Below are 144,179 nucleotides of genomic sequence, written 5' to 3' on the forward strand. Positions count from 1 at the left end.
AAAAAGTATTCTTATCAGGTTCACTCGATCAAACCTATCTTTAATTCGCCCCTTTTCCCTATTTGTTCGTAATTGAAGATAGGTTCAATTAAATTAGAGATAAGTACAATTCTATGAATTGGAGATAAGTTCAAATCAATTGAAGATAGGTTCAATTAGACCTATTTAAATATATCTTTAATAGAATTGTACCTATCTTCAATTGAATTGTACCTATCTCTAATTGAATTAAACATATCTTTAATTGAATCGAACATATATTCAATTTTGCTATCATGCAAAGTTTATCATTCTGGTCCTGTCAGTTCCATTCATCTTTAGGAGGGCCTCCATCTTCTGTCTATGGCATACGTAAATTTCATAACTTAGGTATTAAAGAAAAATAAAGAGTATCCGATAGTTACATGGGAACAAAAAATGATTGTAAATACGCGGGAACCCGCCTTAAATACCAGAGACATATATACATGTATATATGTCTCTGTTAATACTAACATATTACAAAAGAAATACTTGGGCTTCCTTAAATCATACACTCGGAACACCTTGTACTAGACAAGCAACGGCAATAGCGGAAGTGTTCCGAGTTACCCGGAAAGCGGAAAATCCCCAATATAAGAATGGTGGATGTCATGGCTCTACCTTCATGTTCCTTTCTCGTTTACGACGTGATTGATTGATTACCGTCGACAGATTGTGATATGTTCACGTGTAAGTTAATACTTTGAATACTTTGAATTTCTTTTTTTTTCTGTTTGTTGTCATTATCTTAACGATTCAAAGTGAAACTCTGATAGACGTAAATTATTGATCATGACGGTTGACCGATTTCTGTCTGGCTGTTATTTATTTACAGTATAAAATACTTGTTAAAATTTGAAAGGGTATGTTAAATACTGAATTATACACTAAAATGTTATCTTGGGCATACTTGTTGACTATATCATATATTTATCATATATTGAAGACGAATCATAAAGTTGAGGTAAGCCTTTAATCGTGTGGAAAACTATCCTGAACATGCTTAAAATACACTGAACACATTGGGGTAGTACTGCGTGGGTATCCAGTGGCCTGGGTATTCAGTGGAACTTTTCATGTCAATACATACAACTTTAGAAATATGTTTGAAAAATCAATGAGTCACAATCATTAGAAGACTTGTGTTCTAATGATTGTGACCCATTGATTTTTAAAACATATTTTTTTTTGTAATGAGACAACTAAAGAATTAATCAATAATTGGGTTCCCCATCTTATCTTAAGAAAGTGGTATGTATTGACATAAAAAGTTCCGAAATGTTGAAAACTGTTGAAAACGAAAGTAAAGGTGGACATGATTAATGACAAATTTTCAAGCGGCTTTCATAAAGGTAAGATAAATGAGAAACAGTTCATGTTTTGCTTGTTTGTCTACAAATAATTATAAACAGATAAGACACTACATTGTTAAGGAATTTTAGTATTTCATAAACTGCAGTGAGAAGTTCTTACTCTGATGTAAAATACATATTGACATGGATATCATATTCTATATTTAAACTGTCCCTGACATACATCCTTATAAAGTGATATGCCATTCTTATTTCTTACGTTACGATACGTAGATATATGGAAAACAATTAATAACTATATCGTCACATGTATGTTAATAATAATTAGTATTGTAGTATTTACCCTGGCAATGCTGAAGGATCTAAGAAACCATCTGCACTATACAATTAGCAAATAATAAATCTATTTAAAAAAAAAAATGAATCTATGTGACTTTGAATTAAATGGACTGTATAAATACAGTGGACATGAGTATCTGTCATGTGTTACTTTATCTTTCTAAATCAATGAATTCTTATTTTTTGTGGAAACTACAAATAATTGTTGTGAAAAATCATGAGTGGAAATATATCAATTATTCTAATACAGTGCACTTTGTCCAAACCGACTCTGTCCAATTCAGATATTTGCCAAAACCGGCGAAATAATTTGGCCCCAAAAATTCCCTTCTTTATTTATAGCAAGTAAACTCTGCATAATCCGGACTCTGTCTATTCTGTAATCAATTGTCAATTCATACCTATAGTGTTACGTCTTTGTAAATGTATTGTAATTAAGAAATTCACAGACCTCACTACACTAATGGTCCCGGATGAGGAAGTAGGAGATGATGATGACGACATACCTTTTGTAGTACTCCGTTTAACAAACATATATCTTGCGACAGTTGCCAACATTAAGGACCGATTAGAAATTGAGGCTAATTCCTCAGATTGGGAATCTGCACTTGTAGAAAGTGTATGGCCAGTTTATTGATCTCTACAAACCAGCTTTATTATATGTGGTCCCAAAGGTGTCCGGTTTAGACAGAGTCCACTGTACATGTAATTCAGTCATGTTGATTTGGCCAAGATAAATCTCTGTGATGATACATTCTAATGTTGATACATTCTTATGCTACAGTGATCCAGAATAGCTCAAAATCAGTCCCCACCCAATAGGCTTTTAAAGTTCAGATCATGAAATCTCCACCCCAACATACATTGTAAATCACATTTACAGCTTTATAAATTTTGAATTCCTCATTGTCAGTTTATTTTACATACCTGGTATATATAATCAGTAGCATCTTTTTTTCCAACTGTGTCTTCATTTATTCTGATTGATTATTTCACTTTTCTCTCATTTGATTGCATGTGAAGTACACGTCTTGAAATAAACCTTGAAGTCAAGACAACAAAATGAGTGGGCCCTCAACTAATATTGGAAGAGTGGACCGTCTTGCATCACAAGTTGAATATGATGCCATGCCTGATGCATGTGGAAGTAAGAATTTTCATTGTTACTAGCAGTATATACTGTATGTAATCAGAGCAGAACATAATATTGTCTTAGTGTGGTCAATTATCTAAATTCAATATTAAGATGTGCTTAGTTAAGGATTTGTTATATAAATACATAGATCTGTTAATACAATTTATAAAAACTTGCTAATATAATGATCTGTTCATATAAAATAATCCAAATATAAAGATCTGTGTATATGAAATAATGCTGATGTTAAAATTTGTGTCAATTTAAAAGCATGTGGCATGTAATACAGATATGTTTATTATAAAAGTATATAAAATATGTCAATAAGATAACCTGCTAATATATAGAACCATTTTCTCATTGTTTTATTTTAATGTAAGTAAATATAGGTGCTAAGAACCAAGAAATATTTTGTAGAATAATCAATATGCACATGTACATTGTACACTACCTGTATGTCTACTGGCATGACCAGGTACTACTGTACTACACTCGTAATGGAAAACCACATCACAAAATATGAATTTACATTATATATTGATATCATTTTACTGAAGAATTTGAATAGTCAAGTTAACTTTTATATTTTTTTGTAGGCCCTCCTCCCATTTTAGATAGTACCAGTGGGTATTCTGAGCTCAGTCGCACAGTAGAAGGAAAAGCTGGTATGTACGATCTTACAAACTTTATCTTTCAATAAGCGTCATGGGTCAAATCTTAATCCATCACCCCTTGTACAAATTTGCATCTAAGATAATGAGGTAGCTGTTATGTGCTATATACAGAATTGTCAACATCCTCATCTACCTACATTTTGAGTACGATACCCCTGATATCTAAAACAATTTGTCGTATTTCATGTTTGATTTGATGTGAGGGGATCAGGATCAACTATGATGCCTTGTGCAACACAAGTTGTTTCTGATACACATGCTGACGAAAAGATGAAAACCCCTTTTATAACTTGTTTTTAGGACATCACTCAATAAACAAGTACATATACTGGGATATTAAAAATATATTGCTATAAAGTTTACAGTATTCCAAAATAGAAACTTAGCTTCTAATTTATAACAAATAAAGTCAGACTGTATCTACAATAATTTAACAATGTTACATATTTCAGTGATAAGAGGTACTGGACAAATATTGGAGACAAGTGAAGGAAGTTCTGGTGAAAGTGAACAGATTCCATCTGGAAGAAGGCAAGGCTATTCTTCAGCACAACTCTCACAACCCGGCTTTCCGGACCAGGAATTCTATAATAAATATCTGGATAACTGCACATTTATCCATCGTTATTCCAGTTCTGAGAAACAGGCCTTCATGAAACGATTACCGCTTGTCATGAAACACTTTGAACGCTTTCCTGATAATTTGAAAGCAGCTTACTATGATGTGATGGTCTTGTATAGTGAAGATGATCGGTCTGCTGCTGAAGATTATTGTCAAAGTCTCAATGACCTAACCTTAGATAAAGGAAAGCGTGTGAAGGCTGTTTTATATGATGTCATGGATTTTGCCAATATTAAACGCCGAATGTTTGGAAGTTTGGAAATGGCTTTTGAACGATGTACCTTCGCCTTTGTGTATTTAACTAAACAGTTTTGTAAGTGTGAATGGTCTCAGATAGCAAGTGAGGAATGTCTGATGGAAGCAATTTACAACAGGGAAAAGCGATGGTGTGTTGTGCCAGTGTATACAGTACAACGCACAAAAGCAGATTTCAACATTCCAATGGGTCTGAACTCACTGAAAGGTGTTAACTTTTACAACAATGATGACTTTTACAGACGAGGATTACAGACTCTGATCGGTGGTAAAATCTACAAAAGGGAAGACAACGAGGAAAAGCTTTTTATTGAACAATACCAATATGCAGTAGGACTGGAAAAGAAACTTCAATTAGAGATAGAAGAGAAACAACAGAAACTTAGAGAAGCAGAACTAAGGCAAATGTCTCCTCCAAGCTCAAGTGAAAAAGAAAAATTGTTGAAGCAATTAAATATTCAATCACAGGGAGATGTAGATTCAAGTGTCTTTGCTGCAGAATCTCCTAAAGCAGATAGATCGTCGTCGAGTTACCGGGCTGAGAGCTCCATGTCTGATAACTCATATTTAGGGAGTTTGAAATCTCGTGGTTCCCAAGGTGATCAGTCAGACTCGCATATATCTTTTTCAGGGAACACTAGCCAAGGTCGACAAGACTCTAGTTTCCATGCAGATGTGGCTTTTTCTCATCAAAGTCAGGTTCCTGAAATGAATACAGGCCAACATGGAAAGCAGCCAATGGCAAAGGGACATATGTCAGAAAGTGAAAAGCTTGATGTTGCAATGGGAGGACAATCTGATTTTGACAAAGATGGAAAGGTGATTGTACATCACGTCCACACACATACACATATTTATACAGACAGGGAACCAGCGAAATCAAAAAAGAAAGTCGTCAACATTTACGGAGCAGAAAACGTAATGATTGGAGACAAAAATACTATTGTTGAAGGTGGAACTCAGGAAAGTCCCGTGGCCTCTGGCAAGGATCCAGAGATGCCAACAAATTCAAGGAAGAGGCAGGATTGGTAAGCACCACTAAAACACTTATCTTGAACTTTGTAGTACACATAATCAGTCCCATAAGTAGATAAGACTAATGATTGGGAAAACATACAGCTGACAGAAAGCCACCATGAATTTTACCATTGTAGACTAATATTGTTATAACTAATTTAAAAAAAAACAGGTACTGTAAGGATTTTTCACAAAGGTTTGATTTAAGACCCCTTTTTCTCTTACCCTCATGGACAGGGATATCCGCAGTTTTACCAGGGTGAGATTTTCTTATCTCACCCTAGGGAAAAGACAAGCTACACATGCTCTTCTCACATTCTCAACAATTGTATTTCGTCATGTCAACAATAGCTCAACAGCTCATGTTTGGCAACTTAAGAATCTTCCCCTCGGGTTGAGATTCCCCCATCTTACCCCCAAGGGGGGGGGGGGGGGGGGGGGGGGGATTCTATTAGTCCCTAGTTTTCAATGTTCAGAAAAGCCAACAGGCAGCCCTTTTGGACTTTTACAGAATAAGTTTGTTATTGCTGTTAATTGCAAAAGTACTGTGTTGATCTTTCTCAAATTTTCTATGTACCATTCAATTCCCTATCGATTCACATTGTTGTTATGCATCTTTAATCTTCTGGTTAATTTATAATTAGAAAATGGAATTGCCAAAATGTGGCCACCTTGAATTTTGAATGCTGAAGATTTTTATTGTTATTTCTAAGAATGTACCAGATGGATCTTTCACAAAGGTCATTTGAAGTTTTCAATTTGTCCCTTAAATTTGTCGTCCAACTTGACAATGTTTATATCGCAACCTATTCATTCAATCAATTGCTGTAATCATGTAATCATGATATTTTAAAACATTTATAAATTAATCTTAATATCCAATATCATAAATGATCTAACTATGTTGTATTAAATTAACATGAATTAAGGAAATGTTACTTTGTCACATTTAAAACCATTTTACCCCTTCTGATTCTGAAGGCCATAACCTGTTCAAGGTGATCATTGATATAGAAAAATATAGAAAAGAATATCCAAGTGCATGCATACCAATATTATAAAGGATGTAGCTATATATGTAGTATTATATTTAAATGAACATGAATTAAAGAACTTTTTACTGTAACATTTCGTGATCTTTAAAACAACTCTTTTACCCCTACTAATTCTGAAAGCCACGACCAGTTCAAGGTGATCACTGCAGGTGGATGACACGCTGTGATCACTGGTAGTATTGTGTACAGTGATATATATGTATGCACAGCGTATTGTCGTGTTTTAATTTGCCCCAATATGTTTTTGTCCACCATTTAAAATGTCATGAATGTGACAATGATATAATGCTATTGTAGTATAGGTTTTCTGTGACATCCCATGCTCTCAAATATTGATATCAACTCGTAAGTCAAAGGAAAAGATTTTTTTTTTTTTTATTTTGGGACACAAGTAACTTCAATCTGTCTAGCTTCATTATCATAATTAATTCGACTTAATTAATTAAAGTCAACTGATGTATAGTGTTAAAGAAGGTGAAGTTATATATATATATGTACCTTGATGGCCCATATGTAATAATAAGACACTTTTATTGACAATGCATAAAATTACATGTAATCATAAAATATTTTAATTGTAAAATAGAATAATATTACAGCTGATCAGTAGACAGTGACACTGACTAGAGAGTATAACAGGTTAAGTAATATATTGAGGTACATGTATACATGTACGTACTACTATATTGAGACAGTTTTAACTGAGGATCTCTCAAAACAAATACGTAAAATTCTCATTTACATCTCCATTAAAAGTGATTATTTCAGCTGTCTAGAAATATTGTGTTTAAACATATTGGATATCAGAAATTTTTGTTTTTACTTTTTTTACACACTTAAATTTTAATCACATCATATAAAAAAAACAGCAATCTTAATGACGTTTTTGAAAATAACACATTTCCTGTTGTAGTAATCGTGACCCAAGTCCGTCCATGCCCATGGCCAGTCGACAATCTATGGAGGGCTCTAGTCGACAATCTATCGATGGTCACCCATCATTGCCTCCATCAGTAGAGAGTTACAATACAACTACAAAAGAAACACTTCCCTCTCCAAATGATGAGTCCAATATTGAAAACAATATCACAGAGACTGATGAAAAGAGAGTGACTGGGAACTCCACCAGACTTGGAAGTTTACAGACCAATAAAAAAAACTACATCACTGACACAACTACGGCAACCACTGCAAGTTTACCATCAACAATTGTGACTTCAACAGTTAAGTCAAATGTCGAACCAAACGTCTCATCATCTGGTGATGCTGCAAATATTTCTTCAGGTGACGCACACAATCAGACTATGAAAGGTATGGAAAATGTTCCAAATGTGACTTCATCAACTACAGCAAGTCCATCTTCAAACATCAATTCTGAACAAACCACACCTTTGACATTTCGAACAAATATTTCTGGTGCCTCAAATATTTCTTGTGTTTCCAATGTTGAAGCAGGCTCTGTGCCTGCACCTGTTACTCAAAATATCCCAACAAAGCCAAAACGAGACAATCCACAGAATCATGGAGCCAGAAGGCCAATAATCTTTTCAAACAATAAAACAAAGCCTCAAGTTATGGCAAAGGTTATGCCATTACAGAGTAAACAAACAAGCACTGCCGTTGGTGATGAATTCAGAAACAACTTTGACAGCTCAATAGATCCCCAAGATAGCAAGGCTGTAGGTCAAACTGAACAGAAGGAGGTATATCAAAGTCACAACACAAATGTAAAGACAGCTATTGCAAGTAAAACTGAAGATGAAGAGGAAACTGAAGTTAAACAAGTGGCTACGGTTTCTCCACTAACCCCTGCAGACCTTGAACCTGACTGTTCTAATAGCACTGAATCTTCACTAAAAAACTGCTGTAGTTTAGGTAGGTCCTTCCTAAAGGAGGAAGTAAAATTTGTGTTTATTTTTCTTAATTGGATAGCTATTTGGAAAAAAAGCATTTGAGAAACTGATAATAACTGATAAGGCAGATAATATTCATACAAAGGTGTTATGACAGTTATAGACAGATGATAGTCATAGCGAGGTGTCAGTTATGGACAGGTTGTAAGTATAGACAGGTATTAGTTATAGACAGGTATATGTTACAGACAGGTTGTAGGTATAGACAGGTATTAGTTATAGACAGGTTTATGTTACAGACATGTTGTAGGTATAGACAGGTATTAGTTATAGACAGGTTATGTTACCTACAGGTTGTAGGTATAGACAGGTGATGGGTATAGACAGGTGTTAGTTATGGAGAGACATCCATTATAGACAGGTATTAGTTATGGAGATGCATCTATTATAGACAGGGTGATAGGTATAGACAGGTATTAGTTATAAACATATGTAGGTTACAGACAGATGGTAGGTATAGACAGGTATATGTTACAGACAGATGGTAGGTATAGACAGGTATATGTTACAGACAGATGGTATATATAGACAGGTATATGTTATAGCAAGTTATAGATAGGTGGTAGGTATAGAGAGATATTCGATGTAGTCAAGTATATGTTATATAGAGGTACCAGTTATAGACAGGTGTAAGTTATAGAGAGGCACCAGGTCCTGTGTAGTTATAGACAACTAGTTTATGAGGTAGTTTTAGACAATTTAGGAGTCAGTGATAGACAGTTTCTGTGATAGTTATAGACATTTCCTGAGGTATTTATAGACATTTCCTGAGATAATTATAGACATTTCCTGAGATAGTTATAGACATTTCCTGAGATAGTTATAGACATTTCCTGAAGTAGTTATAGACATTTCCTGAGATAGTTATAGACATTTCCGGAAGTAGTTATAGACATTTCCTGAGGTAGTTATAGACATTTCCTGAGGTAGTTATGGACGGTTTCTGGGGTAGTTATAGACATTTCCTGAGGTAGTTATAGACGGTTTCTGGGGTAGTTATAGACATTTCCTGAGGTAGTTATAGAAGGTTTCTGGGGTAGTTATAGACATTTCCTGAGGTAGTTATAGACGGTTTCTGGGGTAGTTATAGACATTTCCTGAGGTAGTTATAGATGGTTTCTGGGGTAGTTATAGATGGTTTCTGGGGTAGTTATAGACATTTCCTGAGTTAGTTATAGACGGTTTCTGGGGTAGTTATAGACATTTCCTGAGTTAGTTATAGAAGGTTTCTGTGGTAGTTATAGACATTTCCTGAGGTAGTTATAGAAGGTTTCTGGGGTAGTTATAGACATTTCCTGAGGTAGTTATAGACGGTTTCTGGGGTAGTTATAGATGGTTTCTGGGGTAGTTATAGACATTTCCTGAGGTAGTTATAGACAGTTTCTGAGACAGTATCTCAGAAACTGTCTATATAACTACCTCAGGAAATGTCCTGAGATAGTTATAGACATTTATGGTTCCTGGGGTAGTTATAGACATTTCCTGAGGTAGTTATAGACAGTTTCTGAGACAGTATCTCAGAAACTGTCTATAACTACCTCAGGAAATGTCCTGAGATAGTTATAGACATTTATGGTTCCTGGGGTAGTTATAGACATTTTCTGAGGTAGTTATGGATGGTTTCTGAGATAGTTATAGACATTTCCTGAGGTAGTTATAGATTGTTTCTGGGGTAGTTATAGACATTTCCTCAGGTAACGTAGTTATAGACAGTTTCTGAGATAGTTATGGACGGTTTCTGAGATAGTTATAGACATTTCCTGAGGTAGTTATAGACGGTTTCTGAGATACATTGTAGTTATAGACAGTTTGCTGAGGAAGCTAGAGACATTTTTAGCTCACCTGCCCGAAGGGCAAGTGAGCTTATGCCGTGGCGCGGCGTCCGTCCGTCGTCCGTCCGGCGTCAACTTTTCCATTCAAGCAACTTCTTCTCAATAACCAAAAGGCCGAGAGACCTAATATTGGGCCTGTAGCATGCTGGGGTGAAGGACTACCAAGTTTGTTCAAATGAATAAAGTTGACCTTCATTCAAGGTCACAGGGGTCAAAAAGGCTAAAATCTTTAAACGACTTCTTCTCAATAACCAAGAGTCCCAGGGAGTTGATATTGGGTCTGTAGCATGCTGGGGTGAAGGGCTACCAAGTTTGTTCAAATGAATGACCTTGACCTTCATTCAAGGTCACAGGAGTCAAAAAGGCTAAAATCTTTAAAGGACTTCTTCTCAATAACCAAGAGTCCCAGAGACCTAATATTTGACCTGTAGCATGCTGGGGTAAAGGGCTACCAAGTTTGTTGAAATGAATGACCTTGACCTTCATTCAAGGTCACAGCAGTCAAAAAGGCTAAAATCTTTAAACAACTTCTGCTCAATAACCAAGAGTCCCAGGGAGTTGATATTGGGTCTGTAGCATGCTGGGGTGAAGGGCTACCAAGTTTGTTCAAATGAATGACCTTGACCTTCATTCAAGGTCACAGGAGTCAAAAAGGCTAAAATCTTTAAACGACTTCTTGTCAATAACCAAGAGACCCAGAGACCTAATATTTGGCCTGTAGCATGCTGGGGTGAAGGGCTACCAAGTTTGTTCAAATGAATGACCTTGACCTTCATTCAAGGTCACAGGAGTCAAAAGGGCTAAAATCTTTAAACGACTTCTTCTCAATAACCAAGAGTCCAAGATACCTAATATTTGGCCTGTAGCATGCTGGGGTAAAGGGCTCCCAAGTATGTTCAAATGAATGGCCTTGACCTTCATTCAAGGTCACAGGAGTCAAAAAGGCTAAAATCTTTAAACAACTTCTTCTCAATAACCAAGAGTCCCAGGGAATTGATATTGGGTCTGTAGCATGCTGGGGTGAAGGGCTACCAAGTTTGTTCAAATGAATGATCTTGACCTTCATTCAAGGTCACAGGAGTCAAAAGGGCTAACATCTTTAAACGACTTCTTCTCAATAACCAAGAGTCCCAGGGAGTTGATATTGGGTCTGTAGAATGCTAGGGTAAAGGGCTACCAAGTTTGTTCAAATGAATGACCTTGACCTTCATTCAAGGTCACAGGAGTCAAAAAGGCTAAAATCTTTAAATGACTTCTTCTCAATAACCAAGAGTCCCAGGGAGTTGTTATTGGGTCTGTAGAATACTGGGGTAAAGGGCTATCAAGTTTGTTCAAATGAATGACCTTGACCTTCATTCAAGGTCACAGGAGTCAAAAAGGCTAAAATCTTTAAACGACTTCTTCATCAATAACCAAGAGTCCCAGAGACCGAATTTTTGGCCTGTAGCATGCTGGGGTAAAGGGCTCTCAAGTTTGTTGAAATGAATGACCTTGCCCTTCATTCAAGGTCACAGCAGTCAAAAAGGCTAAAATCTTTAAGCGACTTCCTCTCAATAACCAAGCGTCCAAGGGAGTTGATATTTGGTCTGTAGCATGCTGGGGTGAAGGCCTACCAACTTTGTTCAAATGAATGACCCTGACTCACATTCAAGGTCACGTCGATCAAGTATGCTTAAATCTTTAAATGACTTTTAGTGAATAGCTTAAGTGCCGAGAGACATTATATTGGTCATGTCGCATGCTTTCAAATAACTGCAGGATCCATATATGAAAAGATCACTGCATTGCAGGTGAGCGATTTGGGCCCATTGGGCCCTTGTTTGGGGTAGCTATAGACATTTCCTGAGTTAGTTATAGACATTTCCTGAGTTAGTTATAGACATTTCCTGAGTTAGTTATAGACATTTCCTGAGGTAGTTATAGACATTTCCTGAGTTAGTTATAGACATTTTCCTGAGGTAGTTTTAGACATTTCCTGAGTTAGTTATAGACATTGAGTTAGTTATAGACATTTCCTGAGGTAGTTATAGACATTTCCTGAGTTAGTTATAGACATTTTCCTGAGGTAGTTTTAGACATTTCCTGAGTTAGTTATAGACATTTCCTGAGTTAGTTATAGACATTTCCTGAGATAGTTATAGACATTTCCTGAGATAGTTATAGACATTTCCTGAGTTAGTTATAGACATTTCCTGAGTTAGTTATAGACATTTCCTGAGATAGTTATAGACATTTCCTGAGTTAGTTATAGACATTTCCTGAGGTAGTTATAGACATTTCCTGAGTTAGTTATAGACATTTCCTGAGTTAGTTATAGACATTTCCTGAGGTAGTTATAGACATTTCCTGAGTTAGTTATAGACATTTTTTGGAGTAGTTATAGACATTTCCTGAGGTAGTTATAGACATTTCCTCAGGTAACGTAGTTATAGACATTTCCTGAGTTAGTTATAACTATTTCCTGAGTTACCGTATACGAAGTTAACAGACCAGATGGTAGCACTCCATAGAAAACAGAAGATTGAGTTATATTCATTTCTGTTACAGGCTTGACAGAAACTGATCAGGATGACCAGGCAGTGTCTAAAGTTTTAGAAATGGGATTCCCGGAAATGCAAATCAAAGCGGCTTTGTTGTCACTTCAGAGCCGTGCTCCAGGTATTTCATTTATTGATAATTAACAATTTGTTGGACTACCTCAACTTAGTTTTAGGAAGCAGCAGGCATGTAGGAATTTGTGGAGTTATAATGGTTAACATAAGATAATGAATTTGAATACTTCTTTAACTCTTGACTACAGCAACTATATATGTGAGTTTGTACATATACCAAATCAAAGACTTCAATTACTTTCATGAATCATCTTCCCATTTTGATGTATAATGACTTATTGTAAGTTTAGTCAATGTACGAAGATTAAGTCGATTGAAAAAAAAAAAATAGGTACTTATATGTAATTAGATATTGTTATCAGTTTGGTAAGTGTCTTCTATGCAATAATTTGATGACTAGATTTTGATGAAACCCAGTGAACATTTATCAGTCACAACAAAGAAAAAGCTTGAATTCAATTAAAATCTAATTAAGATGTACATTGCATTTTTGGCTAAATTGCATAAATTCTATGGCAGGGGAAGTAATGCATATTGACATTTGACTCAATTTAATAAGAATATACCTAAAAATAATTCTCCACAGGTCGCCGACACTTTAGTGTTCCAAACCTTCTTGATGAAATGGAAAAACTGCCAAAAATGCCAGAATCACAGAATCAAAATAGTGACTTAGACACTGGTAAGTATCACATGGAAAAACCCATAGTCTGATCACATATTAAAGTTGTCTTGTATCTAGAAAAGGCCATTTGTATCCTTGCTTCAGCAACTTGTTTTAAATAGAAAGACACCAAGTTGTATTTAAAGAAATGGAATATAATTAAGTTGGGATTATTTCAATCAATATTCCACTTCATTTTTTTCCATCTTTGATTCGTTCAGTGAAGTAAAAGGAGAAAGAGAACTTTTTGCTTTTAAGAAAAAAACATTACATGAAGTCACAACCTGGTGTTGTTTTCATTAGACTACATACATGTACCTTGTTGATATTGAAAAAAAATCACTTAAGTCATTTTGAGGGAGCATAAATACCAAAAGTCAGATTGTGTTTATGTTTTAGATGGTCCTTCTGATGCTGGTTTTGTGCTTCTCAACAATGAGTCATCCAGGCAAGACAGACAAACTGCTCACCAGGGGAGCAATGTATCGACAAGCAGTGCTTCAAGGTACAATAGAAGAAGACCAAGCTCTGAACAGTCTCCTCGGTCTAATGTTCACTCACCAAGTACCGGGTCCCCCTCCACCAAGGAAAACAAGTGTAAAATTTCATGAAGATGTTTGTCAGACTTCCTGTTGTACAACTTCATCTGTGAAGAGTCTCACATTTTCAAAAAATGTTCTAAGGTGTGTAGAAAAGGCATTTGCTTGAACAATGAAAGAGGAAGATTCCATTTAAAAAAAAACATTGACTTTTGGTATGATAAATAAATTTGTCAACAGGTCAGGAATATGTAAGCTCTTAATCGTAAGCTGAAGCAGGAGAGTTATGGATCAAATATCAGCAGAGCTGTGTCAAATTTATAAGAATAATTGGATAAATCTTTGACCAGGATAGCTACCAGATTATCTCAGTAAGCCATGTGAAAGTACCTAAGGAACGAGAGACAAATGATCTCATTCTGGTGTATTGTGCCAAGGAATGCAATGTACATTTAAAAAAGATAAGAGTTAGGAGTTTTCTTACAAAAATTGATTTAATATGGAAATGTGATCAATGGAAGATGGAAGAATGGAAAGTTTTTCTCACAAACTTAATGATTATATACATACATATATATATTTTTTTTTCTGAAATCTTCTCAAATAAATGAGAGATGAAAGTGACTTTTCTTACAAACATTTATAGATAAATTGACAAATCTTGCTATTTCTCGAGACCAAATATCAATTTTAGGTCTTTGGATGGGTTTGGAATGGATAGCTTCTGTATGTTGATTACAAATTTAAAAGATTTCAGACAAGATATTTATATTCTAGTTTTCTAGCCAGACCCTGTCTTGGGGGCCGATTATGTGTTGTATTACCTTGTAAGTATGTGGTATACCCAGGAAAATGCCAGAAAGGTGCTGTGGGTTGTCTTGCCAGAAAGGTGCTGTGGGTTGTCTCCCCTCTTGTCTGAAGTGTTAGCACACTGATGGAATGCAGTAGTACAGGCTGGATATTCTGTAAACTCCTCGATTTGAAATGAATACATGTACTAGATAATAATTGATTGTGTAATGGTTTGACAATTAATATCAAAGTATTGATAATATCAATATACATGTGTTGCATTTCAGATAGAATTTTAACAAATCCATATTACTGGAGTTAAAACCAACATGAATCTGTTGTATTTGGAATTCATAATTCATCAGCATTCTTACTTATGTAATGTATCAAAAGAACATGAATTCTATTGCATGTATTACATGCATACCTACATGGACTTTTAGATTTTTAGCTCTCCATGAGCCCCGTGTCACCCCGGGGTTGATGCCCCACCCCATTTCAGTTGTTGGGATAAGTATTTGAAAGGCTTATCAATCTATAACTATACACCCCACACTCTTCTTATATAACATGTACAGTTATTAGAGGTATAGGAATGAAAGTACAGCCTATTATCATGTGGAAATTTTGTGATACCCGAATGTGTTTACTTGGATAGTGATTAGTGCTTCAAGTATAGATACATCACAACATTAACACATAAACGCTAATAGATTCTACTAACAAGAATGTGCTTGAAGAACTGGACTACTAGCTTTTCAACACTAGAAAAGCATTAACTATATAGGGCCTTTGTTTCATACATGTATATTAAATGAATCCCTGTACAGGTATTGTATTTGCTTTTGTACGGTAACAAACACCATTATGTTACTGATCATTGATTATGTGTAATAATGTACTTTAATAAAATGGAATCTTGTCAATCATGATTTTGAAAAAGTAGTAGAATCATTTCCCTAGCATTATTACTGATAAACAAAAGGACTTCCAAATGACCAAGACCACTCATTTATCTCGATTTGAAAATAGATTGTCAGTCCACATTAAAAAAGGTTTTATGGAAGTTTACAAACAATGATTGCGAAGTTAGAAATCTATATCTTACTGGTTTTAGTCTTTGGTAGTACTTGGTTTATCAAACTGAAAAACTATTCAAATGTGAACTTATTTGTCCATCTATGGATTTTACTAGCTTTAATATACACATTGTGTGAATGTATTTTTGTTCTTGTTACATAATATTTTGTCTACCAGTATACCACGTCTGAAAATTAAAAATCAGAATGAATGTATGAACAGCTTTACCACTTAATTTAAGTACAATTTATTACACTATTTATGCTTGGTATGTATTTTTGTCCTTATTTTGAATTTGTGTTAAAAGTAAGATACCTGAGCAGCCTCTATGTAGCTAGTTTGTGGTTATATATTGCCATACAGTAGCTGATTATAATCTATTTTTGATGTTCACATGTTTTTACTGATCTTTGGTATTTTTCACACTTCAGTTGTGTAATATGTAAATTATCTATTCCAGTACAGTTTTTACCAGTATGTTGAAATATCCCCCCAGTGTGTAGCACAGTGAATTACTGTTAATGTCTGATGATATAAAATATGCTCTAAATGATGACAAGTAATTTCAGCAACAGAGTGTTATATATTTCTATTGGTATGCCATATTTATCAATTTCAAAATATCATATGTGAAACATGGATTAAATTAAACATATTATCAAGGAGATATCAGTATTACAAAGTCATGCTTGTTATGGTTAGGAGAGGCAGCTATAAACTGTATATGGGAAAGATGGCCAGGGGGAACATGGATCATTGACAGATTTTAAAAAGAAAAAAAGCTTTCTTGGTCGTAGTTGTTGTGGATTTTGATTCCTCAGACTTCAACTGCTGTTTCGACATCTGTTGTAGGCTGTGGCGTTCGATAGTGGTGATTTTGGGATGTATTGAAAGATCTGAAACACTTTGTCTGAAAAATAAGGTATAAAGATAAAAATAGTTAATTTAGATAATTTGTTATTTAATGTTTGATATGCAATAGCTTGTTTTTGTAAGAAATGTACAAACTTGCAATGAAAGTACATTTAAGATGATGCGACTACTGTGATTTTCCCTTCTTAATTATTTGTCCAAATTGAGTATTGAAATGTTGTTAGTTACACATTGCTGTACATTTAAGATATGTACAATGTGTGGAGAATAAGTTACTTGATGTATAAACTTTATTCTTACTTTTACTGTTACTTCACCGTTAAGGGAGTTAAACCTCTCTATAAGCTGGACGTTTGAGTGGAGCTTGTCTTGACATGAAACCTCCATGTCATCCATAACAAGCCCAAAGCTCCAGTGATATTGACACAATGATTCTCGATACGTTCCCAGAAATCAAGATTGGAATATTTTTAAATGTCTGTGTGTTTTTTATCAGAATAAACATGATACAACAGTCAACATGTGTGATTTCAGGATAAAGCCAGTTTCTGGTTCCTATTAATTAGTAGGTCTATATAATTGGTACCCGATCTCTGGGAATCAGAATCTGGCCATGTCCCTGAAGTACATACTGTACCTGTAAATTCTAACTGGACAATCCAGTGCTAAACACTGTGTGATAGCTATAGACTGAATACTATTTCACATCATTGGTACACATGGTCATATTTTGCTTTATAAAAATGCATTTATGGTTGAAAATTGGCTGAAAGTCGTGAGAGAATTGAAAATTAAAAGCCTTTCATGTATGATAATAGATAAATACATAACTCTATTTATGGACGAATTGGTGCATATTATAAGTATGTATCTGGTATCATCTGAAATAAAACAGAATACATTGCTTCTTATTCATTTATTTATCTACCAACCGTTGGATTTATCGGTGATCTACTGTTGTGTTGTAAACTTGTAATTCACAAAATGTCAATTTCTGACATCATTTGCAGAACCAGTTTGTTGATATCAACCATACTTAATGAGTATCCTTGGGTCACATTGGTTCAAAACTAAACTTTTAGAGGTCTAGGACCCAGGGAGTTGATTAAGGGAAAGGTAGGCAACCAGAAATGCTGGAACTGAAATTAAGGTCTGTTCTGCCCCCAGTTTTGATTGGGAGGAGGAAAAGTTAACCATGTTTTATATAGGAAACACATTTTTCCGATATCTTCTGTTAAACATCTATATTTGTCAATTAGCATTTTTTGGGAAAGGGTGGTTCAAATTGAGAAATGTGGAGATCTGGTCCCAGAGGAGGAAGAGGAGGTTTCAAAGGTCAAAGTTTTAAAACATTTCATACATTATAAACCTATCACATATAACATTTGGTTAAATATTACTATTTTTTAAAGTACAAATAAAAATGTATTGTCTGAAGATTTGTGGTGTAAGCGAAATGACACAGAGTGTAAAGCCCAATGGGCCTCTTTTTATAGCTGTAACATATGTTTACTACTTTCAACAAAAGATTCAATAAGTTTTGGATCGATGACGCATTATAGAAGTAGTTGATAGTGTAAGCGGATATCACGAGTTGTAAAATTATAAGTGGTCGGTAGTGTTGTAAAGTAGATTTGCGCAAGTCATCTTCGGAAACCACCGAGACTACTCTAGAGCAGAATCTTGTGGGTTTCCGGCGATGGGGTGTGTACCAAATGAGGTTCTGGCCCCTCAAAACAAAACAAAGAAAACTTACCAAATGAGGTTCTGGCCACTCAAAACAAAAAGAAAATTAAAGTATTTGTATACAGTTGCCTTTTCCCTCATCACGGCCTTGACCTGTACATGGCCCGAGATGTAGATCAAGACAAGGAAATACACAAAAATAATCCATTTACTTAAAAAGTTAAATGTGACATGAAATGATGAAAACACCACGATATCAGTGGATAGAAACCAGCTTAGTAAAGGGATGAACAAAACGTATTGTTACTAACCTTTGTTGTATAGTTACGTATATGTATCATGGGTTGGGGATTTGGTTCCCGTTTATATAGATACATGTACATGTAGTTTCTTGCAATGTAGTAAGCAGAGATAGCTGACATTGACTAAAATGTGGTTGAAGTATGGTGATTTATATTTACCAATTATTAATTGTCCATTTCTAGGTAGCAATACACTTGCTTTTCCTACATTTGGTGTTAAATGTTTATTCGATATTCAAGAACTTGTTCTCATTATCAAGGTTTCCGTTAGAGATGTCGACTGAAAAAAACCCCAAAACGCATGGTTTCAAGAATAAAAGTTAGTAAAAACTATGGAAGAAGTCGTGGCCAGCATCATAATCTATAGGGAAATAATCCATTTCCATGTACGATATAAGATAGGCCTTGTGGTTCTGTTGTTGTGACGTAACCTGGATTATACCTGGGTTTTCATGACGGGTGTCGTCGACGAAGTAGAAGACACCGAATATATTCAATATAATCAATATATCTATATTAAATCCAGCACGATATCCTTTGAAGCAAAGAGGTAGGGAGTGTTAGACACAAGGTAGGGAGTGTTAGACACAATATATATGATATTCAATAAGCTTTGTCACATAATGGTCCTCCCTGAAATAGGACTTTCTTTAATTTAAATGCTGCCTTCCATTGGTACCAAGATAAATATGCACTATTTTCGGGCTGATAGAAAAATTGAAAGCAAGCAGACAGAAGACCAATTAAAAAGACAGTAAATGATTGTGATATCTATTTTCGAGTTCCCGAGAGATCTCAAATTTCCCATATACATGTTGGTCATCGTTGGTACTATCGCTAGATGTTCGAGTATCGGACAGATAAAATAATAGTCATATCCGGGGGTCATATTGGATGATTCACGAATTAAAAACTGTGACCAATATTTATGAAGGATATATCTTCCCCCATATTGCGATGTAGTTTTCTTTTCGTTCTTAATTTTTCATGTTCAGTTTTGAGACTGAACAGAATACTAAAACACGATGATCGACAAGCAGTAACACCTTTATAAGATCAAGCCTTTTCAAAATATATCACTGATTCTCTGATAGTATCAGGAATGGAATCTCGTGGGTCTCCGACGATGGGGTGTGTACCGCATAAGGTTCTGGCCCCGGGTTTTTAAAACAAAAGAAAGAATATTGAAGTATTTGTATACAGTTGCCTTTTCCCTCATCACGGCCTTGACCTGTACATATTTAAATGTGGGACCGATATATCTGGCCCGAGATGTAGATCAAGGAAGTAAACAAAAATAATCCTTTTACTTAAAAAAAAATTAAATGTGACAGGAAATTGTGGAAACGCCACGATATCAGTGGATAGATACAAGCTTAGTAAAGGAATGAACAAAAAGTATAGTTCCTAACCTTTGTTGTATAGTTACGTATATGTATATCATGGGTTGGGGATTTGGTTCTTGTATTTTGTACCAGGCCAGGACAGCAGGAACGTGATTAGACTTGACATCATTATGTGCTTTGTATCGTTTATAGCATTAAACTACCTGTTGGCGTGTCGACTCTGGAAAACACCATATTCTGGAAGTAAACAGACAATATGTGACAGGCATGATACCCATCTTGTACCATGGGATACCCAAACGAATAATGAATTTTCCCAATCCATCCAATCAAGTACACAAGTGTGATCTATAAAACACGATTCGGGGAGAACCGCCCTCCACAGGACGCGGTTTTAAAATTGTGAGATAGGACATTAATTCCATGTATCAGGCTTTCTTTTCACCGTCGCGTTATTGTTTTGCACGTGCACGATGTTACAACCCTACATAATACAATGTAAAACACAATCTAATATTGCTGTTCCTTACATTTTCAGAAAGTCTCAGAAGGAAATGCCCTTCTACTGGTTTTTCCATTGTATACAATGCCCTATAGAGGCATATACATATATATACATACATGTAGATACAACTTGTTTTGGTTCACGGCATCGTGAATGAATCCACAATTGCGTAGTGACAGTGCACGTGTCTATACTTCATTTGTGGATTTCTTGATCAAATGATTGTCTGTTTGGTTCCAAATAGGAGTTTTCTCAACTTGTAACATCGAGTAGGCGTGTGTGAGGCGAGTATCTGCTTAAACCGACATAGTCTTTAGATTGTATTACTTAAACTGCGAGTTACTTGACAAAGGTACCAATGCTAAGATCATAGCTTATATTAGGCAATCCAGGAAGAATAGAAATGATCTATTAATATTTTCACGGCAACTAAAATTGAGCAATACCACATGGTTGTTAAGTTTTTTTTATTACGGGTCCTGCATGATAATTTCTTTGATGACTTCAGCCTGGGGTCAAAACGAAATCAAGTGGTCTGTTGGGATATCTTGCCACCAAACTCTCACAAAGGTGCTACAGTATACGGTCAATCAGACATTCAATAATTCTCACGATCATCGTTTAAGTTGTGTATTTCACGAAGTTCAATGAATCATGTACAGTTCACAACTATCTACTTGTATCGATGTTTATCTTTCCTGCAAAAGATTACAAAAAAAAAAAAAGAAAAAAAAAAGGGAAAGATAAAATCAGTTTGATTCTTAGAAATCCATGTACTGGTAATTTCATCTCCGGTGATCTACATGATTGGAATACTAAAGGATGATTAATAAGTATTTCTTCTTTGGAAAAAAAAGAAGTGTAATTAGGTTTTCCCCGTTCAAACAGGTACTTGAAGGCACAACCACGTGTCTAAACTAGCTTGGCATCGCAGTCAAGAATTACAGACTTTTGATTGATCTCGAATGTATCATTCAATTCAATCACGGAAGGAGTTCCGATACTTGGGCAATGTTTGAATAGCCAGTCACTACACCAGCTGAACCATTACAGTTGTATTGATGGTGAAGAACGTAAATCTAACGAAGTAGGAGTTGTAGTTAGGTCATCTAAATTCAACTGTTATAGTGATGTCTTGTAAATGAAAAGTGTAGAAACCATGTACTCCGAGAAGCTTTAAAACGCGTGTTTTGGACGAACTTTGGTGTAGGTAGGTTATGACACAAAAAATTGCCTGAATACAAAATGAGGTAGTTTTGCCCGGTAACCAGGGTTACCCTGCCTACACATCAATACATGTATCTAAACAATATCTCTATCACATATGTCAAAACAATATCTCTATCACATATGTCAAAATAATATTTCTATCACATACAGTGTATATCAAAATAATATTTCTATCACATATATCAAAATAATATTTCTATCACATACATCAAAATAATATTTCTATCACATATATCAAAACAATATCTCTATCACACATATCAAAACAATATCTCTATCACACATATCAAAACAATATCTCTATCACAAACATGTATGTATGTCAAAATATCTCTATCACACATATCAAAAAAAAAAAAAAAAAAAAAATCTCTATCACATATGCCAAAAAACATCTCTATCACTTATATCCAAACAATATCTCAATCATATTTATCCAAAAAATATCTCTATCACATATATCAAAACAATATCTCAATCACATTTATCAAAACAATATCTCTATCACATATGTCAAAGCAATGCCTCTATCACACATATCAAAACAATATGGAGTGGGCGGGTGACACAGTGATAACACAGTTGTCATCATCTAGGCGGTCGGGGTGCGATCCCCCGATCGGAGGTGAAAAGATAAGGGGTCACCTGCCCGACAACGTGGGTTTCCCCGGGTACTCCGGTTTCCTCACACAGTAAGACCTCTCGCGCGCATCCATCTGGGCTAACAAGCGTGATTAATATAAATGGATATAACTTGTTTCGCAATTTTTGTGAAATAGATAAAGTTTTCATTAAAAAACAATATCTCTATCAATCAAATTTACACATTATTATCTCTCATTCTAAACTGATGTACTGCATTCGCTCCCTTGTCATGAGAGCTTTCTCTTCCAAGTAAGTTTTCCCAACTTACAGTCTATTGTTGTGAACTTTACTGAAGCATATTTCGTTAAATATACGACTTCGGCCCGGATAAAACACATGCCTAATGGAATGTGAGAATGATTAAAATTCTGGTTGACAACAGCTTTGCATCTTTGCTGAGTTCGGTGACAAGATCTTCCAACAAACTATTGGTATCCCACATGAACAAACAGTGCCCCAATCCTGGCCGACTTGTTTTCTTATCAGAAAGAAAGGTAATAGAAAACTTGCAATGTCCTTCCATTTCAGCTATAGATATATTCACGATATGATATCAAAAATTTTAATGAACATACCGATGGGATATACCTTAACTTAAAATCAAGGAAACTACTCTTCAACACCAGCTGTTTATGATAGCTTATGGTGATTTCTATTTACCAATATTGTTAACTGTCAATTTTTAGGTAACAATATACTTGCTTTTCCTCCATTTGGTGTTAAATGTTTATTCGATATTCAAGAACTTGTTCTCATTATCAAGGTTTCCATTATAGATGTCTACCGAAAAAAAACCCACACGCATGGTTTCAAAAATAAAAGTTGATGAAAACCAAGGAAGAAGTCGTGGCCAGCATCATGATCTATAAGGAAATAACCCATTTCCATGTACGATATAAGATAGGCCTTGTGGTTCTGTTGTTGTGACGTAACCTGGATTATACCTGGGTTTTCATGATGGGTGTCGTCGACGAAGTAGAAGACGCCGAATATATTCAATATATACACTAAATCCAGCACGATATCCTTTGAAGCAAAGAGGTAGGGAGTGTTAGACACAATATATATGATATTCAATCAGCTTTGTCACATAATGGACTGTTTAAGTTTAATTTAAATGCTGCCTTCCATTGGTAGCATGATAGGAAAATTAACAACAAGCCGGCAGGGGAGACCGATTAAAAAGGCAATATATGTTTGTTATGTTTAATATCCCATTTACATGTAGGTTCTCTTTGGTACCCTCTTGTAGATATTCGAGTATTAGATAAAGAATATCATATCCGGCGGCCATATTGGATGATTGACAAATCAAAAACTGTGACCAATACTTCTCGATTTAAACACACTGGTCAACAAGCATTGGTCTCAATTAGACCAAAAGCTTTCAAAATATGTCACCGATTCTGTGAAAGTACAAGAGGCCCATGCATTTGTTTTCAAATTATTTAATGTCGAAACTGATCGGAAAAAACGAAATCGACACAACCCCTGTCGTGTCTACTTGTGTGTACGTAATTTGGGGACTTGATGGATGTAAACAATGAAGACCTACCGGATGGATCTTGACATTCAAATACATTTCTTTAGTTTCCATTGTGTTTCACAAAATAGGTTTTTCAGTGACCAAAAGTCCCAGAATAAAGGCAATTTTTTTGATGAGTCCCTGGCATGAAGCCCAACAAATCTGACTCATTCGATGTCATAGAGGTCAAATTAATTGAAACGCTTAAATGACATCTTCCGATTAACAAAACGACAGAGAATCAAGATATTACGATGTCGGTTCCTGTGATAAAGCCCAACAAAATGTGTGAAAAGGAATCGTTTCTCCATATTTAATGTCACAGAGGTCAAATTTATTGAAACAACAACTTAAACGATTAAAATGTCAACAACTGTATTACTTAGCTAGCAGCAGGAGCCTGGTATGAAGCCTAAAATGTTTTATTAAGCTTAACTAATGCTTTCTGGGAGGAAGCCAAGCAGAGTTTGTGAAAATAAGTGACCTTGACCCATACTAGATGTTACAAGAGCTATCTTTGCTAGATATAAAGTGCTCAAGTAACTTAATTCTTTTGATAAACTTAATGGCCTATGATCAAAACAGCAGCATTTGATAACAGGGAACCGATGCAGTTTGACAATGTTTTTACGGATATCTGCAAAATATATTATAATATAGTTATGTGATAAACATAATCTTTTATTCGTTTATTTCATTTTCTTTCGCATTAAGAGGCTCGTTAAACGAAAAACGGTTCGTTTGATCAATCACATTTCAAATTAAAATCATCAAGAATATATTTTGTTAAATATGATCTTCAAAATGGTTGATGATTATCATTTACTTATTGCTCCTTAGACATTTCACACGTCAATATAAACATCTATCGGTTATCATAAGGACATATAGAAGCCGACACACTCGTATGATGGTATTGACGAGTTTAAACAGCTGTTCTCACTGAAAGGGAGAGAATCCCAGATATTCTAGCATAACATTGACCTACAAGCGAATGTTTACACCAGACTGCATTTAGCTAAGCCAAACACGCATGAACAGGGTCATGTAAAACGTTTCAAATTTCAGCTGTGGGACAATGCAGGTATATTTATTTTACATTTCAACCGCCGCGTGTTTAAATCCACACGGATATTCTAAGGATTGGCTGGAAAAGACCCACTGCACAAGAGAAACCGGAAACCTATAGCCAACCAATATAATGTCTGACTGGTGCTATCCTGTCGTCTGGATGACAGACAGTCGATGATATTGCAGTCGTTAAATTAGACAATATTTGTCATGTCGTCGATGTCACGGAGCATGTTTCACTCCCAGGAGCTGAGACAACATGTGTTCGTCTCCCGTCCAGGTTAGTAAATACGTGTAATATATTGTTTATTGATACTAGAAGGCATGTACTTGTACTTAAACCCTGGTAGTACTGTAAAACACTAAGCAGCTTTTATCATGTTAATATAATATTTAAACATATTAGGTAGGTTCAAAGTTTTAAATGTTAAGAATAGTATAGTTAATCACGTTAGCAATACATTTTTTCTGAACTAGAATAATAAATGATTTATAAAATATCAGAACTAACAACATTTCCCTTAAATTCAAATCTCCAAATTTATATTAACCCTGGGAACCCATCATTTGCATTTTTCAAATTCAACTTCTGTTTGACTGCATAGTTTACCATCTTAAACAAACTGCTTATTGTGAATATCCAACATGTATGTATAGATATTTGCTTTACAAGCAATATTGGTATGTATTGCCATAAGCCGTACTGCATATGCCGTGCAGTTGTTCATAGTAAACCACACACAGGTAAATATTTGCTTTACATCAAATATATGTATGACTGGTATATTATTCTGCTTATGCACCGCATTCCTTACACGATAACCCGTCATTGATAGATCATTATTATAGTGTCATAGATTTGTCACAATTTACACGGTACGCGGTGCATACAAATCAGTTTCCTGTCTGTTAAACACCGTAAAATTAACATGAAATACTAGTGAAGGGATAGTTTAGTCACAAATATATAGTAGTACTACATGACACACAACCGGGTATATGGTTTCATTGATGGATTGGCATAACTACCTATATTTCTACCAATGGATAGCCTAAGAAGTAGTTGTTGGTTTACTGTCGAGGTAGGACTACCAAAGGAGGACACGCATATGTAGTTTTTCCCCTGCCCATTCCTACTTTCACTAACAATGTTAAAGATGGTCATTATCCTCACAAACAAATATAAGAAAACTATCTTCACCCATAAATAATGTTTTGCCTCCTCTACTACTTTCTCACTGATAATGTTTAAAAGATAGTCATCGTCCACGCAATAAAATACCATAAAACTATCTTTCACCCATACATAGGGTTTGCCTCCAGATGTCCAATCCTACTTTCATTGACTTAATAGGAACATATTGGCAATAAACAATATACGAAAACTTAAATATGACAAGATGCTATGAAATACATGGTTATGGACGACCTAATCAATAACAGGTCCATACTGAACTTACACGTTAGGTTGGTGGTATCGAATATTGGATATATATGGGTTTTAAGGGTTGCATGTTATCAACATCAGTACTGTATATTACATAACCTTTAATGAAAGTCGGCGCGTTTCCATCAATTTCAACATGTACACTACACAATATACAGATATGCATTTCCACCAATATCAACATGTGTATTACACTATATATAGATGTAAATTTCCATTAATGTCAACATTTATATTTCATTTGACCTGTAATAAATGATTTTTTAGCAATAGTAAACATAGATTAAATAAAGTTATATATTACCACGTGCTTATTGCATGTAATAAATTAAATTAAAAACAAAGAAAATCAATATTTGTTAATGAAACAGCAATTTCATACAATTGTGAGACTGATTAATATTTCAGGACAATTGTTAGGGGAAATGTTGTGCCTGTACGACTGAGCTCTCTATCAGAACATCGATAATCCCTCCACTGCAGAACTGTAGATGTAACACTCGGGGCTGATCGTGGTAGTAGTTATTCAAATGCTTTCGAAAATGATATGCTTCTGTTATTCAGCTGTGTTAACGGTGGAGTTAAAAGTGATGTTATGGCAAGACAGCTGGGATAATGACGGATACCTTATGATCGGGAATGTAATGTACATCCACTCATCACTAATAATACAAACCAAATGTCAAACCGTTTAATGGCTGCAACAAAGACATTATATAAAAGCAAGTGTCTTTTGTGAATTCAACATAGTTGTCCGCAAGTTATGAGCTTAAGTAGAGAATAAAATTGTTAGTAGTAGATAGATCATACTCACTCAGTCCACAGTTTTTGCAAAATGAACACAACCAGGAACCAAGGGAACCAATTATAGATTTTGAGAATTTTTTCCCCAGTATTTCTAAAGAAATAGTGATAGAAAACTTCAACTGTTAGAATACCTGATAACCTGGTCATTTCGTTTAATGGATTAGACTTAAAAATCAAATAGACACAACAAGGGACCATGGGGAAGCCACCTGCGAAGTTCGAGTAAAATCCTCCTTGTACCTCTCAAGAAATAGCGATTAAAAGGATTGTTTACGGACGGACGACAAATAAGACGGACGACGGACAACGGACAACGGACAAAAGGCGATTTGAATATCTACATTAAAACGAAACCATGATTCTTACCCCTAATCGACAAAAGGTGGGCAGAAAACGAGAAAAAAAATGTACAGTGACTTAGCTTTACTCCTAAATACATAATTACTTGTATATAAAACTATAGGATATATTTAAAACAAAATAGCACGAATTTAACCGCATTCAAGTAAAACAACGATTTGTTACAGGCGATTAGTCTACAAGGCTATCCAAATAAAATCATTATTTGTGTCAAACCTAACAAGACCTCATTTTAATGGCGACTGGATTACATAATACCTTTAACTACTCAAATGATACGACATTAAAAACGATGGAAGTTGACTGTCATAATCATAAAGTGCATACCAAATGTCATCAACACGAAACAAAATGTCTGCAAATCATGCAAATCAGAAGATAAACACCTACTTACCTAATTTGATCGTAATCACACAATATCCAACTTCCACTAATCAGAGACCATGACGGTCATCTTTAAGAAGAGTGGCACTTTAGACTGAATTAATATGTTAACGGTTGTATTTGCAAGGTATTAAAATGTTTCACGGTCTTTCTGATGTAAACAAGTACGGTGTATACGATATATGACATATACAAATTTTGAATGTATTTAGTAGGGATGGGTATGTTAAAAGGTGTGAATCACCTGTTACACTTTTAGTGTTTATTGCGTAGGGGTAAGGCGGCAACTCAAACAATACCGTACGCTGAGCATTAAAATAGCGGAGGTGTAAGTTTCATAAAAGGTAACATACATATACAGGTACAGGTAGCACATGTGCAGATTTAGTAGCGATACACGATTACATGTAGTATGATGGACTTGGCGTGGATCATTTCATGATATACACAGGTATGGCTATTATTTATCCTGAAATATTTAGAGAAATATCTATCGATTTAAAATTAATCAATATAATAAGTTCACGTTTCCGAATTGCGTAACATTTTGTGTTTTAAGTTTAACAAATGAATGTGATCAACTCACATGTATACTCAATAGCACATGTACACTCAACATTATTATCGTAAGTATCGTTAATAGATATGTAACACTAATTCATTATAATAGGAATACAATCGTCTTGGTAATATATATATATAACATAATACTACGAAGAATAATTATTAAACGAACTCAATGTATAGAAATCATTATGAAAGGATACAACAGTTAATTCATTCACCCTTGCACTGATAAAGCATAAGGACTATATCATAATGAAATGTCATCATTGAGAAATCATCGTACAATCACCCGGGGCATTACAGTCTTGTCTGCCGAATATACTTTCATATGACCGCAGTGTATTTGACAGACTAGAGCTTGTGGTAACATAATGCCATGAAACAGGAATACATGTATTCAGAAACTATTACATTGATAGGGATCATATTATTATATACTCGTGTATGTCACTTTCTAACTGTTTCCACATGTTACTGCTAGTTTTCATATCGTGTTCGAGTCTTTGTTAACTGACTATTGAAATGTCTCTGGCGATTATTTTCCTTTTTCATTTAACGTTTGTAGTGACAATAACTAAATGAAATAATGACGTTTGTTTACAAAGGTGTATTAGACAATATGCTGAAAATAGAACTTAACATATATATCCTGTTGAAGTCACTCGATACTTATCTCAAGACAAACGTATACATGTATCCCGTAATAACAGACCTAGTGTTTACCTAACCCAATGCTATCTAGAAAATGACTTGTAGGAGTACAAGATCAATACACATTTCCAAAATTTACATCCGTTTACGACTGTGAAGTACACGGACGGTGACTCACGGATATGATACGCTAGCAAAACAAAGTGTATACATGATAACCACATCCATTTGTAACAATGAATAAAATGCATTTTAAGTAAGTTTTTACCTTATCAGCGAGTAAGTTTAAGTTCGTAAGAACTAAAATAACATATGGTAATCATTTTACATGTTATTGTATCGCATGTCAGCGCTGGCTAATTTGCAAAAAAAAAAAAAAAAAAAAAGTACAGCGTTAACTCCTTATTACCTGTCCAAGTAGCAATTGGATCTGATAAATTCAAATATAGATACAATGTATAAGTCTCATGTCCGTTGAAGCACCTAAATGTCAACTCAGATTTTTAGGTTCCGTCCATACACTAAAATTACGATTTTAAACATTTAAGTCAAGGAGGATTTCCAAATATATTTTTACACATTTTATTATCAAAACGTGTCGTTATTGGAACTAGCTATCAAACGCATGCCAAAATCGATGTGAAACTGAAATAGATGCAGGATCATCAATGCTTTTACGTGTGAATCTAAACACACACCCACACACATTACTTAACCACACTTAACATAAGAATGTAATTTCTATGTAACAAGATAGGGAAATTTTCACTTCAAAACTGCTCAAACAGAATTAATGTTCTGACAAATAGGAGACTCTGATGCTACATTTTGTTTTAAGTATTTGAACAACAAAGAGCATGCTAAGGACACAGAAAACGAAACGTGTGTATTTGCAAGTATTATATGATGTAATATTTTTTAAAATAAGAAAAATAGCGACGCCTTAATAAAATCGAAATTCTAAGCCATGATCGCAAAAAAAAAAAAAAAAAAAAGTGACAAAATATGAAATAAGATTTTGTATAATATTTAGATTATATTACACATGGTATAAATTTTTGAAATTGCGGTGTTATAATACTTTCGAACACACCTATAGATTACTAAAGATAAGTATCTGGCATTATCACATATAGCTTCAGCGCTTCAGCTTATTAGTCGCGCCTTGTCATACAAACTAAAGGTAGCATATAAACTAACATCCACTTATGAACACTTGCCAACATTCTGCATGTCAAAAATGCAAAATGTTTATCTATATAAATGTCAAATACATTTACATAGAATTGATATGCGGAGTCGGGAGATGTTATCTAATCCGAACTAATTTGAAAAACAGCATGTTGAATTCGTTTATGAATTTTTACTCACAACCGGTTTTAAAATGGTCTGAAGTTACAAAATTAATTCATTTTTTGATTTGCCAATAAATGCCGCATATCGCATTCCAAGCAGAAACTGAACGTCCATTACAATCAAATGGGTGTATTAAAGAGGCTTACCCGCAGACGGACCGGTAAACGGCACATCTCCGATCACTAAATAAACTTCAGTACACGTTTCTATGTGACAAAATTAGAGGCTTTCCGACTTTATTTCTTGAAAACAATTACAGAATATGTATTTAAAAGACGTTTTAAAACTCAACCTGAGAGGGAAATGTATGGAATATAACGGCAAATCTTCTTTGTAAATCGCCGCTGCCTTTGAAGTTATCACTGTGCGGCACTGTGCACGTGCTTGTTTCTTTGATGTGTCAATCAAATTAGACTCCACTTTATAGCGGGGACTTATTGCGGGTTGCGATTAAATAAAAAATATTTAAAAAATGAGGTTTTCATATCACTTTTCAGCGTTTTTAAGGAAAATAAAATGAAAAACTCAACAATTCCAACAATCTGTCATGTGTAAAAAATCTTTTTCTATTAGCCAATTTTTCTGATCTCTCTGCGGGCAAGCCTCTTTAACTGACGAGGCGAGTACATTATCGAGCCGTCTTAGTTCGAACGATATCATAAAAGGGGCTATCATAGGGACAAAAATTAGAACTGTAAACCACATGCTATAAAAAACCCTCCCTATAAAAATCAAGACAAACAGAGTAAGTGTTATGATAATAGCCGGAGAAAAAAAATAAATATCAATCACCAAACTATGCTAGGTCCTCTCAGTTTTAATTATCGGCCAAGTCGAACATATCAGAACATCGCAAGTGCAAACATTGTGTGGTGAATAGGGAAATCAGACTAGGGTCAGAAATAGCCAAATACTTTATTATTGGTAACGAAGGGACGAAGCTCAAACCTAAATCGCACGCAATTAATCACGTTAGATCATTAGATCATGATCGATTTCCTAGGTAAGCAAGATGACGACGGACAAAGTTCGGTCGACATACGGATGGGCGATGTAAATACAGATCATTATTCACCAATATTTATGTGATTTAACTTAACAACATTTTAAATGTCTTCAAAGATTCTATTGCTATTGCTTGGTGGTCACACTGATTTTATTCTGAATAGTGGCACCAGTTGAGAATCCACACACGCAGCAATACTTTGTTTACAGTATTCAATAACAAGAAATACGTAGTTCATATCCCTCACCTTCTATACTTTTAACCTATTCTGATTTCCCTTTCTTTTCTTTTAAATTCCCACAATTTTAGCCCCTAACAAGTCTTACTATAATCCTTTAGCGCATGGAACATTGAATGGATCCTATTCCAACGATTCATAATTATCATTTTTACCAATCTAGCTTGCAGCAAATTAAGAACCATGTCGCCTTTGGTTAATATCTGATTTAACCAAATCAAAGGTCCGTAATTTGTATATTAGATATGCAATTTGTTTGCAAAAAGAAGGAAACTTTTATCTCGATAACAGGGAATTTAATAACGGGGAATTGTGATGTCATATATAATAAGGCGTCATAAACGCAAAATTTCTAACGTTTTTATGTTTATTGTAAAAATAAAATTCATTGAATGGCTGTAAAGAACCTAAAAGTACCTAAAATCATATTTGATATATAATAAGTCGTACATTGTAGTCACATTTTAAAAGCAATTGTACAATAAAAGATCTATATTATTCTGTGAAAATACTGTAGATTGCTTATATGAAAATAATATTTCACCTCTTGGACGATTTGATGTGTACAATTGTAGATTGACATAATAACTTTTGTTTAAAAAACTATCAAATGAGTAACTCAAGTACCATAATATTATAACTCGAAGTACAATTTCACTAAATCCATTGACCTTTAAAAAGTCATACAAATTGTTTGTATATTAATTCTATATACCTTAGTGCTGTGAGCCCTCTTATAAAAGTGACGGTAATTCACATTAATCTGTCAGTCCTAATACCGGTTTACACACAATGGATACCTATTGGACAGCTGACCTCACCAGTACATTTACAGACACACAACTGTCAAAGTCTAGTCAGCTTAACAAAATTATTCAAACAATAATGTCTCAAGTTTTACTTTAAATATTAAAACAATGAAAGTACTAATATTAATAATGCATGTCTAAGCAAAGAGTTATAAAGTTTTAAGTATGAATAGTAATTATATTTTTCAACGGTTTAAAAGAAAGCTTGACTGGACACAGTTTCTTTAACTAGCCTAAATAATAAATCGTTGTGGGTGTAACCGCGATTGGCCCGGGGGTTCGTGTGTGGTGACTACCTGTGGTCCTGTATCACCTGTGTAGTATATAACATATAGAGATGAAGGATGCAGTTAACGACTTTAGCTTCAGGTCATCAAGTCAGTCTAGCAATACACACATTCTAGCAGAACACGTCTACCCACCAACACTTCATGCTTGGATGGATACTCTTATCGACAAGACTGAAGTATATTGGATGTTTTATAGTGGATATACCAGAAGATTTAGCCGTATTTTTGTGCTCACTCAATAACAGTAACGACGAATACACATTCGAAAAAGGAAATTTCCGTAAGAGGGATCATTTCATGAATTAATGAAAATATCAAACTACAGGATGAGGGCGTTTCTACATGGATCGCTTCTGTTGTATTCAACTATTCATGGACCTTATGCTTAAAAAGAAACATTCATTAACATTTTATATAAAAATTATACTTTGGAATGTCTATCAAAGTGTTAAGGTGTGACATGAATGATGTTGAATAGTTGACAGGCTTTTAAACGTAATGCTACACTAAACCGGTCTGGTATCGAATAAGCTTATGTGGAGCGTAACGCCTTTGTGAATAAGGATACAATGCTATACAAACCGAGATTCATTACATCATGGGATTACAAAATAGAAGCTTGAATATGCTGTAACATGAATCTCGGTCAAACCTCGGTGTTTATGAAACACGGTTATCGAGACTTCCCGAGGAAGCGCCTGTATATAATATATTGAGCGAACTGTTTTGGTGTATTGGCAATGTTACTCTGTGACTGTTGAGATTGTGAGTTTGGAGATTACCGTGTGTATGTGTATATCAATTCGGCAAACAGGAGTACACCTCAGAAATCTAACAGTTCTGATCATGAAAACTACTGGTTTGCAAACATCATCCACACCTTGTACAACACAACTTAGTTGACGGATCATCGGCAAACCTGACAAGACATACCATATCACAGGGTTTTATGGGCTCTGCTAGTGTTGTGGTTAAGGTCATATGATGGTGTGTATTCATAAAAAGAAGAAACGTGTTTTTATTACAAAGTGAATATATACAAACAGAAGTAAATGGCCTGTGACACAATATCAGGTTCAATACAAATATGTCCTTGGGGCAATTGAACATAATATTTTGAAGTACAGTGAAGCCGCTAGTTAGTGCCATTGCATAAAGGAGACGTGAAAACCTAACACCATGGATTTAAATACAGTCGGGAATGACACAATTAACACAAGTTGTGATTTCGTGGAGAACATGCTTGATGAGACCACAGAAAACGTATCAATTCAAAGTGAAATAACCGCAGGAACATCTTGCAATGTCATTGAAGTCGTAGGTACCGACCGTACACGACAAGAGATAACAGAAGATGGTATCGGATATATTGATGTGTTAGTAGATAATAACGACCAACATTCAAATGAGAAGTGCAAAACTGCTTCTGGGCAACAACTGAACAGTGTAGAAGAACCCCGTGATATTTCTTCAAATGTGTTAGACAAGAATCGATACCACCCCATTGGAGAAGAATTACAACTGTCAACTGCTCCCGACCTGTCAGAATTTTGTGGGAAGACAACTCTTAACGAAGAGTCAGATGATAGTCTGGAAGCGCAAACAACCCTTCCAATCCACAGTGTTTGTTCTGGTGATGACAGTTTAAACAAGGAAGTACATGACATGGTCTTTGAACTAGAGGAGGATCTCAATGATGGTATTGAAACTGTTGAGGTAATGACACTTTCAGAGTTCATCGGTTGCATAGATATTGAAGATCATGCAAAATATCTTTTGGACCCTAAAGCAAAGCAACCATTTGCAGAGTATGGGACTGATCAGCAGGATTTAGATAATACAATTCCAAAGGGAAGCGTCAGTAATGAAGACATGCCTGTTACTGGTGCTACTGGAATCCAGACTATTACACGCAAAGATTCCGAGACGGATAATGTCGTTGTTATAATCAGACCTCGCAGTGATTCACCCTCAGGGGAAAAGTATAAACATGCCGGTCAGCTTGGTGTATCCGATAGTCATATCACACCAGCACTAGATTTTAGAATAATACCATCACCTAACTCTTTACAAAATGCTGACAGAACAGAACACCACTTTTCGCATCCTTATAGAATACATTCCGACTCGGAGAGTTGCTATAGCAATAAATCAAATAACATTCAGACTCAGGATTCCAATTTATGCGAAACGGGTTTCAAATCCATAGAATTAGGTGAAAATTGCTCACGCATGTCGCCCAAATCTACCTCAAATGAAAGAAAGTGTTCAGAATCAGGTGCTAGACGCAAGAGATGGGTACGACATAATTCAACAGACACAAGCACAGGCGACACAATGGGTAAATCAACCAGTTTTGAAGACATTAAACATTCAAAGAAATCAAATGAAATTGACATAGACAAGTTGGACCCAGAGTGGGATGCTGAAGACAAACTTATCTGGGAATTGCTGAGTTCAATGAAATCGGTTACAAAACGTCCGGATGAACATTCAGAGGTCGGTAGGTGTGATGTTGTTTCCGGACGTTTCGAAAATGCAGTGAAATCGGACGACCAAGATAGGTCAGACGCGATTGACAGTGATAACAGCTTACTCAGCTCTGAACTACTTACTAGTCTGGACAGCTTCGGTGAGAAGGAAAGGGAGCGATTGATTTCGGAGAAATTGCAAAAGAGACAGGCAGGGGGTGTGACATGTATTACGTTTTTATCTCCAGGACACAAAAGACAGGTAGATACGTTTACCCCAATACATTGTAAAGAACCATTAAAACTAGACGCAAAGGGATTTTTTCAGAAGGGATTCGAATCGTCTCGAAAAGATTTATCAGTGCATACTAAGGACATAGACCAAACTAATCACCGAACTATAAATTCTTCTAAACTGAACTCGCCAAAACTTTACCTTTCATAGCATTAATAATTCAACGTTTCTGTCTTTACGGTATAAGTATATACAAACAGTATAATGCTCTTTATAAGATAAGCAAGAAAAATAGTTCACGCGTGTTCAGAATGTCTATCAGAATGCCGGTACTTATTGCCTTTTTTTCAATTAACAGAAACATACAATACTGTAAATCACTTTGATTTGGCGAAAACATTATTTCGTGAACTTACATCTTCAGACATATTCACGAATACATGATTGACCACCATCCAAAAGTGTTACTATAGTTTATTCGTACAGATAATCACGACAGATTTTAATTCGCTATTGACTCGCGTGTTAACGCAAAAATAAATCCCACGCGAAATGTAAGTGGTTTACAGTACACTATTGATATTACGACATAACGGCTATAACGAAACAAAAATAAATTCCCTTACCACCTGCCTACTTTGTCTTTGTAGTTTATTACGTAATTTTAGATATGGGTAAAATGCATACTGTAGTGGACATGTTATGAAAAGGGAAGGCCGACAATTGAAACCAAATTCCCTGTTATCAAAGTCGATAAATTAATCGCGAATACAAATAGCTTTCGGTAAAGGAGGAAGAAATGTGTCAACATATGATTGTAACCGTTATCAACAATGTGGTTTCGAAATGAATCAATATTGCTTGTCGTGTTTATCTAAATCTCGTTAATATTACATAGAAAAGAGCTACAAAGAGTTTACGTTATAGGAGGAAGAAGAGAGTCAATCCATACTTGTAACTGTTACAGTGTGATTACTATACTGAAGTGGTTTCGAAATGAATCCGTATCGCATGTCTTGTTTATTTAGATCTTGTTAATTTCATAAATAAAACGAGCTGTAACAAGAAAAAACGTTTACTCGTTTCACTATTTGCAGTTGTTTTGAAGCCAAAAAAAAGAAATATTTTATTTTAGTTACGCACAAAACTGAAAAGTAAAGTTTTTTCTTCTCATCCAATTAAACCATTCGTATTTTTGGATTACTTGTAAGGATTTCAGTTTAATTCACGCTAACACTACGGTTACATTTTGTGTAGCGGTCTCCAGTTAAATCTATTTTAATCTGGATGGTATTCACAGGACTATAGACACATTCTATATCACACGACAGTAACAATATGACGTCATTTTGGAGCCAAGATGACCTATGATATTTCAACATTGGCATGACGACTCCATTGATGACTTAGAACAATCATATAGATTACTATGATTTTCAAGTAACTGTTTCGGCAAATATAACTATCATATTAGTTTCAGATTACATTGTATATGTATTACCAATATAAATACAATCTGGCAACCATTTGATGGTTTGGTAGAAGATTATATGAGTTAATGACGTAAAAAGCACATTGACATTGTAATGGAAAACTTAAAATCAAACTCGCTTAATGAATATTACACCAACAAAACTTATTACGACAATCCCCGCAACACGTCTATATTTGTTTTATTATCATGAAACTTTAATTGCCTCAAAATAAAATATAATTTCCAAGCCGATTGGAAAATCAACAATAAAAACAAAATGATCACAATTCCTAAAACCTATGTAATATGTTTCATATCGGCATCATTCAAGGCATGGATTTAAAATTTACAGCCAGTTTATCACTAAGCTAAGGCAGAGGTTATAAATCAATGACCGACCTGAAAGATAGTTTGGTTGTGCCAGAACCTTGTGCTAGAGCTTGTCGTATAATGTATTGATCCAAAAGATCTCAGCATAATATATTTTGAAGCAGACAAAATGGCCGCTCATTCTAGTGGTTATTTTTCAAATGAATTTCTTCCTAACATGACGTTGTTAGTATGTTCAATCAAGCATGGATTTAGTGCCTATTAATGTGTAAACCTGATTTCGATAAAGATGTAGGCAGATGCCTTTAAACTGCCCGAACACGAACCCCTTGAAGGACAACATACCTGCCTACCTGGTAACTGGTATCGGCCTCCAGGGTCAGGAGCGGCCAGACATTCATAAGTTACAACCAATTGAAAAAGTGTGATAATGGAGATTTATTTCATCTGTATCGGACCTTTTACGTAGGACAGGGATCACTGAACGTTATCATGGTGTTTGCAAGGAAAATCAACCCCGAGGATGCCATCAACATTTATCGTGTTCACATTCCGCACATACAGCCTGCACAGCTTCACTTATCACAAGGTAGTACAAAATAACCATGTTGGCGTGGTCTGTAAGGCATTACCAACACGTATTTGATAACTTTGACGTTATTCATGTCATTCAAGGTTGTTGTAGAGAGTGAGTTATGTCTTTCGTTAAAGCCAGACAGTCGCCAGTCTCCTTAATATATGCATGATTGGTCAAATGACTTTTTATTATTCATTAGTATTAAATAGTAATCAGCAAATCCGCGTTAAACACACATTTATCATATCAATAGAAACTTATACCAATCAATGTTTTAACTTTTGCTACTTGATCATGTTATAAAACGATAGTTAAAGTTAAAAATCAATACCATCTATAAATAGCTGTATGATGTCATCAGAAAATATGTACACTTCGTATGAATGGTGTCCTAACTGGTTTACACATCGATAAACTATCTTGTTTTGTTATGCAAGGCTTCCAGAAGTAGAAATGCCTCTAAAAAGGACGCATCAGCCAACTGATGACGTCAGTAATAAATTGGTTCTGGATATATAATCGACGTCACTAGGACACTAGTCATGGTTTTTGCCGTACACTGGGGACAATGTTACAAGAATACCGGACCGATATTCGTGTAAACATACAACAATAACACAGTTCTTAATACCGAACATTTGTCCAGTTTTATATTTCATCAGTATTCCAAATAAATCATATGCCCCATTCAAACTTAATACATGTAACCATTATTCGAATTTACAAATCAACAACTGTTTTGAAAACTGGGCAGTCTAGTATTTAGCCTTATGGTGCAACGTTTCATCTGTATTCGGCACACATGTATCTACTTCTTAATTTAAATCCCGCTAAAAAAATGTACTGTTTTGGCATACTGCATTAATAAATTCATATCAAAATTATATTCGTCTGTACCTTTTCATATCATTCCAACAAGAGCAAATCTGAACATAAATCAGTTTGACAAATACTATTACAGTAAAACTCACTTGTGTCGAACACGCTTGAATCGAATACATTGGATGAGTCGAATCTTTCGTTCGGTCCCGATTTTTTCCCTTCTTTATCTTAGTAAATTAAACACGGATGATTCAAACATTTTTGAAACGAATACTGCGAATACCTTCGAATATATTTTGTGGTCCCTCCCTTCTAAACTATACCAAAATTTCCATTTTTGTGTCGAACTTCAAAGGCGTCATGCTTTCCTTAGGTCGCTTAGGCGTGGAAACAAAAAAGAACAAATGCTAAAGTACTACACATTTTTTTGTTCGTGACTAACTATTGCCATGTGACTTTGGAAAATCCTATGTCCCTCTTGTTTTACAGGATATTCACATAAAATCTTAGAAATAGTTATTTAATTTTGTGAATATTCAATATTTTCCAGCTTGTTTTAAGAGTACAAACGTCATTTATCTTCATTTCCTATACATGTAATTTACTAAAAACTTATATTTTTAGATGCCACAACACAAAGTCCATTCGCAATGTCTTCCACTCAGCTAATTTTACCCAAACTAAGCCTCATCAGCAAATCAGCTTCTTTCTCTGATTCAACAACTAACAACAAGTATGGATACAAGACCACTACATCGGATGAAGCAGAAACACCAGAGTCCGATGATGATTTGGTATGTTACGTTACTACAGAAATATAGTTTTTCATAGCATAGCCGTCCAAAATAAATTGTTCAACAAAAACATACCCTCAACACACACAAAGCTTACTTTCTTGACAATCTTAAATTTTGATAAAAAATGCTACTTGGAAGCAGCTTACTTTCCTTGGACCTTTTCAAATGTTTCCACGCAAATCTAAATTTTTGTTCATATTTGCCATTGTTTTATCGATTTTGACTTATAATTACGGTTTCGTTATTATATCGGTATTATTATTTTATTTATTTCGAGAGATGGTTTGGCCTTTTTAACGTCCTACCAATAGTTATGATCATTTAAGGACGGTCAGGTTTTTAACGCCTTCTCAAATTATCTTTTGTAGATGTTCGACGAGAAGATGGATTCCGGGAGTTCTTCAAGCCTGTCCGACTCCCTCAATAATGCTCTTGAAATGCTGAACAGTTCTAGGCTTGAAGACGCCGAGAAACAACTTCTAAAACTTTATCAACAGATGCAAGAAAAACCAGAGGACAATACTAAAATCTTAGTACAGGTCTTGAACGGACTCGCTGATGTTTGTATTCGACGAAGTAGAATGTGCAGGTCCAACCCGATGGAGTGGCAATGGCTTTGTATGCATGCGATATCCCTACTTCAGTACAATTGTGAAGTATGCGACTCCGAATTGGAGGAAAACCTTGACAATCAAGACACAGAATGGTACACAGAGCACAAACTAGCTGCAGAAATCAAATGTCGTCCATTAGAAGACAGCTTCAACAGAGCACTGTATAATTGTCTCAAACACGAGGGGAGAAAATTCATGGACCCCTTCCGGTCTTTTTCGTTCCCGAACACTCCAAGTACACCATCTCTTGGAATGTTTCCGCTTTCATCGGGAAATTGCTTTAGTCTGTATCCAAGTATGCACGACCGATTAACAGGAAAAACCGACAACCAAGCCAGCGTGGATGATATGAATGTTGGTCTGGATTGGCTTACAAAATTTTTAGAGTACTGTCACGACAGAATTCAATCCAAGAACTTAGGGGATATTTTCAATAGACTTTTCAAACGTAAAACTTCCTCTTCCCTTAAGGAAAATAATGATGATACTGCAAGTATTATGTCAGAAAGTTCGTGCAGTTCTCTGGACTGGGATCATGGTGATTTACAGGGAATCGATGAAATTGATCCTAATTCCAAAGATTCGCCTGTGCCAGTGGTAGATAACGCATTCGGTTTCGAACTGGCATCGAGTGACGTAGATGAAGATGGCTGGGATTTTTTTCTGAATGACAGGAAACACTGCAAGTTTCAGAGCGTCGTGCAAGTGTCTGGAAATAGTAAAGGGAGAAAGGAGAGTATACAGAACCAGAACCTGCTGGATGTGCGTGCTTCGGATAATAAGTACAAAGACAAGGAAATCATATCACCTCTTCATGAGCACAGTATAAAACTTACGTTAGCCAAATCCTACACACGGCTTGCAGAGAAGCTTATGTTAGAGGAGGAGTATAGAAAAGTCGAGGTCTTGCTGGAGCAGGTCATGGGAATATTAGATGAGGTCATGGATGGGACAGCTGGTATGTTACGTTTTAGTGCAAAAGTCATGAAAAACCTAGGAACTGTAAAATCAAAACAAGGGAAATCGTCCGCCGGTTTAGCCCTACTAAATCAGGCGCTAGAAACCTACCGTGATCTGCAAGATGAAGAATCCAATTTGGAAATAGCCACCGCCCTTCTAGAACTGGGCAACGGCTATGTGGTGGGCAAAAACAATGACGATGGTGTTTATGACGATGCAATATCTGCCATTCGCGAGTTTTTCGAGAAAGACTTTTCTGATAGTGAAAGCTCAAATTCTAGTCCAAACAAATCTGAGCCTTCGTCTCCACAAAAGACAGCGGAAGAAGAAAAGAACATTGAAGAGGCCGCACATTGCTACAAGGAAGCTCTTTCCCTCCTTCAATGTCGGGAAAGTGACGAAAAGGACAGGATAGTGGTAGCTAAAGCTACCATGAGGTTAGGTGATTGCTATTTCATGCAGAAAGACTATGATAGAGCGTTAGAATGCTTTGAAAAATCACTCACCTTGTTTCGTGACACCACAACTCACGGGAGAGAATTTGTTTTGGAAAATGCTCATGTGATGTGTATGCTAGGTGTTTCAAGTTTTATGCTGCATATATATCCTAGGGCGGCTACAGTATTTGAACTAGCTCTTCATTTAGTCAAATATGCATCTGTTCTCAGCAGCACTTATATGCACGGACTTATCATATCATTTATGGGCATCACATTTTACAAAATGAAAAATTATCACAGATGTGTCTCCATGTGCTATCAAGCGTTTGAACTTTTCTGCAATATGCACGGCAGCAAACTGCCTCATCTACCAAGGCAGAAGTTATGGATGGTCTGCCAAGTATTGTATGTCATGGGCAACTCGTACAACATTATCTCTCTTCACCAGAAAGCCATCAAATATCTTACGGTTGCACGGACATTGATGATGGCTGCCAAAATGAGGGACCGTAGACAATTCATGAGAGTTCTGCAGATTCTTGGCGATTGTCATTTTGCGCAATATGATTACAAAACTGCACTAAGCTACTACAACGAAGCCTTAGAGTATGGAGAATGTGAGAGTCAAATCTCTTTTGATGAAGTGTTCGACCCAAACACAATGTCGGATGATATGACTATGCATAATCAGTTGATCAGCAAGTCTGCCGAGGCACACATCAGCATGCAGCAGTATCAAAACGCTGTACACTACTTGGAACAAGCTCATGACATGCAGGAAGTTATGGGAGAGGACATCAAAGGCGACCTAATCAGCACACTCTATCAACTAGGTCACATTCATTCCATGGCTGGGGATGTGGACAAAGCCATAGAGTCGTTTGCAGAGAGCTTGGAGGTGTACAGAGAAATACACAAGGGTGAACTTGGACCAGATATGTCTGTGACCTTAGGAAACCTTGCCACAATGTGTTACGTGAAAGCATGTGTATGTGAAGACAATGAAGGAGAGCTGGAAATGATACTGGCGGCAGAAGAGCATTTTCAAAATGCTCTCAAACTAGACCAGAACCCGAGTGTTTGTGTCAAGTATGGAAACTTCTTGTACAGTCAGGGGAATTACGACGATGCCATTATGTACTTGGAAGATGCTCTCAAGATTGAGGACATAGACATCGCGTCCGATCTCGTGTACGGAGGCCTTGACAAGGTCACCCTGCCAGACTGTTTACAGGATGAAGTAGACACACAGGAGGAGGTGGTATTACCTCCGTCAGCTTTGGCAAGATACATTCTGATTCTCTCTCACAAATATCTGCACCAAATGGATCTGGCAGAGAAACACCTCTTTCTCCTGCTGTATGAAGCTCTGGAAACTGACATTCCTATATTGTACTCAGTTTTAGGGTATTCTATGATGGAAATGGGTCTGTTTGAAGAAGCTATTTGGAGTTTTGGCATGGCAATTTCTCTGGAGAATGAATACTCGCTAGCAATAGACAACTACTGTACATGTTTATTGATCTGGACAATGCGCACACTTCAGCGGGCGATTGAGAACATTTGCCTGTACCATGGATTATCTTGTTATGTGTATCTATACTGGTGATGTGCTCACAGTATTGATTTCCACGTGTTTACAAAGCTTTATCAGCTTATATCGCAACACAAACTATAAAACAATTGCCAGTCTCAGATGAGGTGTCAAAGTACAGACCTATTTATCACAGTACTAAATGTTTCTCATTTTTGAGTTTCATGACGTCATCACTTAAACGTAAAGGAATAATCAAATGCCAATATACTGCAATGGCATTTTCGTAACACAAACAGTGTTGATAGATGAAACTCGATTGTCACAGCTTAAGTTTTTAAAATTAGACTTCAAATGCATGTTTTCCTGTTGTGAAACCTTTTGTCTCAAAAAGATATTATTTCCGTTTTAAGTTGTCAATGTTCAGGTTATCTAATGATATTTTGCATGAATAAGTTTTTCAAGAGCAATGATGAATCAGCTTGTAAAATAATCTATATCAGGCAATTACATTCCTTTTTAAACCAACATCATTCCATATTTAATCCTCGAAATTTGAATTCCATGGATAATTCGCATATAAAAAATTATACTGCTCATTCCAGAAAATCCAGACACTGAAAATGACAAATGTCCTCGTTCATAAAATATTGTACTATTTAGAATTTATTTAGGAAAAATGTGGATAATTTAACTTTAAACATGAACACATTGGCACAAAAATATAGGTACAGATTATATGTAACATGATATCTCTCAATGTCAAGTCAAACTTGGGTAAAATATTTTTGGTAGTTCACAGGCTGGTTTGGGGTACATGTCAAAAAATTGAAATAAAAATATCTACAATAAGTACATTGTATGTATTAGAATTTTAACTTAGGCAATATGTGAACTGCTTTGACACGCGCGTTTGCTGTCGTGTCAAAAATTGAAATAAAAAGAACTACATCAAGTATGTATTTGAATTTAACTAAGGCAATATGTGAACATAAATTGTATTAAAACAGTTTTCATATGAAGTAGTGACATCTCTAATCAGAGACACATTTCCAGAACTTCACTAAAAGCAACTGGATAGTAAATAATCAATCAACTGAATTTTGGTATAAATATTGTACAGGCTGTTGTTTAAGTTGTTCTATTCTATTTTTTTCCATTTTCGAGGATAGAACAACATTCCAAATGACAGGTACCCTGAAAACATGAATTATAGAGAAGCTAAAATTTAAAAAAATTTCTGCCAAAAATACACATTTTTGCTGAAATATTTTGTGTAAACAGCAAAACTTCTGAACTATCGAAAAATATAAACAGTGATTAACATGTTTTAGAACTGGTTAGTGAGTTTTTAAAACATGTGAGCCCAATAATCAATACAAATACATGAAATTATCTTTTAATCATCATTTTTATCCTCCGGATATTACTGTGCAGCTGTTTACATATTTATAATACATTGTATATAGATTTAGCACTAGGTAGATATCAGTCATTCTGATATATATGCATTATCTACTCATTAGGTAATAAGACTTCATTTTCATTCTTTAGATTTAGACTTACCACTTACTCTGTATTCATTCCACTTAAACCAGGCACTCAAAATAGCACCAATAGCGTTACAATAGTCAACATATCGAATGTCTGATTTAATGATGTCCTATATATGTTGTCCTGATTGGCCAGGGTTGTCCTGATTATTAACATTTTTGTCAAAGTTTTATTGATTTTTAACGGTAATCCTTTTATTTTGAACGTTTATGTATCCACTGCAGCAACATATGTACTACAACAGCAATGAGGATTGCTATGGTCTGCTAAACTACACTACAGGCTCTGGAATTCTGACAGGCTGTCTTAATTCTTATGGTATCAGGCAACTGCTACTCAAAAATTTGGAGTCTGGCCATTTTTAGCAGACTATGTCGACACCATCAAACATCTCACATGGTGGTGTCATGTGACTATGTCAAAACATCTGAGTTGTTATTGGCAATAACTATTGTCAAAGTGATTGAAAACTTGTCATTATTAGCTATGCCATTATATTGAGATGTGTCAGGAATGTTCCTATATTATATATCCCTAGATGTGTACACTCTGTAATAATTACCTATAACATGTATATTGATACAGATACACTCAGTCATGATTTTGTTGTAAACATACTGCTCTATTGAAATGCCAGTATTATTTTGTTGATATTGTTTTTTATAATTGATATTTTTACATTAGTCACATGATTACCATGTTATTTAGTGAAGACATATTATATCATATATTTTGCAAATGAACTAAAGTAATATTACCTATTAAGATGTCATATGATGATGAAAAAACATCAAGAATATATAATGTCTGCTAATGGATATAACAGAGTTAGACAATGTGAGAGGGTGAGTGTGTTTTCGTGATACATTTGTATTTGTAAAAAATGTCTAGTTAATGTGATAAAACGGAACATCAATTTATTTCCATTCCATATGAAATTGTTAAAATTCACCAAAAATTACATGTGGAATAGATATTGTCTTAATTAGTGAATATATTTTCATCAGTTTTGTGTATAAAATGTGTGATGTTGATTTATACACCAAATTTATCATCAAGTTATAGTCTAAGAATTTTTCAATAGATATTCAGTCATTTTTCAGGTAGATGTGAAAATTTTTTCATCACTAAGATATTAACAGATTTCTTATGCGTCTTGTTGATCTTGTTTTAGAACCCTGTAACACTGCCACCATTTGTCGAACAAAAGTTTTGAATTATGTTATTTATTTTGTTCCACATCATGAATCTCTACTGCTTTTTAAAGATATTTAAATTTAAATTCAGGTAAAGCCAATTTTGTATCAAAAGTCAACTGCTTGGAGGACCAAAACCTTGTCTATTAACACAGGTTCTGAGGTTAATGAAATAACATTGAAATACTTTTTACACAGTAAGTCCCTTAACAGAATGGTCATGTATTTGACAAATCGATAAAACTACACACCAATGTAATCAACTGAAGACTCTGCTTTGAAAATACTGATTTATACAACATCAAAGCATAGAACATAAGTCATACTTTTATAAAAGATCAACAATGGTTAATTTATTTTTTCTTTCTTTTAACTTTAACATATAATCATTATCATATATTTAATGAAAACATTTTTTCGTCTTGAGAGTATTTTGGGTCTACTTATGGAAGAATAAATTGTTAACTTTAGGAACACCAATTGCAAGTTTTTACAGTAACAGAACCAATCAATATCTTTCCGTTGATGTCTTTTCTTTATCTGTGTAATAATTTTCAATAAAAATGTGAAACTTTTTTTTAAATCATTAAGCTTATCATACTCTAATGCACTTGGGTCCCCAATTAATCGTTTGGAGATGTATTATGTAAATAATGCAGCTGTACATTTTTGCCATCTGTGATTGATTATTAATGTGATATTGATGTAAAATATGTATAGTTAATTTAATATAAATTTTATGCATCTTTTCAATAAGATAATTTGTAATTCACATTTCTACAATGTTTTGCTTTCTATATATATCCTTTCTACAATAGATTAAAGTCATAAAAATTGGTTCTTTATTTAACACACAAATTATAAGCAATTTTAGCATAGTCAAACAAAAACAAAATATCACTGTTGTATGCCAAAATCATTCACAAAAAAATGTGTTAAAATTTCCTATTTTCCTTTTAATGCTATCAATTTTTCAAAGCATACAACAATTCTAAAGAGTAAGAAAACAGTACATTGTATATGTAAAAAGATGAGAAACAATGAAAAATTAACTAAAACTTATATTTGTGAATGAAAGAAGATACAATGCTGAAATGTCATATCTTAAAGTAAATATATACAACTTTAATGAAAAACCAATAATTATTATCTTCACTTTGATGTTAGATACAAAACCAATTGATGTATAATATTGAAAAAGTATAAAGAATTTTATATATAACTATATTTCCTTTACAGGTTTTGTAAAGCAAAATAAGCATGCAATGTGTGTGATTCAGATTATCAAATAAGAGAATAAGAAGGTAGGATGAAATTTTACAGATAAACTGTATGTATAAAAGTCAATAAAATAAAGAGTAACCATATAAAATGTGGCAGTTACATTGTTTATTTTATAGACACAATCATATACATGTAAATCAAATGTGGCAGTTCTACGAGGGCTGATTGATAGGTTGTGAGCCTCATATTGAAGGAGGTACTCAAGGATGTTCTTTTTAAATCCTACTATTCTCTGACTATTAGGGCCGTGTACCCAAGGACTTGTCTCATTTGGTTAGTTTATATCGATGAGGTAGCACTTTAAAGTAAACGGCTTTGGAAAATGGACAAAATCGGTTAGGGTTAGTGTGAAAGAGTCGGCCATTGCCATGGTTGCCATTCACGATTGTGGCCATAAATTAATTGAGCATCTGCCTTATTCACCTGATCTCTCTCCATCAGACTTTCATCTTTTTCCAAAACTAAAAACAGCTATTTCCCGGCACCCTAACCCTAGCATGCAGTAGATGACTTTCTGAACAGCCAAGAAAAGGAGTTCTATAAATGTGGCATTGAGGCCCTTAAACACTGCTGGCAAAAGTGTATAGATACTGAAGGAGATTATGTTGAAAATTAATACAATATGTCTGGCAAAATTCAAATCCTTCAATATGAGGCTCACAACTTATCAATCAGCCCTCATATGTAATTACATCATCATGTACACAAGTTCTCTTATATAGGATGTTGACAATAAGTTATCTTTATTGAATTCATATCTAAATTTCATGGTAGTGGATCACGGATCAGATATAGTTTATTTATAACCGGCCTCTTTTCATTATCCTTTGACTGCACAGTGAAAACAAGAGACCCAGTGGGCATTTATTGCTCTCCTGCTTCTAATGCAACTTTTAAATTTATCTAGGTCATCTATGCAGATGCTTTAAGCTTCTTACTACTTTATTCAAATATAAGCGTAGGCTAGGTTCATTCATTTGAATAAATTTAAATAAATTTTGAAGCCCTTCATACCAGCATACTGCTAGCCCAATATCAGGTTTGGGTCTATAGACTATTCTAAAGTCATTGTTTGAAGATTTTTCAACACCTGTCCCCCCGTCACTTCAAAAATAGGTCAAGGTCAATTCATTTGAACAAACTTGGTAGCACTTCAACCATAACAGGCAAATTCTCAGGTCTCTGGGTATCTTGGTAGTCGAGAATAGAGTAGTTTAAGGACCTCAGCCTTTTCTTTTACATGTGACCGTGTTCAAGGTAATTCATTTCACCCTTGGTTTGCAAAGATGCACTCCAGCATGCTACAGGTCTAATCTCTGACAGGTCTCTGGGCATCATGGTTATTGAGAAGAAGTTGTTCAAAGGAAAAATTGAAGCTAGACAACTGGAGAGATGACACACCGCAGTATATTTACATTTGCTCCGCCTGTCCCCATTGACACAATGCTAAGAGGCAGTTGCCACCATACGCCTATAACACCCAGTGCCTTGAGCTCAGGCTATAACACCCAGTGGGTCATGTGACATTAAAAAAGGCGGGATTTTTTTTTGTTGGTTCAGTTTTTTTCAAAGTTGACGGAAATGGCAAGACAATGTAAATATAAGTATTGAACAGTGTAACGGGTTCCCATGCCATTTGCCCACCATACATCTTGCTGCCATATTGACTATAACAACATTAAAACCACTGTTCATTGCTTAAATAAGCTCACTTTCCCTTTGGGCAGGTGAGCTAATTGCACTGATGTGTTATATAAGTTATTAAAAGATTTATAGTTATTAGATCACATGCACATAGATGCAAACTGAGAAACACTAATTTAAAGCCTTCACTACAAATCAATGGTTTAATCTATTAATATTCTGTCAATATACTGCACCAATGACTTATGATACATTTTAATGAACAGATTAATAGTAAAATACATATGTACTCATTTTCAATTCTTAATTTAATAAGTTTTCAAGAAACTCTTTTATTTAAAAGAATTTCCAGAAACTAGGTGTCTTGATTTTGTGCCAACAGGTTATAGAAACATTTTGGTGGGCCCAAGAAAATTTCATTTTAGGAGGAGCAATTTGAAAACTATTTCTGGTCATAATACAAGTGGTCATTTATGTTAAAAAAAAACAACAAAAAAAGCAAAACAAATTACATAGAAATCAGATAATATTTCACAACTGAATATCAAGCTATTATTTGAGAAAATATATACATAAATATACATTAATGTTTTGGGGAATAACAAGTATTTCATAAATAGTTATTATGTACAATTGCAATAATAGTAACAATATTTGAAATAATTTAAACATGATGAGAGAATTAAAATGCACTTTTATTTTGTTTATATATATAGTCAATATGAGAGTGTAAACTCTAATCGGATATTTTGTTTCCAAAAATAATAAAGCAAAGGGGTAAGGACAACATACCCATTCATGATATAATTTAATTCTAGGAAAACTAATTACTAGTACTGACACATGTACAGCAATTTACGTCCTAATCTGTTCACTGCTGTATCTGCATTTTAGGTCCACACAATCTATACATCAGATTTAATTGTCTAATTATCGATCAACATGCCACTGAGAAAGTACAATTTAATGTCATATTAAAGTCTACAAAGTTTGAAAGAAATTGGTTGAAAACTGAGGGTGAGTATCTACAGAGACAAAGAGGTAAGAACTAGTAAATGTCATGATTATTCAGCCTACCAAGTTACAAAGAGAGCAGTTAAAAACTATGGGAGGAGATCCATGCACAAAATTCCAATACAAAAAAAAATAAAAATAAGCGTATAAGGGCAATTATTATAACTTTTGCCAAATCATCGTAACAAAATGCCTCTCAGTGGAAACACAACAATAAATCATAATTAAAAGGATACTGAGATATTGGTTGAAAACAAACAGAGATCTCCGGACAAAAGAAAGTCTAAGCCAGACAGACGGACGGGAGATGCCATATCATAATACTCCAGTCAAATTTGAATTTCAGAAAGCAGTATATAAAAATCATTGAAATGAAAAATAAATTTCAAGCGCACAAGTGCAAGTAATAGATTAAATACATCAACTTAAACTCTGACAAACACCCAGAGGCCAGTATAAATGAATCTGGTCATACTAATCTGATTTAACTGTTTTTTTTGTGATAAAGTAAAAGCTGTGATAAAAAGATTTCCCATAATTTAATATGTTTATAACAGCTAGCAGTATACCTTTCAACATCATTAACATCACATGTCAGTGATTTGACTATAATAATAAAGGGTTAACATAATACAAAGTATTAAAACAGCTTTTTGAGATCAATACTTCTGCAATTCACATTATTGTCCAAGGATACTGGAGTTCTTTGCACAGCATGGAATAAAAACTACAGCTTCATTCCATATGATCTTCAACGCTACAGTTCAGTCTCTATGATCTTCAACACTACACAGTTCAGTCTCAAAGATCTTCAGCACCACACAGTTCAGTCTCAAAGATCTTCAACACTACATTGCTTCAGTCTCTATGCGATCTTCAACACTGTCACGTTTTTGACTTGTTCTTGCTACTCACTTCACAACCATGTTTTCCAGGAACAAAATCCACAATTGGTCCAGTGATTTTGGCTAAAACTTGGATATCTACATAATCTGAAAAAAAAAAAAAAAAAAATGAAATAAAATATTTGAAGTTCTGAGAAAAACCTCTCTGTACATACAGAGAAATCAAACATTCTTTTATACTTGAAACTATTGTTGTAAGACTTATTTCAATGTGAGACTGAGATACTTTGTGAGCTGACCAACATGAAATACTTGATCACTTAAGCTGTTTTGGGCAGAGTTATGCGATAATTTATGGCCATTAAAATACAAACAAGAAGCCTATGGGCTTTAACGGTCACCTGAACTTTGAAACATTTCAGTTAATTTGACCTTTTTGGCCCCGCCCATCCGTCAAGGGGGTCAGTCAGGGCATAAATGTGCATACCATCAAACTGTCAATCCATGTTAATAATGTTAACCAACTTAGAATGAATTCCAATAGAAATCAAACAAATGATAGTCAATAATGTTATTTACCTACAATGTACATGTATATGAATTATTGTAAAGTTTACCCCTCCCCAGGGGTAAACGGGAGACATCAGGCCCAGGGTCATAAAATTCATAATTTTGGTAAAGCACCTTAAGACCCTTACATACAGTATATAAAGAGTATTTGATTTTAACTTATTTGGGACTTGAGAAGAAGATTTTAAAATTTTCAGTCAATTTGAAGAAATGATGGCTACATATCAGTTAAAGCAATAGATACTCAATATTATACATATTTTATTACTCTTTTATTATCAGGGGCGGTTGATCAGGATGATAAGTACTATCATCTGCCCCTTGTAGCATATCAAAGCAGATAGATAGAATAATTTGGACTAACTCTAACAGTATCAAACAAGAAAATCAACATAATTTCCAGATTTCATAACACCACAGCAAACCTTGTTTTTAATTCAACCAAACCTGACATTTGGAGCTATCTATTTTAATCATAAATACATGTATGTAAGTAAAAAAAATAAAATAAAAATGTATATAAGTACATATACAAACCTTCACCATCAAACTGTATTTCATTTCTGTTTTGACTATTACCTTCTGCAGCTTGACCTGCATGATTTGCCGTACCCTAAAATTCAGAAATAGAGTAATTTTACATTTAACTCTCATTTGACAATCGCAATTATCATACTCTACTTTGAAATTGTTTTGAGATGGTTTAATACACAAAATGTCAATGAATACAGTATACACTGAATAAACAAATTCTGTCAAATACAGATTTTTGTTTCAAACAATAAATGAATTTTGTTGGACAATGCTTATTACCTTTATTCATGTCTCTAGATTCTAGCATGTATTATCATTTTTTAACAAATGACTGCCATGTCTCAGTTTCAGATTTGAAACATGCTTCAGGATAAGTTTTTTCCTTATCTTACAAACATACCATACATTTTTTAATTGTATGAAGGATTTCTTAGACTAAAGATAGTAACAGTGACCTTGTCCTTGACCCAAAAACCCTGAAACTCAAACTAGTCAGAGATATTATGGTATTTTACCATCGTGTGAAACTTTAACAAAATCCCTCAAGGAATGAAGCCGCTTAAAACCTGACAAACTTTGGTGTTATGTTTGTAACAGATGGTGAGAAAACCTATAGTTTTGAAAACCTGGAGAGGACTAATAAAAGAAACCTAAATGTTAAGATAATCAATCTAACATTTACTGTAAATCACTTATATTTCGCGAGTACTTAATTTTGCGAACTCACCTAATTTGTCTTATTCGCGAATACATAATTTCGCGAATTCTGATCTCATAATGACTTCAAATTCGCGAATGACGTTAACAGATCGGCGCTTTTTCCATGTTGGTAGCCATTTTGTTTATGAGAGTCATGTGACAGTACAAGAAAAGTCATGTGATTCATTCATGTGATATCGGTGTCTAGCCATACTGAATTGTATTTACCGTACCTGTATACATGCTAAATGGTGCCCGGAAGATGACGGGACTACAATAGGTTGTGAGTTAACGTACTTTGTAATTAACGTACTCGGGACAGTCTATTGTGAATGATTTATACTCCAGGTGATTATTTGCTCTGAATGTTTGAATTAAATAAATAATTTGTTTGATTTCAACTTTGTTATGGTAAATATCTTTTTGAGAATCAAGCGATGTGAAGTGCTATGTATACATGTAACCTTACATAACTTACAACAGTTTGGGTAATAACGTACGACGTATTCTGGGTGACCATCCGGGATCCTCGTGACCGTAATTTTTAAACTTAAATTAACTTCTAGACTACGTTTTACATGTAGTTAATAAAGTCGGAATTCAACCACAATATCAGTGTTCAGTGGTTTTTTTTGTGTGTGTGAAATTTTGGTGTTTGTAATATAAAAACACACTCTGATAGAAGTATATAATTTATCATTCTATCAGTATTTTAACGGCGATGTTTGCTCACCAACTAAAGATTACGGTAGATTCAAAATGGACGCCACTTAGTATTCTTGTCATTCTTATACAAATATTCGCGAGGGATTTGAATTCGCGTTTGACTCTCCTCGCGAATTAACGCGAAAATAAATCCCACGCGAAATATAAGTGATTTACAGTAGTATTATTGAAGATAATCATTAAAAACTTTGTAGATTTGGTGTTTGAATAATTCTAATACTCAGTAGGCATACCTCTTCTTCCTCAGATGATGAGCTTGTGTTATCCTCACCACTATCATTTACATCCTCCCATTTAAATTTCTTCTGTTTCTTTATTACTGCAAAAACAACAGTCAGAATACTAGACTTTTGACATAATAAATCATTTTGGGAAAGTATAAACACCATGTATGACATTTTTCTCTGTATATAATTTATTACTAATAATAACATTTTACAATAACCTAAATGTACTTTATTCTATTAAATAAAGAAAATAAAACATTTTCAATGTAAAACAGTTCTTGAGTATACTTCTCAAACAAAATCATGTACAAGAAATAGTGACAGAAACCTACACTGTTGTACTTCTTTAGGTGGAAGGAAATAGTCCCCAAGTGGTAATTTAGTACCATTTTTCTGCTTTGCAGAGTCTGACACATACATGGCATGGAATACAGCCAGATGTTCATCAATGTAGGCCTCACTGCAGAATATCCTGAGTAATGAAATAAATATATCAAACATACAACAAAAACAGCTTTCTGGAGACACATTGAATGTGGACATGTATAAAGACAGCATAAGTTGTATTCAAGAATACAAATAATGTTCTATGTAGATTTAGTTAACTGGTCAAATCTAATGGATATTATTACATGTACGATACAAAATTTGTATAATAAATTAATGCATGCTATTTTTGTTGTATAGGAAACTGATAACTCAAGAAAGACAATTGCAATAATGATCGAAGGCTGTAAATTGAAGTAATCTGAATTTGTGTTGTTAAAGTTAAAACAATGTACACTTTATGTTAATGCAATGACTTCATTTTAAAATAGGTATAGAACAGCAATTATGTACAACATCAGGATTTCATTTTGATTCCAGTTGACCAGTTTACTTCTATTACTGGTACATACTGTTTTGTATCAGCTGCCTCTTCATCTTCACTAAACACAAACTGAGCATGGTCAATTCCTGCTATCAGTCCTCCGTGCTTTTCTGTAAAATGGTAATGCATGTCAGCAATACATATACATATATATGTAAGTACAAAGAAAATCTCAAAATAGATTCTTTTTTACTCCTTGCTTAACCAATTACAAACATGCAAACTTTAATAAATTTATATCAAATTATTTTTAGATTTGAAATAAACTGTTCTCCTTCTACATACTCTAGTCTATCTATTTCCTTTAATATGGTGAAGGAAATATAATGCTGTGCTTTATTAAACTAATGTAGAGGAGAAAATGAAGGAGAAATTAATATTGAGGTGAATTCAAGTATGAAGGTTGGTATAGGCTCTCCATGCAGTACATCAGTTGCTACCTGCATCAGCAGGCCTGGTGCATGTGGGAGTTTGAAATGTTCAAATTAGTTTTGAGAAATTAAGAGAGAATATATTTTTCAAATTATCTAACAGAAGATAGAGCTTTTTAGGAGAAGAAAGGATATATAAGTTAAATCTGTGCAGGGAATTACTCATCAATGTGCTCAAAATAACACTGCAATTATTCCTAAATATATACAAAACTACATGATTGTATCCCTTTCCACACAAAATTCATTATATATAAACAAAAACTAGAAAATGTGCACATCATTAATTAGTAAATGTATGTGCCCAATGCAGGAGTTTAGGAGTCAAAGAAAACCTTTGGTATGTGATCATTTGCAGAGGGACATTCAATAAATTATCTAGGGATTCTTTGCAGAATATTTCGCTAAATAGATATTAAATCAACAAGTGTTGAAAAGTTAATTCATATATTTACTCACTCCAAAGTTTGATCCTCCTCTTTAGCACACTAGCAGAGAACCAGGCTGTCTGCCCTTGGAAAAGTGCTGTTTCTGTATCACCCATGCATTACAATCTAGATAGGTACAATTTTCTGGTGAAAATAAAAATACTAAGGAAATATGAAATGGATGAAATCATATATACATATTAGGTAGTTTTAAGTTATGCAGATAATGCACGTGTATAGAATTTAAGAGTGCTGACTAGATCCTTAACATTGAAATGACTAACAACAGGGGGATGAAGACTTAAAAGTCCCTGCAAGAAATTCAGGGATACTAGCTAGGGTAGATACCTTATAAATGGTATAATTACTATTCAACAAGCCTAGGCCTGAGGAGCAGATCTAGATCTAGAGTAAAAATATATAATGATGTGAACATACAAATATATCAACATTGCAACAGTATATATATATTATATATATATATATAATGCAAAAATAGCAAATACTGAAAGCAAACTTGTTCACATTTAATTGGTGACTTCATGATCAAATGTCCGACGTATCAAGTGAATATTTTATTTACCGTACATCTGCAAATATGCCGCTACAAAATGTAAATAACACTTTAACTTGAATGTGTTTTATTTTCAATGTGATGCTCATGGAAGAATGATCAATTTGCACGTAAAAATACAAGTACAATGGTAATAATTTAAAAAAAAAATAAAAAAATAATATATAAATTATGTTATCTGTGGTGATTCTTTAAGTTTATTTGTACTCTATTTGTAGGAAGTTCATTATATCAATTAGTACTGACTATTTCATAACCACCATGACATGTTTATAACATTAATAAGAACCACTTATCCACTTTGAGTCTTTCACTGATCATTAGCAAATCGTACTGACCAAATTATATAATTATAACACGTTAGGCCTAGGCCTATTACTTTCCATGCATTCATACAATCAAAGGGAGACAATTTGCTTCAATGACTTCCTATTGGCCTACATGTAGGGTCCAAAAACAATAATTTCATAATTTCAATCAAAGAAAAATTCATAGTGAGTGCAAGTGTTCCTCGTCTGTATTTATCGTGCATCATTAATTTGATTAATATAATAGATACTATAGGCCTAATCACACCTCATCAGACTGTAAACCCGTCAAGTTTACAGCTGACCGATCGGCCGTGAGGGCAGAGCTATATAAGTTTAACTAATCTGTTGTCAAAATGAAATGAAATAAAGGTGATTATGAATAATTGCACATTCTTTCCTTGATGCTAGAATTGATCTGCTCACCAAAAATTGTATTTCGCGCAATTTTCGTCTGCTACACAACCGGAAATATAGCCATTCTTCCTATAAATATTCATCCGCAAAATATTTTCAATCTATATTGATAACAGTAATCAAGTTTGCTGAAATGGTGTTTTGCCATGATTATGGAATATCATGTAAAGCACTATTAATCATAATTAAAGCTGTATACTATCAATTTATCAAAACTATAGTTTGATGTCGGAACGTTATTTGAGATTGATGATGGTATTTAGGCTCATTTCCGGTAATGGCGTCTTGACAAAACAAAGCTTTCTCGATAATAAGCACCATATAAATGGAACTGGAGAAGCGACGATCTAATTGTGGCGGCTTGCCGTCAGGCTGGAAGAGAGAAGAAGTTGTCAGGAAATCAGGTTTATCAGTTGGTAAAACCGACGTGTATTATTACAGGTACATTCCGTATGCGATATTGATAAGCCGACTATGCTGAGTGAATTTCCAAAACCGAAAATATGCAAGAAATATTTTTATCCAGTGATTACAACTAGACTACACGTATAGAACAAAACGAAAAGATACTGAGGCGGGCGAGATAGATCATTATAGAAAATAGTAAGGCAGAAGAGAATATATTTTACACTAAGAAATAAAAACATGTATTTTTATAACTTTCGATTTAATTTCAATAATTTGACCACATCATATAGGAAATAATAAAGTCTTGTATCTGGTAAATAACACTCAGATTTAAAATCCAATGTATCCTTTCAGTTTGTGTAAAGAACATATGGAGGAAATTGGATTGTAACTTCGGGCGTTAACCAGATACAAGTGGTTGTGATTAAACCCTTTTGGACACTACGTCTACAGTACCAAAATGCATATTTTTTTTGCATATCATCAGATATGATTGTTCAAAACTTCAAATCACCCTGCATCCGTGCAAATGGTCCGTGGTACATCCTTAAACAATTCTTGTTATGGCTATTAAGAAGTGCTATATGGTTATTTCTCAAATTTTATGTGCCCCCCCATTTTGAGAATGAAAATTAAATTAAACTTGTTATCGTTATTTCTTGAAGTTCGCTTTTGAGTCTGATCAACAAACAAAAAATGTCTGAAAGCTTATGGTAACCCTCTTGGATTATGACAGTTGAAGATAGTAATTATATAATTTAATGTATATCACAAACACTATTTCTTATGATGTACTGGACAGATATTTCTCAAGCTTCAGCGTAGGGTTCCCTTGTCCCTAGATGTTTTCTTAGATCTTTTTGGACATCATATATAGATCCCCCTTGTTATCAAATGATTTATTAACTCTGGGATCTCTTGTTGGGGTAAAGTCACTCGGTTTATCTAGGTGGTTCCATCAAAAACCATGGCCAGACGTTGGCCATTTTAAGTGACAGATACTACGTAGACATCTATCTATCAAGATATTAAATGTCGGGTGTTCATGGGTCCAGACTACAGGGGAAACTCGGGCTATATATGGCACTTGCATATAAAAAGTTGATTTGAAAATGATATGGCAGGGGCCTTAGGTACTATAAGATACATGATTTTACTACCCAGATATATATATATACCTTGCCTTATAAAAACATTTTAGAATTTTTTTTTTATGTAAATGCCTGTGCAATATATAGACTCCTTTCAAATGAAATCACAGGATGGGTTTAGATAAAAATTACATGTGCTGGTATCTTTGCTAAACTCTATTTATCATACTAAATATGAATTTTTCCCTAAAGCTGCTGCAATTTTCTTTGTATTCACATATAAAAATATAGACCCCTTTCAAGTGAAATCACAGGGTGTGGATTTGGATAAAAAATACCTGTGCTGGTATATGCTAAACTCTATATATATCATACTAAATATGAAGTTTTCCCTAAAGCTGTTTTTTTTATTCAAAATTAGAATAAATTATGCTCTTAAGAAGTTTTTATTTCTTCTTTGCTCAATGATATTTTAAAGATACAAATATTTTTTCACTTTACTGGAATATCATATTACAACACTGACCACACTCCAGAATTCTTCAATATGGTTGTCAGATTCCTGTTTTGTGCAAACACTTAATTCCCAACAGTAGGTTTTTCCCACCTAATAAATAAAATCAGAAAGTGAAGTTTACCCCTAATTCAAAAGTAACATAAAAAATAGGTGAAAAATATAAATCTGGAAAATATTGATATACCGGTACCGGTTTTATTTAACACAATATAGATTAATAATCTAATAAACCAAACAATACTTCTTTAATTTTTAGAATATCTTTTAAGCAACAGATCTAGACTAAATATAACATCTAGGTTCAACAAATGTTAAGGATATATGCATGTGCAGTACAATGTATATATAAAGTCTGTGTTTCTTAAGCTTCCCTTTGTAATCCTGTGTATGCATATATGTACACCTTAGTAGGGGCATTCATTCATTAATTGAAAGGCAAACATTTTCCTGGCAATATTGTAATATTCAGTATCATTATTTATACTATCTTTCCTACTCTTTTCTGTTGGTATTGCCCTGCCCTCAATAGTATTCATTGTATGGAAAACAAATATATGTACCTGTATTACCGTAATATAATTTTTAACCTCTGAAATTTAACTTACCTTTTTTGAGCCAGAATCTACTTGTTATATCATGCCTATCAAAGTGAAAGTGAGGAACATATATTTCTCTATTTTGATTAATATACATGTTTGTTTTCCTTTTTTTATGATGACAGTCCTGATGGAAAGAAGATCAGAAGTAAACCTATGCTGGCACGGTATCTTGGTGAATCCTTAGACTTGAGTGCTTTTGATTTTCGGACAGGCAGAATTATACATAGTGCACTCAGAAAAAGTAAGCGCCCAAGGGGAACACCGTATGATTCTACAAGAGGTTGGTCGATCAAATGTAAAACAGTTTATTAACTTAAAAAAAATTTAACCATTTACCTGTACACTTCATTTTATCACTTCATTCATAATCATTATCATCTTTCATCCATTATACTGTATCGGTTGAAGTCACACAGTTGATTGGATATAATCATTAGTCCACTCTGGTAATTACTGTAGTTAGTTTATAGATTAACTACGGTATACCTATCTGTTTGAGTGGTGTATCATGGTAAAACAAATAACAGTGCTTATGTATATCTAATCATCGCACTAAGATTGCATTTGAAGTGAAGCAAAATTTATTTTACTAATGTGGTTACATCTTCATCCATTGCTGTTTTACATTATCACTTATACCTTTGATTCATTCATAATATACCACACCCTTCATATGTACTTCATTAATTGGCAACTTCACTTAATTCTAATTCAAATTTGCGAAAACTTACTTTTGCTAAGTTTATAATTAAATGTACAGTGACAGTTTCAAAAAGTTCAGTGTCCATGAACTGGGTCAAACAAAAGAGCAAATTAAAATTCATCTAAGGGAAATACTTGTGTTGCTTAAATAATCTGATTGCAAAATTATAAGTTTCAACGATCAATTGTGAAGCAGCTTCTTATTCATATGTGTAGGGTGTGGTATACAGTGTATTTATAAAATTGATTTGTGTGTGGTTATGTATCATTATATAGCTACTGAAAAATTTAAACCGTCAAGTTAGTTCTTTGCATAATTTTGTACATGATATGGCCAGAATAATTGTTCAGTTTCATTAAAAAAACAGTTATCAGGTACTTCTTTTAAGATTCATTTTTTAAGATCTTCAAAAGGATGTACCGATAATAAAACTGAAAGTTTAAGAAAAATCAAAGGTTTAGATATTTTCAGTAGTTGTATGATAATGCATTGTTCTCATGTCATGCTTGTGCTTGCATTTATATATTTATGTATTTTTTTGCATCTCTTTCATTCACAGTAACTGTTGTTTGGTGAAAGAGTTTCAACAGTGTAGATATGCATATGTTAACATTGTCTACAAAGGTTTGCATTTACATGTCTTTTAACATTGACACTGACAGATTCCGTTTTTCATAAAAACCTACTAAATCACCTACAATGTATATAAAAAAGTGATATTTTGAAAAAAGTCTTAATTAGATTTGGCTTGCTTTTGTCTAACTGTTGCTAGGGCTAGGAAGCAATTAAAGTAATTGATATATATATATATTTACACTGCTACAATTAAATCAATATATCCATGGCATAATTTCTAAATAGGAAGAATCCTTAATAGCTTTTTCATTGTTAAATACATTAATTTTTGTTGTATAACTGTTGGCAGATTTATAGTACATTTGAATGTATCAGGTATGGACTTTTAAATTAAATCTTTATCAAATTATCTGACATATAAAAAAAAACTGTGTATATTTTCATGTGTATAGATATTATTATGGAAATCAAAGGATTTATTTATTAATTCATCTTAATTGAACCCCTACCAAATAGAATTGCATTTTCAAATAATATCATCTCCTCACTATACAGTTTGTAGTTTTTGCAGATTCTTCTCTAGTCACCATTGGTTACTTTAATGTGCACTATAAATTACAATGCATGTTGTATTTCAAGCATTTCATCCATTTACTTTCACATTGAGAACAAACAAATTTCCTCTACCTTGCATGAATGCATCCTTCTCCTCCTCTCCTCCTCCTCATCATCTACATCATCAGCACAGTTTTACCAATCTTTATTCACCTGGTTAATTGATGACCCCAAGCTTAAACCATTTCTATTGTTAAAATGTTAAGTATAGTGTACTGATAAATGTTAAACTGTACTCTCGCTGCTGTTGTAAAGGAATTCGTCATGATACAAGTCTAGTACTCCCCATCCGACAAACAGCATCCATCTTTAAACAGCCTGTCACGGTAGTCAGGAACCGGACAGAGAGCAAGACCAAAACAGATCTGAAACACGGCCCTCAGGATCCTCCAAAACAGGTGAATTTTTAAACTTTTTAAAATAGTACAATATGCCTTGAAATAATAACTCCTAATGGTTGTGTTGAGTGGTATTTATTAGCTCACCGGTTACGAGTAACCGAGAGCTAATGCTGTCACCCCGGTGTCCGTGTCCCTCCCCAAAACTTTAAAGTTTTTGGAGTAAGTTTTTGGAAAGCTTGTAAGTCCAAAAGTATACACCTCGTGCCCTTCTAATTTGGTTTATAAATATATTTGAGGTCTAGGAGTGATGTTATGGCAAAATCATGCAGAAAAATTGTGTGATTTTTTTGGGGCATTTTACCATTTAGTGGACTTACTTTTTTTGACACAAGAACCCATTAAAGATTTTGGGGGTTAGTTTTGGAGAGCTTGTAAGTCCACACCCTTCTTATTCGGTTTATACATCCAATAGGGGTTTAGGAGCGATATTATGTGACATACAATTTCAAATGACATGCTTATACATACATAAAAATGAATGCATATAGTACTAGTGTGATTGCTGCCGCCGGTGAGCTTTCGCAATCATTCATTGCACTTGTTTCCATTGTTGTTGGTTTAGTTTAACAGTACAATATAGGCCTGCACATCAGCGATGCAGGGGCTGCGGTGGTCGAGTGGTTAAGGTGTCCAGACACGATCACTAGCCCTCCACCTCTGGGTTGCGAGTTCGAAACCTACGTGGGGCAGTTGCCATGTACTGACCGTAGGCCGGTGGTTTTTCTCCAGGTACTCCGACTTTCCTCCACCTCCAAACCTGGCACGTCCTTAAATGACCCTGGCTGTTAATAAGATGTTAAACCAAATAAACCAAATAAACCAAAAGCACATCAGCGAACTGCACAGTAAATTGTCTTAGACAACACATACATGTATTACATTGTAACATATTTTGTTTGATTTTCAGTTGTTTTGGGAAAAGAGACTACAGGGTATAAAAGCCTGTGACAGTGGGGATGAGTTTTTACAGCCATTAGACTTGCCCTAGAAATGTACAAGGTAATGTAATAGGTTATTGTTTGGTGTAAGTCTACTATGATTTAATGTAATACATCAGGTTTAGGACAAGAGCTGACAATGATATCCAAGTGCTGAGGTGGAGCACTGGTAATCCTCTCTCCTTTCACCTATAGGTGACCTCTGTTTGATTTCCCGATCGGACGTGAAATGGTATGGGGTCATCTGCCCAACCACTGGTTTCCTCCTGCAGTAAAATCCCTCTTGCAATTCTATCCAAACAAAAAAGAGTGATCAATGAAGTTTATATAACTTGTTTGTCAATCACTGTGAAAGAAATAAAGTTCATTTGTAAAGTATGTCTACATTATATTAGGTGTTGGGTGTCTTATAAATTAGTTTTGATATATAATGTAAAGGATATTTCATGTCTATATTGCATCAGGTGTGACGATAATGTTGTAATACTGAAATTTTCTGTAACATATCAGGTGTGGGACCAGAACTGACAACAGAAAACATTCTACAGAGTATATCTGCTGCCCTACACTTAGGTAACGCACCTGTGACTGGCCAGGCCAACAACAAAGCTACACTGGCCAAAAACCCAGGTGTCAACATTGACACCAATCAACCACACATACAGGTAAGGATATTACAGAGATTTTTTTCTGCCTGGTCATAGGTAGTCACCATGTTGAATGTATTTCAAGTCTGAACCAATTTTACTTGTCTACGATATGAAGGGAAGCCTAATTGGTTGTTGAACACTACGATGGATCATGCTGGTCGAAGGGGAGATAACTCCATGATATAAACATACAAACATTTTCAGAAATAATGTTTCATTTGCTTATGGAGTCTCCAGCATAACATCATATACAAATGTATATATATATCTTGTATCTTGTTTAAAATAGTTATTAAAAAGCATTGCATTTTGAATGTTGATCAGTAAATGTAGCAGATTTCTGTGCATTGAAGTTCTGTCCAGTTCTAACATTAACCATGAATTACTATGATTTTTCATCATCTTTAATTTCAGCAAATGATAGTATCTGAAGACGATATAAGACGTCAAGAGACAAAAGTGATAGAAGCAAGAAGAAAACTACAGGATGTTATGAAGGGACATTTGTAATGTTTTATTGGGACTAGATATTGGACTTTTAGTATATAAAGGAGTGATGAAAACCACATCATCTCAGTCTCATAAAGCTTAGGCTGCATTTTACAAATGTACTTTACATCATTTACAAATCTTAATGGACCTAGTTGCAAATGTTTCCTTAAAGTTAAAGAGAAACATGTGCTGGGTTTATAGTGTATAATCAGGGCTGGTTAGGTTTAAAGTTCCGTGATATCAATTATATCCCTTATTTTATTGCTAATTATAAGCACATAATTCCTTGAACAGTTTACCCAGGTCCTGGGTATTTTATATATAACAAAATAATAGGACACTTAGCATAACTAAGTAACTTGCATCTAAAATACATTAAACTCTTTGTATGATGTATTCCCTAATTTGCTGGACATACATGTAATTAAGTTGTTAAAACACCGAACCCTGACCTATGGTGTGTACAGGTGATATATGTTACTTTATAAACTCTGAACAGTTCCAGAGTGAGTAAAAACTGCAAAAAATTAGTCAACCAAAAATAGCAGGCTGTACAGTGAAGTTTACATGTATATGTCCATCATTCTAAATATATATGTACACCCAAATTATCACACGACAAATAACACCTGGTGATCACATTAATATCACTTAATGTAATAATTGATTTTAAAGAGGATACTCATTTTATACCCCAAGATACAGCAATCACCAGGTTACTATCAGTTGTAGAGATATGCAGTCTGTTTGGTAAAATATATTGAATTTTACAGGTTACACCTCTTGAAAAAAATATCCCCTCTCCCCAATAAATAAAATGCATCTGTTCACAATGAACCCTCATTAACAAATCCATGTCAACTGAACGGTTGTTTTTCACATTAAAATCATTATATGCCATGAATATTTATGTAATGTTAAACAAGTAAAATATATTTGTTTTCACTACTTTACAGTGTATTTATTTGTGAAAAGAAAGTTATTTGCAAGTCAGTTTGTGCATAATAACGTTTCATCATGATTTCACAGTTCATCATGACCATAGCTAGGTCATTAGAGCCATAATGATAAATTTTGATGTTATGCATTGCCAAGAAATTTGTATTTAGAATTTAGATGATTTCTCAAATAAATAAATGGTGCAATATTTCTTTTTCTTCCTAATGAATGCTTTTAGCACTTTCAAACCAACCCATTTCTTACATCTCTACACAAAACTTTGACATGGCATTCAGCAAGCAGGACAGTCTTCACCAGTATAGACAAATTGATCCCCCCAATGAAACGTATGCCGACATAGTGAACTCTTTAACAATATAATATTATTATGATACAATATATGTATTGTTCAAATTATTCAGACTAATGGTCTGTTGTGCCATTTCATTTCATTGAATATTTTTTCATTTTCTTAAGATTTAATTCTTATAATATACTGTTTCCCTCAATTTATGATTTGAGAGTTTGGAGATTCATTATCGTGTACCCTGCAATGTAAGGGGAGATAACTCTATATCATGGTTAAATCCATATTTATCAGTTTTACAGTTAGTATATAAATAGCATTTAATGTAGTATACATTTGTACATCAGGGTCATTTTTCGACAATAATATTTTGCACATGAAATGATAGTCATTCTTTCCAAAGGTAGTTTTTAGGTTTTGAAATAAATACTGTATTTGTGTATTGGTTTTGGTTCAGTTTTATTTGTTGAAGTGTTCAAGATTTCTTATTACATGTGTTACTGTTTGGTGTTCTCATATTTTAAGGTAGTATAAAATTGAACTGATTAGTGCATTGATGTATCTTGCACACTCAAAACAAATACAAGTGTAGATATGATTACAAAAAAAATAATTAATTGTAACTGTAATCATAATTTGTCTGTGTCCTTAGAACCAGTGCTAACTTATGTGCTCCTAACATTGTAATTACCACTAGTTATGACCTTGTGAATGTAGCAGGATTGTATATATTTAGCTCACCTAGTACAATTATGTGTTTAATATGCAAGCAAATCTTCAACAAAACTCTTTAACATCATGCTTCTGCAGGAAGGAAGGATTTGTCCCATATTTGGTCTGAGGTGAAGGGGACCAATTTTGTGTAAAAGTTCAGTCTGGCTTCCAGTAATCCAAAGGTTTCTGATGTTTTATCAGCCTTTTAAAAATATTATATGGGCCAACAAACCAAATACAATTTTTAAAAGGCCAATAAATAAAACATCAGAAACCTTCAGATTGAACCCGCTTCCTCAATTTAGGGGAAATATAGTAAATTCTTTAAACCCTTTCGCAAGAATGAAAGGATTTAGTCTTTAATTGGTCAAAATACAGTCTCCATCATTCAGCTATCTGAATATTATGCTTCTTTGACTCAGCTGGTAGAGCTCAGTAGATTGTCGCACCCGAGACGTAGGTTCAATTCCTGGCACTCGACAGGGGAGGTTCCCCATGTTTGGCATATCTAACAGTATAATGCCTTTATCCAGCAATAAGCCCATGGGACCAGTGTATCCTCTTTACACCGTGTGCAGTTTTGATATAAAAGATAAAGAAATTGCATTTGTTGGTGATTCTACTGAACAGGCAACATATCATTACTAGCATTAGGCTTATTACTGCATAAATATGGTACATAATGAATACTGATCCATTTCTACATTGTCTTAAATGTAGTCTTTCCCAGTTTCTTTGATCCATTATATTTCAAATCTTTGTTTATTGTTCTGTGAACAGCCGACCGTTTTGTGCCTCCTTGTAGTAGCTGGTGACTACCTTGCTAATAATATGCCAATTGGGGTAAAGTGTTTTGTCCAAGGGCACGGTCACAACACAGGATTCTACTTATCCATTGTGCAAAAAGCATGAACTGTCCATAATAGGGATAACACTGGACACCATGCAATTCTGTGTTCATCAAGAATTTCTGTTTTGAAATTTGGTATCAAGATGGATATTGGGACAAACCTTGAATGTAAAATGACAACCATTTTCAAATGATCGGTAATTAGGTGTTGGGGAATCAATATCTGTAGCCAAACTTGAGTAATGAAAAATATACTGTCAAATAGGACTTGAAAAATTGGACCACAATAGCAACATTGTTGTATCTATCAAGCGTCTCAATTTGTAGTCTGGGAAGGTCTTCAAATTGCTTGCGGTGCAATGAAGTTGGATGCTAGACACTTCTTAATTATGTTGCAATTGTGTATCAGAATAGGAATGTCATTTGAACAATTCACTTTAAATTTTAGCTTCACATATCGCTACCTTGATGCAATTTAAAGTATGCTTTTATAGCAGACCTGAGCCCAACACAATTTGCACTCTTCTCCTTCTAGAATATAACTTCAGTTCACTCGATTTGTAGCTCTTCTGCTTCTGGAAGATCTTCTACCTTTTTCGTCTCGAAGCTGGAAGATTTATCTTCCAAGATGGCGGTAACCATGTTTAAGTGTGCGAGTGATGAGTTTCACTAGAGAAGGATTTATGACACATACATGCAAATGTTTGTGTCGGAACTTAAAAACTTGTTTGTTTTGGGTTATGTTCTTCCGGTTTACTCGATTTACATATAACGGAATGCGATCTGAGAAGGCTTCTCTTTCGAGAAGAGTGCAAATCGAGTTAGGCTCTGGACTGGGCTGAATGCTGGTGGTCAGGAGGCTCAAATGGTTAGATTGTCTGTCCCGGTGTAGGAGTCAATTCTTTCCCCCATAAAACTTTCCCCGGGGAAATAAATGGCTAGCCAAAAGTTTCCCCGGGGAAAGAATTGGCTAGCCAATTTCTTCCCCGGGGGAAACAATCAGCTAGCCCATTCTTTCCCCCCTATCAGCGATGTTAGCAGGGAAATTTTTGGCTAGCCCTTTCGTTCCCCCTATCAGCTTTGGAGATGGGGAAACTTTGGCTAGCCCATTAGGGGGGAAAGAATGGGCTAGCCAAAAGTTTCCCCATCTCCAAAGCTGATAGGAGGGAAAGAATGGGCTAGGCAAAAGTTTCCCTGCTAACATAGCTGATAAGGGGGAAAGAATAGGCTAGCCAAAAGTTTCCCCATCTACAAAGCTGATAGGAGGGAAAGAATGGGCTAGCTGATTCTTTCCCCGGGGGGGGGGGGGGGACTTCCAACTAGGGGGGGAAAGAATTGGCTAGCTGATTCTTTCCCCGGGGAAAGAATCAGCTAGTCAATTGTTTCCCCGGGGAAACTTTTAGCAGGGGGGAAAGAATAGGCTGCTACACCGGGTTCAAGTCGGTCTCCTATTATATTGACAGAGATTATTCCAAAGTTATGGACACCATACAACCTTTTGATCCAATAGATGGAAAATCATTAAGCCACCTGAATATGTCAAAGAGGGCCAGTTCTGGATCAAGGTAAAGAGACGCATAGATTCTGGCATTAAGTATAGCAGAATTGATGTTTCATATTAATTTTTTATTTCTAATATTAGATGTTAACGTGTAAATTAGCTTTTGTAGCTGCATAGAATATCAGTTCTATTGTCATCACATATTTTCATAACTTAGTGTAAAAATGTTGGCAATATGAATTCAAGGCTTTTCTGCATAATTCCTATGGAGAATGTTCTTGGCACTAGGGGTTCAAGGGCAGAGATAAAAAAAAAAAACAGCTGTTGATCAACTGTCAAAGAGGGCAGAGAAATTGTCAAGCTGGCTAAGGTGGAGAAGGATAAAGAGGTTGTAAGCCATCTATGGACAGCAGACATGGCCAATCGCTAACTCACCATCTTTAGGACATTCCAGAATAGGAGTTGAATCGCCTGCGAGAGGTAGATGTCGCTGACAAACAGCCCAACAATTGTATTTAAAAAAAATTGAGATCCATTTTTAAAAAAATAATTGTCTGATGTACTGATTTTTTTACCCTCCTCGAAAACGTCTCTGGCGTCCTGGACATCAGATTTTTAAAAAAAAATTGGGTGCGCAAAATTTTTAACCCCTAAAAGTACCTGCGCAAATTACATGAGTTTTTACGGTAAGTAATGTATACAAGCTTTATTTGATAGCCATAAACTTACCTGACATTTACTGCCAAGAGAAAGAGTTATCTCGGTGTTTCCAGGACATTTAAATGTCACACCAGATAAAAACAACAGATAAACAAGATCAGTTTAAATTAATTTAATGTATCGGTTAATGAAGGCTTTCTCTCTCATTTTGAATACATGTAGTTTTTATTATTCAAAACTTGTGCTTCTTTCTTCCACTGTATGTATTATTGTAGGGACAGGATACAGACATACCAACATTAAACCCAACATATAACATTTAAAGGTACTTAGCAAATTAAAGGTTTCGTCATTGGTTGAATAGGAAGAACCAGTGGAAAGGAAAACGACTTTTGATTTCAGTAGCACTACTAAACTGTAGATATGTTTTTAATATGTACATGTAAAACATGACTAAACAGTAAAGCATATAACATTGAAACTTTTAAGGAAATTGGTAACTTCATTATCAGTAAAGCTTAGAATTCTCCCATTAAAAATATAAATACTCTACCCCAGACATAAACGAAAGACTCATTCTCACACTTCATGAAGAATCCTCATTTTTCACATTCATACGAAAAATTCCCGTTAGGGGACATTCATTTGCACCAACTACAAATCAACAAGTATGTATAACTGCACCCAAATGAACACTGTTGTCAGAATTTTATAAAAGTTTATATACAGTGTATAATTATCCTTCAAGTCGCACAAAGTGAAGGTCTGAATTGTAAATTTTTACCTTAGTTTATCATTGTAAGAACTTAATCATTTTAAAACTGGAATTCGAAATGTGCCTCAACTGCATGGAATGAAGTCCTTATGATATGGCCCACTAAAATGAATGATGTTCTTGGATGGTATGTTTCCAGAAGTGATACAATTAATGGTGATGAAAGTAGATATTAACCATTCACACATTTAAAAATAACAGGAAGGGAATATAATATTTTCGATAATCATGTACCTCTTTCTCTTCATCTGCACATTTTCACATCTTTATCTACTTTCATGCTCATTAAGTGTTCATTTATAACTCGATCTTCTTCTTCTTCTTTTTCTTCTCTCCGCCCATGGCTGCTTTAACCTCATCCTTGCTCTCAGCATTGCTTTCCAAATATTTTAGGAAATCATTTACCTCTCTGCCACCCTGTGGGTCGAAGAAGTGTAAAGTGTTAATCAATAATTCTTTTGCAATAAAATCACTACCGTATTTACCAGCCAATAAACCCATGCCACTAATAAGCTCACCCTCGTCTATGCTGTTTTGTAACCATTATCCTGTCACCCCTGGACCTAAGCCAGAGATTATGTGTTATCACTCTGGGCTTAGTGCGGGATAAATATGGTAAATAGTATTCAAATTTAGGTCTGATGGTTCAGAGTTTAATCAAAACTACAGTAAAGTCTTAAATTAATCCCACAGACTTGTAGTTGAAGATCAATTTCTGCCATACAAATGGTTTCTTTGAACAAAGATGTGTACAGTTAAAATATAAACATAAACATTAATTTAACTTCATAAATATCTACCGATTCAGTAACATTCATGAAGCAATGGTAATATACAAAATGTAAACAAATATTTCATGTTATACAATAGGTAGCATATTGCTTGAGGACACCTACCTCATACTTCCTTGGTGCAGATCCTTTTGGCTTAAAGTAGATGGTAGGGAAACTGAAAGTAGAAATTCAAGTCTTAATTGTCTGTAGCGACATAAAAATCATCCTGATATAACAGTATCATTAAAAGAACATTCAACCAGTAAGCTATTTTGATGTCATGCATTTTAATAAGTACTAAGATAAATTTGTTTTATAGCATGAGATTGGATTCAGCAGTCCAATAGCACATGGCAAAACATTTTAAAGTTTTACTACATTTCATCCGCTTTTACTTAAAATGGGTTCAAGGTCATCCATTTTAACAAATTAATACAGCCATTCACCCTTGCATATTGCAAAACAAATGATCATGAGCCTCTGCAGTCTTCCTGAAGGTACTGAAGAAAATATTTCAAGGTTTCAATCAAATAAAAATACCCTTTTATGTCATAATATATTGTGTACAACTTAATGACTTATTGTATCAAAACTCACCCTCTAACTTCATATTGACTTGGTACATCATTTGCTGTAGCATCCATTTTTGCAATAACAATGTCCGAAATATCTTTTACCTACCAAAAACAAAATCATATTGTTTAGTTCACAAATCAAATTTTGACACACCATCCATTTACAAAATTATACTTTTCAATTCCTTGTATTTACAAACAGAATTTTTCAGACATTTACATGAAAACTAACAATATTCAAAATCACATTTGTGTATGTCCTACCTGACCTGTATATACCCCTCAGACATGAGCTGGAGGAAAGGGACATTACTCTTGACAACTCTTCTTATTAGATTCCCATTAAAAAGGGACCTTGATAATAATCTACCTGTTGTCTAATTCATATGGCCAAATGGTTTAATTAACTGTAAGATCTGCGATGGTTATGGTGTCAATCTTCATATGATTCGATACAAGTTATATATTTCTGTTTGTTTTCTTCATTCCTAATCATTTGTTGTACTAACAATAGTAACATTCACATCAATTAGTGATAGTGTGCTAAATACAGAAAACTTAATTAAGAGCACTTTCAGTTTCCACTATAAAACAACTATTTATTTCATTGCATACCTTTTCTCCTAATTCATTGTATTTTGGCTCCAATGATTTACAATGTCCACACCAAGGTGCATAAAACTCTAACAGCGCATCTTTGTCATCAGTTACTATCTCATCAAAATTTTTAGCAACAAGAACCTGAAACAAAAGAAATTCCTTTCTAATTAAGAAAACAAAGTCCTTACAGCAACATCCCTACACAACATTTCCTGAACTTTTTTAAAATCAATCTTAACAAATTCCATTACTGATACAGAATACTGAAGTAGCCCCTGTACTCTGCAGGATTGATGGGAATCCCAAAACTAAAAGTAAAAGCTATAGATAGTAGGGCTGGGACAATAGAGTGATGCCCCGATCCGATACGTATCATGATGCTAGAGCTACGATCCGATACATATCGCGATACATAGAGATACTATATTCAAACATTATACATTATTTGTTTAGTTTATTTACATATGTATACTCTATTGGCGACGTATATTTAGTATTGTTTGATTTCAAAGATACCCAGTTGTTTGCCATGATGTTTGGTTTGTTGTCAACGAGTATTTGTCAAACGCTTTCTGATTGGCCTACTGCAGCCGGCCTCAACCAATCATTTAACTGCTTTCACTTTCAGAGCAGCACTCCGGTTTCCCAGAAATCAATAACACTTTCGTTTTCGGGTTTTCGTTTTCGACAAGTGTCATTTAATTTGAATTAAAGTCTTTCCAAAGAAAATGCATTTAAGTATTAAACAAACAACAAGAGCAAGACACAGGATCGATATAGGTATCATAAAATTGCATTTGGATCGATATTGATATTGTAGTGAAAGTGATCACGATTCATCGGTGCACCGGTGTATCGTCCCGGCCCTAATAGATAGCACTACAACTACTGGTATCTTATAACAGTATCAAGAAGTGCAGTAACCCAAAAATAGCTACTTTAAACTCATGCTTGTGACCGAGACCCAAGATAGATAATATACCTGTTATAAACGTTCAATAGGTATTTGTTATCACACAGAAACAGTATACTCAGACTTGTTCAATACTATCTATCATTTATATATTATGTATTCCCAACTGCCTTACCTTTACTGGGCCACTGTTGTCGGCTGGGACAGCTTCAGATTTCATATAGGGTTCAAGTTTATCTTCCAAGAAATCGTTGACAAATTTTTCAAATGTATCCATTCTGTGAATAAAACATTGAGTATGATTTTGGTTTCTCTGACATACAAAAAGTGTACTTTCGATACTTCAAAAAAAAAAATCAATTTGAAACCTTATTATCTGGTGCATTTTGGAATTTCTTGTGTACATATCAACATATATCGAAATTCGAAAATAGAAAATTGTAAGACACAATTGCCCTCGCTGCCACTTGATAAAATTTTATGGCACAAGCATAACAAGAGTGTAATGAAAAGTTGACCACATAGTGATTGAATCACTCTGCTCATATACCTTCTTATGAAGCACTCTACCCAAGTAGAGTAAATTTGGTGAAAAAACATAGGTGAAATACCAATATACTTACATTCTGGTCAAAGAGATAGAGGCAGAGACCCAAGTCACCAATCTAATTTATATGTCCTTAATAACCAATTACTAGCATTAACTTGTAGAAGTACTAACTTGAAAAAATTACTTACGAGAATTCTTCTGTCATGACAAATTTCTTGTCACGAGTATCTCTTGCATTGACTTGCACTCCTTCCCCTTTCATTCCAAATTCTTGCAATTCCTGATCAAATTCTTCAACATTGCTTACAGCAAAGTAAACATCTTTACCAGAATCTTGGATCTTCTTTCCAACCTTCATCACTCTGAAACAAATTTTTTTTGTAATATAGAATTGCAAAAAAATTATTCCAAAGGATTCAGATAGATAAGATTTTTTTCTTTTTTATTATTATTGCATATCAGCTTGGTTATGAAGTTTCATATTAAATTTACATTTTTTGCATTTGATTTAATAAATTAAGATTTACAGATTTCCTGAAGTGACAAAAGTAAAACTAAACTAATTGTTAGGTTACATTGATGGATTATCTATATATCATGTCTAATATCATGCCAATTTCATGACCCTCAAAATAACTCCAGTTTTTCTGTGACCCTGAATTAAGGACACAATATCTTCATATCTAATGTAGACACTGTAAAACAATTAAATTCACCTGTTTCTCCAGTAGTTTGTTCCTTTGATGTTCTTCACATAGTCAACATCGTAGTAAGCAACGATTAGTGGCCTCCTTGAGAAAGAAGCAGCATTGCCCTGGGTACGATGACCACAAAGACCAAGTCTGAAATAAGTAATAATGATGCAAATATTTTGTTACTCAATTTAACAAACATTTAGCAGTAGTGATAAAGGAAGTTAAATTACATCAATGTACATGTACTGGAAATATGTCTGTTGATACTTGATACATGCGTTTGTTTATAAAATTGAAAAATATTAGCTTCTATCTATTTTTTTGTCAGGATTGAAAAATGATATGAAAAATTGTTTTAGACAATTTAGTGTGTGGCTCAACGTAAGGTTCATAAGATCATATTGTCTCTCAATGCCGTATTTAACTATATTCCATATCTTTTAATCTTTAGATGTTTAGTTGCTAAATAGTACACCTAATAAAAATTTATAGACTTTCATTTTTCCTTCAGACTTAATTCTGACATATATTGCAGAGATGCAAACATCCCATAGTGGCCCTGTGTAGAACATGTGCTATATAATGAATATCACTACTAATGATTGTTCTCAGAACATTTTAAATTCCCAAAATCTTTCTAGGCCCTTTGAGAAGGCAAGTTAAAACGAGTGAACACCAAGGAAATTAAATGCTCTGGAGAAAACTTCGCATTGTCAATGTAAAAGGATCTCTAATTAAACACATTTAACTTACAAATTGATGCCCAAGAAGTTCCTTAGGTTTTCAGTTGATACTTTCTTTTCAAACTTGGTAACAGAACCTTCAAATTTGCTGTTAAGATGTTTTGGCTGAAGAAGGACAATCTCACTGGAATACAAAGTAAACAGATTCATGAAGGTATAACAGTGACCCTAATAACAGTTGTTAACAATTTTCTCATGATCATCTCTAATTTTTTGTTTGACAATTGAAACAAATATCATATTGCACAAATATTTCCATCAGAACAAGCTTGAAGACAATTTTTGTAGAGATTTTTTTTTTACATTACCATATGTATAATAAGCCTGAATTGCTCACTTCTATGACCATAAAAATTGAATTCAAGCTAAATAGTCATCATTTCATGATTATAAAATCAATCATGTTTAAACAAAAAGATCTTTCAAAAACTGAGAAATGAGAACTCCCAACAAACCAAAGTTTACAACAGATGAACAGACAATACATGTACCATCAAATAAGACTAAGACTCCTGTCAGATTGTGTTAGAAATGGTTCTTAAAATATTAGCACTCACTCAGAGTATCCATATTTATCCATTACAGCCTGTTCAGTGGTGAAACCAAATCGAACTTCGCTGTTCAATACATCTGCAGCTTTCTTGAATAGACTAAGGTCTGAGGTGTCTTTGAAGAAACCTAAAAAAAATGGATTTATAGATCATTAGTTAACGAAACCATGCTAAAGCTTGACTGCCAATTACTGGTTAAAATATTTAGAACATGCATGTTAAAGAAAGGCATTTATGCCCAATCAACCAAAAGTAGAAACTCTTGAAGGATAGATTTGTTAAGTCATTGAGTTGAAAGCAAAAAGTTATATACATTATAGTAAAAGGTTCTGAAATTCTTTTATTTTTAATTTTTGTAATTAAGAGTAACATTTTAATCAAGATCTATAATGATACAATATTCACTGTGTATTATCGAAACCATGTCATCCAATATGTTTCTTTTTTAGTTCAATAAGCGATTAAAAAAAAAAATTGTGTTTTGAGATTAACTGAACAGTGAGCACCCTCAACAACTATCAACATCAACCAAGCTTGGTTTGGTATCAATGATATTAAATCTGCACACAAGAGTCTTACCAACTAAAGCATATTCTGGCTTCCCAAGATACTTTTCTGCTGCTTGAATGTCTGTCAGTTCCATAGCTGATGGTCCTGCTTCCTTCCTCAAGGTTTTGAGGATGCCAGCTGTAATAAAATATACAGTTGTGTTGAAACTTACTTCTGTATTTTTAACCAAACTATCCTCACAATTAATAGAATTAAATGCAAGTCAGTCACAATACAATATACAAGCAAGCTTGAAACCTTCACTCCTACTTGCTTCATGCATAACATAATGACCTTGTATCACTTTGCAAGTAAAAACTTGTTATTTCTTTTAAATTTTCTCAACTTTTACTCCAAAGCTTTTGATTCATTTTTTCTGGATTTTAACACAAACCTTTGGCATACATCTTTGGAATGTTTAAGGTCAGGCATTTGCATTCTGGGAATAGCAATCTTTCAAATCTGATGGTAATGACATGCTATTTTCCGTAATTTATAGGCTTCACTAAGGCTACACAAATATAAATAAATCTATTTAATCCCGCATTGACTTTACCTTCATCTCTTCCTCCTTCATAGTCTTTGGAGAACTCTCCTCCACGGAAGATTTTCAGGGTAGGGTAACCACTGACTCCATACTTGCCACATGTTTCAGTACTGGTGGTACAGTCTACCTGTAAATGAAATTATTGCCAGATAACTTACATTTTCCACAAAATAGCACTATTCTGATGAAAATTGAATTTTATGAATTATTGATATCACCTTTTTTTGTTTCTAATCAATGAATTCATTTTTGACACCTATATATAGTATACCTTGGCAAGTGGTACTGGTGTATCATCATTCTTCAAAGTGGTAGCAGCCTTCTCATAATGAGGTGCCAGATTTTTACAATGGCCACACCTGTATATGGAAACAAAAAAAGTCTAATTACATAAAGAGAGACATTTGAAATCAAATTATTGAAAGGTATCTATTGGATACAAAGCTTTTAAATTATTTATTTTCCTAACTAATTTACATCTAGTACCGAGATCACTTTCATCAGTTTGCAAACTTTGCTGCATAAATAATTGATGAATTCTAACACGTGTATATATTGGTAATAGTTCATTAACTTCTAAAAAAATTCAAGTTATCAAATCATATGGTTTGTTTTCTTTAATTATGAACTTGTTTCATTTCCCTCCATGGAACAGCAAGAACAGAACTCAAACCCACTACCTCTTACAACTGACACACTAATCATTGGAGCTACCTGGCCACTGGCACTTAGCCAAGTCCAGTTCAATTACACAAGCAATTATCATTTGGGGTTTTCCTAGGGCCAGTACATACCCAAAACAGATTCAGACAGATTCATTTATTTATTGCGAGCTTCAAATGTACACCATTAACGTGACATGTCATATTCTAATAATGTAACTAGATCTTAATTTAAAATATTTATATGTAGTGTATTATTGTATTTAATTGACCACAACTTGGTTTACTAAAAGCAAAACAATATACAGGTTGGGACCTCCCTATTTTTTTTTTACAATTGAGGGTGTCGTATATATTTAAAAAAAAATCAACATTTGGGATTTAAGTATGTTTGATGGATTACCCTTCAACCACAGGGGCATGTCTAGTCTTATTTTAAAAAATAGATAGAAAACCTATACAGTATACTGTATATAAAGTCTTTATATATACAGTAGGTATTTCTGTCTATTTCTTAATATAAGACTCGACATGCTCCTGTGCTTCAACTTTTGGTTATTTGATTTTGGTAGCTTTAAAAAATGATGAAAATTGTCAGGAAATGAAAACGGGTTTATTAACAGTTGTGTAATCATGTGCGGTTATCAATTGTCAAATATACTATATAATATATAAAGATAGTTTAAGTTTAACACTGTCTCTCGGCTTTCCAAGGTAGTTCTCCCAAGTTAGCAGTAGTCATGGTAGTTACTACCCCCCCCCCCCCCCCCCCCCCTTATCAATATCGATACAGTATATCCTATTCTACTCGGTCCACGTAAGAATTACTTTGGCCGTGTTTACAACCTAGATACACGAAAGACATGCTACTGACATTAATGTAAATTAGTTGTTTCGCACAGAGAAGAGACAGCTTCAGAATATTGCCGGCGATTCATTAAAACAGGAAGCTAATAGTTTTTTTACTTACCATGGGGCATAAAACTCGACTAATATTATATCATGTTTCACAATATTGCTTGCAAAGTTACTGTCATCAAATTCAAGCACATCGCTGGCATAGGCAAGTGATGCCAACAGCAAAAGTCCAGCAAATTTCAACATTTCGCCTATCTTCTTCCCCGTGGTATCACCGTGTGTAGGTTCCGATGCCGGTAAACACAACGTGGACGGAGTTCGTGCGCTGGCGAAACGTGATTGGTCCACATGTACGATACAGTCAACGAAGAAAACCGACAATGACCGAGATAACCGGAAGCCTGTGGGAGCAACGTTACATTCGATAAGCTACCTGAAACTTTGAAAGACATAAAATGTCTACAGTAGCTGAAAGAAAATCTAATTACCATGTATTTTGTCTTTAACGGTTTCTTGTTACAGTAGATGTTGTGATTAGATTTGTAACAGGAGAGGAGAAAATGTACATGTAGGGGAGACCGGGGCTAGTCCGGCCTCGGGGCATGTTCGGCTAATTGCTATATCTCGCGCGTAATTAAGAATAAAGAGACGTCATTTATACTATGACGTCACTTATGACGACGCTGTTTACGTCAGTACAACGATGGCCGCAGTTTGAAGTTGTTGGGCGTTTTGGTGGCGAATGTTTATTTTTAAGCCTGGTGAGTAAATTTTCAACATTCTTTTCAGTTTTTATTTTCACCGAGAACCGTAAGAAATTCGGACGAACTTAAATATGAAATATGAAGGTAAGATACTGGGCTTTGCTATTACACTATGTTTACTTCATCCCATGTACCATTAAATAAGGTGCAAAGCGAAGTGTTCGGAAAAACTGCTGGGGGCATGTCCGGCCCTGAGAGTAGGGGCACGTTCGGCCTGGGCCGAACTTGCCCCATACAAGGCCGAACGTGCCCCACACAGCTGTAACTTGCGGACAACGAACAATAATTAGCTGCAATTATTTTTATCGGGGCATTCTGGACGGAAAATGCCGTTGTGAGGTATATGGCAGAATTGTTTGTTTATTTGATATGTTGCATGGCTGATATCGGACAGTTTGAACGGTCGCTATCTCGTCCAAGACATTGCTAAAACAAACGCACGACAGAGCGACACGTCACAGTGCGACATTATAGGCCTACGCACGTCAGACAGTACGACAAAACGGGCGAGAGTGTCACTGTCGCTATCTCGCCGGTTTTGGCGCACTTTCATGGGCGAGATAACGACAAAACCGGCGACAAAATGCACGATATATAGTGCGACAAAACGCATGACAGACTGAGAGTGAGAGCGACAGTGCGACAAAACGGGCGAGATAGCAACAATAAATTTCTTTCGCATTGTCGCCCGTTTTCTCATACTGTCGCAATATCTGTCGTGCGTTATGTCGCACTCTTCTGAGCGATTTATCGACATTGCGAAATGTCCGATATCAGTCACCATAATTTGATACTTTCCAAACCTTATGCAAGTTTTTTCATGTTTATTTTAGAATTACAACATGGTACGTACGTACAAAAAGAAAAGAGGGGACAGAGTATCAACAGATGTGTTGCAAAGAGCGCTAGCTCATTACAAGAATACTATCGATGGATACAAGAAAACAAGTCAGTTGTTTGGCGTACCTCGTTCAACGCTACAAGATAATGTGAAAAAACTAAACAAGATGCCCGAATCAGAAAGATCAATTTCGAATATGCGTTTCGGATACCAAAGGCCTAGACAAGTTTTCTCAGATGGAGATGAAACTGCACTTGTTGTGTACTTAAAGCACGCGTCGACCATTTACTTTGGACTGTGTCCACGTGAAGTAAGACTTTTAGCATATGAATGCGGCAAGCAATTTAACATCAAAATGCCAGCATCGTGGTCGGAAAAGGAAATAGCGGGTGCCGATTGGTTCTCTTCGTTTCTAAAACGTCATTCGGAACTTTCACTCAGGACCCCAGAAGCAACAAGCATCGCTAGAGCGACAGCCTTTAGCAAAACAAATGTATCTGAATACTTTACCAAACTGACGGAAGTGACGGAGAGACATATGTTTGAGGCATGTGACATTTGGAATGTCGATGAAACTGGAGTGGTGACAGTGGTAAAACCAAAAAAGGTTGTAGCAGGTACTGGTGTTAAGCAAATAGGATCTCTAACATCAGCTGAGAGGGTACAACTAGTCACGCTGTGTGCTGGTGTATCCGCAGGCGGGAAAGCAATTCCACCGTTCCTTATTTATCCTCGTGTTAACTACAGAGACCATTTTCTAATTGGAGCACCAGCGGGTTCCAAGGGAACGGCCCATCCATCTGGTTGGATGACAGCTGATAACTTTCTTCTCTTTCTGCAGCACTTTGTTCAACATGTCAAACCAACCGTGAATAATCCAGTTCTCATTTTGCTTGATAATCATGTCTCTCATCTCTCCATAGACGCTCTTGATTACGCCAAGGAGAACGGGATTGTTATGTTATCATTTCCACCGCACTGTTCGCATCGCTTGCAGCCACTGGACCTGTCGGTCTTCGGACCACTGAAAAGAAAACTGTCGGTGTCGCAAAGTAACTGGCTTCGTAACAATCCAGGGAAGCCAATATCTATATATGATATTGCAGGCATTTTATGTAACCCATGGAAGGAGGCACTAACTATGTCCAACATTTGTAGTGGTTTCCAAAAGGCTGGGATTTTCCCATTAAACACAGAAGTTTTCACAGAAGAAGACTTCATGCCATCAGCCGTGACGGACAGACCATTAGAATCGGGACCAGTAAAGCCCGCGGTTGCCCCAGTAGAACAAGTTTTTGACACGTCCACTACCAGTAACAGAGATATAGATTCGGAACAAGTACTAGTAGATGACACCCAAATTGACAGAGATACTAACATGAATTGCTATCTTCAAGAACAGAATATTTCATCCATATCCGTAAGCGGTGACGGACATTGCCTCCTTTATGCCGTTAGTTCATCCTTGTATGCTGCTGGAGATGAGATTTTTACAGATGAGGATTTGAAAAAGAGTCTATCAGCTGAAATTCACACGCACCAGTCATTCTATAGAGAATTCGCAGTAACGGGCGACGTGGACATATTGGTTGCAATCCAGAGGTACATACAAGAAAAACAATATAACAATAACATTTGTGACCTTTTCCTTAGTGCTCTATGCAATGCAATGATCATGAAAGTAATTATTCGAGAGATGAATGGTGTGATAAGTAAACTGGAGTTGCTCCCTTGCAGGCTTGGAGTAGAACCTCAACGCACTATACATTTGATACTGCAAGGCTCTGGCTCTAACGCGCATTACAGTGGTGCTGTTTACAAAGTATCGGAAACCTCAACTGATTGTGAAATGGTATCACAAATCAGCAACAGCTTCCATGATCCAATAGAAGATAACTCGACATCCATTAACGCCAGTGGTTTTAGTTGTAATACACAGGAAGAAAGTATAGCAAGCAGCTCACGTCGTAAGTTGATGTATACCTGTTCGCCCATTTCAAAGAAAAAGAAGTTTTCCCCTGATCTAGTAAAACCCCACCCAAAGGCACCCTCTCGCAAGACATTGGGAATCAAAAAGCGTAGAAAGACATGTATACTTACCGATACACCAGAAAAAGAAGCTTTACGACAGGAGCAAAACAACCGTAAATCGAAACAGAAGACAAGTAATACAAAAACCAAATCACGCAAAACATCCCACAAACCAATACAACAGTTAAACAAAACCAGAAAAACTTCAAAAAGGAAATCTCCAGCAATCCGAGACGAACAATCCGAAAGTGAAGATGAATGTTTTTGTTTAGTTTGTCTAGAGACATGGGCCAACAGTAGTTCAAATGAGAAATGGATCGAGTGCACGATTTGTAAAATGTGGTCACATGAGGAATGTGCGGACACAAGGGGCATGCTATTTTACACATGCCATAACTGTGATTCTGATATAGATTAGAATGAATTTATGAATTGTATTTTGAATTAAATTATTATTATAGAGTTATACATACATGTGTTGAGGTAATTCAATCTACAACTAGGTTCCACAAAATGAAATATTGAGCAATAGTAGTTTCCAAAACAGCCCGAAAAATCAGGATGTATAATGAATAATTAATTAGAACGAGACTTCAAAACTTAATATGATAAAGGGGCGGATGCCTGGACTTGATGGGCGGGAGTCGAGAATAAAAGGGTCGGGACAGGATTGTCGGGAGTCATGAGGAGGGGCCGGAATCCGGAGAGAGGAATGAGGGAACCGGGGAAGGAGATAATTTGGTATTGGGCTAATACTGAGGATGCAAAAGGACCGGGAGGTTATATTCCCAACCAAACCACACCCTCATATGCCGATTTTAATAATGGTTGGTGTATTGTCGATCAACTTGGTATAAAGCGATATGTCGAGTTTCCAATTCATAAACCACAATCAAACCGCAGGGACAGGGCACAAAAGACGCATACTGCCGTCTGGCAGAATCTAGCTATCCCGCGACAGCATGGGCATTGAGCTTGGGATGACCCATTACCCTCCCTTAGACTCTGACATGTCAATTAAAACAACTATTTGGCAATACAAGTATACTAACGTTTAGTATACAGCCTTCTTCTCGAGCAGGGGCCGTACTTGCCCCGGTGGATGCCGAACTAGCCCCAGTGCGGGGCAAGTTCGGTCATCTTGGCCAACTCACTTTGGGCAGATATTAACCATTTGTCGGCAGAGAAAATAATTAAGGAATCATGGGACTTAATAGGCCCAAATATTATTGACATAAATATACATTTTCAGATGTCTATCTTAATTTGTAAGTTGTTATTTGCGATTTTTCTAAAACGGGGCCGAACTAGCCCCGGTCTCCCCTAGCGGCACCTGGTCACCGATGATCGACCCAGTCCAGTGTCGCTACAGATTTACAAGTTACTCCAGAATATTGACACCACTAAAGTTGCAGGCCCTGGTAACTTCAAACCTGGAATACTAAAGAACTGGCATTAGAAATCTCCCCCCCCCCCCCCCCCCCCCCCCCCCCCCCCCCCCCCCCATTCTCTGTCTCATCTTCCAGAGGTCACTGACACCGGCCAAGTACCATCTGACTGGAAAACAGCAAACATCGCACCTGTATACTAAAAGGCTCTAAATTCAATGCAGAAAATTATCGTCCAATCTCCCTGACTGGCATATGTTGTAAGATTTTTGAACACATTATAGTTAGCAACATATAGATCTATGGGTGGCGGTCCGTGCCAATAATGGCATAAGGTAACGCGTTAAAATGCAGAAGTAACGCGTTAAAATGCAAAAGTAACGCGTTACTTCTGCAAAATACAAAAGTAACTTTGTACACTCAAAAGTAACGCGTTAAAAACCAAAAGTAACGCGTTACTATTGTAAATGCAATTAACCAATCAGGAACGTCAATACAAAGTTCCTGAAACTGGTCAACAGTTTTCAAGATCAATAAAAAAAAAAAAGCACCATTATCATCTATACAGGACAATGGCGGAAAGTGAAACAGAACACGTTGAATTAACCACTCTGTGGCGCATTGGTTAACCCTACTTACACTTGTTGAAGGTTACCATCTCATAAATGGCCAGCCTACGTATACTTACAACCACAGGTCAATTGGGTCTCTAAAATGAAACCTATTTATTGGGACCTACTAGAAAAAACAGTGATATGCCGGAACGTTTGCTAAGTTATTTACATCTTGATGATTAGATTACATGTATACCTACGGTATATACATGAGTTCTAAAACGAACGATTAGTGATATAAAAGTTGTTGTTTTACTTTTTGACATTTTTTTCATTGTCCACATTGTTTGAATAACTTCTTTGTCCCATATTCTAACACGATTCGTTTACATGTATACAGTTATTCCTAATAGATTTTTTTAAAATTCAGGTGGCGATAGGTCGAGGGTAGACTGTATGTAATGTTTATCTTAGTTATAATGCGTCCATTAGTAAAAACATGGTTTTTTTTCAATACATGACTAGTCATTATAGGAGCTGTAATTCTTGCCACGTTCTTTAAAAAAAACAATTATCAAACGTTAATTAAATTTCAGTTGGCACGTTATGGATTGGTAAATGCCAACTGGACAAAGACATATCTTATAAAGCACACTAGTATCAATCGGCCCATGACTGCCAACTGAAAGCAGTAGGTGCATTTAGAACCGTTTTGGCATACATGGACATACATGTAGTTATATTATAAGATAAATGAACAAATATAATTTCAAAGAATTATAACTCATTTTGTCAATGTTTATTTTATAGAAAAGAACGTGTCTTATCAGTGCAATTCTACCGCGGGTCATGGTGATAAACCTGGAGTACCAAAATTAGTGTGGAGGAAGACCAACGTACTTCGCTTCTTCTCCAACCATTCAGTCATGCTCGGATGCTGGGACACGCTTGGAATCTTAGAATTCATCTTGTGACACGCTCACTGATTGGTTACTACATTTACAAAAGTAACGCGTTACTTTTGAGTGTACAAAGTAACGCGGTACTTTAGCATTTTAACGCGGTACTTTAGCATTTTAACGCGGTACTTTAGCATTTTAACGCGTTACTTTTGCATTTCAACGCGGTACATTTGCATTTAACGCGGTACTTTTGCATTTTAACGCGGTACTTTTGCATTTTAACGCGGTACTTTAGCATTTTAACGCGTTACTTTTGCATTTCAACGCGGTACTTTTGCATTTCAACGCGGTACTTTTGCATTTTAACGCGGTACTTTTGCATTTTAACGCGTTACTTTTGCATTTTAACGCGGTACTTTAGCATTTTAACGCGTTACTTTTGCATTTCAACGCGGTACTTTTGCATTTTAACGCGGTACTTTTGCATTTTAACTTGTTACTTCTGCATTTTAACTTGTTACTTCTGCATTTTAACACGTTACTTCTGCATTTTATCGCGTTACTTTTTTAACGCGTTATATTATGCCGTTATTGGCACGGACCGCCACCCATACATATCATGGCTTGTGCCGAAACAACATTTTTTACCCCTTAAAACATGGTTTTAGACGGACAAGATCTTGTGAAAGTCTGCTTATAGAATTCTTAGACCATGTCTCCCAAAATTTAGAAAACGGCAAACAAACATATCCTGATAATGGATTAGCCTTCGATAAGGTGAGCCATTCCATCCGTATACAGAAACTAAAACATTAAAGCAAAACTACATTAATGGTATAGCTGAGGGTATAACATCATCCATTAGACACTTTGCAGATAACACCATCATGTACCTCGCCGTAACATCACAGTGTGAAACAGACATCCTGCAAAGAGATCTCGATAAATTAGCCCTCTGGCCGAGTCAAAATGGAAAACGGCATTCCACCCTGAGAAATGCCAAGTCATTTCTGTCCCCAGGAACATACACGATCAGTCACCATACACGCTACACGGCCATGAGTTAGAACACGTGACAAGCCAAGTACCTAGGAGTCGCCATCAATTCTAGTCTAATATGGGATACACGTGTACATAAATACTATAACAAAAAAGCTATAATTCCCCCTAGACTTCATGAGGCGTCATCCCTTACCTTTAAAAAAAAAGGCCTATAAGTCCCTTGTCCGCCCTCGGGTTGAGTATACATGCTGTATGTGGGACCCGTATCTTAAAAAGGATATTGACCAACTAGAAATGGTCCAATGCAGGGCTGCCCGTTCCGTTGCCAATCACTACCGTAACATCTCAAGCGTTGGTAACATGTTAGACTATCTAAAATATCGCAGCCTCCAAGATCGTAGACGGGATGCAAGGCTGTCATTGCCATCTCAAACAAACACCTCATCCCATCCACCAGACAAACTAGGCATAGCCATCACTCATCTCTTCAAACACTGTCTTGCTGAACGTCCGTTAGGAAAGAATCATTCTTTCCTGGGGCAATCAAAGATTGGAACCTCCTCCCTAACAAAATGATCTCTTCAGACTCTATTTCATCATTTAAATCAGCTATTGCATCCCACCAATATTAAACACCATTCCTTTCATTCCATGCCACACACATACACGACATATAATCTTCACTATGTAAATGTCGAAGTTGATGTAGAAGTTGATATCTGGACTTGAGTTTGTCACAATGTTCAGTTTTTCTCGACAATCGCTAGGCCTACATAAAAATAGGGACACATATGAAAAATCGTACATGAGCACGACATTTCATAAGGCCTTTATGGGCTACATTGACCTGGAACATGTACTGGGGACGATATAGCCAGTCGGTCTAAAAAGTTATCCCCACCCTTTTGTGCCTCTTGATGGAACATTCAGATAACATCCCCATCTCCTCTCGCCTAGTCTACCCCCCCCCCCCCCCCCACCCTTTTGTGCCTCTTGATGGAACATTCAGATAACATCCCCATCTCCTCTCGCCTAGTCTACCCCCCCCCCCCCCCCCCCCCCCCCTCATTATGTAATTTTGAGGTGAGAAAACCATACACTTCACCTGTCAGATCTAATTTGCCATTTGTCGGCCATTTCATACAATATCAAAATTGATTATGCTCAGCTATTTATCTAAACACAAAAGCGAACGTGAAATTCGAGAGTATGGAGTATTCTAACAAAATAGTGATATAAACTTCAACTTTCAAAATCCAAGATAGCCTCAACTGTCGACATATTCGTTTTTCAAACTCACTCCAACTAGCTATAGGGACCCATATATGATCAGAATGCTAGGGACCAAAGGAAACTGGAAATGGCTGTACTTTATCTGTCAAAATACAAGATGTCTGCCTGTCAGCCATTTTATTTTTTTCCGTTGTAGGGTCAGAAGTGAACATACATGCACAAGTTAGGACAAAGAAGGGTTTAGATAAAGAGTTTGAGAAAGATCAATGATGTAGATCTACACTTCATGAAAAAAAAGCTAAAATAATGTTCAACTCTCAACATCCAATTAAACAGATGGAGACATTTTGGACATGTATTTTCCTCTCTGATCAGTCTCAGCTCAGTTGTTTAGGCTCTAAAAACCAAGTGAAATTGAACTATGAAATTTGAGAAAGCTCAATGTCGTAATTTCAGAGAAATAGCAATGAAAAACTTCAACAGTAATCTGATACCATAACTTTACACGTGACATCGAAGACTAGCTATAGGTTTGTGTGATTTGCACTGACAGTAATATAGCAAATTATATATTATTTTTAGTGGAATCGATTTTATGTGAAAAAATTGTGGACAGTTCAGACTATATAAAGAGTTGAAAGCCCCACACAATAATCACAATCCTGGTTTTATGGAGACTGTCGTGTGACAGATGTAACCGAAGTCACAGCTGTTACCTGTGGTTTTCTCGTTCATCGATTACCTCCCTTAGACCAACATCTCTGTTCCGAAAGTCAACCCAACAAACCTACGGTTAAACATGGAGTGCTCATTACTCTGGGCTGTTTCCTTTCCCCTTGTATCTAACCCTGTGTTTAATTTGCTTTCTCACATCACGTCAATTATGTACATAATGTTTTAATTATCTTATATCTTTCAAAATAGTTTTGATTGTCATGTATGTAGTTCGATTAGTTTTGTATGAATGCAGGATTGATACACCTTGCTTATTGCCCCGTCGTTATTGTAGCTTTGGTTAGGCTAATCATAAGCCTTTTCCCTTTTGATGACTAGTATCTACTTTTGATTATTACTAGTCACACCCGAGCTAATCAGGATATAAATATAGGTCACGGCGACACCCGCCGTATAAATCTAGGTCACGGTGACATCGCCATATAAATCTTGGTCACGGCGACCCCCGCCATGCAAGCCTAGTTCAAATCCAGGTAAAGCGACATCCTAAAAATGATAACTAGGTTTGTGAAACGGAACCATCGGTTGAATAATCTATCTTGATTCCACCATTTAGTCGTACATAAATATACACATTTCCTCTTAACAAAGTTTACAAAAATCGACCGAGAAGTATTCTGCACCTCCCCTTTGATATTCTAATATTTATTTATGCATATATTCTGATTTTAAAACATCTCTTGTTGGGCGAACTTGAAATTAATGACTTGTACACATTCCCAGTCGGAATTTAATGTCGTGACCATGTCGTTAGCTGACTGGATTAATGCCGTGCATAACTTGCTATTCCGATTTGATTTTGATGGCGTGCTAAACAGTATTGAGATTCATACCGAGTACATCTTATCAATACAACCCGATTGAATGGCGTGTACACCTCGATAGTGTTACTTGATTGTAATGGTGTGTACACCTGGATAGTGTTACTTGATTGTAATGGTGTGTACACCTCGCTAATGTTACTTGATTGTAATGGTGTGTACACCTCGCTAGTGTTACTTGATTGTAATGGTGTGTACACCTCGCTAATGTTACTTGATTGTAATGGTGTGTACACCTCGCTAGTGTTACCTGATTGTAATGGTGTGTACACCTCGCTAGTGTTACTTGATTGTAATGGTATGTACACCTCGCTAATGTTACTTGATTGTAATGGTGTGTACACCTCGCTAGTGTTACTTGATTGTAATGGTGTGTACACCTCGCTAGTGTTACTTGATTGTAATGGTGTGTACACCTCGCTAGTGTTACTTGATTGTAATGGTGTGTACACCTCGCTAGTGTTACTTGATTGTAATGGTGTGTACACCTCGCTAGTGTTACTTGATTGTAATGGCGTGTACACCTCGCTAATGTTACTTGATTGTAATGGCGTGTACACCTCGCTAATGTTACTTGATTGTAATGGTGTGTACATCTCGGTAATGTTACTTGATTGTAATGGTGTGTACACCTCGCTAGTGTTACTTGATTGTAATGGTGTGTACACCTCGATAGTGTTACTTGATTGTAATGGTGTGTACACCTCGCTTGTGTTACTTGGTTGTAATGGTGTGTACACCTCGCTAGTGTTACTTGATTGTAATGGCGTGTATAGGTCCATAGTGTTACCTGATTGTAATGGTGTGTACACCCTGTTAGTGAAAATTCATTTTAATTGTGTTCACATCGTGTTAGTCAATTTTTGCTAAATTACGCGTTGATCTTGTTTGTTAAACTATGATTAAATATCGTTTGAGTAAAATATTCATCAAATGATGTGGAAATGTATGGATATCTTGTTTGTGAATCTTTAGTAAAATGTTTTGTACATCTTATTAGTCAAGATTTAATATTATGGTGTATACACCGTTTTAGTCAAATGTTGATTTAATGGTGCGTACATCTTTTTCTTCAAACTGTGATTAAATGTTTTGCGCATGTTATTGGTCAGACTTTGATTCAAGGATGTGTTCAAGAAAATACTGTCTGTTCTAAATCGATCGGGATGGTTTGTCGTCGTCATAGCATTCATTACCAACTACACGCAAATTTATATGGCTACAAGACAATTAAGATATAACAACAAATCTAGATGCTCAGGCTAAATCAGGAAAAGACAGAACTAATCGTCTTTCCCCATAAGTCCCAGCACACTAAAGGTCTCTAAAAGTTGGCGTCCAAACTATTTAGGAAGTTCAAGTTGTGAGGAACCTTGGTGTACACTTTGATAGCTCTGTGAACATGGAAAAACAGGTAAATGTTACCGCAAGTTCCTGTTATCACCAAATCAGAAACATTGGGTGTATCATCCAAGACATTGGTGCATTCGGTTGTTTCTTCTCGGTAAGACTATGGCAATGCTTTGTTCATTGGTGTATCTGATGCACTGCATGTACCACGGCATGTTAATAAGACCTGGGTTGAATTGCGTTAATGGTGTGGTAATGTTAATAAGACCTGGGTTGAATTGCGTTAATGGTGTGGTAATGTTAATAAGACCTGGGTTGAATTGCTTTAATGGTGTGTACATGTTAATCAGACCTGGGTTGAAATGCGTTAATGGCGTAGTAATGTTAATAAGACCTGGGTTGAATTGCGTTAATGGTGTGGTAATGTTAATAAGACCTGGGTTGAATTGCGTTAATGGTGTAGTGATGTTAATCAGACCTGGGTTGAATTGCGTTAATGGTAATAAGACCTGGTTTGAATTGCGTTAATGGTGTGGAAATGTTAATCAGACCTGGGTTGAAATGCGTTAATGGCGTAGTAATGTTAATCAGACCTTGGTTGAATTGCTTTAATGGTGTGTACATGTTAATCAGACCTGGGTTGAAATGCGTTAATGGCGTAGTAATGTTAATCAGACCTGGGTTGAATTGCGTTAATGGCGTAGTAATGTTAATCAGACCTGGATTGAATTGCTTTAATGGTGTGTACATGTTAATCAGACCTGGGTTGAAATGCGTTAATGGCGTAGTAATGTTAATCAGACCTGGGTTGAATTGCGTTAATGGTGTAGTAATGTTAATCAGACCTGGGTTGAATTGAGTTAATTTTGTAGTAATGTTAATCAGACCTGGGTTGAATTGCGTTAATGGTGTGGACATGTTAATCAGACCTGGGTTGAATTGCGTTAATGAGGTTGACATGTTAATCAGACCTGGTTTGAATTGCGTTAATGGTGTAGTATTGTTAATCAGACCTGGGTTGAATTGCGTTAATGGTGTAGTAATGTTAATAAGACCTGGGTTGAATTGCGTTAATGGTGTGGAAATGTTAATAAGACCTGGGTTGAATTGCGTTAATGGTGTAGTAATGTTAATCAGACCTGGTGTGAATTGCGTTAATGGTGTGTACATGTTAATCAGACCTGGGTTGAAATGCGTTAATGGTGTAGTAATGTTAATCAGACCTGGGTTGAATTGCTTTAATGGTGTGTACATGTTAATCAGACCTGGGTTGAATTGCTTTAATGGTGTGTACATGTTAATCAGACCTGGGTTGAAATGCGTTAATGGTGTAGTAATGTTAATCAGACCTGGGTTGAATTGCGTTAATGGTGTAGTTATGTTAATCAGACCTGGTTTGAATTGAGTTAATGGTGTGTACATGTTAATCAGACCTGGGTTGAATTGCGTTAATAGTGTGGACATGTTAATCAGACCTGGGTTGAATTGCGTTAATGGTGTAGTAATGTTAATCAGACCTGGGTTGAATTGAGTTAATTTTGTAGTAATGTTAATCAGACCTGGTGTGAATTGCGTTAATGGTGTAGTAATGTTAATCAGACCTTGGTTGAATTGCGTTAATGGTGTAGTTATGTTAATCAGACCTGGTTTGAATTGAATTAATTTTGTAGTAATGTAAATCAGACCTTGGTTGAATTGAGTTAATTTTGTAGTAATGTAAATCAGACCTGGGTTGAATTGCGTTAATGGTGTGGACATGTTAATCAGACCTGGTTTGAATTGAATTAATTTTGTAGTAATGTAAATCAGACCTGGGTTGAATTGCGTTAATGTTGTAGTAATGTTAATCAGACCTTGGTTGAATTGAGTTAATTTTGTAGTAATGTAAATCAGACCTGGGTTGAATTGCGTTAATGGTGTGGACATGTTAATCAGACCTGGGTTGAATTGCGTTAATGAGGTTGACATGTTAATCAGACCTGGTTTGAATTGCGTTAATGGTGTAGTATTGTTAATCAGACCTGGGTTGAATTGCGTTAATGGTGTAGTAATGTTAATAAGACCTGGTTTGAATTGCGTTAATGGTGTGGAAATGTTAATAAGACCTGGGTTGAATTGCGTTAATGGTGTGGTAATGTTAATACGACCTGGGTTGAATTGCGTTAATGGTGTATACGTAGTTATGTTAATCAGACCTGGGTTGAATTGCGTTAATGTCATGCCTGTCAGACTTGAATTTAATGGCGTGCACACCTTGGCTTTAGTGTCTTTCATCTCTTGCTTGGCTTTATCTATCGATTCACTGATAGTGCATAAAGTGTAACCGAGGCTAACATCATGAAATGACAGTTGATAAACAATACATCTGATTAAAACACAATGAAGTAAATCCAGTGTCGATTTTACATTTGACATTGAATTGTTTATGCTATCTTGATCAATGGATCAACAAATCGTTACACAGACGACCCTCTAGATCTGTCATTTAGCACGAACTGCCGGTATCCGCTCACCTTTACCAAGTTTTCCCAAGTTGAGAATGATGATATACATTTATGTGGCGTGATCGGCCTCTTTAAAAGGAAGCTGCACCAGTGTACAATACCCTCGCCGTGCACCCACTTTGTCACCATGTTAATTTGCAGTGATTACCGGAAATTACCGGAGATTACCGGATATTACAGACATTACCTCACAATGCTTAGCTATTTCTAACTGTTGAGAAAGATTTCTTAAGCCCTGTCATCTTACATCTGGGCGTCTTGCAATATCGTTACATAATTGGTACCTTTTAAAATCAACGACTGAGTACATACATCGTTGTTAAACTAAAATATCTATCGAAAAAATAAGAACCTTTTTACCATGAACTATTCAAAAGTGCTGAGATTATTATATTGTTTACAATCTGACCAGGCGTTTCTTAGCGATGATCACAAAGACACTATTTATCTCTGGCCACCATTCTAAATGGACCCGTCTCGTAAAGGCGGACGCCAATCCTATACATAACGGTTCAAAATAAAGACACATTCGTCTACAACGATGTGAGATGGTTGTGAATTACGCACATTAGTCCGTGATTAATGTTTCTGGCGTGCGCAGAACTTCCGGAATATCGATACATTCTCTCGATGTCGTACCTCTATAATAACACACGAAACTGTTCTAAGAAGTAAAGTACAGCCATGTTTCCTGATTAGCGTCTTTATAATCAAACACTGGGCTGCTGTCTCCACGACGTACAGGGACTGAAATTATATATTAAAAAGCAAAATGGTAAATTATCATAGTAAAAAAATGAAGTATCGGTCAATTAAGTAGAATTGGTGCCAATTTTTTATCCTCCAGTCAAGATCTGGTCCTCCCTTTTCAAGATTAAGACAAATCCATAAAGCTCTTTTATTCGTATACACAGAGAATGTGATTTGCGATGAAATGTGTTTTGAATATTAAGATACGTATTCCAGACCATTTAAAATGTAGCTACTGGCATATGAACATTGTGTCTACAGACGACTGGACTGATCAATCACAGCTTAAGCTGGGTATGGTAGCTTGGTAGCCACCTGCTCACATTGTTCACATTGGCCACTGATTGACTTACTGTATAAAGTGAGGAAATATTCGTGGTATATAAATATTAGCAATTTTTGTGGTTGACGAGATTCATAGAGAATAGGTAAATTCCAGATGATATCAAGTTAAAGGAATGCTGGAACCACCCTGGAGGCAAATTAACACGTATCGAACATGTTAATAATAACGTTATGTTTGATATGGTTCTACGTACATATCCCCAATGGCTTCATCGCTCTACAAGTTTCAGGTCATTTCCGATCACCATAATGTTTTTTCCCCATATATTGCAGAGAAGCTTGTTATTAGCAATTCAGGGCAGAAAAGCCAATCTGATGACACCTAGTCTCATGATGTATTTCCATATATGGAAATTAAAGAGGGAAAACATAAACGAACCAAGCGTGGGCGTGTGAATCTCAGAACTGAAACAAAAAAAAACATTTGTATAGACATAAAATCTCACAATTTCAATTGACAACGTTCCAAAACAGTGACTATCAGATAATGTGACCTGCACACTTATACTCTTTTATATAGTCTATATAGCATGGCGCTCTTTAGGGTCGCTTAGATATTTCAAATTTCATGACGTAAATAACACATGCATGTACAGATATTTTTAAAGCAAAATGACACTAGCTTTAAAAGTTAAACACGTTTACCACTCAGTAATAGTTAGCCTGGCTGGGATATTGTATTTTAGCCATATTTATAAGACAATAAGATTTACTTCTATATCGAATAGCTTGTACGGTGGAGAATGTGATAACGTGATTATATAAAGTACAGATCCGCCAACCTTTCCTCCTTTTATGCAGGCTGTGTCAGTTCCGTGTGCTTATGGGATTATTCGCCAACAATTGTGCTTTTTTCATACCCCGAACGTTACGTAAGAGTAACCTAATTGTTATGTATACCGGTAATCAAGAATACCTCGGCACTTTATCATCAGACATACTATTTGTCCCTAACTTGGTAGATCTAGCGCGCTGTCTTTCTGCAATGGTAGATCTATATTATATAGTATAACGGTATGTACAATTCTGTAACTCAGGTTACCGATTTGTTTTCTTAACAAAATATTGTACAAATCGACATTTAGATATCACAAACGATACATAGCGATTATTGAAACAACAAGAAAATATCGACTTCAAAACATATCTTTAATTCTATCGATCAGAAATAAGGCCATACATGAACAAAGAAACACTTGTAACACATAGACATACGGCTGATAAGAACGGGTGTTCTGGAAGAATACGAGTTTTATTCCTTATTGACGACACACAACATGTACATTCAAGAAAAAAGGTAATGCAACGTTCTCAAAACTAGAAATGGCGTAGTGACAAAGCTAACACTGGTTATATCAATGAACATCGAATGTGCCTAGGTGGGTATAGCTACCGGCATCCGGGTTTCCAGCCCCTTTAAAGTTTTTATCAAACGCCGGCATAAGGTAGGTCTATTTCCTGTTGGGAAAGAGACTAGATTTTTTTTTTTTAGATTTGTATGAGATGACATTAAAAGTAGTCACACAATTTGATACGAAGAAACTAAATATGAAATGTTGAAAATACAGCAAGAGAATCGGCAAAGTAGGGTGGTAATGGAGATGTTTGAAAAATCGCTGACTATTTTTGTTCCATCTTCACAAAGGTCTCTTGTGACATTTAGGCTGAATAATTCTTTTCTCCACCGCCAGTGTTTCTATATACCCCTAATTACGTTTTCTTCTGTGCCTTTTTCCGGCGACATTAATCGAGAAGTCAATTTCAAAGTCCCTGTTTTGTTCATTAAGTATCGCATGTAACGCCATTTTGGAATAATCTCATCACTGGTGATCTTGAATCGATTTTGGATTAAAACTGGTGACGTCATTGCCATGTATTCTACTTTAAAGAAACGAATTTTCTTCACTGAAACATGTTTAGTAATTTCATTGAACGCTACGATACAAATAGTTTTTTAAATAGTAGCTTTCATGTGTTTCTTGGTTGGTTAGTTGCCACGTCTAAAAACAGAACACCATTTAGTTATATACCAGTCCTTTTCTTCTGAAATATTATTGAATTTCCGAGATACCCATTATCCTGTCACAATGATAATTTCTTTTAAATTCTTGTGTTTGGTTGAAAATCAAATTAGCTCTTACCAATAAAAATCTAAAGATTTTTACATTTTGCCATTAATCAATTTCCTTTTTTCAAACGGTTAAAGATTAAAATAGGTCAAAATGTTGTGTATGGGGAATCCCGAGATATCCTAACTACCGCTGTAAGGTACTCATTCGATCTAAGATGATATCCAGGACCGGACTACGTTATATTTGGACTGAATTTATAGTATTCATCTACGTAAAACTTGTGTTGTTGATATTAAAGGCAAAATATTGTGGTACATAGCATTTCATCAGTTAGTTGTCGCCTTCAGAGTCAATATTTATTTTCTTTTGATACATAACACCGATATACTTTATTACTTCTTCTTATGTTGCAAAACATTGAAAACCATCCACAGTAATTGAATCTTTAATATCAAAAGATGTAAACACGACACAGTAAACAGCTTATATAAGATCCCCTGGTGTGTGTTTTTCTTCGTTCCTCTCTGACCTTTAATTGTACCGAATCGCGTTAGTTAGAATACCTATACGACCCTATGTATAATTCATCAGGAAAGAGTTTCAGCATGATTGTCGTGAAGAATTAGTCGATAACACAGCTGGCCTATCAGTTCCTCGTCAGTTCTCTAGGGTCCAAAGTCTGGCAAGCTTCACACTTCACACGTCACAATTGATTACGTCAAAAACGTTACAATTCTACAGTGAAATACAACATGTATAATGTTTTTAAAAGAACCAATGTGATACTTTTCAAAACATAAATCCTGAACTGATATACTTTGGTAAACTATAGCACAAGGTAACAAATTGAACAAGCAATGTCATTTAGAACAGGACATTTAGTGCTTGTGTCCATGGTAGGAATTATCAAGGGTCACTAGAAGAATGTACGTAGTGGCTTTAACCCACACTTATCTCCTATCTAATTGGTAACCTTACTATAGATAAAACACGGACAGTGAACGTAAACTCTCAGCTCAATCCACGATAACTTAAAAAAAAAAAAAAAAAAAAAAATGGATTGACCTTATCTCGGCAAACTCAACATTATGCATACACAAGGACTACATAACGATCGTGAAAACACATATTCATATCTTATATGATAATCGATTCTATTTAAGCATTGAACTGTTACCAAATGTTAGTATACAGTCGATATGAATACAATTTGGGTGACAGATAAGCGACATGAAATATTTATCTGTCACCCAAATTGTATTCATTTCGACTGTATACTACCATTTGGAAACAGTTCAATGCTTATATTTACATTCATAATTTTATTTTATTTACTGTAGCTTAAGACGCGTTTAAATTTGCCGCTTCTCCCATCACTGACGTCATCAAGTTCAAATACCGGAACAGCCGAAATTTCCAGAAGGAATAACATAGTCCCTCATGTCGTTATCAATAGCAATCACATGAAATGTTTTTCGCACAATTTGGCTTTATATTATATTTTATAAACGTTTGTAGATATCTTCAAATTGTTCACAATTGCATAATTTCTGATTGTTTAAAAATAAAGCCGTTTTTCGGTGCAATGATATACGGTTAACATTTAGAAGTGATGCGGCGTTGAACGGGTATTGCACAGGATAGACTCGATTCCTCGGAAACACTTATGTTTCTATCGACTGCATTTACGTTATTTTCAGAGGAATGTCATTAAATTCTAAATGAACGTCGTCTTAACAGTAGGTGAAAACGATTCTAAGGATATTTCATTAGAAACAGAATCCAGTCTAACCGGTCACATCAGTATGGCGCGGGAAGGATGTCATAATTAAATAATTTTGCCTAGGCAGAAATAGAATATTGCCTAGGCAAAAATATTTCTGCCTAAGCAACAATAATTTTGCCTAGGCAAAATTCTATTTCTGCCTAGGCAGAAATAATTTTGCCTAAGCATAAATCGAATATTGCCTAGGCTGAAATATTTTTGTCTAAGCAATATTCGATTTTTGCCTAGGCAGAAATAATTTTGCCTAGGCAATATATTATTTTTGCCTAGGCAAAAATATTTAATTATGACATCCTTCCCGCGCCAGACATCAGTGTCGCTAACTTATGGCGCGGGAAGGGTGTCATAATTAAATATTTTTGCCTAGGCAATATTCGATTTCTGCCTAGGCAAAAATAATTTTTTTTCGATTATTGCCTAGGCAAAAAAATGTAACCTTATAGCGAGAACAAAGCGATAATCATTCATTATATACATGTTTATTTCACTTTGGGATTAGCCGTTCTTTTTAGTAGATTTTGTACTGTCGGGCCAACATTTACTTCGGAATATGTGAGTTTTCCGAGTTATCCGACTTCGAATTATCAGAGTTTGTAAAGACGGATCTTCGCTGGGACTTCCAGATAACGAGGTTTGACTGTATTGACAATGCAATTTCAGCAGTTAACTTGACTTAAAACCTTATTTCTGTGTTAAATTATGGCAAGCAAATGCATCCGGTGGAGGTGTGTGAGTACAATTTCGCAAATTAACAAATTGGTAAATATGTAACCGTAAATATTGTTTTGTCGTTATATTAAGCACTTCGTATCATGATATCTCCAGCACTTAAAAGGGTTATTCTACCATTTAGATAATTAGAAAATCTCATTTAGACACTTAATTATTTTTTGTAGTCGTTTCTGATTTCCACTTCCATTCAATATTAAATTGATTTTTGTTATCTACAGCTAATCAACGACTAGAGGTATACCAGCTCATTAAAGACAAAACCATATACCGGAGTGTTCACATCAATCAAGTAAATACTGCCCTCGCTAGAATACATGTGTAATCCCATGCATGATTGCTGCACTCGGATTTATAGTTCTTACAGTCGAACTGAGGATTTTATATCTGTTTCAATCAACTTTTTCTCGAACTCTCGCCCTACAGAGGATAAATACCAACGACTACAATATAGCTTTGCTAATTGGGTATATTTTTAATTTTTATTTCATCCAAACACGTAATTAAATTTTGATATCAAACGTGCTAAAGAAATCTTTACATCAGAAGCCTAGTTACGTAACTTGTTGATATAATACACGAGAGCAGAAACAATTAATGAAAGGCAAGAATAGTGAAAATATAATAACATTCGAAATTCGTTTTGCAAAATTTAATAGAAACTCATTAAAGACCTTTGTTTCGGATATCAATAGAGATAGGATATTAAACGCAAATGAGTGAGACATTGGTGTTGTAGTACTGTAATAAAGTACGCTGTAAATTCCATAGAAAAATATCACGCAGGTTGGCGACGCATTCTAAAAGTCTCAATGACTCTCAAAATCTCGACGGAATCTATTTCGAACATATACATTTTGAGACATCTACATCTCCTCCTTAGGCAGAAATTTAATAGAAAAGCACTGTCTGAAGGTCTATGTTCAAACTGAGGTTCCAGCTTCTATAAAAAAAAAAGAGCAAAATTCAGTCAATATTCAAAAAAAAAAAAAAAAAAAATTGTCAGTAAACAGGTTTAGATATCCTTGTGTCATCTCAAGTTAGACGCGTCTGATGCTTGTTGATATACCCGATGGTTCATTAACCTGGCTATCATTCTGAGAACGTGCATGACATGATTTGACATAGATTTGGTGTCGTCAAGAAAAATATGTTAACCCTCCGGAAGGACGAAAGTATGGTATCTGCTCATGCTTTGTAAGAGGCGACTAAATTTTCTTTCATTTCAAAACAACTCTCTTCTTCCTAATGTCTTGCCTTACATTTTACCATTAGTTAAGCATTTGTGAGGAAAGCTTTGGGTCCTGTCCCCGTCCGAGATACGAAAAAAAAGTAGATACTACTAAGAGCTCAACATATTGGGACCGCTGGTTCGCCTGTTGTCAATATAGTTGGGTGTTCTGTTGGATGACTTCTTCAGTATGCTTCAGTGAGGTCGCACTATAAAATTGGTATAATTTTCGACAATACTGAACCAAAGCAAACACACATAGCATAGACCTCCTTAAATGACCATAGCTGTGGATAAGACGTTAAGCAATACTAATAGATCAAACCAAACCCATCTTGGCAAGGCCGTCCTTAAATGACCACAGCTGTTAATGGGACGTTAAACAATACACATACACAATCATCCTTAAAAGACAACAGCTGTTGGTACGACGTTAAACAATACTAAACCAAAACATACCCTCACATGTATGGCTATCTTTTAATGACCTTAGCTGTTGGTACGACGTTAAACAATACTAAACCAAAACATACCCTCACATGTATGGCTATCTTTTAATGACCTTAGCTGTTGGTACGACGTTAAACAATACTAAACCAATACATACCCTCACATGTATGGCTTTCTTTAAATGACCTTAGCTGTTGGTACACGTTAAACAATACTAAATCAAACCAAACCCTCTAGAGAAGCTGGTTTTATCATCATCATCTTATTTAAATTTGGTCCGTTTGATCTCCCTTAAATAAGGAGTTTGTTTATATGTTGGTATTCTTTTTGCATTTTGTGGACGCTTAAGGTATGCTGTAGGTTTGAAGTGGGCAGACAATCTGATAAATAGAAATTTTTGCCCTTATAAAAGGATTTAATAAAGATAGACAACCGTGGCATAGTCTGGTATTTGTTATTTTTAGTTTTCGTCATTGTCAAAGTGTTGTTGTATTTGATTGAATACGTTTTCGGAAATGAATGACAATGAGTAGCAATTCTAATAGCCGAGAGCGACTCGTTGTCCATGATGTGTAACATGGTTAAATTCTACTGAAATAAAGCGGTAAATATTGGAATTAATGTTATAAATCACTTCACAATGATACCATCATAAACAATGAGCTCGAGACACAGGCGGATAATCTGGACATGTGATACCAACCATGATGACTGTATCACGTGACAATCCGCACGATGCTTCCTGCCTCACGTGATGCATGCCTTTATCAATTCCTATACCCCGTGACTTGTACAAAGTTGATCCATGTCCAGTTAAGAACATAATATCGCTAGACGTATGAGCATTCTAAGCATGCATATCATTGGGAAATACTGGAATCTTATTAATATCATGCGGTTAAAAAAGCCATTCTCAGTTTAAGTTCATCAGAGGGGACATATTGAGGACATCACTACTCACTAGTCCATGACGTTAGGAGAAATGGAAAAGGAGTATTTATCTTATATACTTCAGCTGATTTACGGTTGTGTTGTAATAGAGAATGCTATCAAACATCATAATTCAACGTTTTTTTTTACTTTCTAACGTAAATTTTAGCTAATAACAGAAAAGATACAGACAGATAAACAAAATATCGATTATAGAGATGACTATGATATCATCCCGAGTGTGGTTGCACTATTTAATCCATGGGCAGATTTAACTATTCGTGCATGGCCATGCAATTAGATTGATTGCCATGTTACAGTGACAAATAAAATGCAAATGTTGGCTCCATAGCTTGTTGGATAGACAGATTTAAGTGATACCCAACACAAACTTGTTATCACTGTCTTTATTGGTGGTTTGTATTTCTTTAACAAAATGTAGCTATTGCTGATCATTATAAATAACTTACATTTCGCGAATATTTCATTTCTGGACTTTATCTCTTCAGACATATTCGCGAACACATGATTTCGAAAAGACTTGAAACTAGAAATGTCTTTGAATTCGCGAATGATGAGCTATTAGAGTCATGGAATCTGCAATTATTTTTATCGATAACCGACAGCTGACCCGCCATTACAAGGTGATTTGTTTTACAAATTATCGTGAAGGATTTGAATTCGCGATAGACTGTCCTCACGTATTAACGCGAAAATAAACCCCACGCGGTAAGTTAGTGTTTTACAGTAATAATGAGTTTGAAAAAATATGGATATTTAAACAATTTGCCTTTTCAGTGATTTTACATATCTTTGTCAATTAACATGTGGGTATAGAATGTTAGGCTCATATGAATTTTACACATTTTCTTTATTGTTAAAGAATGCGTCAAGAGAACAAACACAGCAGACAAATAAACTTGGCACACAGCGAGATTCCACCATTATTTCTCAGATCAATCTACACTTGTCGATTTCCCATGGTGCAGCTGTCAATTTTCCGGGACCATCTTTTAAGTCTGCCCCACTCACTAAGCAAACCACTAAACACTTTGTTAATGCTTGCTCCTTGTTCTACGCCTGCAAATGACACAATCATTGTGATAATGGCACAAAACACACACTTCTCGCCGATCTTGTCAAATACTAAATGTCTTTTGCGAAAATAGGATATCGTTGAAGTCGCTATGATTGATTTTTTAATGTTCTTGGGGTAACGCTTTTCTAATTAACACTCATTGATTCGTTCCAAAATCCTTCAGCGATGTATGAAACAAGCAAGTATGAGTTATGTTTGGTTGAGATAGCAGCTAGGGCCTGACGAGGAGGGGATGTTTTGTAACATTAACGGCGATGAAACATTATTTTGTTCCGTGTTGATACTTCATTGCATGTTACCCTTACACCCAAAACACAGTACTATGATATCGGACATATCATCATCAATAAAAAGGGCTTTGCAAGTGCATTAGATGCTCCATATAATACCGATAGTCTATTTTTCTAAATATCAGGTCGTTGTACTAAATGTCTATTTTAGTAAGCATCAGTTTTTTTACTAAAGAGTATTAGTCCGTTGTGGTACATTTTCTGTTATACTAAATATAAACCTATTTTACTAAGCATACTTGTACCAAGGAATAGTCAATGGTACTGCATATCAGGTGGTTGTACTAACTTTCAGATTATTTTACTAAGCACACTTGTATTAAAGAGCAGTCAATGGTACTAAATACCAGGTGGTTGTCCTAAATAGACTATTTTACTAAGTACCAGCATCTTGCACTAATGCGTAGCTTATGGTACTAAATATCAGACGGTTGTAGTAAATATGAGACTATTTTATTAAGCATCAGCTACATTTAGCGAGGAGTAGTCATTTGTACAAGTATAATTCTGTTGTGGTATATATTCTGTTATACTAAATATAAGACTATTTTACTTAGCTTCAACTACTTGTACTCATTCATAGCTAATGGTCCTAAATACCAGGTGTTTGTACTAACTATCAGACAATTTTACTAAACATCAGCTACTTGTGATTCGTCGTAGCCAACGGTACTAACTATCAGACAATTTTACTAAGTGCCAGCTACTTGTATTAAGGAGTAGTCGATTATACTAAATATCAGGTCGTTCTACTAAATATCCGAGTTTTGCAGTAATTATTGTCTCTTGTACCAAATACCGGATAACAGATTGTTGTATTAGTTATTATAATCTTGTTGGATGTGTGAGCTATGATGTAAAAGTTGTTTAGGATAACAAACTTAACACATATGTTATATACCATGGGGCCATCAAACGGTCAAACGTCTGTTGTATAAAAAAAGATGTCATTGTCGTATATATGACAAAATGGTTGTAGTGGGTAGAAGACGTGCTAGGCTTAATGTTTGCTATTCTGACTTTTTTTCAACGTTGAAAACCCAGTCTCTCTATTAATCAGTATAAGCTATAAGTCAAACTTTTGCACAACCAGTACTATTTCACAAAGCAGTAAATGAGATTTTTTTTAACTTGTTTACTACCCAAGGTTGTTTAATCCTGTTAATGGATACTTAACAAACAGTACACAATGAATAATGTCGTAAATGCTTTTTGACAGAGAGATTAGGCTGATTGGTTGTTCAGTTGCCAAGAGATATGTAATAGTTGAATTCAAACGAAAGTAATACCTATTGCAATAGAGACATTATATCAAAATCTGAAATACGTAATCGTAATCTACAAATAGCGAGATGAATTATGAAAGAAACTAACAGTCAGTGAAATGCATTGTAAACGTACTTGGAGATGAAAACATTTGATTGTGTTATCCCTCGGTAGCCCCTTGCCATAAGGAAATGGTGATTATACAGAAAGCCTGGTTTGATTGGTTAACAGTGACAAACACTATGGGATTGCTCATTACTTTCCGGTGTGGGTTTAACCATTGTTTTCCCTCTAACTTCCAGACCAGTAATTGCAAGTCCCCTCTATCGAATCAAAAACATTGGTTTGAGGCCGACTGTGGCTATAAGCACCGCTAGCGTCGGATGTACACGGTGGGACATTTAATGGTACATATGCCAGTGGGGCTTATCTACTAGTGCTTTAATGTAATCGAAAACATCCTTCCAAGATCTTGGGAACTTTAAAATTTTCCATAATTGTGCATATTTCTTGATGGATATGACGAGTTACAGCCGGACAAATTAAGTTATATCAGAGATTCCCGGAACATAGTGTCTATCGAATACGTACATAGATATGTGCTGGCTCTGAGAATGTAGTCCGTAGTCTACCCTCGTGAATTACGACATCGCGATTGACAATACAAGGCTAGAGAATGATCAGCTTCGTTTTATAGGATGCTATTCATTTTTAGTTATTCATGTTTTGATGTAGTCTCTGTTTAAAATGGGTCACCTCACAGTTGTTCATTGTATTTGTGTCTGTTTGGTTTTTTATCATTCGGTTTACGTGAATTGTCATGATGTGATATCGGATACATGTTCTTATACATTCCAAGTCTGGAGACCAGATGCAAACATTGAACACAAGGTGAGATATTTAGAACTAGAATTTGCTAATATGTCGTTATTTCTGGACAAAACATTATTGCAGTTTCGAAATGAAATTTACACAGAGATGAGTTTATGTCACAAAAACAGAACTTCCAGAGGTGGCAGACGGTCGGGGTCAAAGGTGAAAGAACGTGCTTTAAATTCGGGGTATTCTGGTTTTCGAAGGGAACTTAATGAAATGGAGAGACGTCTTGACCATCTTACCACGGATTATGTCGGCTTAAAGAACAGGCTTGCAACATCACCAGCTCCTCAAAGAGCTGGACAAATGGGATTTTCAAACAATGGACAGACAGAACAAGTTTCACCGTCTGTTTTAGAAAACGGTGTAAATGACTTGAAAGCAGAATGGATTCTTATGAAACGGGAACTTATAGATCTAACTGCAGAAAATTCTCACATCAAACATGCCCAGAACCGAATCCAAAAGGAGGCGATTTCTCTCAACAAATCTATGAATTCTTTAGGGACAAAACTGAAAGTCCTAGAAGTGGGGATAAATACTGGACTACCGACTCTTAGGGACGCAGGATTACATGATACTAGTAGCCTAGAGGATGTTCACAGGAGAATGGAGATAGACATTTCAAACCTTAACGATGGTCTTCAAGACTTACGTACATCTCTTAAGAAAGTTAAGGACGGCATGAATCTTCTAAGGAATGATAATGTGAATCTTAAAAGAATGATTGTAGACGCATCCAAAGGCAAGAAGTTAAATGGTGGCAAAACAAATGTTGCTGAACTCATGGATCGTACTTTAGGAGCAATCCCTACAGGTAAGACTGTAACGAGGTCTTGATAAGGGTGTGTGATATATGGCCTGATTTAAACAGTTATAACAGGTACTTCTTTAGATAGAATCGGAAAGGTAAGAATAGAAGTATTGAAAAAGGCTAAAATATCAGAAAATCTTAGAAATGAAAGACGAATTCTGAGAGCAGCTAAAACAGTTCAGAATATAAGTCTTGATATTGGAAAACAGTTAGAAACAGCTTTGACAGGTAAAAAGTTTATAATTGATCAGGCGCTGAAATGTTTAGGAATTTTTTCAAGGTAAGTATTTATTAATAAGAGACGCACAATTTAGTATCAGCTTCATCGGTTAAAATGCATGTATTGATAAGGTGCTGGATTATTTAGAATCAGCTGAAGGACAACATAAACTGTATTTATTACTAGATTCATATTTAAAGATTCACTTGTGGATTGTTAGGTGGAAAGCTCTGCTTGTGGACTTTCAGTGCCCGAGGTTTGCCGTTACCCTGTAAGCCACGTGGAATTATGTTAAGTGCCATCGGTTTAAAATGAACACACTGTGGTATTTAAATGTTCAATACCCAAAATACTTACATTCATTAAATCAGCGGGTATATGATTTCTACATTTTAACTTTTTCGGTTTCTTTTCATTAACCTTCCCACAATTTGATCCTTAGAATCACCGACGATTCCTAGAAGTGTGGAAAAGATGTATGACGCAAGTCTGTATTAATTGTTCTGAGTATACTATGACAATATCAATTATATAGTTCATATATTAATGTTTTATTCACTTGTGTTTTTTTTGTACAATCCTTTGACAAGAAAAATGCATCTGTTGATAAAATTCTGAAATATTGCCTGGTTTAGAGATAGCAGATACACGATAAAACATCGTGGGGTGCTATAATTGCTGGAAAAAACTGTCGATATTTAATAAACCGTCCCCCTTCAGGTCAAATTCGGTTAGTGTGACTATATAAACTTCTGTATGAGGAACAGCTCGTGGCTGTTGACATTTTCAAGTAAAGCATTGGAAAGGATGACATTTGTTTGATAACCAAAGGGTGAATGCTTGATGAATCAGAGGTAGAGAGATTACATAAGGGAGCGACAGTTTGATGAGAGGGACAGCCTTTGGGAATCAATGTAATTACCAAAAGAAAGATTGATGACACTACAAAAGAAAAAAATGTCTGAATCAGCAGTTCCCAGTAAGTGCCATGTTACAATATGTCGACCATTTTTATGTAGATAGATTGTCGGTCGTTTCGCCTTATCCGTTTTTATTAAAAGTTAATTAGCTATACGGTTTGAGCTACGTACTCGGGTAAATGTAGTTTTAAAAGGTTTCTAGAGCACTGCTTGTCACTGAATTGTCTCTACTTATTTTATTTTAATTTGTTTTATTTTTAAAGTCACGTTGTATTTAATTGAATTAACAATCATATGTGGTTATATTTAGTTATAGATTTCAGCTTTTAAGCTAAACGTAAAATGACAGTATCCTAATTTTTATACTAGAATTCGCAGTAAGCTCATCCTTCTATAAAATAGTGTATCGTTCTATCAAACAAATCATCACAATCATTAACTTCTCCGTCTAGAAACACCCTTCTTATTATCAAACAAATCGTGCCCCTCGCTACCTCTTCCCTATAAAAAACAAATCATCCCCCTCACTACCTCTTCCCTATATAAAACAAATCGTCCCTCTCACTACCTCTTCCCTCAATGAAACAAATCGTCCCCTTCACTACCTCTTCCCTCTATAAAACAAATAATCCCTCTCACTACCTCTTTCCACTATAAAACAAATCGTCCCCTTCACTACCTCTTCCCTCTATAAAACAAATCGTCCCTCTCACTACCTCTTCACTCTATAAAACAAATCGTCCCCCTCACTACCTCTTCCCTCTATAAAACAAATCATCCCCCTCACTACCTCTTCCCAATATAAAACAAATCGTCCCCCTCACTACCTCTTCCCTCTATCAAACAAATCGTGCCCCTCACTACCTCTTCCCTCTATAAAACAAATAATCACTCTCACTACCTCTTTCCACTATAAAACAAATCGTCCCCTTCACTACCTCTTCCCTCTATAAAACAAATCGTCCCTCTCACTACCTCTTCCCTCTATAAAACAAATCGTCCCCTTCACTACCTCTTCCCTCTATAAAACAAATAATCCCTCTCACTACCTCTTTCCAATATAAAACAAATCGTCCCCCTCACTACCTCTTCCCTCTATAAAACAAATCGTCCCCCTCACTACCTCTTCCCTCTATAAAACAAATCATCCCCCTCACTACCTCTTCCCTCTATCAAACAAATCGTCCCCTTCACTACCTCTTCCCTCTATAAAACAAATCGTCCCCCTCACTACCTCTTCCCTCTATGAAACAAATCGTCCCCTTCACTACCTCTTCCCTTTATAAAACAAATCGTCCCTCTCACTACCTCTTCCCTCAATGAAACAAATCGTCCCCTTCACTACCTCTTCCCTCTATAAAACAAATAATCCCTCTCACTACCTCTTTCCACTATAAAACAAATCGTCCCCTTCACTACCTCTTCCCTCTATAAAACAAATCGTCCCTCTCACTACCTCTTCCCTCTATAAAACAAATCGTCCCCCTCACTACCTCTTCCCTCTATAAAACAAATCATCCCCCTCACTACCTCTTCCCAATATAAAACAAATCGTCCCCCTCACTACCTCTTCCCTCTATCAAACAAATCGTGCCCCTCACTACCTCTTCCCTCTATAAAACAAATAATCACTCTCACTACCTCTTTCCACTATAAAACAAATCGTCCCCTTCACTACCTCTTCCCTCTATAAAACAAATCGTCCCTCTCACTACCTCTTCCCTCTATAAAACAAATCGTCCCCTTCACTACCTCTTCCCTCTATAAAACAAATAATCCCTCTCACTACCTCTTTCCAATATAAAACAAATCGTCCCCCTCACTACCTCTTCCCTCTATGAAACAAATCGTCCCCCTCACTACCTCTTCCCTCTATAAAACAAATCATCCCCCTCACTACCTCTTCCCTCTATCAAACAAATCGTCCCCTTCACTACCTCTTCCCTCTAGAAAAACAAATCGTCCCCCTCACTACCTCTTCCCTCTATGAAACAAATCGTCCCCTTCACTACCTCTTCCCTTTATAAAACAAATCGTCCCCCTCACTTCCTCTTCCCTCTATGAAACAATTCGTCCCTCTCACTACCTCTTTCCACTATAAAACAAATCATCCCCCTCACTACCTCTTCCCTATATAAAACAAATCGTCCCTCTCACTACCTCTTCCCTCTATGTAACAAATCGTCCCCTTCACTACCTCTTCCCTCTATAAAACAAATAATCCCCTCTCACTACCTCTTTCCACTATAAAACAAATCATCCCTCTAACTACCTCTTCCCTCTATAAAACAAATAATCCTTCTCACTACCTCTTCCCTCTATAAAACAAATAATCCTTCTCACTACCTCTTTCCACTATAAAACAAATCGTCCTCCTCACTACCTCTTCCCTCTATAAAACAAATCGTCCTCCTCACTACCTCTTCCCTCTATAAAACAAATAATCCCTCTCACTACCTCTTTCCACTATAAAACAAATCAACCTCTTACTACCTCTTCCCTCTATAAAACAAATCGTCCCCCTCACTACCTCTTCCCTATATAAAACAAATTATCCCCTCACTACCTCTTTCCACTATAAAACAAATCATCACAATCATTAACTTCTCCGTCTAGAAACACCCCTCTTATTACATCTTGACTCCATAAAACAAATCGTCCCTCTTACCACATCTTCCCTTTATAAAACAAATCGTGCCCCTCGCTACCTCTTCCCTCTATAAAACAAATCGTCCCTCTCACTACCTCTTTCCACTGTAATACAAATCATCCTTCTCACTACCTCTTTCCACTGTAATACAAATCATCCTTCTCACTACCTCTTTCCCCTGTAATACAAATCGTTCCTCTCACTAGCTCTTCCCTCTAGAAAAACAAATCGTGCCCCTCACTACCTCTTCCCTATATAAAACAAATCGTGCCCCTCACTACCTCTTCCCTATATAAAACAAATCGTCCCTCTCACTACCTCTTCCCTGTATAAAACAAATCGTCCTCTCACTACCTCTTCCCTCTATAAAACAATTCGTCCCTCTCACTACCTCTTCCCTCTATAAAACAAATCGTCCCTCTCCTCCCTACCTCTTCCCTCTATAAAACAAACGTGCCCCTCACTACCTCTTTCACCACAGGTGCCGTTATCACCACCATGATTATCATGGACAGGATATGACGACTTAACCCGATATTTCACCTAGATTTGTATGGCGGATATCGTCGTGACCTAGATTTGTATGGCGGGTATCGTCGTGACCTAGATTTGTATGGCGGGTCTCTTCGTGACCTAGATTTGTATGACGGGTGTCGTCGTGACCTAGATTTGTATGGTGGCTATCGTCGTGACCTAGATTTGTATGGCGGGTCTCGTCGTGACCTAGATTTGTATGACGGGTGTCGTCGTGACCTAGATTTGTATGGCGGGTCTCGTCGTGACCTAGATTTGTATGACGGGTGTCGTCGTGACCTAGATTTGTATGGCGGCTATCGTCGTGACCTAGATTTGTATGGCGGCTATCGTCAATCAAATAGAAGGCGCTTACTTTTCCGGAACACTTGATTTTATTTTCCTTGGATTTTAGAATTATTTCCATGCGAAAATATGTTTTGTGTGTCTCGTCCCGTTGTACCTCTTTCCACTATAAAACAAATCGTCCTCCTTACTATCTCTTTCCTATATAAAACAAATCGTCCCTCTAACTACATCTTTCACTATAAAACAAAACGTTCCTTACACTACTTCTTTACTATATACAATAAATAATCCCCCTCACTACCTCTTTATTTATAAAGCAAATATTCCCTCTTACCATGTATTTCCTTTATAAAAAAAAAATCGTCCCTATCGCCAACACTTATTTACATACAAAAACAAATCATCCCCCTCAATAACTCATTCCCCCTTAAAACAAATTTCCCCCTGCTATCTCCTGTTTGATAATGACTCAGTATGTACGAGTTAAGCAAAATTATATTTAATATATAATCCTTATCACTTTGATAAGGGCTCTGTATAATTTATAATCCTTATCACTTTGATAAGGGCTCTGTATGTACGAGTTAAGTAAAATTATATTTAATTTATAATCCTTATCACTTTGATAAGGGTTCTGTATGTACGAGTTAAGTAAAATTATATTTAATTTATAATCCTGATCACTTTGATAAGGGCTCTGTATGTACGAGTTAAGTAAAATTATATTTGATGTATGTAATCCTGATCACTTTGATAAGGTGCTCGGCATGTACGAGATTGACGACGACTCGCAATGTACGAGCTGTTAGTTGCTGATATGCAAAATATAAACACAAAGCAAAAACGGTATTTTATTGCGTGTAATCTTTCCACAATCTCAAGAAAATGTTGAGAGACCCGTAGGATGCAAAACTGATGATTGGGACACTGAACATGTTGTCCGCTATTCTGTTGATCGACCGACTTGTCCTATTTAGTAAATGTGGTTTCATTTCAGTTTTTTACGATCCACCGATAACAGTGTTTTTAGGTTTAGTCGGTGTAATACTCAGCCTTTAAGTGTCTCCCCGTTCTCGTATAAGAAAACTCTTTGCTGAGTTTAGTTATGGACGCCCTAGGAAACAATATCATCGATCACTCGCACAGGAAAGACGCGAATAATGTGAAGAGGAAAAATAATTGTCTGACGCCTTCTTGTCGGAAACAGCAAAATCGAGGTGTTATCAAATTGATTGAAAAAGTTAATTGACTAAACGATGGAAGCAAAGATCCAATTATTTTGGTGTTAGTTTTGAGCAGATTTGTTTAGCCAACTGTTGAGGGAATTATAGACATGTAGAACGATCCTATAGTTTCGTAGTTAATGTAATTTACTTAACTTTCACGATAGGATAGCCCATCTCTAAATGACCGACGCCATGTTACTAGGACGAGTAAATGTAAGGGTCATCATTATATATCATCTCTGTATATCAATATCAGACATAAATCTTTTATCAATATACAGTACAACATTACATGCACTAAAGGTTTATATTTCTATTTGTTCTGAATTGTCACAATATAACCTTAATAAACAAAGTAGAAAGTTATCAAATCATGATTCTCACAAAATTCTCATTTGTGTAGTGATATGAGGAACATTGTTCATGACGTCGTTTTATTACTACGTTCGTCACTACATTAAGCGTATTTTTGACGTCACGAAATCCACGCTACTGGGTTAAAAAAAAGATTGATCAATGTAACTATCAACAATGTATGTAGTTATGTTGTATAAAATGTTGATATCCCCACGGTGGAATATATTGATCAAAAGGTTAAAATTAAATTGATAATTTTGTATTTTTTTCCCCACGAACTATATTTTTTTCGTGTACTCATGACGTCAAGAGCAGGTTTCATGAACAGTGCGAAATTTGACCCTAAAATGCGATAACACTGTTACGTACTGAATATAAGAAGAAAACAAAAACTTTAAAACAGAAATACAAGTATAAGTATTCTTTGTGTACTTATTGCCTTAAAACTCTTACAAAATTGCAGACAAATCCTCTGAGGATAACAGGCAAAGGCTTTCCAAAAAAGCAGTTTCATGCTTTTAAAATAAGTACCATATTCACAGGCAGCTTAGTTGAAATTAACATCGTGCTCTTAGTTGAGAACATTCTATTTACTTGTGCTATATGAACGCCAGAGGTGTCGTCATCACCACCATGGTTCTCATGGACAGGAAGTGACGTGACGATATTTCACCTAGATTTGTATGGCGGATGTCGTCAATAAGTAGAAGGCGCTTACTCACCCGGAGGAACACTTGAACTTATTTCCCTTGGAATTTAAAATTGTTTCCATGCGAAAGTATGTTTTGTGTGTCTCGTTCCGTTGTATCGAACTTTGGTTATAATTGAGGTTTCCTTTGCACGTCAGTATTCTTTGGTTTTGTTTTATCATTATACATACAAGACTGTCTCGTTGGGTAACAGTTCTTCTTTCACCTCATTAGTTTGACATCAAGTGTGCAGACTTTTTTTTTCTAGTAGGGACGTTCAGCGAAATTATCAATCGCATACGACAGCAGTCAATTTATACGAATATATACAGGTGAAACAAAGAGACCCTCAGGTGTAACAACGAAACTTAAGGTGTAACAGAGAAACCCTCAGGTGCAACAACGAGACCCTCAGGTACAACAACGAAACCTCAGGTGTAACAGAGAAACCCTCAGATGCAACAGAGAAACCCTCAGGTGTAACAGAGAAACCCTCAGGTGTAACAGAGAAACCCTCCGGTGTAACAGAGAAACCCTCAGGTGTAACAGAGAACCCCTCAGGTGCAACAGAGAAACCCTCAGGTGTAACAACGAGACCCTCATGTGTAACAACGAAACTTAAGGTGTAACAACAAAACCTCAGGTATAACAACGAAATCTCAGGTGTAACAGCAAACACCAAATACCTTATATGTCCCTGGTAATACGGTATTCCCTATGCAGATCATGAATGCGACGATAAAATAATATTCATATACCATACCGATGAGTGGAAAGTGGTCCCTGTTGGTTATAGAGATGTCGACACCTTTCAAGGAAATCGTGATAATGGGAAAACATATTTCGGCTATTTCATGAATGTGCCTGGAATGACCAAGGTCAGCGGCTTGTGTGAAAGAGTTTAAAGTGCCCTTGATTTCATGTTCTTCTATGTCCATAAGGACATATGATCATTGTTTTTGTTATTAAATAAAGCATATCACATTGTCTCTGAACATGACGCTGAGGGACTTCACCAAGGTATCTTTTTATCTGTTTTGGTGAACACTTGTAACGATGCAATCATTCTCATATAAATATAAAAACTAGTTGGTCAAGAGAGGGACACTGTTCGTTCCAAACCGTATGCTTAAAATCTGCTGGAAAATATTGTCTTATTAGTGATATTTATGAAATATTACAAAATGTAGTTCAGAGTTATATATTCTATTTCCTGTTTGCCCTACTTGAAGAGAACGAATGCATTCGTTAACTTTCAATTGTAGATTGTAGTATACAGAATATAAATGACAATTTTTCTAATATTTTGATTATTCAACAGCCATTCTCATTTTGAGACGGGATCTCCTTGTAGTAGTTGATGACTACCTTACTCAATAATTTAACGGAGGCCCGTTGCATGCCATCGAGAGCAATTAAGGCAAAGTGTCTTGACAAAGGGCAAAACCATGACAGCAGAGACCAGCCCGTTCCTTACCTTCTGAGAAACACAAACCGACAAAAGTAGCGAGCGTCGAATCAGGAATCTCGGATCTTCACCTGCGGTTACATGGACGACACTCTAACCGGCTGATCCATCAAGACCCTAATGTTTTGAAGAAAAGAAAATTGAGTTCAAAAGAACTATCGCAACATTGATTATTGAAAGTCTTGATCGTTTGACAATAATATACATGGGATTTTTAAAGACTAAGCGACAAAATAAGTGTCGTCAAGGAAGTTCGGATTAAAAAAATATATTGATACAACGTACGAGACATTGTATTGATTCCTCAGGATTTAATTCATCATAAAGCAAGGCTGAATTCGTGTGTGACATTTATTGGTTAAATATCTGTTCATTGTTAGAATTATTATTGCAAATCAATATTCAAACAGTCAAAGCATCAGGAGATCTTACACAGAGAATAGTAATAATAGTTAAGAAACAGAATGGATGCTAGCTGAGAATGAGAAAACAGTACGACTTGTAACCTCAATGGTGTGTCAGCCAAACAAAATCATATATTCCATATTGGTAATTTGTGCGTCAATGATTGAGCCGGAGAAGGAAAATTATCATGTAGAATAATTTATCAAGGTAAAAATTGTCAAATAGTTACGCCAATCAATGAAACGAGATCTAAATATTTAAATAAAGGTCACTGAAAATGTACAACGAAGATAGGACAACTGGTTACAAAATGGTGATCGGCAATAGTTGAGAACTATCGCTGAAACCTTAAGTTTAGCGACAGTATCGTCATACAATCAACTGCAAATTGTAAACACCACCGTAAGCTAGGGAAGCAGAAGATGGAGCAGAAGACTTACTCTTCCGGAGCGCCACAGTTTTATATTTTTTGTAGTTTTTCATGAGTCTTCATAAACAAATCTATACTATTGTTTGTATAATCCCCTCGTTTAATCGATTTTTTTAGTTTAATTATCGTTTCGTTATCATGTCAGTTTCTCTTGCTGTTGTTGAAGGATTTAGAAAAAGTCTTTATATTTTCTGACGAGCAATTTAACAAAGTCAGCTTCAAATGTTGACCGTTGTTTCTCACCCTCTTATTGCAATGTATAAAGACAACTGCAATAAGCGTTTTAGAACTGTAACACTATTTGATCTTGTGATCACTATTGTGCGTTCTCTTTCCAATTGTGGATATTGCAAAAGTATTCTTATAATAATGCTAAAACACCTGAAGAGCCGACAATCAAACGAGACCTTACTTCTGTACCTCAACATTGATGACATTCAATCGAAGCTGTAATGGTTGTAGTCGTAGAACTCAAAACTGATGAAAAAATAGCAAAATACAAAAATATAGATTTGCCTGGAAACTCCTCTAAACAAGCAGAATACGACCAAGTGTTACGTATATTTAACGTCTTATGCTTCATCGACGACACCCTTTATGCAAGTTTATGTCAAATCTCGCTTTAGTCAAGCTATTATTTCGCACAAGGGAATTTCCATATGAGATCATCATGTCGGCCATTAGATAAAGAACACCTACGATAAACTTAATATATAACTATAGATAGAGAGTAAATATAAGAAGAGAATCTACCTGGTAAATGTAAATATTATTTACAAAAATTGTGTTTCAAGTTATATAAACTGATATAACTCAAGTGTATTGGCTCAGATTGAAGCGCGCGACGGGCGTTAGTGTAGGAGGAAATCGGAGTACCCTGGGAAAACCTACGTGGTTTGGCAGGTGACCCCATACCTTTTCACGCCCGATCAGGATGAAAAGGCAAGTGGGGTAAGCTCTATCACCCGACCACCCATACTTTTGTATTGCGTTATGGTGTTTTGGTCATTTAACAACCCTTATAATTGCTGGCAAACTTATAAATTCATTCCTGGATTTATCAGCAAACGCGATGCGTGCTATGGCACCATAATATCAGCTGATAAAACGTTCATTGTTCAAATGAAAACAAAGCCAATTCGGTAAAGAGAAAGGCATGGTTTCCCGTAGGAATTCTAAGCAGTTTAAGTAAATATAAATGGCTCCTAATCATTTGAGCGTAATAAATGAGAATTGTCGACCGAAACATACTCAATTTAATCTACTAGTATTCTGATTTTTTCTATCCATTAGTCAGTGTTTGTTTGAAGGATTACAAAATATGCAATATAGTTAAAAGTTTTGCTTGTGGACACAATGTGTAACCATGCACTAAATTACATTACATCCATATTTCAAGAATAGAGTTCCCAAATGGAATTAGTGTTATGTCGCCAAGTGCTTTAATTAATGAGTATATTTGTAAAATGAAATTAAAACAAAACGCCTTTACCGGGAGCAAACACCAAACCAACATTTAAGCTTGGTGTTGAAGTAAAGTAGACGTGTTTGAGTGTGTACCACATACAGATGTTATCGAATGCTTTCAGTCACTAATTGATACAGACCGGCAATAACTGTAACAGACGGCTTTAATCACTCTGGCTAACGGCAAATGGCTCTCGACGTTATCGATTATTTACCATTTTGCCGTGTTTCTGTACCATCTGATGAGGGTCTTCCTGTTAAGGTGGAAAGGTCAAATAGGTCAAAGGTTAATAAAAGGAAGAGTATGTTTGATCAAGGATATACCCAGTGGTAACAGATGTGACAATAAATCGTTTTTATAATGTAATGTCACGTTACTATGTATACTCAGTGACCTGGTGCCCAGTACTTTGGTTGTGTCTTCACAAATAAATCCACGATTATACTACAACAAAAAACGTGATTTTTTTTTTCCAGAAGAGACCGCAATATAAAACTAATTTACACGAGGGAACGTTTTTTGTACAATATTACTGGTTATTCTGGTCGGTAGTTTGTTTTTTTTGATTGTGCGCCCACAACTGCAACTTATCAAGTCGTTCACTTACGCATTTCCGGATAGTTTGCTATATTCAGGTTGTGTGTGAAAGTGTTATTAATTACTAAATTCGTGTTAAAGCTGTGATTATATAATGCTTTCAGTGTAAAGTTAGCTTGTTTAATGAGAGAGGAGCGACAGGAGACGACACTGAGTCGTGCTAATGAAATGAACAGTTTCTTGTATTAAACAGTGTAATGCTATATTTGACAACAATATTACATACTTAATCTCTTGAAACTTTGTGTTGTTACTTATAGAGATGTCTACACCTTTCAAGGAAATCGTGATAATGGGAAAACATATTTCGGCTATTTCATGAATGTGCCTGGAATGACCATTTTTATCATGTTATTATAATTGTAGATGATTTGTGGTTCCGTTGTCACCACAATGTTTTTTGTTTTGATGACATCACCTGAATTTGACCTAGATTATATGACAGCGTGATTGTTAATAGAGTATAAGAGGTTTCCATATCATCTGACTTGTTCTTGTACTGTTCAATGGTTGCAGTGTATATCTCTAAACTGTATAATGATGATGATTTTAATTTCCCAATTGTTCATGTTCCATTTCTAGATTGTAAAAAACATCCTTCCTCACTTTTTCATGTCCCTGTTCATGTAATGTTCAATGACTTATTCCCATTTGTCCGTGACGGGTGTAGACTACCGAACGAGGTAGGGTGGCCGGATAGCACAGTGGTAGCACACTTGCCTTTTACCAAGGCGACTGGGGTTCAATTCCCCGATTGGACGTGAAAAGGTATGGGGTCACCTGCCCGACCTCGTGGGTTTTCCCCGGGTACACCGGTTTTCTCCAACAGAACGACCCCTCGCGCGCTTTAATCCTGGCCAACAAGCGTGATTAATATAAGTTAATATAACTTGTTTCGCAATTGTTATAAAATAAATAAAGTTAACAATTTACTACCGAACGAAAACTACCAACACAGGGTCGAGGGATACAAGTTGATAAAGAAGGGTTTATTGTTGACATCAGAATATCACTGGTATTTCCCTGTTCAGTATGGAAACAGACGTGTGTTTGGTGCACGTTTATATGCCAACGACCTCCTTTGTCTCACCTTAGGTATAAGTCGGAGGTCGTGACTTAACCATTATTTCGTATAGATTTGTATGGCGTAATTGTTTGATATAGTTTTATTATAACTACCAACCACAGTCAGTGGCAATACGATTTACAATAATGGCATACAATGGTCTGAAGAAGCAAGGCAGATTGATAGTAATGACGCAACATATCAATACCTCGTACCCCAATCGGAAGTGGAAATGTATGGGGCACCTGCCCGACCATGATGGTTTCCCCGGGTTTTTCTTCCAGCAGTAAGACCCCTCTAGCGCTTCCATCCGGGCAATAAGCGTTATTTATATAAGTTGACAACTGATTTTGCAATTTTCGCAAAAAAATAATAAAAAGGAAGTTAACAATAACATATTAGTGGTTTTATAATCACAGAGCGCTTTAGTATCATAACATTCCATAAGACGCGGTCTTACCTCTCTATGGTAGGTTTGAATGTTGAGAAAGTTAATAAATCCGTATAAATATGCCTATATCCGGAAAGATTAGCTCGTCTTTAAACCATTTTTTTCTGTTTTTTCAGATTGCCATGACCTTAAGGAACTCGGATATGACGTCAGTGGGGTGTATCAAATCAAGCCAGATACTGCTTCTCATCAAGATGACATATACTGTCAATTCATTAACAATACTGCATACACCCTGATACAGCGCCGGACAGACGGACTTATCAATTTTAACCGCAGGTGGATAGAGTATAAATATGGCTTCGGGAATCTGTACGACGAACACTGGATTGGGAACGAAGTGATTCACCGCCTGACGCTACAGCAGAACTATATTCTGCGGATTGACATGTGGGACTGGGAGGGTAAACAGGCCTTTGCAGAGTACGAAGGATTTCGACTTGACGGACAGGACCGCGACTTTACCTTACATGTAGGAGATTATTACGGGAACGCCGGAGACTCTTTGAGCTATCATAACGGTATCAAATTCAGCACAGAGGATGTCGATAATGATTTGAACATGCGTAATTGTGCGGCTGAAAACAAGGCAGGTTGGTGGTTTAATACGTGTTATCTAAGTAACCTTAACGGTATATACCGTACGGGATGGTATTCTCATTCTCAGTCCTCCTTCAGTGACGGTATTGTCTGGTACACCCTCAAGGAGTCGGAAGACTACTCACTCCGGAAGGTCGAAATGAAGATTCGAAGAGCAACATGAACGAGCAACAATTGAATAGAATAGTCTCGTCTATAGCCCACTAGCGGCTTGATTCCAAGGACGTGCTTGGTGATTACAAAATCATTGTCTGCACAGCAAGACATAACAACCATTGTACCTATCTACAGAGAATGTTTTATTGTAGATAAATGTTTGTTTATCGAAGGGTTCACTTCCACATGTACATATCTGACTTTTCTCCTTTTATTTCCTTTGTTATGACAATGTAATAAACGTATGGTTTGTATTTTAAGCGTTGGCACTAGGTAAGGACATGTGTTGGCTTTGAATTGGCGGCATATTTACTGTACAATTGCAGTGAAATAATACCTTTTGACTGACAACTAAGTAGAAATAAGATAGTGACAAATACTACACAGATCGGTCTAGATGGGCCTATATAAAAAAATCGATTGCGTTTAACACAGCTTACATAGCATTCTGAAACTTTGTATGGCGAGTAAAATCTTTCTTGCTACTTTTGTAAAGCAATACTAGGAAGTTATATTGAACATTAGATTATGATAATTTTATGTAAAGCTTAAATGCTTCATTTTGTAATTATTACATTCCATTCACTTTTACAATGATATCTCCTTATAGTCAAACTAACAATCGACCTGATTATCATTCAAGCTCCACAAAGCTGCTGTATTTAACTGGTTTGCCTTTCATTGTCTCTCATTGTTTAACACGTCATTGACATGTATAACATTCATCCAACAATTATATGTAATACTACATATCAGTTTGCTTGTAAATATTTATCATGTTTGTAAAATTTTAGTGTTCAGATATGACTGTTCGAGACACTGATGTGCTAAATATTATATTCCCCGAAATTGATCTTCGTTCGTTCGCTGTAAGTTTGATCTTTTCCCTTCTTTTTTTCTGCTCATTCATCTTACTTACACAATGTGACATAAGTAATCTAGATCTTTACGCCAAACGATAATATTAACTAGTTCCATACTTTTTCAGAACTCAGAAATATTTCGTCCAAATGACACCATAAGTCAGGACAAAAACAAGCACTAAAGGAATGTGTTTTGTGTTTGATTTGAACGACATCTCCTAGAATACTTTCTCTTATACACTTGGCCTTATATTGCGGACAGACAGAATATTTATCCCTTTGTGGTGTAGACAGAGATATTATTACCAGAGGGTAAGCTTTTGTCAAAAATCAACAAAAACATTCAAAAATTCTGTCTCTGTCTTCTCCGAGCAAATTAGATGACGCTAGTTGTAATGGTGAAACGGATGCAATACGCCATTATTGATGGTACATAATATATGTGATCAACGTGATGCGATACTTTTTGTGAGTGATGATGGTTTCAGAACAAAAACGCATGTGAACTCTCTTTACAGCGACAGGAAAAAGACAGATCTATTTAAAAAAAAAGAAACGATTGGAACTTTGAAGTTTACGGAAATTCTCACGTTCTTGTTAAAAGGGAGTATGATAACAAATCGTTATCAACTTCATTGGCAACATTAGTGTAAACTATTGACCAAGAGGACTCTAGATGTAGACATTTAGAAAAAAAATTCTGCAATGCTGCTTGTGGTATAGTATTGATCTCTGAACCATAGATCTCAAAATCTAAGATGAAGTGTGTCAGCCATGTTATTGTCGAATGCAAATAAATCCCCCAGTGCTTTCTGAGAAATTACATCAACAGACGTTCACTCTTGAAATCCATGTCACTCTGTCTGCTGTGTACCTTAGTTAAGGATCAGTCCCTACATTCAAAATACACAGGAACGACCACGAGGAGTTAGACAAAGGATTATTCTACAGACAAGTTTGTATAAAGATGAGTTATCTCCCTTTATCAGAAAAAACCAAAATGATACCAAAATACTTTTATCAATAAAACAATAAGCCTATTTTGATGAGTGAAAGAAAACTGAGAGTTTTATTTTTTATCATTGTCTCAAAAAGTCACAGAATAATCGTACGTCTTGCTGAAAAGAACTGATTGGTTTGTTTTTCGGAATATCTGTTGTTTACTGAATGAAACGACTGTTTTATGAGGAGACAGAAAATTATATTCAGAACATGTATTTTCTTTTATTTAAGACCAGTGTCGGTTCTAAACAGCACAACGATGTTGTACGATAATGCCTGGCGGGATTGCCTGGGTAATTTGTTTCCTGACAAAAGACAGAAAATGAAATGACTAGGGTTACATACAAATTAGGAAGATACCATTGCTCTCTGTTATCTCTACAGCTACACGCCAATCCTATGTTGTCAGTGTTTGACATCGCGGAATTACTATTTAACGATAAAACAAATGAATATGTTTACGGGATTAAAATAATTCCATATTTAACGCATAAACTCCGCATTGTTCAAAAGCCTGATGCTAAAGAATTATGAATCTCGAATGCACTATTTCTATTAGGGAATATTTTCTCTCCATTTGACTTCTTGACATTTTGTATTATTGGGTATTCCTTGAGGGGTAATTCTATTATTTAATGACATTTTGTTCTGTCTGGAAAATAGCACAGCGCACCGAATTAATGAATTATGAGTTGTGGGTATTACAGAGTGTCTGGGGGTAAACCATTAACGTGATGTGGTGTAATGCATAATTTACCTTACGATCCCATAGTGTTTAATGTGTATTGGTGTGTGAATAAAACGGAGTAGAATGATCATACATCTTAGAAATGTGATTAAAATACAGTTTTTGTTCAAATGACTGATATTGTCTAAATTGTCTTGCAATATTTACGAGACATTTCATTTATTTTATTGGAAACTATTGTTATGTAAAAACATATTAAGGCTCTACAATGGATTAGAACTACATATCAGTCGTAATATATTTTGCACGTAGTTGTACATATAAATATGTTGGGGAACGATAAAACCGAGATCTTTCTTTTCAAAATAGTTTTAACACTTTGCTTATTTTCACATTTTTCTTTGTCTCTGTATGAATAGTTACTGATATCTCTCTTCTGAAATAAAAACCATAGTTAGAAGAATTGTTAAATTGTTTATTTCGTGTGTTCCCTACCAACGCTTCTCTGGCTAAAGGGACATTTTGTTGGTTTTCATGTATTCGTGAAAGGAATTGTTTTCTAGAAATCAATGATGGAATACGTTTCGATATCTCAAAAGTTTCAAGCTAACATTAGAGACGCATATTTCTATCACCAGATTGGTTTCTTCCAATGATATACAACTTCATCAGTAATACTGTTTATTTCATACAAAGTTAATACTATACAGGAGTGATTCTCATTGTGTATTGCTCTATACTATACAGATTAATGTAATCATCAACTTAATAGTTAATACAATTATGACTTATGTTTTAAAGTAAGGCTTTGATATATAAAAATTTCTAGAAGTTGTAATAAAAAACCCTAACATGCTCAAGTTAAAGACGTAGTAGGAGAATGCTTTCTAAAGCTTGATGCTTGTTTGATATTAGAAAATCTCTTGGAAATCAGTACAAAAAATTACACATGATACACCATACAAAAACAAAAACAAAACGGAAAAGCATTTTGTAGTTTATTTTATTCTGTTTTAAAAGTTTATATCTGCATTTCGACTTACAAAAGCACATTTCTACAACAAACAAGGACAAACAACCAGATATCTTCAGTCGATATATATATATAAGCAAATTTAAAACGATCATCATATTAATGCGATTCCAGTATATATAGATATATATATATTGATTATTACAGAATAACAAGAGAAACTACAGTTTTTACAAGTAACGCAAAGCATGGAGGCAATGTAAAGGTAGACGGCAACTGGTAAATGAAACTGTATATGGTATTTAGATTCTTAGATTTTCAGTTTTGGTCTGCCGTGCACCGATTTCGTATTCATTACAAAGTGATTTGAAATTAAGTAAGATATCTCTCAGTGTTATAGTAAGTAAAGTCAAAAAGGTTACAATCAAAAATGTCTTTAAAGAAAGAAAGAGTTATTGCCCTTGGTTAAGCTAGTAATCACAAACTAGTTACATCCACACAAATGATACATGTTTACATGTGTATTTTCTGTTTACAATATCTGAAACTTAAATCAAATTTATTATTCCTCACATACTCACATGGAATTATACAGATATTGTAGACAAAAGTCATGTTACTGTTAATAAAGTCATATTGTACAGATACATATAATCCCTATCACAAAATGTCTACCCCATTATCTATTCATTGTTAAATTTGAATAATAAACTCAGAAAAATATCATTAAAATTTTTATTGTATATATTGTCACTTTTCTAAAGCAATCATATCCAAAAAGAAAAAGCACAAATAGCATTATAAGTTGAAATGAGTTTGATGAAAGGAGGAAAGTTGTATTCATAAAAAACCCTTGACTAAAAAGGGACCAGGCGTTTCGGAGAGTTAGACGTGGTCTTCGTCAACGACAGTCGCGGTGATAAACATTACCGTCAGTCGCAGAAAAAGTTAAAACATAAGTTCCTCTATAAACATTAACTAAATCCTGAAAATGACGAATTCTGAAAAATATGGCACATATTTTAGATATGTAAACATTGCCAGTTAACCCTACATATTACCTCTAATAAAGTATATATATTTGTAATCTATACAACATTTGCAATTTTGATACAGCTCTGAAGGATAAGTGATATTATTTTTTCTATGTTTTTACACCTGTGAATACAATGGTAACAACTTAAAAAATAACTTTAAAATTGCAAAACATTATATTAGACCCAAAATGACACAGTTCTCTACACATTTTTTTATAAAAGCTATTTGAAATTAAATATCTCTATCCCAAAGACAGAATTAATCTTGTTTTGACATATGTTGTACGTTAAGTTTTCCCGCTATTTTACTTTGATTATGAACCTCCAGTTTTCGCTGTAGGCAAAACTAAATTTCCTGTGTAAACACACTTTCGGAAAACCCGGAAATTTAAAATCCGGAACCAATTTATTTATTCTAGTTTTAACAAATGTGAAGCCTGTATATACTACTTCATAAACGAATATACCAATTATAGTGTACATTTATTTTTTTCATTTTTTATGCATATCATAATACAGGAGTTATTTGCTTAACAAAAAATCACCCATGGCCACCAAGTCTTTCTGTGGTGTGCTACCATTTAAGCATTGAACTGCTTTCAGTTGGAAGTTATTGGCTGATGAATGCCAACTGGACAAAGACAAATTTAATGAAGCGCGCTAATGCTTATATTTACATTTGACAACGATTTTTAAAGACTATATCCAGGAATTTTACTCTGATAATGAATAAACTAATAATTATCGTCAAAGACGGAACAGCCTTTTCAACAGCCATCTTTCGTTATCGTCGACGTTACAAGAATGACGTCACTATAATAATGACGTCATAATAAAGATTTGGAAGTTATGGACTCATAACTTCCAAGCGAGCTTGGTAAAGTTATATAGTGGGGCTGCAGTGTAAATGTAAATATAACAATATGACTAAAAAGGAAAGTAAATATCATATTTAAAGTTAAACATACATTATCATTCGTCTATGAGAAAGATCATCATAAAACAGCAATTGTGTTCAGTATTCAGTTGTTACAAAGCATATCGCTTAAATTGATTGTTTAAAATGTTTTAGATAAACCATCATAACTTGCTCTAAATGTCCTCGAAAGATGGCGAAGGCGTGCTCTTCCCCTCTATGTCACCCATGGTCCCTGCAGCTTCATCTGAAATGAAATAATATTTAATAGAACACAGAGGACTAAGAGTATGTTCAATACTCATGACCACATATTAATTATGGAACCAATTTGGAACATGAGAAAGAAATATGGCGGTGGCATTGGGCGAACTATTTTTGAAACGGGAACATCGTTCTTGTAACAACAATTTCAAAGAATATCAAAGCGGAACACTATCCCGACGTAACGATACATATCAAATATTGTCCCGACGTAACGATACATATCAAATAATGTCCCGACGTAACAACAAAATATCAAATAATGTCCCGACGTAACGACATAATATAAAATAATGTCCTGACGTAACGACATAATTTCAAATAATGTCCCGTCGTAACGACAAAATATAAATACTGTCCCGACGTAACGACAAAATATAAAATAATGTCCCGACGTAACGACATAATATAAAATAATGTCCTGACGTAACGACATAATTTCAAATAATGTCCCGACGTAACAACAAAATATCAAATAATGTCCCGACGTAACGACATAATATAAAATAATGCCCCGACGTAACGACATAATATAAAATAATGTCCTGACGTAACGACATAATTTCAAATAATGTCCCGTCGTAACGACAAAATATAAATACTGTCCCGACGTAACGACAAAATATAAAATAATGTCCCGACGTAACGACAGAATATCAAATAATGTCCCGACGTAACGACAATTATCAAATAATGTCCTGACGTAACGACATAATTTCAAATAATGTCCTGACGTAACGACAGAATATCAAATAATGTCCCGTCGTAACGACAAAATATAAAATAATGTCCCGACGTAACGACAGAATATCAAATAATGCCCCGTCGTAACGACAGAAAATCAAATAATGCCCCGTCGTAACGACAGAATATCAAATAATGTCCCGTCGTAACGACAGAATATCAAATAATGTCCCGTCGTAACGACAGAATATAAAATAATGTCCCGACGTAATGGTAATATCAAATAATGTCCCGACGTAACGACAACTATCAAATAATGTCCCGACGTAACGACAGAATATCAAATAATGTCCTGACGTAACGACAGAATATAAAATAATGTCCCGACGTAACGACAGAATATCAAATAATGTCCCGACGTAACGACAGAATCAATGGTAAGAGATAATACCAAGTATGTACCGGCACGACAGTAACCACAGACAGAAGACAAAAATTAACGTACGACACGTAATTACAGTATGGTCAGAGAAGATAAGCTTTACCACAGTATGGACAGAGAAGGAAAGCTTTACCACAATATGATCTGAGAAGGAAAGTTTTAATTTATTACAGTATGGACAGAGAAGATAAGCTTTACCACAATATGATCTGAGAAGGAAAGCTTTAATTTATCACAATATGGACAGAGAAGGAAAGCTTTACCACAGTATGGACAGAGAAGATAAGCTTTACCACAGTATGGACAGAGAAGATAAGCTTTACCACAATATGGACAGAGAAGGAAAGCTTTAATTTATCACAGTATGGACAGAGAAGGAAAGCTTTACCACAGTATGGACAGAGAAGATAAGCTTTACCACAATATGATCTGAGAAGGAAAGTTTTAATTTATTACAGTATGGACAGAGAAGATAAGCTTTAACCCAATATGGACAGAGAAGATAAGCTTTACCACAGTATGGACAGAGAAGATAAGCTTTACCACAATATGATCTGAGAAGGAAAGTTTTAATTTATTACAGTATGGACAGAGAAGATAAGCTTTAACCCAATATGGACAGAGAAGATAAGCTTTACCACAGTATGGACAGAGAAGATAAGCTTTACCACAATATGATCTGAGAAGGAAAGTTTTAATTTATTACAGTATGGACAGAGAAGGAAAGCTTTACCACAGTATGGACAGAGAAGATAAGCTTTACCACAGTATGGACAGAGAAGACAAGCTTTACCACAATATGATCTGAGAAGGAAAGTTTTAATTTATTACAGTATGGACAGAGAAGATAAGCTTTAACCCAATATGGACAGAGAAGATAAGCTTTACCACAGTATGGACAGAGAAGATAAGCTTTACCACAGTATGGACAGAGAAGATAAGCTTTAACCCAATATGGACAGAGAAGATAAGCTTTAACCCAATATGGACAGAGAAGATAAGCTTTAACCCAATATGGACAGAGAAGATAAGCTTTACCACAGTATGGACAGAGAAGATAAGCTTTACCACAGTATGGACAGAGAAGATAAGCTTTACCACAGTATGGACAGAGAAGACAAGCTTTACCACAGTATGGACAGAGAAGATAAGCTTTACCACAGTATGGACAGAGAAGGAATTCTTTACAACAATATGATCTGAGAAGGAAAGCTTTAATTTATCACAATATGGAAAGAGAAGGAAAGCTTTACCACAGTATGGACAGAGAAGATAAGCTTTACCACAATATGGACAGAGAAGATAAGCTTTACCACAATATGGACAGAGAAGACAAGCTTTACCACAATATGATCTGAGAAGGAAAGTTTTAATTTATTACAGTATGGACAGAGAAGATAAGCTTTACCACAATATGATCTGAGAAGGAAAGATTTAATTTATTACAGTATGGACAGAGAAGATAAGCTTTACCACAATATGGACAGAGAAGGAAAGCTTTACCACAGTATGGACAGAGAAGATAAGCTTTACCACAATATGGACAGAGAAGATAAGCTTTAACATAATATGGACAGAGAAGGAAAGCTTTACCACAGTATGGACAGAGAAGATAAGCTTTACCACAATATGGACAGAGAAGGAAAGCTTTACCACAGTATGGACAGAGAAGATAAGCTTTACCACAATATGGACAGAGAAGATAAGCTTTACCACAGTATGGACAGAGAAGGAAAGCTTTAATTTATCACAGTATGGACAGAGAAGGAAAGCTTTACCACAGTATGGACAGAGAAGATAAGGCTTTACCACAATATGGACAGAGAAGGAAAGCTTTACCACAGTATGGACAGAGAAGGAAAGCTTTACCACAGTATGGACAGAGAAGGAAAGCTTTAATTTATCACAGTATGGACAGAGAAGATCAGCTTTACCACAATATGGACAGAGAAGATAAGCTTTACCACAATATGGACAGAGAAGGAAAGCTTTACATTTATCACCGGTATGGACAGAAGAAAGGAAAGCTTTACCAACCAGTATGGACAGAAGAAGATAAGCTTTATCACAGTATGGACAGAGAAGATAAGCTTTACCACAATATGGACAGAGAAGGAAAGCTTTACCACAGTATGGACAGAGAAGATAAGCTTTACCACAGTATGGACAGAGAAGATAAGCTTTACCACAATATGGACAGAGAAGGAAAGCTTTACCACAGTATGGACAGAGAAGATAAGCTTTACCACAGTATGGACAGAGAAGGAAAGCTTTACCACAATATGGACAGAGAAGGAAAGCTTTACCACAATATGGACAGAGAAGGAAAGCTTTACCACAGTATGGACAGAGAAGATAAGCTTTACCACAATATGATCTGAGAAGGAAAGCTTTACCACAATATGGACAGAGAAGGAAAGCTTTACCACAATATGGACAGAGAAGGAAAGCTTTACCACAGTATGGACAGAGAAGGAAAGCTTTACCACAGTATGGACAGAGAAGATAAGCTTTACCACAATATGGACAGAGAAGGAAAGCTTTAATTTATCACAGTATGGACAGAGAAGGAAAGCTTTAACCCAATATGGACAAAGAAGATAAGCTTTAACCCAATATGGACAGAGAAGATAAGCTTTACCACAGTATGGACAGAGAAGATAAGCTTTACCACAATATGGACAGAGAAGATAAGCTTTACCACAATATGGACAGAGAAGGAAAGCTTTACCACAGTATGGACAGAGAAGGAAAGCTTTACAACAATTTGATCTGAGAAGGAAAGCTTTAATTTATCACAGTATGGACAGAGAAGGAAAGCTTTACCACAGTATCGACAGAGAAGGAAAGCTTTACCACAATATGGACAGAGAAGATAAGCTTTACCACAATATGGACAGAGAAGGAAAGCTTTACCACAGTATCGACAGAGAAGGAAAGCTTTACCACAATATCGACAGAGAAGATAAGCTTTACCACAATATGGACAGAGAAGATAAGCTTTACCATAATATGGATAAGAATGAACGCTTTAACATAATATGGACAAAGCATGAACGCTTTAACACAATATGGACTACACATAACGGTACATTATCAACGCACACTGTAGTATGCCGGATCAAACAAAGATGTTTTTATTTGAGTACAGAAAACTGACCTTTCTCATCAGGTGTTGACTTTTTCCGCATATCCTTGGCATGAGTTAGTATTGACTGCAGCTGATCTATTCATGGAAAAAAATCGCAATATAAAAAAAAAATTGATTTTCCTGACTTTTGATAGGAATTTGTGACTATTTCTTCATTAAATGCATACAGGTAATAATTATGTTGTTTGTAACTACAGTTAAAATATACATTTACCATGCTTACAATCTTAGTTGTCAATGCAACTTGTGAGTAAGTTCAAGAGGAAGTTAAATTATGTTAGCCAGACAAACTGGATGTCATTCATCATTCCAGAGGATATATGCAGAACATCTTATTAACAGAGCTACCAACGGAGTTCATTTGTGAGAAAATGTCCCATAAAGTTATAAAACGGTCATTTTTATACAAATATAAAAGAAAGATAGACACGGCGGTACTGGATAAGATCATGGATTATGAGATTAGTTAACCCTATATATCATATATAAATGTCATCCACTTGTGTGCCTTCTGTGTATCCCTATCAGACTATATTCCTGACAGCTGTTCTTGGTAAAGGATAACATACCCATGGTAAATGAAACCATTTCCTTTTCATCCAGAGATAGAACATCAACGTCTTCTTCTGAAATGTAAAGACTACATTCAGTTTCAAATTGATAAGACGAAGACCTTTAAAGGCTTGGTAATTTGTTCTATCCTATCACTGTGACAGCTATGCTCATTAAATGACTGCCTCCGTGTGTGCAATTCCATGCGTGTGGTGAGTGCGTGTGTGTTCTGGGCGGTTGTTGTGTGTTGGTGTTTTGTCTCCTTCTGATAGCCCAGAACTGGTGCCGTCTTTACAGTACTACCTCACTGAAACATACTGCCGAAGGCACCCAGCAAGTCACATCATACTGACAACTGAACCAGTCTTTTAAGCAGACAAACCCATTTTATCACAGTTCGGTGTAAATTTGTAATTGAACGTATCATTTCAACATATTATAACAAGCCATTCCATTGCCCCCCCCTCCCCCTACAAACATCGAGGAACACACGTAAGACAACGATAGCAAACGCGTTCAGACATAGATTCATAACAGGTATAAACAAAAAACTTTAAAAGTAACATCGACATTGTCTATGACAATAGCTATTTTACAAATATGTATTGGTTTTAAACTTATTTTTCACCTAGGAATCAGTAAAGATAGCCTTGTTCAAACGGGTTATTTGTATTTGTTACAACACGCTGTTATAAAAAATAACAAAACATATGGTATAAACTGATAAAGACAAGCCGATAAAGAAAATGTTAATATTTTAGGAATATCTTATAAGAAAGAAAGAGTTACTGCCCCTGGTTATGTTTCTAGTAGAAAGTTAGTTGACCTACATGTTATCCTTCTACATGTAAAATAAATCAAATGAGGTCACGAAATCATATAATCTCATCCGAGCACCATTAAATTCTGCTAAAATGAAATATGTTTTATGGAAGAGCTGTTTTTATTAACCTAATTTTATCAAAACAACCCTTAGCTAGTTCCATCAATTAGACTTTTAGTTGATCAGGGATGATAAAAGCATAAAATACATATATACATTTGAAAATGTATCTATAATTTGATTTTAATCATTCTTATAAATTAATTACTAACATAAGAAAACATAGTATTGATTTCATATATCTTAATGCTTTAAAAATGTTTCAGCAGTATTTATACAAAAGAACAACACAAGGCATACTATACGTAACTTTTTAACATGCCTACAAAACAAACATCTACAAATACATTTTAGAGGGCTACTTAGGTAAATATATAGCGTATCGGTATTAGTTTCATTTAGAAGGTAAGTAAACTGCTATGTGGCCATGTGCTTATTACACTGATGTACATGTGTCAATGTTTATTTATTCATATTTCCTCGTTGATAAAGCAAACCGAACCATAATGGGTCCCACAATCGATTACTCTTTTGTTCATTGGATATCTTTGGGGAAAATGCCTACACGATATTTCTTAGAACAAAACAGTCCGAGCTTACATGCAGGTAGATATTGGAGTATATTAGATATGGCCCGATTTTCTCAATTTTCATTGGCCAAAACATTGACGTTTCTATTTTTAGAAACACAGACGCAATATTACGATTATGACGTCATCATCATTGTGACGTACAGTTAATATACCAGTCTAAATTTTGTTACAAAGATAAATATAATGTAATTACACCCTCATGTAAACAAGTGTTATATCTAATATAAAAAATTAAGGACATTCGAATCGGTTCAGAAAGTGTTATTTGCCTCGGGCTCCGCCTTCGGTTAAACACCATACTGACCTCACCAAAGATCAACAATTGATAACGATGAAGATACAGAGGGAAAATTAAATTATGATGACATCTAATGATTACAGAAACACAAATCATCTCACCTTTTCCATCTCCTGGTGTCTCAGTTTCCACGTCGGTTGTCTAAAAAGTAGGAATTAGAACTATATACAGCATTTGGCACACAAGAGAATGGACGTTTACATAGCACGGACATATTGTTTATACATACATGTATATCAAAACTATATCATAATTGTATACTGCACGAGAGAATACATATCACACTAGTTGTCGTCAAGAGTTGTACATATTTAAACTCATTCGAAACAGAGAATTGTTTATTCTTTCAATTTTTACAAACTACGGAATCTTGAATATTTGTCATCTGAGGTAACATGTGTTCTTTTCTCATTAGAATCATACGAGACACAGGGTGTGTAGCAGGTACCCTCCAGCTCCAGCAGGGGGCAGTACTACAACAGTTATTGGTTGTTTATTGTTATATTTATGAAAACCGTGTTTCTATCACAACTAATAAAGTGTGTGAAAGGTCATGTACAGGAGAGGAGTGAACTATTAAAACACACATTGACGCTACAAACCTAGCATCAAAACATTATAAAAATATTAAATGTTTAGCCTTTAAGCAAAAATGTTTCAAGTTTCAGTTTTTCACAGTGACTTTATGGTGTATTCTAATGAAAATGTAGCCGAGGAAGTTGCAGTTAATATTTCCAGTAACATCTAGAGCTATTTGCTTTTATATATTGAAGTTAACTGCTTTGTTATTTGAGTACGTTGTGACATGATATTTAGAACTGTTCCGATAACACCAATGTAATTTCGCTGATTATCTTCTGTTAATATAAGAGCGACATGGTCATTTACATAGTTTGCCTAAGGGGAAAATTCCCAATCTAATCTACCAGTATGGTGTATATTTTATTGCCGTTATGATGGTAATACTAGCTTCCATTTTCAGTCTTTTAATCATTGATAATAATCTCCGTTAATACGTAAAACAACAATTGCTAGACGATTCGTTCACTTTTCATTACAATGCGAATAAAATGTCAAACAATTTAATCTACTGGAATACTCAGAATACGAAAATGTCACGCGCCGGAGCCCTACGTATCGCGCGCCGCAAATGACACCCGCTCAGCGATTGGTTACTCTAGGGGACGATAATTATACGTTTGGAAATCCTTTCCGATACACAGAACTAATGTTGCTGAAGCAATTCAATTAACCGACAGTAAAAGTGAACGAAAGGCTATACATCTATTTACATGCGCGTGCGTATTAATTTCATTCCGATACTGTGCTCTTTTTTCATTCGCGTTGCTTGTGTTTACGACAAATTAATTTAATCGTTAGGCGGAAACTAAGCATACAAACATTTAGCCAACGTGGAAATAGAGCACGGAAATATATATACTTTTACCTCTATAACAACAATTATTTATCTGACGAGGAAATGAAGCACGGCGTTGTCATCTTATTCATGTAAAGCCATAAACATTAGGCTGACGTGGAATTGAAGCGCACTATTACCAGCCTCATCGCCTATAACCTGATATCCTTACATCAAAACATGAAAGCATTTTCATAACATGGCTTTTGCAGCTAACCACATCTGCCTTTGTTGTAAAAGAATACTAATATTGGTTCTTATGACTGTGTTATTATGATTGTTTTCGAAGTAGAAGAATGTAAATTGCAACTAAACTAAATATGTTTTCAGTGTAGAGGGTAATGGTTATTGTCACCGGGGTAATATTCATGCCGATTAGATCGGGGATTAATGAATGTTTTACAAACGTTAACATTCACGCAGAAGTTAAAGTGATAGTGATTAGTTTTATCTCGATAAAAAACATTTTATTTCTAATGATTGTTACATAGATTGGATAATGTTATACTTCTACCAAAACCAACGAACATCGACGTAAACCGGTAACGCCGATTCTTAAACCATTCTGGGGCTATGACACACGTTAAGAATTAAACAGCTGACATGCTGGCTGGTATACATACAGTTATCCATTGTAGTTTGGTTGATGACGTCATCCCTGAACTACTAATATATTCTAGAAAACTTTGTAACGAAAACTAACTTATTCTATTCTGTCATAAACAAATTCTAGGAGAGGTTCACAATGTCGACAAAATTGTCTAATCGAAATGTTCTCAGAAAGGTACCGGATGATATATGCATTTTTAACAATGATGTTTCGCAAGAAAACCCATACAAATACCAGTGTCTATTCTACAATGGATTACTACCTAACACAAGAAATCGTGAAATACGAGATCGCTTTGTAGAAAGTGAATTTATTATTTTCCTATGCATTTTGATTGCTTTCGTGAACTCTTTTTAAATTTTAGAGATAAATAAGAAGATATAACTTTCCGATTGTGTTAATAGTGTGTAACTTTAATTGCCGAAGAAAAATACATACGAGTATATTCGTGTTTTTAATTAAAAAAAACTATTCGTCGAAGATGTAGCGCCTTTAAATATGCTTCAGTAATAATTACTGAATTGACTTTTTAAACTGAATCGGTATTCATGTCCTTAAAATGATTAAGCCACTACATGAAATAAATTATTTACTAATCAACCTCTGCAATGCTAGCGCTTTGATTTATTTCTTTTTTTTTCTTTTTTTATTCACATTTCGAATTATATATTTTAATCTGATTACTTTTATATATCAACAATACATGAATTGCCATGGAAACCATATTCACCTGTGGGGCTCTCTTTCTTGACTTTGCCCTTATGCGTTCATCAACACCCTTGGGAGTATAACTCCTACCGTCTTCTAACTCAATTCGGTGTGGGTTATCCCCCTTCCTCTTCCGTTCTAACTTCTCATTTCCGGTGGAGGGCCTAGTCTCGCATCGAGTGCCCTCTGCCGATGAGACGGGATACTGCCACCCATGATCGTAGGCTGTTTCTTTTTTCTTGTTGCCAATGATTGACGCTATGTTGAACCCATCGGTGTGTGCAGATCTTTTCTCCGTTGCGCATGTACTGGATGTCGCTAATTCAATAGGTGACCTTTGTTTTCGACCTTTTATTTCATCCATGTTTGGGTATGTATCACCACGGTTTTCCTGCATATTGAATGGTAACATGAAGTTACTGTTATCAATGGGTACGACTTGGTTGTTTGGAATATACCAAGGCTTCCACCAAGGATTATAATGCATACTGAATGATCGAAGCATCTCCCCATAAGACCCAATACTCGATGAACCACTTTGACCAAGATTAAAGGCAGGATGCGCTCTTTCTGGAACCTTCATGGAACTATGGTTTGGTCCTTCGTAACGTACCATTGATGACAACGAAGGAGGACTGTAATTTTGGTCGATTTTTAAAGGTTTAACAGAGTGGCTTGGCAATTTTGTGCTACATGTAGACATTTTCTTTCGACATCCGCCATTGAACATTGATTTAACATCTTCCCAAGAATGCAGCAATTTCTCTGAAGGATCCGGTTCGGTTAGAAGCAAATGACGTCTCCAAGAATTGAAATTAGCAGCATCAGGATGCCTATAGGTGGAAGTTGGAGACTTGTGATAATGAAAGATAAACTTGTTTGGGGAAAAGTAGGCATTGCAGAAGTCACACTTTATGCATTTTGCTCTTGAACTGTTGTATCTCGATGGAATGAACTGGCCCTGGCAACCCCAGCCGCAGCTATGATACACGTTAAAAGAGAAGTTATCTGGGAGTCTAGGCGGGGGTATTTCTTCCAGGAATGATTTGACCAACCGTTCTGCTTCCCGTTTAGTGATGAGTCCACATCGTCTGGATGACACCGGCATGGCTCCAGTTCGACGAAGAATCTCCAGTTGAACAGGTGTACACTGCAGACATGTTATACCAAGAGCTACCCTGCGATTGTGAATCTCATTGTAACTAAAGTCCCTTAGTAGGGTGTTTGAGATCTGCGCCAGACACAGACGTTCTTTATCGTCTATGTGAAGACAGACTATTGGAACACCAAACAATTCGACGGTACCAATCTTTGCCTCGCGCGAGTTATATTCAACTTCCTCTGGTGTCATGTCAGTCGAGGTTCCTGAATGATCCGAAAGCGATGCGTCTTGATGTTCCCACATATTTTCTAAAATGTAAAAATAAAAACTGGTGACCTTTCTTAAGACAATAGATTTAAATATGGAAAACATACCTAGGTGTAAATTCTAACTACAAATTTAAGAAACGGGTAATAATTGATAGAGATCAGCTGTTTGACAGATCAAGTCGACCAAGTTTATTTCTTCCGGTAAAGTCGGGTTAATGTAAATGACGTATTCAAATTAAAAAGTTATTGTTTTCTCCAGAAAAATACAACTATCGAAGTTGATTTTGACTCTCTGGTTTCAAAGCGTACTGAAAATCAATTCCCCGGAAAGACTTATATCAAAACAAAACATGCCGGTCTAGAGAGGGGCACAGTATTTGACTTATGAACATCCAAAATCAAACACTAAACTCAATACAGATGTCAACAAGAATTCAATTAAATCCTTGTCAAATATTCATCATCGGTATACGGTATATTTCCTTAGTTGTCATATGTTTTACGAAATTTTACTGACATGCCACATACTTATTTTATTTCGTTATATCGAAATATTATTTTGTTATATCGGAATAATAATTCGTATTAACGAAATATAAATTATGGAACGATATCATGAAATAAAGTAAGTGTGTGGTATGTCAGTGAAGGGGCTCTGTATGTATGGTTGTACCGCCGCTCATCGTCCTGTATCATCTGGAAAAATTATAAGTTTTGATATAAACGGATTTTTCCATTTTAGATTATGTTTCAATCACTTGTTTTTAGTTTTCGTACTGGAAACATACGACCATGTACAGAGATTAAAATAAAGTAATGCCCGAGGAGATGTTTTGTTCTCATTTCATCTTATATTAGCTTAGCTGTTATGGCGTAGGCTTACAAAATGATCTTATATTACAAAGAAATCATTGAGAAACCAAGTTGAAATTGAAGAGAAATTCTATATACGGTATGTAAATCATCAGAAAGATTATTGATTATCTGTTTAAGATTCTGTAGGACAATTTATGTAATGTAAGGACAGTGACCACAGATGGTAGGACCGTTTAGAACCACATTAAACTCGAATAAAAAAAGTGGGATAGGAAACAGAAGCAATCAAAATGGTATATACACTGTATGTGTACTAAATTTACGATATGTGATCTAAGTCCAAAATCGAGGACACGACAGAAACTGACTGATTCTGTCTGTAAATATGCTCACAATGGCCGCGCCATTAAAATGTTTTATATCAGTTTCCCCTATCAAAGGAAGCAATAGGCCATTTCTTTATCATAGTTAATCAAAACGATCACGAAATTCGCATTCCAAATATTAAGATTGACCCTTAATGTTCGCTTTCCCTCAAATAGTAAAAAGGAAGTTACTTTGTGGGATGCTATCTATAAAATATTTTCCTGTTAAAATGACTTGACATTATTATATTAATAAAAAGCTTGTTTAATTACCTAGATTACTATTTTATTCGAGCCATTAGTAGATCAGAATGGCTTAGTTCAAATGTCCTACTTAAGCCAGTCAGACTTTTTGACAGTTGAAATGTACCTGAAATCACACATTTTTGCTCACTTCCACCAATACATATAGACATGAGGTGACTCGAACGTGTCAGTTATGTCTTTGTAAACATTAGATGATTTTGTTGAGTATTCTGCTGCTGCACAAAATATGATAATATCAGGTCATCTTAACATTATCCATACACACCTTATTATAAAGCTTATATGATATATAAGCTATATAATATTTCGTAAACCGATAGAAAGGAATAAGTTTGATAACATTTAAATCAAGGCAATGACATTTATATTGTCTTCAAACACTTACATGAAAAGTGAAAAAGTGTCTTTTTTTACAGAAGTTAAGCTGACAAATCTTTCTCATTCTCATTCCCCTCACAAATACGTGATGGGATGGAGGAAAAGACAGTTAATAACGGTCATTAAGTGTTGAATACGGCCTGGCGTATACACATAAATGGATACACTGCCAATAGAAAACATTTTGACTCGTATGTCCATCCATCATGAACAGCTAGCCAAGTGATTTTCTAATAGCCCTTGTTACAAATTAATTCCTTTATTTTGATGGTAATTGCAACATTTTCGACATATGCTTTGGGTATTCTGTTGCGAGATTGAAAACACTAATTAAAAGAGAAAATGGCATATACTTCATTTTCCTTATTCACGACAGGCGTAGTCAGTATTACAGAAAATTAAACGGAATTCTCCAGAGACAAGTCGTCTGCTTCAGCAGGACTAGGAAATAAAAAGGAGTTCAAACTAGCCATGATCAAGGAAAGATGATTGATTTTTTTACATTCTGTTTAAAGCAAGTCAGTAGAAGTTATTTTGACCTATTGGCTGTAGCTTCCCGACACTGGATATTAATAAAAACATACTTGATATGAAAAACCGTATTAAGCTGTATTTTCTGACACATTCTGAGTGTATGTAAATGCACTTAATTTATGTTTTCCATTAGAAAAAAAAATTAAAAAAAACTATTCAACTTACTCAATAGATATCGTAAGTTTTCCGCTGAAAATAGATTCTTTTAAAAATAAAGTACGTTAACAAACATTACGAAAAGTGTTCGTGTAGTCGTTATTTCTACAATGCGTGATTATGCAGATATCCCGTAAATAAATGACCAATTTAAATCGAATCATCGACAGATAGTCCACATCGGAAGATATCGCGAAATCAAGTACAAATTTAAACCAACTCATCGACAAATAGTCCACATCGGAAGATATCCTGCAATAAAGTACAAATTAAAACCAACTCATCGACGGTTAGTCCACATCGGAAGATATCCCGCAATAAAAGACAAATAAACTAAAGCATCGGCAGATGGTCCACACCGAAATATATCGCGTAGTAAATGACAAATTTAAACTAAATCATCGCCAAATAATCCACACCGACAGATATCCCGTGATGACTGACAAATCTTTAAACCAAAGTGTCGACAGAATTCAGAAAACGAACCAAGCGAACCGATTCAGTATTTAGTACAGATTGACATGACATATGACGTCGATGATGACGCTTATCTTTCTGAAACACAAGGTTTTATTTTGTTACACTTCCTAAGACTTTTATTCACATCTTGCCATTTTGCTCTCGTTTTATTAGTTTTGAGTTAGGAATACCGCTCTGTTATTATGTTTGTGTGTGTTTTTTGTTTGTTTTTGTTTTGTTTTTGTTGTTCTTTATCAATTTTCATTGTCCTTATGGACCGAACAGGGTTGGTAGAATTTAATTTCAATCTTATTATAGATTTAATTAAATGAAATATTCAGATGATATTTTGGATCTGCTAGCTAGCACAATAGTGTGGAAATGATTAGGTATTAAAACTGTGAGTTCCAATGGTCTCCGAGTGTATAGATTGTAAGCCTATTCTCTCTTTGTTATGTGAAATTATCGTAAAGAAAGTAGCTACGAATGTAATTGATACGTAAGGTATTTATGGCGTTAAAGCTTGTTAGTGGATGTTTACGGTCCTTTCAAATACATGTATATTTCTAGAATAATACCCATAAAATTCGAATTATGGATATTACATGTTGATTAACCCGGAGAGAGAATGTAATAAAATATGATCAAAATAATATTTACCGTAATTAAATGACAATATCTCCCCGGAAATACCTGATTTATCCCAACAGCAATGAAAGTGATATGGCAGATATGAGAAGGAGCTAATTTGACGACAGTTTTACCTTCCCATCTTTCGGTCGTTAGTACCTGATTAAAGTGTATCAGTTACATTTGTACACAATAAAACCTCGCTCACACTCAACGCACTACCAATACTGCGTAACCATTAACAACATAAACCGTCACAGCACCACAACAACATGTCCAGAATATGTTTCTCCACACCATATTTTATAAAGCGTTCATGATGTTACTTGAAACGAGATATAATAATATTCCATATCCATTCCATAATAATTGTTAGTGTACTGCGTAGAGGGATATACCACATGGCATATTTATGCTCTAACTCACTAACGTCAATACCTATCCTTAGGTTTATGGCTGGTCATAAAAAGACAGGTAATTGGCTAAGATCGCGTCACACAGCATTCACTTATTTCGAAGATTGAAAACATTCCTAAAATCAATATTTTCCGCAAAACATTCAGTTAACTACAAGATAGTTCAGAAAGCTTAAAGTTATCAATATGATATATCAAACGTTTTGAAAATTAATAATTTGTAACATAAATTGCAAAAAGGAATATGATGTTATAATGTTAAAACCTAAACCGCTAACAATTTCCTCACATTGATTTATCATTTAGTTGATTTCGATATATAAACAAAGATATTAATAAAACAAAATCATATTTATTATATGTGTATAATCTGTCTCTCAAAAAGGCAGCGGTTTTGTATTGATGAAAAAAGTATCGACTGTAATTCGTATGCTTGTAAAATATCATACACGACCTTCTTTTACAGGCAAACTGAAATGATGGAATTGATGCCGAGTGAAATGATGGAATGAATGTCGTGCATTTTTACGTGGGTGAAATATGAATAACAAAAAATAATACGACATAAAAAAATGTGGGTGTTTATATTACTGTTACCATGCCAACGCCGGGTTAATGTGCTTAATAAAACACCTATTTCAAACATAAATAATAAATTCTGCTACTTAATGTCTCGATGTCTGAACGAATGAACGAATCAAAAACGTCATTCAGTCAAAATCCATTTAATTAGTTATATGTATATATGTTTATATATTTCTACAACAAACACGATAAAATGACGATTTTTTTTCTGTCGGCATCATGGTCTTGTTGAAAATATTCCTTTGTTTTTTTACGATATAAAGTTGATTCGACTCGATGCGAGTTGCTTTGTCTAATGGTTCTAATGTCACCACAACTAGTATGAGTTTTTGGTATAGAACATTAACCGTCTTCAACATTACTAATATGGACGGTATATAAAATATAACTTCATGTATGTGTTACTAATATGGACGGTATATAAAATATAACTTTATGTATGTGTTACTAATATGGACGGTATATAAAATATAACTTCATGTATGCGTTACTAATATGGACGGTATATAAAATATGACTTCATGTATGCGTTACTAATATGGACGGTATATAAAATATAACTTCATGTAGTGTTACTAATATGGACGGTATATAAAATATGACTTCATGTCTGCGTTACTAATATGGACGGTATATAAAATATAACTTCATGTAGTGTTACTAATATGGACGGTATATAAAATATAACTTCATGTAGTGTTACTAATATGGACGGTATATAAAATATGACTTCATGTTTGCGTTACTAATATGGACGGTATATAAAATATAACTTCATGTAGTGTTACTAATATGGACGGTATATAAAATATAACTTCATGTAGTGTTACTAATATGGACGGTATATAAAATATAACTTCATGTAGTGTTACTAATATGGACGGTATATAAAATATGACTTCATGTAGTGTTACTAATATGGACGGTATATAAAATATGAATTCATGTAGTGTTACTAATATGGACGGTATATAAAATATAACTTCATGTAGTGTTACTAATATGGACGGTATATAAAATATAACTTCATGTATGCGTTACTAATATGGACGGTATATAAAATATAACTTCATGTAGTGTTACTAATATGGACGGTATATAAAATATGACTTCATGTATGCGTTACTTATATGGACGGTATATAAAATATAACTTCATGTAGTGTTACTAATAAGGACGGTATATAAAATATGACTTCATGTATGCGTTACTAATATGGACGGTATATAAAATATAACTTCATGTAGTGTTACTAATATGGACGGTATATAAAATATAACTTCATGTAGTGTTACTAATATGGACGGTATATAAAATATGACTTCATGTAGTGTTACTAATATGGACGGTATATAAAATATGAATTCATGTAGTGTTACTAATATGGACGGTATATAAAATATAACTTCATGTAGTGTTACTAATATGGACGGTATATAAAATATAACTTCATGTATGCGTTACTAATATGGACGGTATATAAAATATAACTTCATGTATGTGTTACTAATATGGACGGTATATAAGATATAACTTCATGTAGTGTTACTAATATGGACGGTATATAAAATATGACTTCATGTATGTGTTACTAATATGGACGGTATATAAAATATAACTTCATGTATGTGTTACTAATATGGACGGTATATAAAATATAACTTCATGTAGTGTTACTAATATGGACGGTATATAAAATATGACTTCATGTAGTGTTACTAATATGGACGGTATATAAAATATGAATTCATGTAGTGTTACTAATATTGACGGTATATAAAATATAACTTCATGTAGTGTTACTAATATGGACGGTATATAAAATATAACTTCATGTATGCGTTACTAATATGGACGGTATATAAAATATAACTTCATGTATGTGTTACTAATATGGACGGTATATAAAATATAACTTCATGTAGTGTTACTAATATGGACGGTATATAAAATATGACTTCATGTATGTGTTACTAATATGGACGGTATATAAAATATAACTTCATGTATGTGTTACTAATATGGACGGTATATAAAATATAACTTCAAATAAGCGTCACTAATATAAAAGGAATGTAAAATATAAATTCATCTATTGTTATGAACGGTTTATAAAATATTTTATCAATGTGTTATAATGTCGACAATTAATATATCTATGAAGTATTAACTCAATTTTATGTTATTTGTTACTAATATCGTCAGTATATGAAATATATATTCATCTGTGTTACAAATGCCGACAGGATATATATGTATAAATTATCAGACTCAATTGTGTGTTTCTAATATCATCAATATATGAAATATAAATGCATCAGTGTAACTAATGCCGACAGTGTATACAATATAACGTATCAACTAAATAATTTGTTACTGATGTCGAGAGTATATAACTACAAATCCATATTACTGTTACAAAAGTACATTGTCGCGCCGAGTGTAGTCAAGCGTGATATCAGACCTCCCCTAGAACATGGGTGCGAGGCGTGGAGGCGGCGGGGGATGATGTATAATGGGTTAGTTGTTTACCCGCCGATAACACCGTTAGTCAACTTATGTTGATTGTCAACCTTGCTGATGACGTTAAATAACGGAAATGTTCATTTATCTCATCTCAATTCGCCTATATGGAGTATTATCAAGTTCCAGTGGTGTTAAAACGTACCGTATACAGACTCATATCGGTATTTACTAATGTCGAAAATATAAGAATTAGACCCATTTAAGTGGCAGTTAGTCAAAGGTATCTTAGCCTTTGGTATAAGATCAATAAACTGTCAAATAATATTGTTTGTTAACACTAAGAATATCCCGCTGGTTTGATCCCAAGTTTAATGGTAGAGAAAGGTTCTATTGGTACATAATCCTAGAAAATATTTGTGCAGAATGAGGGAGCGAGCATGAGTTTGTAAAAGATATAGGCCGCTCTTTCTTATTTTAGTGAGGATTGCTCATGCCAAATGTTTCGGTTATATTATGTATGACGCTGTCAGCATGAAGCGCAAACCGTACAAACTAGTGTTTTTTTTTTAGGATTTCAGCATCTCATTTTTTATATCGTAGACAAGCATGCGCCATTCAAGGAAAAGCGTGTTAATTACCATACCATTCCTGAGTGGTGGAACAATGACATCAACATGGGTATTCATATAGGGAATAAACATTTAAAAAATGGCAACAGCCAAATGCACAAAAAGTACAAGTACGATCAGGAATGTAAAGAAAAACTACTTTCTGAAGAATTCAAGCAAATACTACTAGATACTTAAAAAAAAAACCACCTTCGTCCTCAAACTGAAAAACAATCTCCAACCTTCATAGAATTGAAGATTAAGCTATAACAGACACAGACATTAGCAATGTCTGTAACCAACATTTTTCTAATGAATCTAAACAGTATATACAGAACATTTGAATACACTTAAACAGTTCACCGAAGAAACCTAAGGGTGCCTCCTTCGATATACATAAAATGGATGACAGTTTGATGATTGTGTTTGGCCGATAGACACTCCAAAAGCAAATGAACTTTTTAATACAGGGGCTTTTTTTTTTTAAATGTTGTACCAAATATATTGCACGTGTAATTTGCAAATTGATGAATTTCAATTTTGAAACTAATACTTTTCCACGTCTTTTGAATGCTGCTAAAGTAAGCTCCCATTTTTTAATAGGGAAGAAGTAGTAACTATAGACCAATATCAGTACCGGGTACTATCGATTCCATCCAAATGTCTAGAAAAACATATTCATCAACATCTCTACAACATATTATGCAGTCATGAACAAATCTTAGAAAGCAAATCATGTTTTAGATCACAGTAATCCAGTCAGACTGCATTGACGAAAATACCAAATATATAGTATATTTCTATCGGCAAGGGATACTGAACATGGGTTCTATTTTAAGACTATAGAAAAGCGTTTTACCTTGTAGACCACAAACTGTTACTTGCTTAATTAGACTAATATGGCTGTACGATCCACAATATGTTATTTTCCAAAAGTAACACCAATGACCATTTTCAAACAGTTCAGTTCAAAAACTTTCTAAGCGATCCTCAACCTTTCATAGTCGGTGTCCCCCAGGGCTCAATACTAGGGGCGCTAATGTTCATCTCGTATGTGAATGATTTACCTTTGATCACAAAAAATCTACAATAAACATGAATGCCGATGACACAGTAACTAACACCTTGAAAAAAATCCATTGAAAACATCAATTGCAACATAAATAATGATGTTAAACTAATTCAACTTGGTGTGATGTAAACAAAATGTGTGTCAACACAGTGAAAAACTTCAGTTATGTTAACTGCAACATCACAAAAGAAATTTAGACAAACAGAACAACTCTATCTAAATATATAATTTAAAAATTGAAAATATGAAGCAAGAAAAAACTTCTTGGGGTTACTACTGATGATTGTTTATCTTAGGAAAAACATCAAAAAAGTTATCTTTCCAAATGAGACGTATTCGACCATTCCTTGTCTCATTTACTACAACTGTTTCATTAACCCCCAAATCGACTTCCGTTCTACTATATGGGGAATGCTTCACAGAATCACATCGTCAAGTTTGAAACTCCAAAAATGTGCTACCAGAGTTATTTCAAAATGTGATTTTAATACACATTCAGCAGACATGTTTAAAAAATATTTTATATTTAATAATACTTTTTTTTATCTAGCGAAAGCAAAGTCTTTCTTTGATAAAGCACTGGACGAAATCTGAATGCATACAACCCAACATAACTAAGAACGAAGAGAAATAATTTATGTGACTTGCTAACCTATAGCATAATTAATTAAAATTAAAATATTTAAAAATAAAATCGTTTCTTTTATGATCACAAGATCGTTTAGATGCTTTGCAGTACTAACTCCTTCAAACAGACAGATGCTTTGATGTGAACAAAGATGGCGACCTGAAGCTGCCAGGTGGTTTGGATTAGAATTAAATTGCGTACATTCCGGCAAGTAAACATTGTACAATATGCCTGGGGGGTCAGATCATCTAATTTAGTCAAGATGTATTAAAAATTGGTGTTGTTTAGTCGCTACGGCCATTAACATAAAAATCGGATTATTAAATTATAAATATTTATTAAATTATTTTGTAAAAGAGTGAAAATCCTTCTCCTTCCCGGTATTGTTATAAAATACAGTTTGATATATGGTTTCACTGTGAGAGACAAGCAAATCACTAATAACAAAGCTTCTGGTGATAACAAATATATTAAGGGCAATAGAACGAGGAAAGGTGTCTAATCCTTTTGGCGGAAGATTTAGTTTCCTTAAGGCGAAATACCTCTAAGGGCGTTGTATTACGTGAACATCTGGAACTATACGGTTGTTCAAACGTTCCTTACCATTACAACTAAGGTTAATTTTTCCCAACAACCATTCTAATAGGCCCAATGGTAGCAATTGAAAATCAATATGCCAATGCATTTTCTTTTCAACTATACCAACGATTTTATCACTAAGAATACGGAGTAAGGATGACAACTTTTTTTAAAAGCAGCAAATCTACATA

The 144,179-nt window shown here is 35.2% G+C and overlaps 7 protein-coding genes and 1 long non-coding RNA gene across 12 annotated transcripts; 4 read left to right on the plus strand and 4 right to left on the minus strand.

Moving 5' to 3' along the window:
- The first annotated feature begins 600 nt into the window (after positions 1–600).
- On the plus strand, positions 601–17,640 carry LOC117334322. The gene is made up of 8 exons (XM_033893862.1): positions 601–711; positions 2,697–2,820; positions 3,405–3,473; positions 3,935–5,387; positions 7,345–8,306; positions 12,724–12,834; positions 13,375–13,470; positions 13,852–17,640. Exons 2-8 carry the CDS (start codon positions 2,736–2,738, stop codon positions 14,061–14,063), a joined length of 2,988 nt encoding a protein of 995 aa, XP_033749753.1. The 5' UTR covers positions 601–711; positions 2,697–2,735; the 3' UTR covers positions 14,064–17,640.
- A 7,367-nt stretch (positions 17,641–25,007) lies between these two features.
- On the plus strand, positions 25,008–47,337 carry LOC117334084. 3 transcript variants are annotated; one of them, XM_033893525.1, is made up of 3 exons: positions 25,008–25,326; positions 39,495–39,664; positions 40,036–47,337. In XM_033893525.1, the coding sequence occupies exons 1-3, from the start codon at positions 25,257–25,259 to the stop codon at positions 43,288–43,290; spliced, it is 3,495 nt and encodes a 1,164-aa protein (XP_033749416.1). In that variant the 5' UTR covers positions 25,008–25,256; the 3' UTR covers positions 43,291–47,337. The 3 variants fall into 3 exon arrangements, with proteins under 3 accessions (XP_033749416.1, XP_033749418.1, XP_033749415.1); XM_033893527.1 differs by lacking the exon at positions 25,008–25,326 and adding an exon at positions 28,425–28,495; XM_033893524.1 differs by lacking the exon at positions 25,008–25,326 and adding an exon at positions 36,433–38,060.
- Positions 47,338–49,842: 2,505 nt separating this feature from the next.
- Positions 49,843–56,682, minus strand: LOC117334086 (telomere repeats-binding bouquet formation protein 2-like). Of its 3 annotated transcripts, none has more exons than XM_033893531.1 (7): positions 56,547–56,682; positions 55,270–55,382; positions 54,408–54,489; positions 53,841–53,980; positions 53,515–53,600; positions 51,902–51,935; positions 49,843–50,899 (listed from the first exon to the last, which is right to left on the minus strand). In XM_033893531.1, exons 2-7 carry the CDS (start codon positions 55,352–55,354, stop codon positions 50,793–50,795), a joined length of 534 nt encoding a protein of 177 aa, XP_033749422.1. In that variant the 5' UTR covers positions 55,355–55,382; positions 56,547–56,682; the 3' UTR covers positions 49,843–50,792. The 3 variants fall into 3 exon arrangements, with proteins under 3 accessions (XP_033749422.1, XP_033749420.1, XP_033749421.1); XM_033893529.1 differs by having other exon boundaries at positions 51,860–51,935; XM_033893530.1 differs by having other exon boundaries at positions 51,860–51,935; positions 55,270–55,364; positions 56,547–56,617.
- Positions 56,683–56,793: 111 nt separating this feature from the next.
- Positions 56,794–64,839, plus strand: LOC117334085 (methyl-CpG-binding domain protein 2-like). The gene is given in 7 exon segments (XM_033893528.1): positions 56,794–56,978; positions 59,275–59,432; positions 61,302–61,444; positions 62,355–62,429; positions 62,431–62,446; positions 62,896–63,050; positions 63,450–64,839. Coding segments are annotated over 7 exon segments (759 nt in total). The 5' UTR covers positions 56,794–56,862; the 3' UTR covers positions 63,546–64,839.
- A 3,816-nt stretch (positions 64,840–68,655) lies between these two features.
- Positions 68,656–77,617, minus strand: LOC117334087 (protein disulfide-isomerase A3-like). The gene is made up of 13 exons (XM_033893532.1): positions 77,402–77,617; positions 76,041–76,128; positions 75,779–75,896; positions 75,253–75,360; positions 74,680–74,800; positions 74,133–74,246; positions 73,401–73,526; positions 72,873–73,046; positions 72,310–72,412; positions 71,237–71,362; positions 70,644–70,723; positions 70,170–70,221; positions 68,656–69,690 (listed from the first exon to the last, which is right to left on the minus strand). The coding sequence occupies exons 1-13, from the start codon at positions 77,533–77,535 to the stop codon at positions 69,571–69,573; spliced, it is 1,464 nt and encodes a 487-aa protein (XP_033749423.1). The 5' UTR covers positions 77,536–77,617; the 3' UTR covers positions 68,656–69,570.
- A 25,666-nt stretch (positions 77,618–103,283) lies between these two features.
- On the plus strand, positions 103,284–120,587 carry LOC117333896 (fibrinogen-like protein 1). Its single transcript, XM_033893313.1, has 2 exons — positions 103,284–104,055; positions 116,938–120,587. The coding sequence occupies exons 1-2, from the start codon at positions 103,284–103,286 to the stop codon at positions 117,582–117,584; spliced, it is 1,419 nt and encodes a 472-aa protein (XP_033749204.1). The 3' UTR covers positions 117,585–120,587.
- Positions 120,588–123,062: 2,475 nt separating this feature from the next.
- Positions 123,063–128,235, minus strand: LOC117334088. The gene is made up of 3 exons (XR_004534032.1): positions 128,167–128,235; positions 127,607–127,672; positions 123,063–123,303 (listed from the first exon to the last, which is right to left on the minus strand). It is a non-coding gene; the product is annotated as an uncharacterized LOC117334088 (long non-coding RNA).
- A 1,096-nt stretch (positions 128,236–129,331) lies between these two features.
- Positions 129,332–135,042, minus strand: LOC117333897. The gene is made up of 3 exons (XM_033893314.1): positions 132,681–135,042; positions 130,025–130,064; positions 129,332–129,354 (listed from the first exon to the last, which is right to left on the minus strand). The coding sequence occupies exons 1-3, from the start codon at positions 134,130–134,132 to the stop codon at positions 129,332–129,334; spliced, it is 1,515 nt and encodes a 504-aa protein (XP_033749205.1). The 5' UTR covers positions 134,133–135,042.
- Positions 135,043–144,179: the final 9,137 nt, after the last annotated feature.

Source organism: Pecten maximus, chromosome 9, assembly GCF_902652985.1.
Source record: "Pecten maximus chromosome 9, xPecMax1.1, whole genome shotgun sequence".
Lineage (NCBI taxonomy): Eukaryota > Metazoa > Mollusca > Bivalvia > Pectinida > Pectinidae > Pecten > Pecten maximus.

What these genes read in the sequence shown, in the direction of transcription:
- LOC117334322 (XM_033893862.1), top strand. Translation starts at nt 2,736, where the DNA reads ATGAGTGGGCCCTCAACTAATATTGGAAGAGTGGACCGTCTTGCATCA. An exon ending in AAAAAACTGCTGTAGTTTAG is followed by an intron (nt 8,307 to 12,723) that starts GTAGGTCCTTCC and finishes TTTCTGTTACAG; the next exon opens with GCTTGACAGAAACTGATCAG. An exon ending in ACTTCAGAGCCGTGCTCCAG is followed by an intron (nt 12,835 to 13,374) that starts GTATTTCATTTA and finishes AATTCTCCACAG; the next exon opens with GTCGCCGACACTTTAGTGTT.
- LOC117334084 (XM_033893524.1), top strand. Translation starts at nt 37,964, where the DNA reads ATGGTGTTTGCAAGGAAAATCAACCCCGAGGATGCCATCAACATTTAT. An exon ending in ACAGCTTCACTTATCACAAG is followed by an intron (nt 38,061 to 39,494) that starts GTAGTACAAAAT and finishes TTATATTTTTAG; the next exon opens with ATGCCACAACACAAAGTCCA. An exon ending in CAGAGTCCGATGATGATTTG is followed by an intron (nt 39,665 to 40,035) that starts GTATGTTACGTT and finishes TATCTTTTGTAG; the next exon opens with ATGTTCGACGAGAAGATGGA.
- LOC117334086 (XM_033893529.1), bottom strand. Translation starts at nt 55,354, where the DNA reads ATGGGTGATACAGAAACAGCACTTTTCCAAGGGCAGACAGCCTGGTTC. An exon ending in GAGGAGGATCAAACTTTGGA is followed by an intron (nt 54,490 to 55,269) that starts GTGAGTAAATAT and finishes ACCATTTTACAG; the next exon opens with AAAAGCACGGAGGACTGATA. An exon ending in ACCTAAAGAAGTACAACAGT is followed by an intron (nt 53,601 to 53,840) that starts GTAGGTTTCTGT and finishes TTGTTTTTGCAG; the next exon opens with TAATAAAGAAACAGAAGAAA.
- LOC117334087 (XM_033893532.1), bottom strand. Translation starts at nt 77,535, where the DNA reads ATGTTGAAATTTGCTGGACTTTTGCTGTTGGCATCACTTGCCTATGCC. An exon ending in GTCGAGTTTTATGCCCCATG is followed by an intron (nt 76,129 to 77,401) that starts GTAAGTAAAAAA and finishes TTCCATATACAG; the next exon opens with GTGTGGCCATTGTAAAAATC. An exon ending in GTCATGACAGAAGAATTCTC is followed by an intron (nt 72,413 to 72,872) that starts GTAAGTAATTTT and finishes TTTTATTCACAG; the next exon opens with AATGGATACATTTGAAAAAT.
- LOC117333896 (XM_033893313.1), top strand. Translation starts at nt 103,284, where the DNA reads ATGTCGTTATTTCTGGACAAAACATTATTGCAGTTTCGAAATGAAATT. An exon ending in TTTAGGAGCAATCCCTACAG is followed by an intron (nt 104,056 to 116,937) that starts GTAAGACTGTAA and finishes CTGTTTTTTCAG; the next exon opens with ATTGCCATGACCTTAAGGAA.
- LOC117333897 (XM_033893314.1), bottom strand. Translation starts at nt 134,132, where the DNA reads ATGTTTTCCATATTTAAATCTATTGTCTTAAGAAAGGTCACCAGTTTT. An exon ending in CAAGAAAGAGAGCCCCACAG is followed by an intron (nt 130,065 to 132,680) that starts GTGAATATGGTT and finishes CCTACTTTTTAG; the next exon opens with ACAACCGACGTGGAAACTGA. An exon ending in GACACCAGGAGATGGAAAAG is followed by an intron (nt 129,355 to 130,024) that starts GTGAGATGATTT and finishes TTTGTTTTGTAG; the next exon opens with GCATGTTAAAAAGTTACGTA.